Source organism: Vicia villosa, unplaced genomic scaffold, assembly GCF_029867415.1.
Source record: "Vicia villosa cultivar HV-30 ecotype Madison, WI unplaced genomic scaffold, Vvil1.0 ctg.000320F_1_1, whole genome shotgun sequence".
Taxonomy (NCBI): Eukaryota; Viridiplantae; Streptophyta; class Magnoliopsida; order Fabales; family Fabaceae; genus Vicia; species Vicia villosa.
The window spans coordinates 956,028-1,100,206 of NW_026705142.1; the positions used below are offsets into that span (position 1 = coordinate 956,028).

Below are 144,179 nucleotides of genomic sequence, written 5' to 3' on the forward strand. Positions count from 1 at the left end.
AATTTCTCCACTATTGATTTATTATCTACCATTTGTAATGAGATGAGTTATTGTTTTATATACTAATTATGAGCAAAATACTTGTTCATACCCAGTAATTCAAGTTTTTCCCACATCAAAGTTGCAATCTTATCCCCGGCGAATTCCATTATAACTGTATCCGTGAGGAACTAGATAATGGCACTCCTAGCCTTATACACCATCTTGGTTTTCTCTGCTTTTGTTAGGATTGCAAGCAACAAGGTCTCATCCTTCAATGCTTCAATACACTTCTCTTTAATTAAAATAACTTGTATATTCATTTTTTACAACCCAAAATTGTTATCTCTGGATAATTTCTAGATCTCCCATTTCTCCATGGGTTTGACTTGTGAATAATACTCCTTTTCCCCATTAAGGCCACCACTTATTGTGAAAAATTGATAGAATAGTTCAAAGCACTTTAAAAGAATCATTCATAGTGTAAGCACACCAAGAAATTTGATGTGTGGAGACAAAGTATTTCTCAATCCCCTTAGATAGCTTCAAAAGTTGCCTAAATTTCAAGAGCTCCAAGGAATTCCAAATCTTTCCTATCTAAGTTTACCAATAATTCTTAACCCTTATATTTGTCTTCAACTGTAAAATTCTAAAGGTTATTGTTTAAAGAATGAAAGAGATGCACTAATGAAATTCAAAATGAACCAAAACACAATCTATTAATTATTAGAATAAAATAGATTATAAATTATCTTATAATATTTTGTATATTAGTTTGAGTATCTTAGAGTGTATTTTAATTAATATAAAAGATATTTATAATATTCTAACATTAATGAACGAATCCATAAACTATGATCAAGCTCGATATTTGCAAACAGCTCGAGTTAACCATTGGCTAACCAAATTGTTGAGCAGTCAACCCACTGACCAATTATTGAGTCAACTATTGACCAATTATTGCAAACAGCTCTTTCATTTGTTAATTTTTAATCGCCAATTTTTCTTCTTCTTTGTTAATTGTTCAATTTTCTTCTTTTTTTTAATTGATAATTTTTTCTTATTCTTTGCTAACTTGTAATTTTATTTGTTAACGGTTAATCATCTTTTAATTTTATTTAATAGCTATTTCAACGTCAACATTATCTATTAGTTTTTAAAACATACTGAGAAATTTAATGTCGAAGAGAATTAACTATTTGTGGAGTTAAAGTTACTAATAGACACTTTGTCTCGAGAAAAGATATCACTTATTAATATATTAAAATTTTTTACAATATTTAAGTTGTTTTACTAAATTACTAATACAATTATTTCATATATAACTTTATTGACTTTTTCAATGACAAATGTTTGTGCAGAAAGAAAATTTTCAAAATTGAAGTTTTACATAGATATGTTACTTGCGATCTAATTAACCTATGATAAGAAAGATATAATTGATTACAATAATAGCAATTGAAAATAATCTTTTTGAGACAATAAAATACGAGTCTTTTTAAATTTTTTGTCATTCTTTTTATTAAAATCTAGTTTTAAAAATTAGAAGATAACCTCTAAAATATTTGAGACGCTCATATCTAACTAACTGCCACATGATCAATAAACTCTAACAAATCAGTGGCATGTTAACACCTCTTATTGTTGAACAGATGACAGGTCGTAATTATTGTGTCAATAAAAACCCATAATGTGGTGAGTTCAATTATCGTATCCATAAGAATTGTGTGTATCCTTGCACAAGAACAATGAAAGTGCACATGTGATGGTATCGAGGGAGGGAGTAACACAACAAGGGGTGCATTTAACCCAATTGGTTTGATCATCAATTAGTAAGCTAGCCAACTATTCACTGAATTTGATTGAATGAATACAAGCGAGCAAGTTCCCATTTTGAATCATATACCCTTAGATGTGAGAATTCCTATAACAACTCTGATTTATTATGACCATTTGTGAAAAAGATATCCATCCTTTAGCAATATAGTTTTGATGAAGATAAAGTTTGACAAAAACTATCAATTCATTGTCGTGCGCGGATCAAAAATGAGTAATTTTAAAAGACAGTAGATAGCGACAATGACTCGAATATCATTCTCAAGGATTCTTGTAATAATCAACCAATCAAAATCGATTTAGGGGGGTTTGGTTTAAAATCGAATTATGAAAGATAGAAATTCAGTGATTAAAAATTAAGTTAAAACGAATCAACCTACTACATTGACTTCCGACATATCATTGATTCTAACAAAATTCCAATTCCCCAAGTGGGTCTGATCCTATTCGATTACAACAACTATCGACAAGCGCAATAGCAATCATACAAAGTAAGTTTATGAATTCCTAATTAAGCAAACGGAATAAAAACTATTGCGAATTAAGCAAACGCAATTTGATCGAACGTGATAACGCAAAAGCTACGGTAACGCAAATATGATTCAAAAACAACAACAATCGAATTTAAGAATTATATCCTATAGAAAAAGCCAAATTAAAAAATCATTGAGGTTATAAGAATAATTCAAAGGAAATAGATTAATATGAAGTTTATAAAAGAACCTCAAAGTGGAATTCGATTACGGCGGATTGATTCTTGGAAAATTAGTTCTCCATTGCAAAAGCGTACAAGCCAAATTCTAATTGTGAAAAGAAGATATCCTACTGTAGCGGCTGCTAGCCCTTATAAAACAAAATAAGATTTTCACTTAAAAGCCGAACCGGATCGAAAACACAAGCCAGGCCCATAAAATAAAGACCCAAAAACAAATTATTCTAATGATTGAAAGTTCAACGAAATTCTAGGAACAATGCACTCCGAATTTTCCTTTGACACCAACATGAAAGTCGTAGCTCTTTCTCTTAGCTTTCCATTGAATACTAGAATGCGTCGATCCGATTCTCGTAGCTCCAGCTATGAATTTTTTTATTAAAAGCAGTCAATGCTGAAAAATAACATACAAAAATGAATTAACGGTAAAAATAAACTAAAATGGAAAAACATCATAAAATATAAAAAATAAATTAAAAAAACCATGGAAATGTCTAGAAAATTTCTTTATCAACCCCCATGTCTTCTTGGTCACCTCTGGTAAAAAACCCAAACTACCCCTAACTTCGGAAATGCATTTCCGAAATGCAAGAAAAAGGTGTTTTCGGAGATGCATCTCAGAAAGCGCCTTTTTTTTTGAAAAAATTGTCTTATTTCGGAAGTTCATTTCCGAAAACAGCATTTCGGAAATGAACTTCCGAAATAATGCGCGTTTTGCAGATTAAGCAAAACAACCCCCCTCCCCCTAATCATTTACCCTAATCTTCTTCCAAACTCAAACTCTCTGCAAAAATTCTGCAAAAGCAAGTGTGAAGTAGCCAAACTCTTCTTCCAAACTCAACCAAACTCATCATCAAACACTAATTGGTAAGTTTATCATTGTTTTTTCAAGTTTTAGATCCATTTGAATAAACTCTATTAGGGTGTTTAGAAACTGAAAGAATCACATTAAGATAGGTTAGTACTGATATTAGGATGTTTAATAGGCATAAAAATAGTTTTGGTTTAGGTTTTTGAGGTCTGCCATTGGAGGTTGCAGAGAAGTTCTGCGCAGGGGTGTTTCGGAAGTTCATTTCCGAAAACACCTCCATCCCAGTTTTCGGAAATGAACTTCCGAACTGTATCAGAAGTGCATTTTTTTTGTTTTTTCATTTATCTCGCATATTAATCGATTTCGATTGTTTACAGGAACATGTCAGGCAACCAACTAGCACGCATCAGACAGGGTAGGGAGACCCAGACTGCGTCGGCTAGACGCGAGCGGGCGGAGGCGCAGCTGGCGTCGACACAGGGATGGGGGCAGGGTCGGGGACGACGTGTGCGAGTTCCCGTGGGCGAGGGAGAGGGTACATCTGCTTCAGGATCTAGGATTCGGATGGCTCGGGTATCTTCTTCCCGCCAGCGAGAGGAGGAGGAGGAGGATGAGGAGGTGGCGGCAGCGCCCTACCACGAGCCGGAGGGGGTACCGGATGTTGACCCTCCAGCCGGGGAGGAGGATGAGCAGGATGACAGCTCTATCTGGGAGGGCCCATTGACACTTCCGTGCTGATTCACTACCACGATCACGTCGCTCGGCGTATCTGGGAGGGAGAGGTATTTTTTATAAATTAACCGTTTATTTGTCACCATTTTTTATAATTTAACCGTTTATTTGTCGCTTATTTAATATATGTCGCTTATTTGTTTTTTTTGTAACAGGAGAGAGAGCCGTTGAAAATGGTGAACCACGCCCGGAAGATTTTCAGTCTGTTTAAACCAGCAGCTGAGTGGTTTAAGGACCATGTGCGAGGTTCAGAGCTTAGCGGGCTCTGCATGACGGGGTACACCACCATCAGCACCGGCATGCAGGGGGCATTTGTGGAGCACTGGCACAAGGAGACGTCCTCTTTCCACTTGCCGGTTGGGGAGATGACGATCACCTTGCATGACGTGCAGTGTCTTCTCCACCTGCCGATTAGGGGGCCGCTGTTGCACCACTCGCGGATCCAGAGGGTCGAGGCCATTGAGTGGATGACGCTCTATTTGGGCATGGAGCACGAGGTTGCTCACTTTGAGTGTGTCACGACATCTGGGCCTCATATCCGGTTCACCACAGTGAGCGCTTATTTTGAGCACCAACTGGACGCGGCGGCCGATGCCGAGCAGGAGGGTGACGAGCTATTCACACAGTATCACCGCGGCTGTGCTCTCCGGTGCTGGTACATGCATGTGGTAGGCGCTGCATGCTTTGTGGACAAGAGTGCAAGGTACGTCGACGTGACCTACCTCCGCTACTTCATGGATCTGAATACCGTTCACCAGTGGAACTGGGGGGCAGCTACTCTGGCATACCTCTACCAGAAGCTGAATGAGGCCTCCAACTGGAGGACGAGGCAGTTGGTCGGATCCTGCACACTACTTACGGTACGTTTTATTTTAATACATTATCGTATTTATTTTTTATTTATGTTTTGTATTTATTTTTAATACATTATCGTGTTTCTGTTTCAGAGCTGGATCATCTCCTACTTCTCCCGCATCCACGGCTTTCACATCGATCCTGCGTACGTGGATGCCATGCCCAGGGCCGCCAGATACGTTCTCCAGAGGGGGAACGATGCGATGGGACCATACCGTGGATACCTGGACCGCACGATGCACGACGACGTCACCTGGAGGCCGTTCAGCGACTACGCTCAGATTGTCCCCTTTGACGGCATTGCTTTATATTCAGGCTGGCTGGCATGCGGGACTACCATCATGGTCCGGTATCTCCCTGAGCGGTGCATGCGTCAGTTCGGATTCGTGCAGCGGATACCCAGGTCACCCTTTGAGGCTGCTCCCGACACAGTGACCCAGGTGCAGCTCACTGCCATATGAGAGGACTGGCAGCATCATGTGGTACCGCAGGAGTACCGTCTCACTCGGGTCACACAGGACTGACACTGTGAGGAGGGATACGTCACATGGTTCTATCGGGTGTCACATCCTCTGCTGAGACCCGACGTTCCCGGCGCTCCTAGGCCAGCACACGAGGAGATCCTGGAGAACCAGCAGGTCGAGGATGACCACGCCATTGATCTCATGCCGATCTGCCAGCGTATAGAGATGTTTGGGCGGGACGCGTTGGATCGAGGTGTCGTTCAGCAGGGCGGTCTAGAGGCTGTGGCTGTGATGGAGATGATCTTCACTGATGCGGGCCGTGCGGCGGGGTACAGGCGGCAGAGGAGGGCCCAGGGTGAGAGGGTTAGGCACACCCAGTAGTGGTCGGGTTTATTTATTTTTTGATTTCGGATTGTATCTTTCGCACAGTATTATTATTATTTTCGGCTTGTATATATTATTTGGATTTGATTTATCATATTAGTATTTTCAGTTTATCTGTTGCTTATTTTATTTGGCGTTTGCGTTTAATTAAAATGCGAGACTGTTAAGATAAAACATAAAAAAAAAAACACAGTTTCTGCATAATTCGGAAGTTCATTTCCGAAGACACCCCCATGAGGTGTTTTCGGAAATTCATCTCCGAACACACCCCCCATGAGGTGTTTTTGGAGATGCACTTCCGAATTGTGGAATTGTTTTAAAAAAAAAAGCGTTTCGGAAGTTCATTTCCGAAGCAGGGGTATTTTGGGATTTCCGCTGGGGGTGACCCCCATAGGGAGGTGGCTAAAGAAATTTTCAATGTCTAAGTAAAAACATAGAGGAATGTGCATTAAAATGCACTGATCAACTATCAAAGAAGAAAGAGTTTAAAAAGTCACATGATGAATGATTTCTAATTTTGAAGATTAAATCAAGATGTTTGGTTATGATTAAAATTGATGAAGATAATGGTGATGGACAATTGTTGAACTATGATAAAGCTAATCAAGATAAGAATCAAGATCAATAATCATTAATTAAGATTTGTTCCAATTCATGATATATCTCTTAAGACGCTCAAGAAAATCATATTAATCTTCATCTCTAAAAGCCATGAACATCATGCATGAAAATCATTGAAATTAAGCCATAAAAAGCTTATTTCTACACTTTTTAAATTAGGTAATCGGTTACATGATTTAAGAAACCGGTTACCAGTTGTTGGTGTCTCATATTTTTCAATACTGGAAAAGTCGAGTTTTACATTTTTTTAAATCAGGTAACCGTTTACCTGATTTAAGAAACCGGTTATAGGAACTTTAAATTTTTTTTAAAACATTGCAGAATTTACTTTTGTTCATTTTCCATAAACCATCGTCATCCTAATGCATTGCAAACCTTCATTAATCATCTAGAAACATATGCATATGATCATAAAGGTATCTTAACATATATTTAAGGAACAATCATCATAATTACCAATTACCTCTTTCATATAAATTTTAATACAATTCAAATCAATTTTCTAAGTGTGCATTACCTTCAAATCATTCAAAAAAGTTTCATAATATACAATGAGCACTTAAGATTTATATATTGTTGAATTGTAACATTGAAAGGAAAGATTAATCTTCATCTTGGAATTCAATCAAGATTCAAATACCCAAGATTATTCAAAAAATGTGTTGTGCCATAATCACCAAGTCTATGGTGATAAGTTATTTGTTGTAAAAGGTTCTTTGAATTGATGTAATTCAAAGTCTACCATAGTGTTTGATGTTTTGTGAAAAAAGTTCTTTGAATTGGGGTGATTGAAAGTCCACCATAGTGTTGGCGTTTATGTTAGAAGATTCTAAGACAGATGTTGATGTGAGACTTGTATAAAGATCTAACATAGTGGAAAATCCTTCAAGGTGTGAACGGACTAGATGTACCCTTGGTTGATAAGGGGAACTAGTATAATTCTTGTGTTCATTTATTTTCTATCACTTTAATTTTCAGTACTATTATTATCTTAAGAACCAAAAGATTCATTGCTTACATTTTTTTAAGAAAAATTAAGAATATTACGCATAAACGAGAAAAATTCAGCAACACTAACTCACCCCTGATGTTTTCTGAGGTTGCATATCGTAGTTACTCCTTTACCCTTTACGGCCTCCTAGCTAGGTATAGGGAGGTAGGTAACCCTATACTCGTAAAACATGTATTCATTAGCATTGACATCTCCGGTATTGAGAAAAAGGTACCATCATACCACCACTAATGAACAAATTAAAGCATAAACAATACCCAAATAAGAAGTTAGTTTTACACAAGGGCGGATGCATGTTAATGGCATTGGGGGCTTAAGCCCCCACAAGAACAATTTTTTTTTAATGGCATTAACATATATATTATTTAGAGCCCCCATAAAATTTAAGTAGTCACATCACATTAATTTACACTTAGCTACACATCATAATTTTATCTTTTAACTTTAACTATTTCAATTGTTGTTTTTTAAATTCTTATTATAAATTTTTGACTCTTTATAAAAATAGTTTTTCTTTAATTTGATATTTTATTTAAAAAGTGTTAGATGTGTTGTTAGTTTTATTAGAAAATAAAAAAAAATCGACCATAAATTTTAAAGAGAATAAAATATGCACTCATATATGAAGGATAAGCGATTGAACGGTTATATAATTTTATGTATAATAAAGTGTCATTTTTGAGAACTCATGGGAGGTATAATGGGTATAGTAGACTTCAAAACTCAAGAATATATTTATAGTGTCATATTTGATAGTATTAATAGTAAAAAATTATTAAAAAATTTTAGAACAAAGAAATTCATAAGAAATAAATATAATTTCTATAAATTTTTTTATAATTTGAATTTATATGTTATTATAATTATTTTAAAATTTGTAATATTTTTTTAAGTCAAAATACTTGCACTATTTTTTGCCCCCACCAACAAAAATTTCTGGATCCGCCATTGGTTTTACATAACAATATTTGTGACCTCCCAAGTACTGAGAGGAAGGTAACGTCATCCCAAAAAAGAATTGAATTATTAGCAGTGGCCTCTAGGGTACTAAGAGAAAGGAATTCTTGCACCACCACTATCAAACATATACAAGCCCATAAACCAAATTAATAGCTAAGATTATTCCCATCGTGTTGCGAATGATCATTACAACTTCATATTCCTGCTTATCGGATAGACAAATCATCTATTGAGTCTCATTATCCTCTAGATCTATTCTCCCAATTTTATAGATTGACGAAAGCATTAAACACAAATAGAACTATATAAATGTTAATCAGATAATCATTACAAAAGTAGCCACAAAGAATTTCAATAAATCACGTGTTTAGGAGAGAATCATCTAAAGGAAGCCTAGTGTAAGATAACGAGCCACACGTCCTTAAGGGATTCATGACTTTTAGAATTGGAAAGAACATAATGAAACTTACAATGATGAAGAACGAAATCCTCTTGATGTCCTTCGTTTTCACTCCCCTCTAACTCAAAAATTCCTTAATGTTTAGAGAATTGTCAAATTTGGACCATATATATTTACAAAATTGGACTACTTTGAAAACCTTGCCTTACTTCTCATTAAATAGGCATTGTAATGGACTCTTAGGGTTTAGAGAATAGTCTGACTTTACCTATCAACACTTGTAACAACATCAAATTTATACTCGTTATTGTCTGTGATCTTACCGTTCAAATTAGGCTTTGATTTCTTAATAAAAATTGTACCCGTGAAAATTAGCTTTCTTTTGCCACTGATCTCACTGCAGCAAGAGTTACGAAACTCCATATATAATCAAAATAATGCACAATGATAAAGTTAATGTGTCACTCTTTAATTGCACTACACCACTGTTCTGCGATTAATTTGACGTAAAAGTTAGATATCACAACAAAATCAAAGGAGAATTTTCATTGTAAATATTATATTGGGGCAACGAAAACATGACATAATAAAAAAACAAAATTTTTAATAATTGATATATATATAGTCAGAATCAAATGACACTAAGGTGTCAAATTTAGTAATTTGACACTTTCGATAACTCTTCATCTCATGTCCCTATAATAAAATTCACCGTTGGATTGAAAACTATTTTCGAATAGATCACACCTATAAAATTTCACATAAATAAAAAATCATTTGATATGTTAAAGGGAATAGTAAAAATTAACGGTTTTCATAAAATATTACAAGACCTTAGTTTTTATGCATCTATGACATGTCAAATAATTTTTAATTAATGTTAAATTTTATAGACATGATCTATATGATAATAACTTTCAATCCAACGGTGAATTATATTATACAAACATGTGGTAAAAAATTATCGAAGGCGACAATGTTACTAAATTTTACACCTTAATATATAACCTCAATTGAGTCAGTCACCCTTTTTCTTCCATTTTTGTTATTATGTCGGATTCATACCCATTGGCATTGCTAATAAATGACATATAATTAATACCAATCAGAAGCCGGGGTTTACACACCATCAGAGGATCATTTGCGGTTCCTCACCTACACTACTGATTGAGTATTTTTTTCCTGCATGCATGTGAAAAGATGAATATAATACTAATACTAATTTTATGCTTAAGATATGTAAACTCATCAAGTAATAAATTCTTTCCATGACCTCATCAGTGATCGATGCAATGATGGATCGAGTTGTTATAAATTATAATACTATTAATGACATATAATATGGTGTACTAATTGACGTTTAATAGCTACATAAGTGGATCAGCACTACGATGTATAATTAATTCTTTATTAATTAAGTCGCACATTATCGTAGAAATTTCATGCAAATAATTTATCTTTCAATTATTCATTCTGTTGCAATCGATTAAATTAAGGATAAGATATCTTTAAAAGAAAATGCATGTATTAAAGTTTAAATACCGTATACACATAAAATATTGTTCATGGTGGTGATTGACAACTCATGGTTTGATTATCATGTGTGAAGACTATTCTATCATCTGTTGTTAGAGTCGAGTTTGGCGTTGAACTACTTTTAGTATAACAAGACAAGAGAGTCACTGGGTTTTGACATTGACAACCAGACCCCTTTATAATTTCTTTTTTTAGTCACATTTCTTTTTCATTTCCAAAATTTTCAAGCACGTCATGATGACTTTATGACATGAAAAAAAAAAACAAAATTTGAGGGAAAATAGTTCTGGTAAATGCTTGTTGATATTTATTCATTTTAATTTGACTTTTATTAGTCTTGTACGATTGATGCGGTTTTGGATTTATTTCTGAAAAAAAAAAAACTCCAATTAAGCGTATTAAGAAGGAGATAGCTCTCTTACCGAGCTAAATTAAGGACATTAAAAGAATTTTAATAAATCATCCAAAGTTTGATTAATGAAACTAACATTGCCACAAACTACTAGTGGATCGAATTGATAGAGTCAATATGGAGTGAATAAATAACTTCTGTGGGTGGCGTGGCGAACAAACAAACAATTTTATGGATCGATGAATAGCAAGATGTTGTACTTGCAAACACTCTAACACAATTTGAAGAGCAAAGAAGAAATGAGAGGTATTGAGATGAAAAATCATGTTATGAAGATATCGATGTTAAGATTGGAGTTATGATCATCGATCGTTTCTATGACCATGGTCATTTTCCTTCGCCTTTGTCTTTTGGTGATCGTATTAGAAAAAATAAAGCATAAAGAGAAAAAAAAACACAATAACAACAAAAGAGATTAACACAGAAACTCCTAAATCGGAGAAAAAATCACGACCGTTGTTAACCAGAGAAAAACACTATGCAAAAATTAATACAACACATAAACTACCTACCCTCAACCACCCCAAGGCCCCAATACATTTGCACTATGCGAAGCAAATATCTAATTACCCCTCACAACATTCTAAAACAAGAGCATAAGAGAATATAAAAGGTCAAATACAAGCTTAAAGTGCTTTAATTTTGAGAACTTGGATCCTCTTTCTTCATAAAAACTAAGCGATGTGAGACTTCTGAGAACTTGATTCCTACATATAACCTTGAACTCCCCCTTTCTTCACAAAACTAAACGATGTGAGACTTCTTCAACATGTATATTTTCAACCAACCTCAACAATCTCCACTCTGATTGAAAATAATACATTAACTTTCATTGTCTTCGCCGACAATCATACTCCACCATAAAGAGTATAGTAACTTGAAGCTACACCACTCTAAAAAATTTCACACTGTCTTCACCGAAAATTATAGTTTTAAAAACAATCATACTCCATCTAAAGAAGAGTATACTTCACTTAAAGCTAAACCACTAAAAATTTCCACATGTGGAAAACCAGGTTGAAAATGTATGGTGCAACTCCCATGTTGGTAGGAAACTCTTCAATCATCGACATAATCTCACAATATACTTTGCATCAATGTCCATGTGTTAATCCTTTAGCAATAGCTCGTCCTTTTCCATGACATCAGAAATTTCATGAGGACACACTTCAAAATTTTCAGAGGAGATTACCCTCTCTCACAGTGAGAGAGACATTGCTAGATTTGACTTAGAGTCCTTCTCTAACGCTGCCCCATCAGGACACTTATATTTTATATGTCCAGTCTTTCCATATTTCCAACATCTCTCACACCCGTTTCATTGTTTTTTTGACATACGATCTTCCTCTAGCAACCAACATTGAGTTCGATGATGTATTATCCCCACCCTTCAATCTTCTTTCTTCATAAATAATCTTACTAGCAACTTCTTCAAATCTTAAAGTTTCATTATCATATATCAAAACATGTTTAATATGCTCATAGGAAGATGGAAGAGACCATATGAGTCTGAAAGCTTTATCATCATCAATATTGACTCCAATAATTCTAATTTAGAAAAAGTACCATTTAGAATACTTAGATGATCAGATACATTCATATGTTCATCCATACAAAAGCTATGAAATTTCTCCTACAACAATAAACAATTTGATTTACCATTTCTTTGATATAGTCCTTCAAGTTTCTCCCAAAGCTTTTTGGATGACAGCGTACCAAGAATATTCGCATGAATATTCTTAGCAAAAGAGATGCAGATTGTACTTGAAACTCTCAAATCTAGTTACTCCCACTTCTTGTTGTTCATGTTGGAAATGTTTCCTTTCAACGCCTTGTGTAATCCTAATTGTATCAAAACATCTTTGAGTTGAATTTTTCACAAGGCAAAATTGATTCTTCCATAAAATTTCTCTAAGTCAATCTTTATTGCATTTGAAAAACTTGACATTGCTGCCAAAACTTTTCGTGTAGGAAAATAAAACTTTCCCAACCAAGACAGAGTATAATATTTATTTTATGATGTGGAAGATCAGACAAAACTAAAACCACATATCATATACTAAAAAAATTTATCCACCACATAAACAAAGCTCTTGATACCACTTGTTGGAAAAAAACAAAAGCATAGGGAAAAAAGGAACACAATAACAACACAAGAGATTAATGTGGAAACTCCAAAATGGAGAAATAACCATGACTGTTGTCAAATGACAATCAGAGAATAACACTATGTGAAAATTATTACAACTTATAGACTACCCTCAACCACCTTAAGGCCCTAATACACATGCTCTCCAAAGCAAATATTCAACCATCTCTCATAACATTCTAAAACAAGAGTATAAGAGAATATAAAAAGTCAAATACAAGCTCAAAGTGCTTTTGACTGATACTTCATGTAATAAATAACTTGAATCCTATATATAGCCTTGGACTTCCTCTTCCTTCACAAAACTAAGCGATGTGAGACTTCGAAGAACTTGAATCCTAGATATAGCCTTAGAAAGCCAAGCAATGTGAGACTTCCTCCACATGTATATTTCCACCTAAACCCAACAGATCATTGGGGCCAGGGTGGAAGACAAATATATTGGTTATGTGTAATGATTGTGGTTATTGATGGATTGGGTTTAGTCCTAATACAAAACAGTTGCCCTCCAAAGTTGAGAGTATGAAAAATGAAGACTGACAACTTACTTCTCAACAAAAAAAATTATATCTTGATCTTGGCATAAATGACACAATTTGAGTGATAAGGTGGTTGTGATCTAAAAAAGATTTTGTCTCGAGACCGAGGTGATAGTGACATTTTGACTTGGACCCTATAATAGTTTGAGGAGGATTTTCATTTGAGTTTTAGGTGGCAGTGATGGTCTAAGGATACATCATTTGAGTTTTTGTCACTGTCAAGTAGGTGCTAGGTTATAGGTGACTTAAGTAGAACTTGAGTGTAACTAAGGGTATATTTGTCATTATACTTCTTCTAGGCTCCTAGTGGTTTTACCAGTTTCTTTTGAGAAAATCTAGAGTTTGGTTTAAATTATTGTTTGATCTTTAAATAGATGGATGCTTTGGGAGCCATTCTGATTGTTCTCTATTTGTTAGATACGATAGTTCTAGTCAACAATCATTCATGCTTAAATGTTCACAATTGTAATCAAATATTGGATGATTGACTCTCCATTGAACATTACTATTGGGATGCCACATTTGGATTAGCTTGTCAGTTCAAGTGACAAAGTAGTTGTCATCCTGTTGACGGACAAAATGTTATTTGTTATTGTATTCTTTCTTAGAACCATTAAGAAAAGCGTTTGAGTATTTTAAAGGTTGGAGATGGTGATCGAGTGAAGATCACAAGTGGATGAGGAGCTTGTTGCAGAAAAGGTCAAACGAAGATAAAAAAAGATAATTTAGATTGTTATAGTTTAACCTTATTTCAATTGAATTGTTGAAATTGGAACCTAAATAAAATAATGTAGTAGAAGAACGAATTTTATGGTTTACCCTCGAAGACCGGGTTAAGTGCCTATGAGGATGATAACACCAAACAAATGTAAATCTTGGTATACTCTATACTTCTCTCTCTCTCTCTCTCTCCCTCTCTCTCTCTCTGTCTCTCTATCACTCTCTCCATTTAGATTTTTTGCATGATTGTCTTAGCTGTTAGAATTATCGCTTAATATAGAATAATATGTTTCTTAGGTTTATTGCGTTCATATTCTAAATTTTCATAAGTTTAGGTTTGATTAGAAGTTTGTTCTAAATAATCTTGTTATTGATAATTCTTCAAAAATTATAATTATAATTGCTTATCGATTAACTGTTAAGTGTATCAAACATCATGTTTGACGCTTTAACCATTATCCATTGTATTTTCTATCTCTTCATCTTAAACTATTAATGTGTGTATTGAAACAATATTCTTCCAATAGCCTAAAACCTTTAAAATATTTGCTTTTGCACGCTTAATTTGGTTTTAAAATTCGAAAAGAAGATACTTTTAATTGTCTCTTCATCCCTCCTCTAGAAAAGGTATCCATATTAAAACTAACAACTTATAGATGATAAATTTCACCTAAGTTTATAAGCATATGCTTGACATCATGTATAAGAAGCTTACAAAGATCAAACATTGTTAGCCGGTTGTAACCTATACCTTGGAATTTACAAGATTTATAATTTCATAGGAAAACAATTCCAACTTCTTTCATCTCCAGGAACTCAAAGGACTTCTTTCTATTACACATTTGATAAGAGCATCCAGAGTCCATGACTCAAATACTTTCGTTTTTCCAACTAGCCACTACTAGTGTGCATATACTTTCATAACCATTATATGGGGCAATTTTAATCTGAACAAAACTCTCATTGGCACTATTATCTGAAAAATTATATTTGATTGATCAATCTTATGACAATTTTAGCACTTATATTTCGGCTAGATACCACACCTTGACTTGAACCTTGAGCTGAATTCCGTCCTCTTAATGCTCCCTTTATTTTCATATCTTTCTATTGAAAAATTCAAACATTCACCATAATCATCAACCTTTATTTCCTTCATATTGATTAATTGTTTGATTTTAATAGCCAATTGGACTTTATCTACGGTTATTTCCTTACCATAAATAAAGTATCTAAGTAATAACTCAACAGTAGTAAGTCCCCATTCATGATAAAACTCCACCTCCATATTTTAAAAATCTACAATGATTTAATTGACATCCGTCAATTTATCTACAATGGGCACTGAATACCATCCTAAATGAGTAGGGTTTTTGTTTCACACATAATATATGAGCCAATGATTTATTCATACATAATGATTTGAACTTCACTGACAATTTTGTTGTGAACATTTTCCTTGAACTCCCTCAAAACCTGATATACAAGACATACAATAATGGAATTGCCTCACTTACTAAAATCGCACGAGTCCACCAACGCTTCGGGGAGGCGTGCCGGACGAGCAGGAGCACCCACAAGGCTCCAGGAAAGCGTAGCACACGAGTGCGTCCAGTTTCCCGTCCCCTCGGGGACCCTCCTCCTCGTAGGATTCCTCCACCTTTAATCCTCTGAATATCACGGAGTCTACACGCTTCCGAGAAGACCGCATATCTCCTGAAACTTTGATGTGGTTGACCCAGGACGGAGACCACATGTTGTTCTCCATTACACACGTAGATCTTGGCAGTCTCCATCTTGAGCTAGGGCATCCAGCCCACTATGGAGACCTTGGCCCAGCGTTGGGGGCTATAAAAATCCTTTTTCACTAGAGGATGAGGTATTCATTATTCTCACTCTAACCCTTTGTTCTTGTACTTGCGCTCCGCTTGCTCTCTTTCTCATTTTGGCATCGGACTACCTTGCAGGTACACCTCCTCACTCTCAGAAGATCACTTTGTTGCAGACCAAGACGATTTGTTCTGATCAGGTGAGATCAAATATAATTTAAAATTTTAGATTTATAGTATTATTAACATTAACATATATTTATAAAAGTTATGTTAGAGTCCTGTGTAACTAGAGAGTTTTTGAAACATTTGATGTATATGTGTAGTGGTACATCCATTAATTTGAGCTATCTTTGAGAGTGTGATTCAAGTTTATTCAACATAATATCAAAATCGACGTAAAAATGATATTATATGAATTGATATAAGAACTCATGCTAAACATCAAAGTGGAGGTTTGGTGTATTGCAACACAATTTCATCAAATTAAATTTCGTACACAAGTGGATGTGACTCGAAGCAAACTGTAGAACATTTATTATGTGAATATTCATATTTTAGCAAGGTTTGAAAATTTATATTAGGTTAACAAAATTGTAGATCATGCTCTTCAATTTAGCTATTTATGTATACGTGGGAGTAACATATACGGTCAAGAAGGCAATAAGTGAAACAAGAAGTCAAACTTTTGACTAATTATAACAATCCTTAGGAACAAAGGGTTTATAGGCTAGCTAATGGAAGAGAAATAAAGACGAAAGACTTAGATCATGTAAATTATGTTAAAGATTAGGAAGATAAAGTTTTGATTCAGGAAAAGGATATTAAGGTTAGGTGGAAGAATTATTTCCACAAATTATTTAATGAAGGATTTGAGATCTTACTGAACTCTATCAAGGTAGTTGTTAGAGAACATGATTAAAAAGAATGAGTGATAACAAGGCGGTTGGACCAGACAACATACCTAATAATGTGTTGAAAAGACTTAGAGATAGAGGCATTGATTGACACAACAATTTTTTTAACAAAATTATGATTCAAAGAAAACGTTTGATGAATGGAGAAAATTCACTTTAACTCTGATCTATAATAACGAAGAGGATATACAAAATTTTGTAATTATACGGGGGTTAAACTTATGATTCATGTGATGAAGTTATAAAAAAAAAGTGATTAAATGGAGACTAAGAAAATATACTCAAGTTATTAATGATCATTATGATTTTATGAACGAAAGGTCGCCATGGAAACTCTCTATTTACTATGACGTGTAATGGAGCGACATGTGATGGATCAACAAGACCAACACTTAATTTTCATTTATATTGGAAAATGCGTAAGATAAAGTTCTCAGAGAGATATAATGGAAAATTTAGAGAAGAAAGGGGTTAGGATTTCCTATATTTGAGCTATCCAAGACATGTATGATGGGAGTCTCGACTAGTGTGAGGACAAAAGGTGGAGAGAAAAATGATTTTCTCATAACAATAAGAATGCATCAAGATTTAACCTTAAGCCCTAAATTTTTAACCTTTAGTATTTTATGTACTTAAAAAACAATCCAAGAGGTAGCACTGAGAAATTGGAGACTTGGAGACTAGGTTCAGAGGCGTATGACTTTCGGCCAAACAAAAGTAAAATATAGTATATGAATGTAAGTTTAACAAAAGGAGAAACACTTCTAATTTATAGGTGAAAGTCAAAGATCATATCATACCACAAGATACAAAGTTTAAATATCTTGGGTCCATGATACCAAACCATGAAGAATTAAAAAAAGACGTAAACCATCAAATTCAAGCTGATGGTTGAAATGGAGGAAAACCTAAAGTGTTTTATATGAAAAAAAATACAACTCAAATTAAAGAATATAAAACATGAGATAAAAATAACCAACACGAAAATAAACTAAGTGTAGGATAGATGCTAATATTGTATTGAATGCGGGGTCACATTAAACAAAATAAAATTAGAATAACAATATCGTAAACAATGTTGAGATAACATGCAGTAGAAAAGACATTAGAAACTAGGCTAGGTGATTTGAATATATAAAAAATTCATTTGGATTCAATAGTAAGAAGAGTAAATGATACATATAAATAATAGAACCACCGCCATGTTTCAACTAAAGATTTTCTCATTAATCTTTTGTTAAAGAATATCAAGTTATCATCCTTATTATAACTCAAATACAACGATAATTTTTTTGCCTACAATGTTAACCAGTAGTGGTCCGGGTATGTTAGTGTTTAGGTGGTTAGTGGGTGTTTGCCATCTCGTTTGTCTTTGTTGTTAAACATATTTATTTGAGTTAAATAAGAAGTTTTGTTTTGTATGTTATGTTTGGGTAACAAGGTTTATTTGGATCAATGTGAATCTTGTACATTATTTATCAGACATTTCTTATATTTAAGAATTTTGTTGATGATATTCTTTTAAACTTTTCAAAAATAAATAAACAATGAAGTGAATATTAAATTTGTATTACTATTTGAGTCTTCAGCAGCCAAAGTCTCCAAACATTGAACTCCCCACAAGATGAGCTAGTATTATAATGTAAAATACAGATTCATTTAACATAGTGAGAAAAAAACAAAAAATGTCCAAAAGAATTACTTTAACTTATAAGAAAAAAATATCAATTCCCACATGTGACATGACTTGAATCAATATAACAATAATCCTAAGAATTTTCAAAAGCAAAGAATCAATATCACAGATCCAACCCCACCACCACACCACATGCCTCTGTTAAAGAAACCCATCCAAACTTCTCTTGTTTCTGACTGCAACCAGAATTAAACAAACATATCATAAAAATTAAAAATTAAAAAATTAAAAATAGTCATGTTTATACATCTTTTTAAAAAAATTTTATCTGATCTTAAAACTGACTAATGCAAATGCGTCAATTTCACCGTTTATTAACAAAGATCTATTTAAAATCAGAGCAAAGCTCTTTCTAAGATCTTTGCTCTGATAACACATAAAAAAGTTCGAATTTAAAATTTTGAGAGAAACATACTCTTAAACTCGAGCCATCGGCAAAATGACAACTTGGTTTTCTCTCTCTTAGTCACAGACACGATTAAGTTTAACATTATAAAAGGCATAGTTTCAGACAACTTTTTCTGCACTCTTGGTCCTTTTTTCTTCAACAGAAACCTCTTCAGAGTAAGGTCCAAAACCCAAGAAAATGGGTTTTCTGTTACCCACTCTGTTTCTATCTCTGCTTCTTCTATTCTCTTCCCACCAAACAAAAGCTCATCAATTCAATAACCTCAACCCACCAACCACAACAGCAACTACCATTTCCAATAGTAGTACCGAAAGAAAACTCGCAGGAACGTGCAATTTGTTTCGTGGCAAATGGGTCTATGACGCTTCGTATCCTCTCTATGATCCTTCTTCTTGTCCCTTCATAGATCCACAATTCAACTGTCAGAAATACGGTCGGCCTGATAGCCAGTATCAGAAATATAGATGGCAGCCACTCACTTGTTCTTTACCAAGGTAGCTAACTTCTTCTTTGAGTCTATTAACTAACTCGATGTATCAGACATAAAAGTTAGTTACACTAATATAACTAACTTTTATATCTGATACTGATACGAGTTAGAGGTCTCGTTTTCATGAGTTTGAAATTGTTTGTTTGTTTGATTTTTTGCTTAGGTTCAATGCATTGGATTTTCTAGCAAAGTATAGAGGAAAGAAGATTATGTTTGTTGGTGATTCTTTGAGTTTGAATCAGTTCAATTCATTGGCATGTATGATTCATTCTTGGGTGCCAAAAACAAGAACTTCATTCTCAAAACAAAGTGCTATTTCCACAATAACATTTCAGGTTGGTATTTTTTTGAATTTTTTGTTTTTTTTTTAATTTTTATTTTCTACTTTTGAAAATTTTGAATTTAATGGTAATGAAAAGATGTTTGTTATGTTTGGTGTTTAATTGTGTCCATGCAATTGGTGTCTTCTTTTTTTTCTCTTTGTCTTTCTGTTTTTCCCCTAAATTGGAAACTTTATGGGTAATTTTCTTGTGTGAACTCATTTTTATTTTCTTTAAATTTAAGGACCAGTTGCGAAATTTGTGCTGAAATTATTTCAATTTAAAATTTGTGTGAAACATGGAGCGTGAACAATAAAGTGTGAAACGGGTTTGGTGGAGTGTTTTTCCCTTTGCTGGGACATTTAAACTAAAGAATAATAAATGTAAATCTATCATGGATATATTAATTACTATGCATAGTAATAATTTACCTAGTAAATAATTCAATTTTTCTACTATTTTCCTCGTGCAAAACTTTTTTTAAAAAACAATTTGTTTTTATAACAAAATCAAATATACTCCATTGAGTACTATAAATTTTAATAAAAATATATTTTTTTTTAAAGTTTGATTTCTTTAAAAAGCTGGATCCAGAAAAAGAAAAGATACTTGTTAGCTTGAATTAAGGATGAATTTAACAAAATCATAGTGACATATAGTAGTGTATGCATGTAATTACCAATACCTTTTTGCTTTATATAGAAACTTTGTTGACAAATTTGTTAAGTAGAAATAATTAGTGTTTGACACCTAGTTTTTCTAGCAGTCAACAATCATCATTAGTGGTAACTAAATCATGAATACAACATTGCTCAGCTAATATATTCTTCTTTCACTACCTCTTTTTAAACTTCAATGATTAATAATAATAATAATAATAATAATAATAATTTGATTTTGGTTTTTCTTACTTCAAGAAATATCTAGTTGAATTATTTAGTTGAATACTCACTTTATAATGTTTGTTTGCCCTTGATATAAGCATCAATCAAGTTATCTACAAAAAAAAAATTAAGATTTGAAGTGACCCATTTAAATAATGTTGGAGTAGCAACAATAGTATATAATAAAGATTTAAATATATTTTTAATCCTTTAATTAAAAAAATAAGTTTTTATTCCTTCATTTTAAAATCCTTTTTTTGGTCTTAAGTTATTATGTTTTTGATTTTTGATTTTTGATTTTGATAGATAAATTTAATATTAATGTCATATTCCTTCCACCTTCTAGGCTTGAAGACATTTCTTTTATAAAACTAATATGAATATATAATTAGTAATTTAGTCCTTAATCCATCCAAATGCTGTCTTTCAATTACTCCCTTCTAAATGGACCACTCGACACTGGTGGCCTTATTCAGATACAATCCTCTGCTTGCACGGCTTTTGCTGTATAAAGTCAGTAAACTACAAAGTGTCACAAATATTGGGCCACATAAATGTGATGAAGGAAGGAATTTTCTTTTTCACCTAGTTATTTATATTCCATGGTACTTTTCATTTTCATTGAACTTAAGCAAAAAATCACACCATTTAGTTTGAGGAAATTTCTACTTCCATAGAAATTTAGGTCACTAGTCGTCGATGATGACATGCAATCATTCATCAGAAAAAGATATGTCATCGTCTAATTAAGATTAAACTGTCTAAATATAAAATATATTTAATTGACTCTTTCATTGTGAATATGTGATCTCACGGTTTTATTTATGTTGTGATTGCGTCTTTGACGAGAGAAAAAATTATAATTAAAATTTTGTTATTTAATTATTTTTCAGGATTATGGTCTCCAATTATTTCTATTCCGCACACCATACTTAGTAGACCTAGATCGTGAAAATGTTGGGAATGTTCTAAAGTTAGACTCAATAAAGAGTGGTGATGCTTGGAGAGGGATGGATGTACTGATTTTCAACACGTGGCATTGGTGGACCCATACTGGCAACGCACAACCGTAGGATCTAACTTAACATCATGATCACAATCAATTTTACTATTAAGAGGTGATTAGCAACATTGATTAATATGGGTTTGTTTTTGACATTTGAATATAGATGGGATTATATTCAAGAAGGTGGCAAGTTGTACAAAGACATGAACAGATTCATTGCATTCTACAAAGGCTTGACAACTTGGGCTAGATGGATTAACATCAACGTAAATCCAACCCAAACCAAGGTCTTCTTTCTCGGAATTTCTCCGGTGCACTACGAGTAAGTTTTTTTACTAGTTTTTAATTTAATCAATTAAGTATATGTTTGAATTCCTTTAGTTTTGAGAGAATCACAACGTGTTACAATGATTATGTCAAAACTACCGCTTAAAACTTAGATTAATCTTTGTATCCATCAGTTGAGCTAGACGGGTTAAATTTTTAGTAACTATATATTCATGTTGGTGTACGATATTTTGTGATTTAGGGGTCGGGATTGGAATCAACCAGCGAAATCATGTATGAGGGAGACACAGCCATTCTTTGGATTGAAGTACCCAGCAGGAACACCAATGGCTTGGGTGATAGTAAACAAGGTATTGAACAGATTAAAAAAGCCGGTGTATTTTCTGGACGTGACAACACTTTCACAATACAGAAAAGATGCACATCCAGAAGGGTATAGTGGCGTTATGTCAACAGATTGTAGTCATTGGTGTCTTCCAGGACTTCCTGATACATGGAATGTTCTTCTTCATGCAGCTCTTTTTGGTTGAATTGGTGGAAGAAATTGTGTATGTTTTTCTTAGGCTAGGAAAACCTATTGTTTTCTACCATAGGAATTAATTATTTAATCTGGTATAGTGAGTTATTTCAATTGGACAATAAAAGGGTTGATTGTACATTTTCATTTCATATATTGTTTTGGCAGAAACGTGCCTTGATTGTTGTACCAAATAGATAGTGTTTGGAATATTGAAAAGTATTTGTAAGTTGCAGAGAACTTTCTTGTGGAATAACGTGCTGATGGATCATTTGTGATAGTGAATTGCTTTTTTTAAAAGTGATAGTAGAATAGAGAAAAAAAAAGTAGAGAATATTCCCACTTTGTAAACTAGTGCAATTTAAGCATCATTTATTCTCTTTAAATTAGAAATAGGGTATATAGGATTATGATATTGGCTGCTTAAACTTATCTTAAAACATTACCTTAATTTTTATTATGAGCAAGCCTCTGGTTTAGATGATCATAATTTTTTTATAACCCTTCTATTTTGAGTAAAAGATTTTTTTCCGACGTAGTTTGTTAGTTGTTTATCCATTATTTTTTTACAATTTTGATTATATTAATAAATAAATTATTATTCATTGTAACAATATACATAATCAGTGTGAAAAAAAAACATGGATCTTTGATTAAAAATTCTATTTAAATGGAAGGAATTGGAAAATTTAATTTGTCTGACATCCTTAATGACGGTGCTGTTACTCGCACCTACGAAAAAATTTTGAATTTTTTTTTTTTTGTGTTTATTAAGAATTTCTGAAAAAATTATCGGATTTTTTAAAAAAATTCACAGCAATGAACTGCAGGAACTTAGACGATCTATCTAAGATTAGGGGGGAGATCCTCAGTAGTGGTGACTCTTTCACTTTTTCACGGACGGATACATGTACCGAATGCTCATACAGGAAAGTCGACGTGCATTTTAAAAAAAAAAGAAATAATTTTTATATTAGCGGAAATTCGAAATATTCAATTGTGCAAACTTTTTTTCTTCTTTTTCAAAACTTATATTGAAAATTTATAAACGTACTTTCGAAAATTTAGTATATTTCTGAAAATTTCCTTCATAGACACTCCCAAATTTATTCATAAACATTTTTAGAATACTAAAAAATAAGGATTGTCAGGTTGAAGGGTGAGTTAAAAAAAAAACAAAGAATTGCAATTTACAAATAATTCACATTGGAATGGGCCCAAAGGCCTCCAATTTAGTTGGGTTCCGCAGTGTAATCAGGTGTAAAGTAAGTGGTTTCTATATACACCTTTCTCTTTTAGTTTCATCCTTCCCTTTCCTTCATTTTATATTTTATTTTTCTAAGAATATATTCGAATGAGTGAATTAAAATTTGATTTAATTCAATGTGGAGTATGTTTTATAATTTGATCAATACAATGTGTTAAATCTATATTAGAAGTTAGTTAGAGACGTGACCAATTTAATTAAATTATAGGCAATCTCATTTGCTTATTTTTGAATAAAACTAACACTAGAGTTGTTATAATAAGTAGAGAGTAAATATCTACATGACTTATTAATGTCTCTAAATTGAGTGAGATTTTTTCAGTGGAAAAAAGAAATTGTCCACAAAAATTTAATATCTAATTCAAAATCAACAAGACTCGAATCGTAAACTTAAGTGAGAGCGGAAAGTAAACAAAGTGCTTCGCACACATCAACATCATATAAAAAATACATTATGTTTTAGCTAGAACAACATGAACATCACATAAAAAATACACTATGTTTTAGCTAGAACAATAGAGTCATTCTCATATCTTATATAAACATCAATTCCTATTATATTGTTGGAATTGAAAATAGACATATTCACATCACATTTGATACTATTTAGTACATGATATTACTTGAAAAGAGTGAGTGTGTGTATTTTTCATCTCTTTTGCCACTTTCCAAGATTAAAGTAAGTCACGTGCTTTAAAAAGAACTTATCCATGTTGTTCATTAGCATTATTTGCTTCCAAATGCTCTAATTGATAGTAGAAAAAAAAACACAAAATCCATAAGAAAGTTTCTTATGTTAGATTCATGGTTTTATGATTGACATAAATTTTGATAAAACATGGTTCTCAAGTAATGTTAAGTAAGATGTCATGACATCTTGACTATCAGGTATAGTAGAGTCTGTTGTTACTATTTTTGACAAATGTTGTGACATGTTATACCATAACATCATCACAGTACAACTGGTTTAAAACCTTGAAGATTTGATTAAAAATTATGAGATTATGGAAGATTCTAGTACTCATACAGGCACAACCAATCAAGGATATTTTAGGAACAATGCATATTTGATTTGGTTTCATGAAAATTGCTTATTAACATGACAAAGTCTAGCACGCCAAACATCAAAATCACACAAAGAGTAAACAAAATGAGAATATTTTTTATTCAAATCAACATGCAACTTAAATATGTCATCGGTAGCGTACCATTTCCCAACAAAAATCTATTCTTAGTGATGATGTACAAATCTTCCCCCAATAGACTAACTAAACCCTCCTTTATTTAAAAGAAAATCATAAACAAAATTCTTCTTAATCTCAGGAACATGCATGATGTCCTTCAAGATTAAAGTTTTTCCGGAGGTGAAATTTAACTCAATGTCTCCAATTCCCGCAACATTAGTGGTGTGGACATCTCCAAACAACACTTTCATATCTTTAATATTCGTGTATGTTTTAAACATAACAAAATCATAACAGACACATCGAGAGACACCATTGTCTATCCGGTATCCACCAACCATGTTGATTTCAATGATCATAGTAATAAATTTCCCATTGATCAGGTTAACATGTACAATAAGGGCAACACCAAGTTCAAGTCTGCTTCTACATCTCTTTGAGTTGGTGGTTGTTGCTCAGTGGGAGCAATTGGGCCATAGAAGGATTCTCATTCTTAATTTGGTTTACAATATTGCGGTTATAATTCTTTAATGATTTACAATATGACTTCAGAACCACACCGAATTTCTTTTTATTGTTTAAAACAACCAATAATTTTCTTATTAATGGTGTCTCTGAGATTCTTCTTCAATTTAAAGGTGAATATTCACACTTTCAATTAAAAATTCTTTTGTTTTATGGAGAAACAAAATTTTGAAATTTTTCTAACTAGGGGACAATTTGTCAATAATAAAAGCAATTTGAAATTGTTCATCTAAATACTTACTTCTAATGATGGTCTCATGAGCAACCTTTTGAAGTCCGTGACTTTGGGTCTCCATAGACCTTTAATCTACCATATGATATTTCATGTAGTTGTTAAAATCATTCTTTTGTTCACCAACTTCTTCAATATCATACTTGTTTTTCAGAGCCTCATAAACCTGTTTTGAAGTATCGCAGTTACTGTAATAGTCATACAAATCATTTGCGAGTCCATTCAGAATATTATACTCATTCTCTTTCTATAAGGATGTTTTTTTTCGTTAACTGTAAATCCTTCACTTTAATCTATGTTGTAAATTCAGATCCATTGAAATTATGAGTTCCATCAGAGTCCATATATTTCTTTCTATTAGTTTATTCGACTAATCCATAAGGAACAATAAAAATGTCATCAGTCAAAATATTGACAACCTTCTTTATTGTTAAGAAAACTCTCATTTTTGTTGCCAACGTTTGTAATACACTCCCTCAAACTTGAACGGGTTTTCCTAGACAATCGTAGAAGTACCAATAACTATTTCGATAGCCATGGCAGTTTGAAACATCTTAAAATTATTAGTTTACGGTTTTGATTAATTTGCCACCGAAAAAAATATCGGATCGAGTCGCAGACGAGGTCGCTCTCTTTTAGACGTTTCGTGACACTTCTCAAATTTATACAAAACATGTCAAACTACCGTGCCACCTCTGGGATAAATCACCACAATTCTATATTGTACGATTACTACTTGCATAATAGATATGGTATAAATATCCTCTAATGGTACTAAGACCATGTGAAACTTAAAGAATTTTTTCAATTAACACACAACCAAAAAAAAAAAAAATCTAACAATGTGAAACTTAAGAATTTTTTTTAATTCATCATATTAGAATATAGACATGTTCCAACAGATTTAAGTCTTTTTATTTTTGATTGTGCGTTCTGTTTTCGAGTTTAGATGATAAAATTATTTATGGATTAGTGGCGATAAAAATAGATTTTATTTTATTTTCGTTAATTATTAATAATTCATAATATTAAATATATTTAAATAGTTAAATATGATAGGGATATATTTTAATAAAAAAATATAATAAATTTATCTAAGCTTTAACACATCATTAAAAGCCTATTTAATTAAATAGGTCAAATTTAGACTATTAAAAAAGTAATAAAGTCTTATAATCCAACTTATACAATTTTTATATATGAAAAATAGATTGGTATATATATATATATATATATATATATATATATATATATATATATATATATATATATATATATATATATATATATATATATATATATATATATATATATATATTAGAAGAAATATTAAATAGGCGAACAAATGTTAAATTAGTCGCACTATATAAGCATATATTGGCCGACCTATAAGACTTTTAAGTAATATGATTTAATTGAAAATTTTAATGAGAAACATACTATAAATCGTGATTGACACTAGACTTGGTAGGGAGGACCACGGTTCGATTCCCACAATGGCGATCAGAAGGAAGTTAGAACCACTTGATACATGAATTGGCCTTCGAACCGAACTATACCAAGCTATATATATATAGTCTGACTTTTAAAAAGGTTAAGCCAGACCAGGGCAAAACAAAAGAGCCTATAATAAATCATAGGTCAGACTCAAACCTTTTAAATTTATTGTATGTCAGACTCAAACTTTTTAAAATCTAATCTAACATATTCTATTTCTTCCCTTAAAATAATTTTAAAATATATTTATGATTTGTTGGAGTTATAAATTACTTATTAATTAATTAATAGTATAAATTATATTTTAACTTTAAGTCAATTCAATTCAGTGTTTTAAAAATCAGATCGAATCGGCAGATCCGACCGGTTGAATTGAAAATCGGTCTGGTTCAATTGTTGAATTGGATATGTAATTGAACCGAAGTGAACGGGTCAAATTTGCTAAAATCGGAAAAATCAGCGGTTTTCTTGAATCGACGTTTTAAATTTCTTTTAAAAAAAATTTATTTAAAAAAAATAAAACGACATTGTTTTGATTATTTTATTAAAAATTAAAATAAAAAAATAAATAAAAATAAAAATGTTGTGGATACAGTTGATTTTGTTGCAGATGGTTTTGATATTGAAGAAGGAAATACCAACATTGAAATAATTTTTTCTTTCTTAAAATTAAATTTAATAGACTATAGAGTTATTTTGTTATGAATTATTCAATTAAATTAGCTTGCGATTAAACTTGTATGTAATTATTCTATGTAATTTAGTACTATTTTGTTATGTGTGATATCTATGTTTAAAATTTGAATTTAATTTATGAACTTGTGAATTTATTTATATATGATATTTTTAAAAAATTTAAGTACTGCTTATATTTTGTAGAGACTGAATCATTCGATTCGATAGATTTTATATTTATATAATTTTGTTATAATAATTGGTCTACTCAGTAAGTTATTCAATTTAATCTGGTTTAATCATGCGATTCGATCAATAATACAGTAATTTGACCATAAATTAATAATCCAGTATCATCACCTAGTCTAATTTTTATGGTGAAGATTGGTGTTGAATTATAACTATTGAGCTGGTTAGTTTGAGGTCTAGTTTGTAACAGAACTTCTGTAGTGGTGTAATCCTAGCATTTCTCATGCTAGAGCATTTTTATTGAATACATTTCTATTTTGGTTCTCAAAAAAAAAAATTAGTAGCTATCTCCATAAATTTTAGATAAAAGAGATTGGAAATCACGAAATTGTTTTCTAATAATGCATCTCTTATTTTTATTCCTTACATATTAGTAGTCCCATTTATAGTTCCTGCCAAATATTTTATTCAACGGATAGATAACTTTCACTTTACACAAATAGACGGTAAAATATCAAAAAATTGAATTGAATAATTCACAAAGATTAAATTGAATAATCCAAAATGAAGCAGCACCATCACCAAATTAAGATACTTGGGGCCAGCCACATGTCTTACTTTACTCCACAATTACCAAGCACAAACTCATACGTGGCATTCTTTGAACTTCCCACGTGTCTTTAATCCACCTTTAAATCAACCCCTTCAAGATTCAATCATTCAAATTTCATTTTAATCATTATTCTATGCTGAGTCACACAATATCTAGTTTCATAACCATCACACGTGTCAGTAATAGTCACACATGTCCTCTCCCATCAAAAAACTTCCATCACCAACCTCTTCAAACCGCCAATCCCATTTCCCTTTTAAATCACACACATTCTCATTCTCATTCTCATAACCATTCACATTCAGAAAACTACTACACAAACCAAACACAAGTTCAAACATCATAAAAAAAACATCAAAAGAAAAACCGTACATAATATAATATCCTTGTTCTTGTTTTTGTAACACCAACACCAAAACAAAACATAGTATATAATATCCATCATCATCAATGGCCTCTGGACAAATATCTCGCAAGGAAAACATCACAACCGAGAGAAAGATTCCCGGCGAGAAAGACAATGTTCCTGAGATGACAACCCGCGTCGAGCATCTTTCTGTGAAAGAGAAAGAACTACCACAGGGGACTGTAGAAGCATCAAAAGGTGGTGCAATGAACAAAGATCGTGCAGGGAAAGCTATCGGAAATGCGGGTGAAAGAGGAAGAGTAAGAGAAGGCCATGAACTCGGACCAAACTTTCAGTCTCTCCCAGATCGCAACGAGAATCAAAGTCACCTTGATCGTGGACGTGTTCCTGTGAGTGCCAATGTAGCAGAAAACAGATTAGGAGAGAATGCTACAAGAGAAAAACTCAATAACCGTACCAGAGTGGTTACTGGAACACCACAGGTTAAGGAACAAAATAGAGCCTTAGGAAAAGGGCAAGTTGTGGCAGAGAGAGGAGGTAAAATAGTGGATTTAGAAGCAAGGGAGGGTGAAGAGGAGTTTGGTAGAGGAAGGGTGGTTGGTGCTGAAAATCAAGATGCGATATTGGAAAAAAATGTTGCTGCTGAGGAAAAAGAGAGAGCAAGAGAAAGAGCAAAAGAAGCAACAAAAGAAACACTGAATAATACAGCACGAGCAGCACAAGAGAAAGGAGCAAAAGCAATGGAGAAAGCTGCACAAGCCAAGGACGCAACTGTTGATTCTGCAAAAACTGCGGCAGAGAAAGCAGCACAGGCCAAAGATGCAACTGTTGAGAAAGGCCAGCAAGGTTATGAGGCAACCAAAGACACGGTTTCAAATGCTGCAAAAACTGCGGCGGAGAAAGCAGCACAAGCCAAAGATGCTGCGGCGGAGAAAGGTCAGCAAGGTTACGAAGCAACCAAAGGCACAGTTTCAAATGCTGCAAAAACAGCGGCTGAGAAAGCAGCACAGGCTAAAAATGCAACTCTTGAAAAGACACAACAAGGTTATGAAGCAACCAAAGACACAGTTTCAAATGCTGCAAAAACTGCAGCAGATTATGTTACTCCTGCTGCGGAGAAAACAAAGTCTGCGGTTGTTCAGGCAAAGGATGTTACAGTGGAGAAAGGGAAGACTGCTGCTGAAATGGCAGGGAAAGCTGCTTCTGTTGCGGGGTGGACAGCAACACATTATGCAACACAGCTGACCGTGGATGGAACTAAGGCTGCGGCGAGTGCTGTCCAAGGAGCTGTTGGATATGTTGCACCAAAGGCTTCTGAGCTTGCTGCAAAGTCGGTAGAAACCGTGAAAAATTTGGCTGCTTCTGCTGGTGAGAATGCTAAGGAGTTTACTGCTAGGAAGAAGGATGAATCATGGCGTGAATATGAGACTCAAAAGCCTTCTCAACCTCAGGTTCTGTTATCTATATCCATTACTTTCATTACACTTTTTTCACATTTTTAACTTAACATTACACTGAAATTTGAGGTTTGAAATTTGAGGTTTGATTTTAGGAAGGTGAAGAAGTCTTGCCATCATCAGAAGGTACCGGCAAAAATGTGAGCAACTATACAGAAAAAGTGATTACTCCAAAAGTGGTACCAGGTGAAGAAAGAACTCAAGCATTAGGAACTAATCTTCAAGAAAAGGGTAGAGGAAGCAATGTGATACCAAACAGTACTGGTGAAACTGAAACTGTGGAAAATGTTCTTGAGAAGGGTAGAGGAACTAATGTGATGCCAAACACTGGTGAAACTGAAACTGTGGAAAATGTTCTTGTGAAAGAGAAAGGAAAGGGAGGTGAGAAAATAGAAAGGAAAGTGTTAGAGAAGAAGAATGAAGGAGGAAGTGATGATGTAAAGATAGCTGTCACTGAAACTAAGTGAAGTTGGAAATAAAATGGCTAAATCTGCAGATAATATTAATAATAAAGTGAGGAACATGGTGAACTATTTTGGGGATGGTTATATGTTGATAAAGAATGTTTTAAGATTTCAGTTTCTGTAAATTAATGTGTTAAGTGTTTTGTTAAATAAATGTTTGTTGAATTATATAAGTGATTTCATCTTCTTGATTAAGCTTTGTGAGTTCATCTTCTTGATTTTAGATTAATCTTTTATATTTCATAGCTTGTTTTGAAACTTAATTAAATAAGTGGAAAATGGATGCTATCATCTAGAAAGAAAAGAAAATATGATATGATATTTTTTCTCGTACACATTGAACTTTGAATTTCACTAATTTTTATTTTTTAAAAATAAATCAAAGACAAATATGATCATGATTTCCAACAAATCCGACAAGGGAGTAAAGCTGATGCAAAATTAGTAAAAAAAAGAATATAAAATCAATATAAATTAACAGAATTGACAGATTCAACTTTTAAGTGCAAAAATGAAGCAGAGTGGCACCTTTGTGCAATATTGAAACATTCTCCCTAGCCGAACTCATAAAAGCTGGTCACAAGAACAATATTAACAAAAAAAAACAAAAACAAAAACTCAACAAACCTATCTCTAAGGTATGATTTTAAACAATAGATATCATTTAAATGAAACAATAGACATTACCAGCTCAAATGGAGGTTGTGGCTTTCCCTTACATAAGCTTGATTAAGTCCATATGTCTTTGAGTCAAGAAACCTTTTTCGATATATAAGATTTTGAAACCTACTGATATAACACAATCAAAATAAAGTTAGGAAAAATTCATTAAAATCAGAAGAACTTAAAAGGGGGAGATTGGAAAATGGTAGAGAAAGGGAAAACAAAATGTCTTTGTCTTTGATTCTTTTTGTGCTCCATCACTTTGATCTTCTAACTCATGTTCCTACTCCATGTCTTTGATCTGTTGTCATCATTTTCTTTTTTGAATCTTTAATTTTTTTTCTATTCAGGAAGTGAAAAAGGGATGGGGCATGGTTTTCGTTGAGAGAAGAATTGAAGATGAAGATAGGTGTGAAGGGGAGAGCGAATAGAGTAAAGAGAACTGAAGAAGTGATAGAAGTGGAGAGAAGAAAGAAGAAAGTGAAGAGAGGGAGAAAATGTGATAGAAGTGGAGAGAGAGACAAGAGAGGGATGGGGATGTGTTTTCGTTGAGAGCGGGAAACTGAAATTAAAATGATTTCTACTTTAATATATAAAAATCAATTACCACCAAAATTCCTTGATTACCCTAATCACAATCAATTTAAGATGGTTTTACATATCGCTGAGAGTAATTACACATCTAATCATGATTACATTCCAACAACTAATTTAATGCAAAACTTCTTTATTGGAATATGAAAAAAGCTGCACTACATTCTATGCTCTCATTACATTGGAACATTCATATTAAATAAACCCTACCCTTTCATTTTTTTCACTATAGAGCTATATATTCGTACAAACTCTTCCACCTTGCATGTATAAACTCTTCCACCTTCCACTTGCCTATTTCAATCAACACTTGAGCGGTATTTTTCGTTTCTCCTTCCCCCATTTCCGTTCTTCATCTCTTTAACTGAATACTGATATTTTTTTGTCTTCTATTTTGTTTCTAAACAGAACATGAGTCGAAAATTTACCCCCATTAAGGATGTTAACGAGTCAAAGGAAACTTGGAGATTGGCCGTTCGAGTTGTTGATCTATGGAGTGTTATCAACAGCAAGGGTAAGGAGCATCTGGAGATGGTTATAATGGACACATCGGTAATGCTTCGTATTCTCTCAAATCGTTTCGTAGCTTATTATATTTTTCAGTTATGATATTGTTGTTGTTTGTCATGAATAGGGTGATAGGATACAAGTTTTGATTCGTTCTGACCAGAAAGGGGTGAGTACTCATTTATCGTCACTCACTAAATTAATATTTTAAAAAGTAAAAGTTATCCTATAATGTGAGGTGGATTTGCGGCAATCCTATGATGAAAAACAAGCTGAATTATTATTCATGAAATAGATTCAAAAAATTCATCATCTCATATTAACCTCTTAAAAATTAAGTACAGAAAATTGAAAAATAATCTAATAAAGGCAGAGGGAAGTTAGCTCACAAGGAGGTTAATCCAATTAAAGGTACATTAAAATTATCGTCGTTTAAAAAAAAATCACTCTTCTTATACATGTATTTCTTACAGAATACTTTAAATCATTGTAAACTTTACAAATACACATTTTTCACCAAAAAAAGCCACCACTATTATGGATATTTTCATATGCATGGCCAAGAAAAATTTCTAAACATCCTATAATTTCTTTGACTCTCTACACTTTCGGAGGGCCAGTAATATTCTTCATTGTACTCTATTTTTTATTTGTGGTAACTATAATTTCTTTAATGTCTAATTATAGAGTGAAAAAGTATTATTTAAACACATGCAACCCTATAAGAAAAATCAAGTTTGTGAATAACTTATTTCACCGACTTCTTATTAGTTACAACGTAACTATATATTATGGCAATGACAAAGACAATGTTGGTTGTGTTCTTCGGTGCCCTTTTGGTTTGCTCTATTTTTACACAATGTGTTGATGCCAAAAGTATAGATTATGGTGCAATGAGAAGAGACACTATCCCATGCAATAGAAAAAATCCTGGTAGTTGCACACCGATTCCGGCCAACCCATATAGAAGAGGATGTGAGGCAGAAAAAAGGTGTCGTGGCGGCAATAAGAAATAATAAGGAAGAAGATAAACAGCAAAAATAATGTGATTTTTCATCACACAAAAAATAATACTTTGTCATATGCCGAATAGTTACAACGGCCGTGGCACTCTAAAATGAATTAAATCATTGATGATACCTTGAGTATCAATTTTTGATTATTTTTCCTACATACATTTTAGAGGAGAAAGATGTTTATTTTTTTTTTAAATTTTATTAAGGTTTGGATATGTTGAGTAGTTCCAATGACTATATATTATGTACCTTTTGTATTATTTGAAATCATTATAATACATGAGAGATGATATGTTTTTTAAACATGTGACCATTGGATGCATTTATTTATTTTTTTTATTATTGTTATTATTATAATTATTTTATTATTACTATTATTATTATTATTTATTATTATTATTTTTAGATTGAAAATATTTTTTTTAAGAATATTAAAAATTCAATTATATAATAATCATTTGAAATATCTACAAAAATAAATTACTTTTTATCAAGTGTAAACTCATTTCAGATATTAAATATTTTATAAGTTAATATTTAAATTTATATAAAAGGTATACAAATATTTTTAAAAAAATCCAACCAATGTGATACAGAAAGCTAGTGCCTTAAATATCTAAATTCTATTTTTTTAAATTTAAAATAATTTTTCAAAAATCATGGAAGAGCATGAAACATATTGAAGAACAATTTGTTCAAGTTACATAAGATCAACGTATATCAAACACAATGCATCATCTACTTAAGAGATACAAATATATCTAACTTAGCAAGGTGATGTATTACTTTTGGTTCAAGATGAGTTTGTGATTTATCAAAAAGCCATCATTGGTTGCTAGTCTGAGAACTGTTTATAGGTCATGAAATTTGAAATGGATTCCATTAACACAAATCAGATTTGAACCTTTGTAAATCCTCTGAAAAGGTAAACCTATAGGATGCAAGTGAGTCTTTAGGAAGACGTTTGACATTGAAGGTAAGGCACATACATCTAAGGCAAAATTGGTTACAAAACACTATAAGAAAATTTATGTTGTAGACTATATTTCCTTTATGGGAATTTGTTAAGGATACATGAAACATCCTGAAGGTTCAGGCATTCAAGAAAACGCAAAAAATGTATGCAAGTTACAATGATCAATATATGGATTCAAGCAAGCTTCCAGATGCTAGAATCTTTGTTTTAGAAAGCAACAAGTGAAAACTTGGCAAAGAAAATGATTTTCTATGAAGGTTGTGATTTAAGTAGCGTATATATTAAGAATTATGATCAAAAGAGATACATAACAAAAACTTTGGCCTAAGTCAGAGTATATAAAAGGAAAAGTGTTAAGGCGCTTTAATAAGCTTGATTCCAAGTAATAATTCATATATACGCAACACGACTTCTACCTATCAAAAAAACATTCAACTAAGGAAGAAATGGATCACATAAATAGGATCTCATATCCATTTACAAAAGATACTACCATGTATCTAGTGTTATGCACTCGATCATATATCTTGTATGCTTTAAGTGCATCGAGTATATACCAGATTGATTTCAGTGAGACTCATTGGGTTCCTGTCTAGAATATCCTTAGGAACTCGAAAATGACTAAGGATTCATTCTTAATATATGCAGGTCGGGAAGATCTCGGTGTAATAAGTTACATAAATTCTAGCTTTCAAACGGAGAAAGATGGCTTTAGATCGCAACTTGATAATGTATTTTGTTTAAATGGTGGCATTGTGAGCCATAAAAGTTCAAAACATGAAGTTGTCTCGTAGTCTACAACAGAGGCCGCGTATATTCTACCTCAAATACAACAAAATAAGTTATTTACATCATGAAGTATATTATTGGAATTGGCATAATCCTTATATAGCATTGTGGATCCCATCACCGCTACGTATAATTCATTTCACCACGGTTGGAAAAGGGTTACCATCACGCTTGACCAACCATGGTGAGGAAGGGTGTGATTATAAGTGTGTAGTTTACAACCATGGTCTATTTTCCGTTGTAGTAAATTTGAAAGTGTGCTACCTATATTCGCGGTGGTATGAAATAACTATTGTGAAATTATTTATAGGTCTGGGGTTTGATACCCAACAACACCATTTTTGGCGTTTATTATTCAGGATATCGCTCTACCTATGAAAGGGGGTGCATTGATTCACATGGGATATTGAAATAGAAATAAAATAATGGCTTCAAGGCCAATCTTGAAGTGAAAAAAAATAAAAATGAAAACACAAGGCAAAAAAACATGGGCGTGAAGCTGGAAATGGGAGTTTGGTCAAGAAAAAACCCTTGGGGCCCAAACTCAAGGCCAAATAGTCTAAAAGAATGAGAAACCTAGATCACACGCCTAGCCATCTGATGGTGATTAGATGGCCTTGATTGACTCTCATGGTCTAGCTAATTAGATAAACAACACTCATCATATCAAAATCTACAGGCTAGGGCTCATGGTATATGGTGAGAACACATGTACATAAGCTCTCTTAAGGTTATGTTTGAGAGTTTGGAAGGGAGGGTAGTGGATTCAACAATGAAGAAAGGACTCTAATCAACTTAATGCGACAACCAGAGCTTCTTCATGAACAAGAATAAGTTCTTGATTTTGCATAATCGAAGATTTTGTGTAGGTTTGGGACCCGATCGATGCTGCAAAGTATTTTATGCTCTCAATGTGTGACTGGTAGCTTCCAATTTAGTGAATTGAAGTTATATTATCCCGGTAGAATTAGGTTAAATGGTGAGCATTCGAGGCTAGGAAAAGTGTGTGAAGTTGAGATAGTTTGAGTGAGAACCGTGTGAGTTTGTCAGAGGGATTTGCAGGGCCGGCCCAACACATCTTGAGGCCTAAGGCAAAACTTTAAATTAAATATTTTTAATATAATAAAAATATTTTTTTAATTAATATATTTTAAATTTTTTAGAATGTGGAACTATTACATTATTATAATTAATTTCATTTAATATTATATTTGATACTAAAATTAACTTCTTATTATTTTGAAAATCATAATTGAAAATCAATGTCAAAATTATATATAAAAAAAATAGATATTAAATCTCCTATTATATTGAAGAACTTAAAAATTTATTATTTATACTTATGATTTTTAAAATAACAAATTATATAACACACATGGTAAATAATAATAATAATTATATATTTTAAATAGGTATTATTATTATTATTTAATTGGTATATAAAATAATTTAAAAAGTAATTTTTTTAAAAAAATTTATTAGTAAAATCATATAAATATAAAATAAAAAAATGAGGCCCTAGGCGGTAGCCTTGGCGGCCTACCCCTAGGGCCGGCCCTGGGGATTTGTGAGATATTTTTAGGTGGAAATTGTGTGAATAAAATGTGAAGTATGTGTGATGCTGTGTGAGTGAATTTGTGTAGTAAATTGCACAAATTGTGGAATTCTCCCATGTGCAAAATGTAAACTGAGTGTGGTGAGTGACTTGTTAGGAGATATTTTTTTCATTATATATGTATGTGTATGATGATCATGTACATGATCGATTGTAAAAACAGTGTGAGTTTGAATTCTAATTGTATGGATGTATGGTATAATAAACATGAAAAAAAATTGGAATTTATCCATTGTAATTTGTATTACTCACTTGATTTTAGCCACTTTGATTTTCAATTCTTTTTATTGATTTTGATTTTAACTTTTTGAATACATGAGTGATGGTTAATGATGTATTATAAGGATGAACGTAATTCAAACTTATTTCTTTTCAGTTCAAATTTGATTTTTTTTTCTTTCTTTTTTTTTTTTTTTGAATTTAAAGATATGCTATGTTAAACATGAATGAATGAATGAAATCATGTATGGAATTCAAGCTTTACTCATGTGTACCTGATCTTGCTTAATTTTGGGATGAATAAATGAATGATAATATGATGAAGAAAAATAACGTATGGTGATTGAGATTAAATTTAAGATGTTCAGACTTAAAATGCAATTCACATTTTATGTTGACCTTGCTTTGTCTTTTTTAAATGGTCATGGAAATTGAGTGACAACATAAAAATGGGATGATGTGATGATAGGAAGAATTGTATTTTAAATTGTTGGAATATATGCCTTAAAACCTTTGTTGACGAAGAGAAAGAAAACATATTTCGAGATTGTCAAGAATTCAGAAAGCCGAAAAGTAATCTGATTCAAGTGATTTACGGTATCGGGTTCGGTCGGTTCGATTCATTGATCCATTCATTAATGTTAGAATATTTTATATTAATTTAGAGATCATATAAGTTAATATAAAAAGATATTATAAGATATTTATAATATTCTAAAAGATATTATAAGATATATTTATAATAGTCTAAAAGATGTTATAAGATATATATTTATAATTGTCTAAAAGATATTATAAGATATTTATAATATTTGAGAGATATTATAAAATTATAATAATATATTTTATTCTAACAATTGAGGAGATATTTTTGGGATTTGGTATGGATTTGTTGGATTTTGGCTATTATAAATATGTATCTCTTCTATTATTATAGTGAGACAATCTTAGAGCTTACAACAACAAGGGAGAATAAGGGTTTAAGGAATTCCAAAAGAAAACTTAGAAAGACAAAGGTTTTGGGAAACCTTTGGAGTTATCTAAGGGGATTGGGAAATACTTCTAAACATCTTGGGTTTGAGTGATTCTTATATTGAGAGTTGGAGAGGTTGGGAAACTAATTGGGTAGAAAATAGGGTTTGTTCTTTGGGAACTGTGAAGGCTATTTTCTTGTAACTCATTTGTAATATCTTGTAACAACTTTCTGAGTATAGTGAATTGGAGAGATGCTCTCTCCCCCAAAGTAGATTGTTTGATCGAACTGGGTAAACAAACCTTCGTCTTTTTCTCGCCTTATTCTGTTATATTATATGTGTACGAATTATTATTGCTGTAGACCATTTATGTTGGTTGCTAATTTTCTTTGCCTCACAAATTGATATTGAATTTTGTGAGATATTGGATCGAACTCTAGTATGGCCGAAGGGTAGCTTCTTGGTTCGACGGGGTTAAGCATGAAGTCGAAGGTTGTTCACATGCTTGTGTCGAAGATGCTAGGGTTGTTAGCATGTTAAATTAGGTTTTAGTGTTTAAACCCTAATTTAATAAGTTTGTATATGACCAAATCGCTGGTAAATCGACTCTACCTGAAGCAAGCTTTGTATTCATTCAAGATGATTGAAGACAAAGTGTTGGCTGAGCAGTTGGATATGTTCAACAAGCTGATTCTTGATCTTGAAAATATTGATGTGAAGATCGATGATGAAGATCAAGCGCTGTTACTACACCGAAATGGAAAGAATGAATACGTGAAAACATGTCTCGCATAATCAACAATGGAACTGTTTATGATAACGATTTTCAGTGGAAGCTTTGTGATCATGACAAGAAGTTTGTGTTTATTGGTGGTACGACTGTGAAAGAAGTTGATATTCAGAACCTTCCTCCCAAAAGATTTTTTTCAAAGACTTTACTGATATTCTTGGAGGCAATTGTGAGATGAACCGACTCGAAGGTAAATATATTAGGTCATTTATTTTCTTCCTACTACAATTTATTATATTATTACAAAAGTTGATTTTAACTTACTCTTTCCATCTGTTTTGTAGATATTATTGGTGTAGTTCAGGAAATCAACAGTTTTCAATATAACAATTCTGGAAAAAAGTCATTTGTTTCATTGAGTCTTAAAGACTTGAAGTAACTTATCTGATTTCAAATTTCTTCTATTTAAGTAGACGATTATTATCATATTGATCTTTTTATATTTGTTTCTACAGAGGTGTCATCGTTAACTGCACATTATGGGAGAGCTACGGAACAAAATTTTTGGATTTCTACCATGATGAAAAAAACAGTGGTGCTATTGTAATTGTACTAACTCATGCAATGATAAAGGAATCACAAGGTGTGTATCAACAAAATCCTATTATTAAGCTGTGATATCTGTCTGTAGTTATTTTGATACTTTAATTTTTATCTATTTCAGTCTCAAATGGATGGAGTGGATCTAAATGGCTTATTAACAAAGACATTCCAGAGATGACTGAGTATTTATCAAAGTATATACAAATTGTTATCTTCTTACAGTATAATAAGTTCCTTTAAAAATTATTATCCTTTACATTAATTTTGGTACAATGTTGCAGGTTACCTGCAAATGAGCAGACTGAAAAGCCTTCGCAGTCTTCAAAGGGTGTGTCTCTTTGGTCTGATGCCTCTCAATTCACCCCAGTTGAAAGTTTCGTCCATAAGGCCAAATGTATATCTCTGAGTGACCTCTGCAAGGTGAAACAGGTAAGTGGTTATGGAAAATTTCAAAAAGTAAGCTCAAAATTGTTTTATATAGATGATTTTATGTTAGACTGTTGCATATATTAATATTTAACTTGGAATATAGATGATTTTATGTTAGATTGTTGCATATATTAATATTTAATTTATTGTATCTTAAGACATGTTATGTGTTACTGTTGGAATAACTCAAAAGTTTTTTGTCTCAAAACATGGTTGGTTTTATTATGGATGTACTAAATGTTCTTTAAAGGCATCTGATGTGAACAATCCATACAAATGTTCATGTGGACAGAATGTAGAACATGCCATACCAAGGTTGTATTTTTCAATTGTTCTTTAGTTTAATTCATTTGCCATTCTTCAATATTTTTAAAGTTCTAATAGTTTTTTGCTATGCATTTTTCTAAAAGGTATCGAGTTGACATATATGTAATTAATGGTGAATCAAAATTTCGCTTTGTGTTTTGGGACACTGACTGTGCCGACATTATTGGAAAGTCTGCTGATAGTATTTATAAAGCAATGCTTGAGGTGAAGTTTAATTCATTATCTATTATAATATTTATTTGTATAAGTGTTGTACTTACATTAAATTTAATGTGTAGGAAGGTGACGACGACCCTATGATATATCCCGATGAACTTGACATGCTTCTTGGTAAAAAAATGGCGTTCAGGGCTAAAGTTTAGCCAACATTTGGCCAAGCATCTGTTTGGAAACTTTCTTACTAATGAAGTAGGGCATTTTTTGTATGAACATATACATAGGACTTTTATGAATATTTGTATCTTAATCTTCATCTCAATGTCTGATCTGCAGGGGGATAGCAAACCTTTAACCCAAAACCCAGTCGTTGATCGTGTCGATGATTCCATTGTATGTTAATGTTGCCTGAAAAATAAGAAGTAAATTACTTCATTTTCTTAGTACTTACTGTTATTTTTTTTTATTCCAGGAGTCGTTGTCTGCATACGGAGAAAATGATCCTGATAAAGTTGTGACCAATACTCCATCTAAAGGAAGTCCCGTTACTCTTGATGCTGGAGATTCTGAATGTCAGCCTTATGGAACTACTCAACTTTCAGGAACAAAACCTTCAAAGAAAGTGAAGATTGAATCAAATGTCTGAAGACTCCTATGAACCAGTTTATATGCCAACATTGATATTATTTTAGAGTTATTTGTTTCCTGTTATTTTACTTTTATTGAACAAGAGACAAGAGTTATTTGTTGTGCATTATCTATGAATGTTGACTTGGTTTTTGTTTTAATTTATGGAAACTGTTACTTTTTTGTAATATTTTCATCTGGCTATGCTAAATAGATTAACTGTCATTTTTTGTTTAATACTGCATATAATATTGCCCGAGTATACAAACGATCCATATCAATTGAAAAAAAAGTTTTAATGAATCACTGTATAGGATATTTCTTCTTACTTGCAGGTTAATTGTCTTAATACTGCATATTATTTTGGCTTAATTGAATATTAACCTTCAAGTGAAAATAAATTTTTGATTAATATATTGTATAGCAGAATTCTTCTTAGTTGCAGATTAATTTTTGTAATAAACCATTCTTTTATGTTTCATTTTTACAGTCAGTTAATGCAGTAAAAGTTCACTACTGATATTTCAAGCATCAGAATTTTAATAAGATAAAAATAAAGACATTTTTCAACAGATTCATCTTAACGAACATTGGTAAATTGATCAACAAAATCTGCAAACAGCATGCTTGGTGTAAATAAATACTAATGAAGTATATTTAACAATTTTTTTTAATGGGACTCTTGAATATTGCACCAGCATGATATCAACCATCATACCTACCTAACCTATTACCTGTAACTTGCATTAAATATATTGTGACTCAACTTTTCATGCTTCATTTTCCCTAGACGTCTTCAATAAATGACACCTATCTCAATCAATCATAATTGTTACATATGATCCACCGTGTAACCAAAGCAATTACTAAACCATTTGGAAACAACGCTTTGTAGTGTAACTTAAAAAATGCATTTAAGTTATCTTTATCTGTTAACTTCAAACATACATGCATATACGACTTTTTTTGCTGCTTTACCAATACCATGCAGTGTTTTTATATTCAGTTCTCCTTTTTTTTTATTACTTCCTCTTTACTATTTTTTCCCGCGTTTTAAAATACAAAGTTTCTATATTTTTTATTTATATTCTGCCTTTTTATTAGAATCCACTTTTTAGGGACAATCAATATATTTTATCAACTGTTTTTAAATCAACTATTACTTTTTATCATCACATTTAATAATTATAACATAATTTATCATAATTAAAAATTAAGTCACATATTAGTTTTTAAATACTTCATATTTAATTTTTTTAACATTATTAAATACACGTTAGAATAAATTTTGCAAACAAAAGTTGTCAAGTTATTTTTTCCCACTCACTTAATAATTAGGAATCCATGACTCAAGATAATATGAAATTTATATTTCAAAATAATATTATATCAAAACACTTGTTGTTGGGCCTTACCTGTTGGAATTTTAAATTGGGCCGTGTCATAAAATTATAATTTTTTGATATTTTCCAAATTGTTAAATTTATTTAATATTTAATCTTATTCTAATAATATTCCTATTAATATTGATCCGACTAATTTAAATATCCTACAGATCTTATTTTTATACAAAATATTATTAATAATTTTAAACACTTAATATTATATTTCAAAAAAAAATCAATTTTTACATCTTTTGGTATACATATGTATTTTTCTTAAAAATTTTATTATTACCAATTTTATTGAACTGTAAATCATGTTACAATATTTCTTATATATAATGATATCCTTATGTATATTTTTCAACAAATATATTATTAACAGTTGTATCCAAACTCATCATCATGTTAACAAAAAGATATATATATATATATATATATATATATATATATATATATATATATATATATATATATATATATATATATACATATATTCCCCATTTTCCTATTAACTTTACATATTTTACATAAATTAGTGAAATCTGAAACATAACCACATTATAATAACACCAGCAGATAAGACTAAATGTAAACCATGCTGATCATTTTGATTTTCATGCATTAGTGCAAATCATAACATGGTAATATTGAAATTATATAGTAGCTATCAAACCATTAAATGTTACAATCCAAATAGAAACTATGAATAATAAATAAAAAAAGTTTGAAACATCACATTAAACTTCATAGAATTAAAACAAAAAACCTAGCAACATCATTCATAACAAACTGATGTTCTTCAAAAACTTTCCACTACTTCATCCAGTATAGCCATTAACACCTCAACAATACATCTTCACTTAAACCTGCATTACACAACAATCATAATTTCAAAAAATTACCAGAAACATACAGATGAACAAATAAAGTATTTAATGTCAATATTATACTAGATTTTGTGTGAACAGAGATATTCCTAACCATTGTTTTTAGTTTCTTCACCAACTCTGTCCATATCATCCATTCACTGTCATCCAGAAGACAAACATAGACTTAATGCGTGAAATCGAAATAAAGTCATCTAACTTAATATCATGTTTTTTCAAAAATCTTTGAATAATAATGTTATACCTTTCATTTTCAAATTCGATCTTCCCAATAGACACTGAATTGGATATTTCTATCATTCTGGGTTTGATCTGCAGTCCCACACTTCCCATAACATCAACTACAAATTGAACATCTTCAACTAAAGCAAACCCCAAACCAGCTCTCATTGCCTGATGCTTTCCCGACCACTTGATTCCAAGCATCTCATTCTGCCACACCCTTGACATGTTCTTAATCTTCCTCCCCCTTTCCCAGCCGCATGCAATATTGTTCCTTGCATGTAAATCCCACTCATTGCACATCTCGGTAATTCGTTTTTTCTTCAACTTCGACCTCATACGCAGAAGCTTGGATCTTTGCTCCATCTTCCGTTTAATCGCGAATCGTTCCAATTGATCTTCAACAACAAGAAATTTCAAAGATCTACATAATAAAAAACAAGCATCAACGAAAGTCAAATTCCATAGAAAAAAAAAACGAAAGAAAAAGATTGGATTTAAAAAAAAATTGATCTACTACCTGCATGCTTTGGCAACTTGTGAGAAGCTACCCATTTTTCTTCCCACTGATGGTTTAGATTTCGTGCGTTGATACTGAAATCTAATTTTGATAGGTTATTATCACCTAATATACTCAAAGGTCCATTACCTGTTAGACTTCCTTTTGGTAGGTAAACGTGCAAAAGATTTTGGAAACTGTTGAACTGCCTTTTTTGTGTGCATGCAGAACTAAATATAATCAACTCTTTTTAAGAGTAATAATTAATTTCACACTATTCATATATAACTCAATTTGTTAATTGTGTGAAAAAAAATATTGATTTATATTTATTATATAATGTAATTCAAATTTTTAATTATTTGCTTTGATACATTATTTAAAGTTTAATTTTACTTAATATAACTTCTATATTTATCGCGAAAACAACTACAAATTGATAAATTAAATTAATATTGATATGATAATAATCATTAAAGAAATTATTTCTATTAATTAATATATATTTTAATATAATTCTTTAACCATAACGATATTATATTTATTTAATACTTATACCGACTTTACGTGACCCGTGCGGGCGCACGGGTCCTTTACTAGTTTAAATAAATAAGCCAATGATATGTAAACAGATGGCAGTAGAGAATGGGAAATTTTTGAAAATATAAGGTGGACCAACAACAAATGGCAAATGCTTATGAAAAATTGAAAAAGTTGAAAGGTATTATGTTAGTTACAGAAATGCCTTTTTTTGTTTGAAAATATTTTGTTTGCAAGGGATAATTTAGTTACTTTGGACAATCTTTTAGTATTAGTTAGATAGTTGATGATATAACTAAAACAGAGCACCAATAGTACTATGCGCAACTATTACAAATTATTACAGTTTCTCCAAAATTTCAACAACCTCCCTAACTAACTTTACATAAAATCTATGGGACAATGACCTCAATCATAAATTTTTTACTGCATTTTCTGTTTATTACCTATGGCCATCCATCCACCATCAAGGAAACATCTTCATGTTATGCACGATTTTGTTCGAGTCTCCTAGTGCATTGTTAAATATGATATATTTGCGTTGTTTTCAGATACACCAGTAAATTGCCACCCAAATTACACCCGCTCTCTTCAACGAACAATTCTTGTTTATGTTATTCTCAACTAAAGTTGTAGTTTTTTCTATACTCTTTTCCTTTGTGATACAACTTATATTCATATGTTGTGACACAACTTATATACACATGTTTTCAACAGGCATCATACTAGTTAGACAACAAATATATACATTTTGGACTAAATATTATACACACATTTTGGACAGAAATCTATATACACATTTTGGACAAAAATGAAAGTGCAGTCACATTATCGTATGGTAACATATTCTTTGTTTTGATGTTTTTGTGAATTTAAGTGTATGTTATATTTTGTTCGCTTATTTGTAGTTTGTTTATCATTCAATTATTCACATGTTTGTATTTCATTTGCATTTGAGTTGTATGGTATTCGCTTCGGCTATTTATCATTGTACCATTAAGACCCTTCATGACTCAATAAAATTAGAGAGTTGATCCATGATAATGTTCCTTTTTTAGACTAGCAAATTGCTTTTTATCGTTTCATCAAGCGTGGCTTGACTCACAAATTAGAACTCTTAGATCAAGGTGAAAAGTCATTTGATTCTAATAATGTGTTATGTGTGATTCGAATCAGAGACATTGTGAAAATTGGAATTTGCCTCTGGACTAATTGACTTGAATTAAAAATTTTGTCTCACTCGAATCACAACCTCATGTGACTCGAATCATGTTATAATCCCAACTCGAATCAAAACTCTCTGTTATGCTAAAATTGGGCTCTGCTTAATTTGGCTCATATCAGGAATTTAACTTGACTTGGATCAAAAGATCTTGTGGCTTGAATTGTAATTTCTTCTTGATTGAATCATAGCTTCACAAACCTAATATTTTACCCTAGATTTAAATAGTTGTTTCTTTGATCCAAAACAAGTGTGTGAAACCCTGTGGGTGAAATGTAACACCCTTCTTAAACCCCGCAGAAAATATAGCATAAATCAGAGTAAATTAATCATGTTTCTAAAAACAAGTGTGTCACGCATAATTCCAATATCACATACACCTATCTTGCTCAATAACACTTATTTAAAATTCATACTCTTCATACACTTTCATATAAGCATGTAGCAGCGGAATAATTCTCCATTCAAACAATTAATATTGAAGTCTCATAATCAATTTCTTTATTAAAATAACTTAGGCATAAAAACCAATTCACCACGTAACTCAAAATATCATCACAAATTAAATAGAGTATACAATGTATCGCTCAAAACATGAATCTAAATGTTTCCCAGTGTTACATGACCAGAGCATGACTCAACCCAAAATAAATACGGAAATATATAGGCTACTCCATCAGCTACTCTCTTGCTAGAAGCAACTCTAATCTTCAGTACCTGAGCGATGTCGTATAAAACATCATTGTAACAGAAGGTTGATAATTCACATAATTATCGAGATCATAAACACAATGTGACTCAATTCCCGACTCAAATGCAATACTCATGCATGTGATACCAATCACATGTTATATTTTTTGTTTTTACATTTAAACCTAGTTCGTCCCTTAGACCAATAACACAACAAAAGCCCATTCCCTAAGCTTTCAAACCCCACTCTAGGTTTGGGACAAGTCACTAGCTCCCATGAAACTAACGAAAATCGCCTCTTGACTAAATGATGCATGCACAATTACAACAACCATATGCAATTAAGATTGCCCCCTAATCATAACAACCATGCATATATTCCATAATTCATCACAATTGCACACACATACATATATTCATGAATTATCCACACACAATTCACTTTCATAGTGCAAACATGCCCAACCATCACATTATCACATCACAAACAATGTACTTCCACAAACATACTGTTAGCTGAAGATTTCGTTTTGCAAATATGATCCTTCGAAGGGTGAAGACTCGAAGGAGGATGGTTCCGGATGACCGTCTTTGAAGATAAAATGGCTCCTGATGGCCATGTTTCGAGGATGAAGAGTTTTTAAGTCATAACGGAGATAGTGAATGCTGAAGCTAGTAGGAGTGTATATCTTCGAGACTTAGACAAATTTTACGAAATATGTTAAGTACTGATGCTTAGTGTATTTCTGTGGTATTTTAATGTTAAGTTATATTGCCAAGCGTCGAAGGAGGATTCAGGCGGGAGGATTTGAAATTCGAAGAAGTTTTCATAACTGTCCAGAGACAGATGGCTTTCCGAGGATTCTCATGAGAAACGTGGCATTAGATTAGCGTAGGACCGTTAAGGTCGAAACTAGTATAAATAAGGGTTCTAATGTTAGGATTCAGTGTATTCATTTTGTACAAATCACTCACATATTACTCAAGTATCAAGTGTTAAAGAGAAAGAGTTCGCTGAGAAATGTACGTATGACACCACCATTTTAATACATGTGTATTTTCCCTTTATTTTCAAGTATCTTTCAATATTATTGCATTTCGTTTACTTCTTGCCATTTACGTTTTTGTACTCATTATTTTCATGTCATTTATCTTTGAAGTATTTAACATTTCTGCACTTTAAGATTTTTGCACTTTTACAGTTTCATCTCATATTTTATCTTGACTTACCTTTCGCTGAAGTTATACTCACGTGTATAACGAAGTGATTGCTAATTTTGTTTGTTTCGCTCGAAGTAATTCTTATTGACAAGATGAATCATAGATATGGTTCGAATGACCATCAATAACAATCTTTTTGACTATGTCCTAGGATCAATCTAGTCGATCCTGCGAGTAACCAAATCATATTTATTATAGTTTGGAAGACTAGCGGTTGTTTACCGGAAATCACCGTAAACACATACATGACATTTTACACAACCACGTAGTAATTAAATTATCTACTGTCAATCAAACTATTTTGATTGAAAAGATTATGGTGCTAGCTTTCTAGCGCTTTGAGCGGGATGTCATTTGGACAAACAGACAAAAGGTTATGGCCAAGACAATTTCTTACTACAAAATCTTGGGAGCTGCTACGGCCGCCAATAGTAGTTGTTACGGGCCGTGGCAGGGCCCAGAAAAACCCACTTTTTACGTGATTTTGTGCGATCTTTTTAGTTTTCCAGCCTTTCAACAGACCCCTAACCCCAAGTTTTGACCTCCAACAACCCCAAAACGTATCATATCACATGGCATATGAATCAAGGGAAATAAACCATCGCAACATCAGTTTATCATCACATATTAAGGATTATCACCAAAACCTAACAATTACAAAACCATGGAAATTTAGGGATTTCATCCTAAACATGTTTCTACCCATCATACATTATCATACAATCCAAATAACCATGTAAAAACTCACCCTTACATTGTTCTAGGTTGATTCTACTGATTTTGCGATCTTGCCCCTTTTCTTCTTTCTCGTTCTTCTCTCATTTTCTCCTGAAACTCGTTTCTTTTCTATTTTGATATTACTCCTACTGACTCTTATTTTCTTTTCTTTTTATTAAACCCTTAATCCCACATTACTCTTCACATTCTCCCTATCAGATTCATTTCTTTTTGTTGCACTTTGTTCTTGTGAAATTTGTTATTGTTGAGGGAATTAGAGAGAGTGAGTTAATTAGTCTTGTAGTGTTTTCATGATTGATCAAGCTCATGATATTCATCAAGATTCAAGACTCATTTATCCTGAAATCAGAGAGAACTTTGTGTGTGTATTCACCTCTCACCTACATCGAATTCCTTGACTAACACCTTGTGAGTTAGAATGTTTGTGAGATTCCTTGGAACTGTTCATCATATTTATCCTTGTTCGTTCTCCATTGTTGCGGACCTTCATCTCTAAAGATTGAGCGTTGAAGGAGACGAGTGTTACATTAGGGTATCTAATCTTATTTTGTGAAGTTTGATGTTTGTAACAGGTCCAGATATCATTTCTTGAATGTTGTTTGGTTCTTATTGGTATTTATTAAGAAGTGAGTTCAATATACTCAATGGATAACTTTGGCGAAGCCTAATACAAATTGTTCGTAAGGCGAAGTTAGAAGATGTCTAACTTTGGGGAGATTGTGGAAAGGCTTGTCGCAGCCAAATTTGGGAGTTTTCTGTTAAGTGCCAAAATGTACTTATTTTGTATATTTGTTTTGTGGCACTTATCGAGACTTTTGTTGATATTCGTTGAATAATTCCCCGTTTTGTGTATAAATACGTATACTTTGTGAATTGTTGTATTTTCATATACTTTTATACCGTTTGATAGTTTTTGTGTCCTTTTGTAGGTATTCTTGCGTATTTAGATCACGAGCAATAACGTGTCGAAGACATGGCTTCAAACGCGCGATTTTGAGCAACGGAACCAACTCGTCAACGAATAAAGCTCAAAATCAAAGAATAATAAATCATCAATTTGGTTGATATTTTGTCATTGTTAGATATGAAATTTAATAAGCTTTCCAACGCTTTGAACCGGGCGCAAATCGGAGTTACGGTTCTCAAGTTATGGCCAAAACACTAAAGCTGATTTTTTTCAAGTTAGCAGTCAGCGCGCGGCGCGCCCTCCTGTGCGCGACTTGAGCTACACCAGATCCAAAATTGCATAAATAGGGGAAAAACACATTTTTTTTAGGTTATGGTTTTGGGGTATTTGTTTCCAATCCATCAAACCTTCATTTTTTGGTCTAGATAGCTTAGAAAACACCTTTGGAGCTTGTAATCGGATGATCAGAGGTCGAATTTCTCATCGATTGGTGTTGACAAACCAAGAAATGTTTGGTTCATCTTCTTCTCTTTGTATTTCTCTTTTGGTGAGTTTGTATGTAAATTACTCTAAACCTATGGATGTTTGTTGCTTTTTCTACTAGTTGTATAAAGTTTGCTTTATAAATCTTAATTGGTGTTTTTCTGATCTTTTTGCTTAATCGCTTCGAATTTATGTTGTTATAGAAATATGCTTCGTGAATCTTGATTAGGAGAATACCTGTTAGTTCTAGATTCTAGACATAGGGTTTGGGGTTAACATCCACATAATATCTAAGCTTAATGTCTCTGTGTTGTTCGATCGGTTGAGACATCGTCGAAAGAGCAATATAGTTGAACTCTCGTCGGTATTACAGAAATGGACATTGATATGAGGGATATGTGGTGATTCTGATGAGTATTGTAGATTGAGTACGGCGGAGTGATAAATCTAAGTTTGTGAGGATTAGTTTAGATTCAAACCAGATAAGTTATTCTCTATCAAGAATGAATTCTATTTATGTTCATATGTTATATTTTATGTTTTTACTTAAAACCATTTAATCCAAACTCATAACTAAGAATCCGTCGAACGGCGGTTCAATAGCACTGATCTCTGTGGACACGATAAATTCCCGGATAAATACTTCGAAAACTTTTGTTGCTTGCCGCTTTACCGCTTCAACATTGTCCAATCAACACTTAACTAATGGCAATCACTCAGACTAGAAATTAGTGGGATTAGGGGGATTTCGACACACGAATACTTGAGCAGATTATTGGATCAAGATATTTGGGGATCTTATTTTTGTAAGCAATTTGAGTGTCAATATCAACAGAGGGAATCACCGTGTGATCGTTTGTTGTAATCAAAATACTTGATCCAAACTTATCAATATAGTGGTAGATCGTGATTATTTCACAATGGTTCTTTAACACCGTTGATGATTGGACTAGGAAAATCAAGGACGAATGTCGAACCACTATATATCTTTGTGTATCTTTTCCTTCTTCCCTTACCTCCTTTAATTTTCTAACATTCATTAATATTGTTATTACTTTAGTGCATTATTTCACCGTTTTGGTGTCATTTAAGTTAGACTGTGCTTATAGAGATTTATTGGATAAATTTAGGTATGTGATGCATCAATTTTAATGGATCATCTAAATCTAATTATGTCTTAAATTAACATCTCCGTAAAGTGTTTTTAAATCGCTTTGTTTAAAGCGACTTTGGTGATTTTGTAGTTTACTTATATTAGAAGTAATCAAGTCCTTATTTATCACACACCTCTTAATTTTCAAATAATAATTGTTGGAAAGAAATTATGAATAATTTACATGATATATGAAAAGGTTTACGTATGAAAAGAGGTGACATAAAAATGCAATGTTACAATATTTTTCAAAATAAAGGAGAGGTTACTCGATTAACACCATATGGGTAATCGATTAGCCTAGTTGTAACGTGAAAAAATTAGTTAAAAATGAATGGATAATCGATTATCCTTGGCCCGTTAGAAAGTAGGTTAATCGATTACCATAGTGAAGAATGGGGGAATGATTAATCGATTACCTTGCCTTTCTCTCCAATAGGTTAATCGATTATGCTTGTAGAAAAACTCAAATTTTATCTATACAAAAGCATAGATAATTTATTATTCTTTGTCCTCCTTGCCATGTGTTAATCAAAAAGCATTTGCGTGGACTCAGGGGAATATCAAAGTTAAATAGTGTCACTTCGTGCTATTTTTGAAAAATGATGATGTAATGCATAAAATGATTTTTTGAATATCTTTGTTAACATCGAAGATTTATATCATCAAAACATATTGTACTTTAGTCTTGTCATGATTAATTTCCAAATGTCATAGCTTGATTAAATCCTGAACCATCCTTGCTAAGATACTTTAAACTTGTCTTGAAACTTTTTATGCATTATTGAATCTTTTCCTTCTTATGTATATTTGTCTTCATGAGAGATTTGTCTTCACAAATTGACATGCAGAAATGAGATTGCAATTAAAAGTAAGGATAAAAAGAACATTATATAGAGTTAAATGATTATTCAATTTAATATTTCCTAGTATTATGGGTGAAATATGGGATCCATTAGGTAATTTGATGACAATTGGGGGAATATAGTAATGAGAATCGAAGAGGTTAAGAGAGGTTGCATATGTATCAATGATCCAACTATGGTTCAAAGGATTACTTGTGACATGAATTGAAGGATAAATCAAACTTGAAGATGATGGATGGATGATGTGAGAATCATAATGAGGTTGAGGATTATGTCTTGTTGAGCACGACTATGAACTTGTTGTACCTGTCAGGTGTGATGGCAACCTTGTTGGGAGGATGATCAACATTGTAGGTAGTTAGAGATTGAGTCTCGTCACATGTATCAACATTGTTGGATGAGTCAATCTTATCTTTGAACCTGAAGCTCGGGGAAAATCCATGTTTGAAGTAGCAACTTTCAAGGGTGTGCACAATTTTACCATAAAAGAAACTTATCTTATAGTTGGATGAAGGTTTGCCTTGAAAATTCAGTTTACCACACCCTTTTCCTTATTTGTAAAGAAATCGACCATTAGCTGGAGGAGTGTTTGTGTTTGCCATGAGAATCTTGGAAGATTCAAAAAGGATAGAAGAGGATAATTGGCGTTCTTACTGCAAGATAAATGAGAGAACCTTGGTGATATCAAGAAAGGGTTCAATTATGAGTATTTGTGATTTGACATGGTTGAAGTCAGCATTCAGGTCTTTCAAGAAATAAATTATATATTCCATGTCACGTTGCTTCTTGATGGTGATATGAGCTCCACAAGTGCAATGTGGAAGAATCCTAAGAGTTTCCAAATATTCCCAAAGAGTCTTTAACTCGTTAAACTACGCAGTCACCGATTTGTCACCTTCCTCCATGAAATGAATTTGTTGCAGAAGATCAGACAAACAAAAATGAACGCTCTTGGAGAATTGGTTTTGCAGAACCGTCCATAGTTATGCCGCATTGTCAATGGAAATTATACTTTGAGCGCTGTCGGGTGAAAGCGATGCATATATCCAAGAAAACATTATATTGTCGCATCTTCCCCGTGTATCAAAAAGGGGATAGTCTTTCTGAGGTGCAGCGAGTTTTCCATTGATGGACTTGATATTGTTCTTGCTCAGAAGCACTTTTCATCAAATGACTCAAAGACTCATAATTGTTTTCTGGTAATGGCGAAGAAACAAGGATTGTACCAGGATTCTGAGTACTTTTTGTACTCTGCTACTGTTATATACAAATACCTCATTGCTTACCAAAAAAAAGAGGATTGTACCAGGATTTTCAGCATGATGAAGATAATATGGACTAGACTGATCAAGGGTTGAGTTTTTGGTGGAGTTATTATTTGTGTTCCGATTATTATTATTGTGTATTATTTTGTTGTTATCTTGTGTGATGGAGGTGTTATGATCATGGTCCTCCATTATTAAAGCTCAAATGATAAATAAGTGAAGAAGAAGATAAATAATCATCTAATTACTCCCATTGTTGATACCATAATACAATTTGAGAATAACATAAGGATTTAAATATTTAGCTTAAGTATCTAATAAGAGAATGCAAGCTATATATACAAAGTAGCTTACTTGAGACTCGAGTAACAAGATTTTTTCTTTACCCACCTCCCTATGGGGGTCACCCCCAGCGAAAACCCCATTTTACCCTGCTTCGGAAATGCATTTCCGAAAAAAAAATTTCTAAATTTTTCCAGACTTCGGAAGTGCATTTCCGAAAAAATCCCAAAAATTGAGATTTTGATTAATTCGGAGATGCATCTCCGAAAAAACAAAAAAAAAATCTAAAAATCCCAAAAATTAATTTTAGGATATTAATTAATTCATATATCATAAATTTGATATAATTTATGAGTAATGAATAATAATAATTATATATTTTGATATAATTTATGAGTTATGAATAATAATTATTATATATTTATATTCTGATTCATATTTTAAAATTTAAAATAATTTTAATTAAAAAAATTAAAATAATTTCACTTATAAAATGAGTTATAATTTTTTATTTATATATTTATAATAATTATTATATATTTACAAAAAAAATTAAAAAAAATGAGTGTTTTAATTTATATATTTATATAATAATTATTATATATTTATAAAAATTATTATATATTTATATATTTATAAATTTATATAATAGTTATTATATATTAATTATAAATATATTTATATATTTATATAATAATTATAAAAATTAAAAAAATAGTGTTTTAATTTATAATAATTATTATATATTTATATATTATATATTTATATATTATATATTTATATATTTCACTTATAAAATTAATAATTATTATTATATATTTATATATTTCTATTCTGATTCATAATTAAAAATGAGTTATAATTTTTTATTTAGTTTAAAAAAATTAAAAAAAGGTTCTGTCTTAATTTTATTTAATGAATAAATTTTATATTTAACTCTATATAATTCAAAATTTACTTATGAAATTAAAACATTTTTGATTTATATAAGTTAGTAAAATAATTTTTAACTTTAAAATTATTTAGGAAATTTTGATTCACCTTGATTTTATTGATTCACCTTCATTTTATTGATTCACCTTGATTTTATACCTATTAATTGTATTGATTCACCTTGATTTTAATTTTTTAATAATTATTGAATTCTTTCGGATGTGTATATCCGAAACATTCCAAGACCAATTTGGTCTTGGAATATTTCGGAAATGCATCTCCGAAAACTCAGAAAACTCAAAAAAGGGGGTTGTTCTGGACTGGGCCGAGCAGGCCCAACCCTTGTTACCAGCCGAGCAGGCCCAATTCCCTTGGACCCAATTACTGGGCAACCGATAAGGGCTGCCCTTCGCGAAGACTCTGGCCGAGCAGGCCCAAATCTTTGGGCCCACCCATTGGATAACCGTCAAGAGTTATCCACGCACGAAGACCACGCGTCACGTCTCAGCGAAGGATTCGGTCAACCATCTCCGAACCCTACGCTATGTGCATCCAGAACGTGAGTCTCCTGCTGACTCAGCCCTAACATGGGACGCTCTGGCAGTTCCCTAGCATGTGGGCCTCCAATTGGATCTGGCCCAATTAGGGAACCTTGGCCCAGCGCTGGGGGCTATAAATACCCTCTTCACTAGAGGGTCAGGTATTCTATTCTTCACTCTAAACCTCATTCTCTGATAGCTACTGACTTAAGCATCGGAGAACCTTGCAGGTACCCCCCCATCTTGCTCTTCAAGCCAGATATTGTGCCTTGACGATTCTCCTGATCAGGTACGATCAGTGGCGCCGTCTGTGGGAACCTTGCTCCCCCCTCTTTAACAAAGATCAAAGCATAACCTTTCACCATCGTCATGGCCAACAACAACATACCTAGTCCTGATCCCTTCGTCCTGGAACAACTGATTGAAGATTCTAGCCGCGAAGTGACGAATCGCCGTCGGCAGGAACGTGCTCTTGCCGGACAGAGAAGGCCGAGGCATGAGACCTTGCAACCCCAGAGGCAACAGATTCAACACATTCAACATGTGCACGGCCTTCAACAAGTCCAGAATGTCGAACAAACCCATCCTGAAGGACAAGTTCAGAACGGGGAAGACGGGCAGACCCGGCCCCAGACTGAACCAGAGCAGCTCCAAGTGGTGAATGAAACTGATACCCGGGACGGGCAACCCGCTTCCTCGTTCACCCACACCTCTGGCAGACGAAGAAGCCGTAGCCCAGACGAGGAGGAACAGATCAACATTCCCGAGGGCGCTGATCCAACCGCCATCCTCCTACTCAAGGAGCTGCAGAAAACCAACCGCCTCATCCGCCTACAGGGCGACCGCATCCACGACCTGGAAAGGAAGCGACGATATCGCTCCCCCAACGGAGACGCCATCGGTCACGTTCCTATTCCTCTTCGCGGTCTCCTCCGAGGAGAAATCGCAAGCGTAGTCCATCTAGGTCTCGCTCCCCCTCGAGAAGAAACCGGCGCCAGCAGTCTTATTCCCGCTCTCCACCTCGAAAGACTCGGAAGAATCAGAAACCTGAAACCACTGAAGCCAAGAGTCTCTCACCCGAGCAGGAGCACCGAGGCCCCTTCAAAGCCGCGCAGAAAGTCCGCGAGCACTCTCCAAAAGACAACCGCAAAATCTCGGGCAAAACACGCACTAAATCCCAGCGGGGCAGACATTCAAACTCCCCTGAGCCTAGCGACGAAGAAGATTTCCGCAGTCCCTTGTCCGAGTAAATCCGGCGTGTTCGTCTTCCCCGGGGGATGGAAAAACCACCAGCCTTGGACCACTATGACGGGACCACCGACCCCGATGACCACATAAGGAGCATCGAAGCTGTCATGGACTACCACGTGGTACGAGGATCCATCAAATGCCGCATCTTCCCGACCACGCTAAGGAAAGGCGCGATGAACTGGTACAGGAATCTGCCCCCTAACTCCATCCACTCCTGGACTGAACTGAAGGATCTTTTCCTAAGCCACTTCACCGCGTCTCGTCGGCAACCGAAATCAGAAGCAAATCTTGAGGCGGTAATCCAAGGTACCAACGAATCTTTGAGAGACTACCTCGACAGGTTCAACAAAGAAGCTGTCCAAGTACAGACCGAGGACTACATGAAGAGGTACCTACTCGAACGAGGGCTCCTCCCCGGAAGCGACTTCAAAAAGGCCATCAAGATTGAGGAAGTCCACTCCATGAACGTCCTCCTTCGCAAGGCTCAGGCCTTCATCGCATATGAGGAAGCAGAGGCTGCTACCACGAGAGCTTCGCGGGGTAGCGACGCCGCTCGCAGTTCAAACTATGAGCCCTCAACTTCGAGGCGCGGGCACGAGAAAAGGAAAGACGACAGATCTCTCGACATCAAAGAACGCCGGGGACCATCTGGTCGCTTCAATGACTACACCCCTCTGAACACTTCGCGAGAGAGGATCCTGGTCGAATGCCAGAACACCGACTTCAAGAAATCAAACATCAGGCCTCCAAAGTCGAACCCCGCAAGGCCGGGAGCCGACAAATCAAAGTATTGCAAATACCATAGAAGTCACGGCCATCTGACCGAAGAATGCATCCATCTCAAAGATGCAATTGAAACACTGATCAAGGAGGGCCGCCTTTCAAAATACACACAGAAAGGGGAACCTTCCCGAAGGGACGACCACAGAAACTCTGACGAGGGGAATTCGCCGGACAACAGACCCTTGCAAATAGCCCTGTCCGTCACCCGACCTAAAGACTTCATACCATCGGTCGGGGTGTCTGCCACACTCAGCAAATGGGAAGAATTTCCATTCGCCATGGTCGTCTCCAACGGCGGAGATCCGGGCTCCCTCACCATCAGTTCAGTGAAGAGAAAGTTCGATGAGTTGCTCAGCGCCAACACAGACCTCGGCCCTACACTGCGAAAGTTTCGAGGAAAGTCAGAACCAATCACCTTCTACCTGGAAGAACTGCCCGGCGGAGCTCCAAACGCCACGATTCCTCTGCTCGTCCGAGCCAGAATGGCGAACTTCGATGTCCGACGAGTCTTAGTCGATGAAGGCAGCTCGGTCGATATCATGTACTCTCATCTCTTCCGGACACTCCAGCTGGACGACTCGCACCTTACTCCCTATGTGGGTTCAGACCTTCAAGGTTTCAACGGAGCTACCACTAAACCATGGGGTTACGTCGAGCTGATTGTCACCTTCGGAGAAGGGGAGGCCTCTAGGCAAGTCAAAACCAGATTCTTGGTGATCGACTGCAAAACCCTGTACAACTGCATCATCGGACGCCCCACTCTGGCCGAGCTGACCGCCGTACCATCCACTGTCCACCTGAAGATGAAGTTCTACACGAGAACAGGACGAGTGGCCACCATCAAAGGATTAGAACTGATCGCTCCACCGACCAGCTCCAACAAAAAGCCAAGGGCCGAAGACAAGCATCCTCGAGAAGACCCGCATCAGACAACCAACGTCAGTTCAGTCGACCTGGATGCCCGGTTTGCAGAGGAAGAACTAAAGACTGGGGAAGAGACGCGGTCGAAGTCACCTCACCCCTTCCGACCAGTTCCGGACGGAGATTTCGAGCTGGTCCCCTTGGGCGAAAACCCTGACAAAGCAGTGAAAATCGGTAAAGGGATCCCAGACCTTCCGAGGAAGCAGCTCATAGCCTGCCTCCGAGCCAATGCTGATCTGTTCGCCTGGAGCGCCGCGGAAATGCCCGGACTCGACCCTGAGGTCGCCTGCCACCACCTCTCCATCGATCCAGCCGCAAAGGCCGTAGTTCAAAGTAGGCGTCGGCAGTCTCCCGAGAAAGCGGAGGCTGCCGAGAAAGCTGTAAAAGACCTCCTAGAGGCAAATTTTATTCCGAGGCCAAGTATTCAACTTGGCTCTCAAACGTTGTACTTGTTAAGAAATCTAATGGAAAATGGAGAATGTGTGTTGATTATACTGATGTTAACCGGGCATGTCCAAAAGACGCCTATCCTTTACCAAACATTGATAGACTGGTCGACAACTCGGCCGGCTATAAACTATTGTCTTTTATGGATGCTTATTCAGGTTACAACCAGATCCCCATGGCGAGGAGTGACAAGCAGTACACGGCGTTTATGACCGAGTCGGGCAACTATTACTACAACGTAATGCCCTTCGGCCTCAAAAACGCAGGATCCACGTATCAACGGATGATGAACAAAGTGTTTCGAGGGGAGATCGGCGACACCCTCGAGGTATACATGGACGATATGATCGTAAAGTCTCGAGGGGACACCGACCACACCTCCCATCTCGAGCGCGTATTAGAGCGGGCCAGATCCTGCAAGATGCGCTTCAACCCAGAGAAATGCACTTTCGGCGTCCGAGCAGGAAAATTCCTCGGTTTCTATCTGACCGAACGGGGAATAGAAGCCAACCCGGATAAATGCCGAGCATTCTCTGAGCTCCCTACTCCTAACAATAAAAAATCCATCCAAGTATTAAACGGGATGCTCACTGCGCTATCACGTTTCGTCGCGAAATCCGCCCAGCACGCCCTCCCTTTCTTTAAGCTGCTACGCAAAGAAGCAGCCTTTGAGTGGTCCGAAGAGTGCGAGCAAGCACTGGCACACCTCAAGCAAGTACTTTCCTCGCCGCCCGTCCTTCTCGACCCGACGACAACGAGCCTCTGTACCTTTACCTGGCCGTCTCAAACGAGGCAGTCAGCGCGGCTTTGATCCGAGAAACCGTAGACGGGCAAAAACCTGTGTATTTTACCAGCAAAGCCCTACAGGGACCCGAAGTACGATACCAACAGATCGAGAAAGTCGCCATGGCCCTAGTAATAGCGGCCAGAAGGCTACGATACTACTTCCTCGCCCACACAATCTTCGTTCGGACGGATCAACCCATCAAACAACTCCTCAGCCGACCAGACATGGCCGGCAGAATGTTAAGATGGTCCCTCGAGCTTTCGGAATTCGACGTACAGTATGAAAGCAGGAAAGCATTAAAAGCTCAGGCGCTAGCGGACTTCGTAGCCGAGATGACCTCTATCGCCGACTCGCCCGACACAACTAAAGACAAGTGGACCATCTACGTAGATGGCGCGTCGAGCAGCTCGGGCAGCGGGGCAGGCATTATCTTGGAAAAGGACGAAGGTCTTATCATAGAAGTATCTTTAGTCCTCTCCTTCAACACGTCGAACAACCAGGCCGAGTATGAAGCCCTCCTCGCGGGACTGAGACTCGCCGAGGACATAGGGGCACGAGAGGTCAAGATCTACACTGATTCCCAAATCGTCGCATCTCATATCAGCGGCGAATACCAGGCCAAAAACGACGTACTCGCCGAATATCTCGCGCTCGTCAGAGATAAGATGAAAAAATTCGCCAAAGCAGAAGTCGAGCATATCCCCCGAGAACACAACTCGCGCGCCGACATACTGTCCAAACTTGCGAGCACGAGAAAGAAAGGGGGAAACAAATCGGTTATCCAAGAAATTCTGCCCAGGCCAAGTGTAGGCGAAAACGCGCGAGTTCTACAGATATTCGCCATCGGGGACGACCAATGCTGGATGACCCTAGTGTACAACTTCCTCACAAAAGACGAGCTCCCCGCCGACGCGAAAGAAGCCTCAACAATTAAGAGACGACCGTGCTCATACACTATCCTCGAAAACAAGCTGTACCGACGAGGTTTCTCCATCCCCCTCCTTAAATGCATCGATGCCTCGCAAGCACTAGAGGTACTCCAGGAGCTCCATGATGGAATCAACGGCCAGCACCTCGGTGGGCGGTCACTAGCTAGGAAAGCCCTCAGAGCCGGCTATTACTGGCCGACCATGCAGCAGGACGCCAAAGAGTATGTCAAGAAATGCGACAAATGCCAGCGTCACGCCGACATGCACCTGGCACCACCAAACGAGCTCAAATCTCTCTCCTCACCTTGGCCTTTCTCTACGTGGGGAATGGACCTCCTCGGACCTTTCCCGGTCGGATCCTACCAAAACAAATACCTGGTGGTCGCTGTAAATTACTTCACAAAATGGATAGAAGCTGAAGCGCTCGCTAAAATCACATCCCAAAACGTACTCCGATTTTACAAGAGGAACATACTCGCTCGATTCGGAGTACCACAGGCGATAATAACCGACAACGGCACCCAGTTCACGGACAGAAAATTCCAGGAATTCGTGGCCAAACTCGGGACAAAGCAACACTTCACTTCGGTCGAGCACCCACAAACCAACGGACAGGCTGAAGCCGCCAACCGGGTCATTCTCCGTGGATTGAAGAGAAGGCTGGGCGAAGCGAAAAAAGCTTGGGTCGAAGAGCTACACAGCGTCCTCTGGGCATACAGGACGACCCCACATTCAACCACGGGCGAAACACCATTCCGGCTAACCTATGGCACCGAAGCCGTGATCCCCGTGGAGATCCGAGAACCGTCTCGTCGGACTGAGTCACCTCTCGAGGAAGAACTCAACGACGAAGCTATGAGAGAAGAGCTCGACATGGTCGAGGAGATCCGAACAGGATCCTCCCTGCGAGAAGCGAAATTGAAACAACAAATAGCGTTAAGACATGACACCAAAGTTATCAAGCGCTCCTTCGAAGTCGGAGACTTAGTGCTCCGTAGGAACATGAAAGATTCACGCGAAGGCAAACTAGCCCCGAACTGGGAAGGCCCGTACCGAGTTTACGACAAAACCGAAAACGGTGCGTATTACCTCGAGAACCTACTCGGTGAAAAACTTGCTCGACCTTGGAACGCTGAAAAACTCAGACGCTACTACAGTTAGAAACCCTACCTAACGCTACTCGGCCGCTCGTAACGAACACGAGGAAAGCTGGGCAAGGACTCGCGCCATGGTACAAGCGCGTATGTTCCACGACAGCTTCAGTCGGATAACCCTACCAGGAGGCAAAGCCGACTACGCGGCGGGCCTTACACACAGACCCTCCGCGGAAGTACCTGCACGGCAGAACCCCAGCTCGCGATGGGATCGTTCACGCCGCGAGCACCTGGCCCCGACCGCGGCCTCGAGCTCGCTTATAGCGCACACCTGCTCTGCGCACCCGGACCGTTCCCCATACGCCCGGGCCATAAACCTCGGTCGAGCACGAGCATTATTCGAGCATAGACATAAAACATTCAACGATAAAATCAGATAAGCACAAGTAAATGTTGAAACATAAAGCACAATGACATTAAAATCCGACCAAACTGGCCGGGATATCCAAATATTACAAACATTATCCGGGCATCGCCCCTTTAAAAACATTGGCACGCAGGCCACAAAACATTGGCACGCAGGCCACAAAACTGGCACACAGGCCACAACCAAAGTTAAACGGGTCAAACATCACCATCCTCATCCTCGGCACCGATGTCCTCACCCGGGGACTCTTGCTCGTCTTCCCAGTCCTCGAACTCCGGGTTTGCTTCAATTCGCCCGTCCACGACCTTATGATAGGGACCAATGCCCTTCGTCACCAGGCGCGGATTGAGGACTTTCAGCTGATCCACTGCAGCTTTGAAACCGACCCCAAGGTAGCAACACAGTCGACCTCCAACTCCCTCACCTTGCCCAAAAGATGAGAACGCGTCACCAAGGCTTTCTCGTCTTCATCCTCCTCGGCAGCAGGGAGATAAGCCCTCTCCAACTCAGCAATTCTCTCGCGGAGCCTTTTTCCCTCGGCCTCCAAGTCCGCGACCTTATTCTGCTCTTTGACGAGGTCCTCCACTATGCCGCTCTGGACCTCATACTTGTCCTTGTACTGTTCGAACTCGTGCTCTAACTCATCATATTTAGTCTGGAGAGCATCGTAGTCCTTCTGAGGACAGACATTTTGAGCATTGAGAGCCAAGGCCAAGGCGGCCACCCTCATCATCCCTTCGAGGTCCTCGGACAGGTCCTTGTCTCGAGCCACCCGGTCACGCCTGACGATGTGCCTCACCTCCTCGCGCTCGAGGAGCACATTCTTCTTTGAGAAGATTCCCCTGTGCAGAGTACAAGAGGGCAGCACTATGTCTTCATCGGAGGGGTTGTCAATGATAAGAGGCCGAAGCTCCGCGGTCCCTTCATTCTTTTGCTTCTTTCCGGCTGGAGAACCACGCGAGGTCGTCCCAACTGACGAAGGAGAGCCACTGTCAGGGACACCCGCGGCAGCCGCCTTGACCTCCTCGACCCGCGATCGTTTCCCAGACGCTTTGATGGCCCCCTTGTTCTTGGCCCGCATCTTCGTAACTTTGTCATGCAAGTCGGCCATTTTTCCTGCAAAATAAAGAGTTAGAACCAAAAAGGTATTGTTTGAACAAATAATAGCTATCTCACCTAACAAAATCATAGCGTCCCCGTAACTTCCGCACTCGAGGATAGCTTTGGTGTTGATGTGCCGAGGCTCCAGCATAGGGCCTCCATCTTCCTCGAATAGGGGATCCCCGTTGGGATAGGTACATATTGCCGGTCTAAACCCGTCCACGAAGGAGGCGAGCCGTTGATACGCCCCAGTATCACGCTCATTGAGGTCCTCGTCACGGAAGATGAAATAGTCGGTCCCGCGCTCGAAGTGGTCAGGCTGCCACTCCAACGGAAACCGAGCAGACGGGCCCACTCTCCTCACCCCATCCTCAATATACTCGCGCTCCTCGAACAAATGATTCTCGACATCAGGAGTGAGCGGCTTGATTATAAAATACCGACTCTTAAAATGCTTGATAGAGTCCTGGTAAATGGCGAACAGCTTCTTCGGCTGCTTAAACGACACCCAACTCCACTTGCCGTTTGGATCACGCAACCTCTGCAAATGAAACACTCTGAAGAAAAGGGGCAGAGTCGCTTCGACCTCCAAGTACCCGCATACGATCTCAAAGGCCCTTAAGAACGCTAAAGCGTTGGGATGAAGCTGAGACGGGCAGAGGCGCAACCAACTGAAGCTGAGACGGGCAGAGACATGCAACCTCCTCCGCTCGTGGCCTTCATACTACTCCCTAGTAATCCTAAAAGCTGGACGTCTCATTCAAACGTTCTAGCTCCGTTCACTCAAAACTCACTCGGCAAACGCATGGGAGAAACGATCATCTTCTTGGTATCCTCGGTTAATTCATAAACCTTGCTCGTCACACTCATCAATCGTGCCCTCCGCACTCAAAACTAATACATAAAACTTAAATAAAAATATGAAGGAGACGAGGAACTTACTTGAAGAAAGCGAAGAAGATGTGAACGAGACGAGCAGGAGAGCAGTGAGCGAATCTTGAAGGCTTGGAAAATGTTAAGTGTCAAATGAGTGATCTCCTCACTCTTTATATAGGGAAAGAAGGCCAAAGGGTGTCATGATGGCCTAGGCAGCCTAGGAGACGCCATCATTGCCTACACCCCAAAGGCGGCTCCCTCCACGAAAGGCTGCCACGCGTCCCAAGGGTCTTGGAAACTCCAAAAGACGCCGCCTATTTCCATCCCTAAAAACGGCGCAGTAATGATTACAGCCTACACAGCTGACACCTGTCAATCACGCTGACGAGTGACAACCAAAACGCCAAAAACCAAAGACAAACGGCCGACCAAAGTCCTCGAGTAGCCCGGGATTTAGAAACGTTACCCGTGCTCGGCTAAACCTCCTCGTTAAAGTCACCACCCTTATAAGGCTAATGACTTGGGGGGCTCCTGTTCTGGACTGGGCCGAGCAGGCCCAACCCTTGTTACCAGCCGAGCAGGCCCAATTCCCTTGGACCCAATTACTGGGCAACCGATAAGGGCTGCCCTTCGCGAAGACTCTGGCCGAGCAGGCCCAAATCTTTGGGCCCACCCATTGGATAACCGTCAAGAGTTATCCACGCACGAAGACCACGCGTCACGTCTCAGCGAAGGATTCGGTCAACCATCTCCGAACCCTACGCTATGTGCATCCAGAACGTGAGTCTCCTGCTGACTCAGCCCTAACATGGGACGCTCTGGCAGTTCCCTAGCATGTGGGCCTCCAATTGGATCTGGCCCAATTAGGGAACCTTGGCCCAGCGCTGGGGGCTATAAATACCCTCTTCACTAGAGGGTCAGGTATTCTATTCTTCACTCTAAACCTCATTCTCTGATAGCTACTGACTTAAGCATCGGAGAACCTTGCAGGTACCCCCCCATCTTGCTCTTCAAGCCAGATATTGTGCCTTGACGATTCTCCTGATCAGGTACGATCAGGGGTGTTTTCGGAAATGTATCTCCGAAAACTCAAAAAGGGGGGTGTTTTCGGAAATGCATCTCCGAAAACACCTTTTTTTTCGTGTTTTCGGAAGTGCATTTCCGAAAACAACTTTTTTTTTTAAATAAAAAGTACGTTTTCGGAAATTCATTTCCGAAACAAGGGGTATTTTGGTAAATTCGCCAGAGGTGTTTAAGAAGGGTAGGAGGTGGGTAAAGAAATTTCGAGTAACAAACTATTCTCAACTATTCTCAAGTAACAAACTATATTTAGCCTAACAAACTAAGTTTAACCAACTTAAATGAAAATACATCTAATATATAGTTTAATAATTTATAGAAACATAAATCTTTTGATCTTAACTAAATAGTTGAACTCCATTCTGTACCCGAATAGACGGTAAAGTAGCAAAGACTGAATTGAATATTCCTGAATAAACCATCCCCATCGACAAATAACCATACTAGTCGGAACCAGCCATGTGTCTTACCATACAATCACCAAGCACAAGCTCATACATGGCACTCTTTAAACTTCCCACGCGTCTTTAAACATGAAAAACCCAGCGTCATTTATGATCCAATCATTGTAATTTTCATTTTCACTATGCTGAGTCACACAACATCATAACACGTGTCAGTAACAGGCACACTTGTCCTCTCTCATGCAAAAACCTTTCATCACCAACCTCTTCAAACCGCCAATACCATTTTCCATAAATCACACACATTCTCATTTCCATGACCATCAACATACAAAAAAACAACTACATTAACACAAACAAGTTCATCAAACATCTCAAAAAAAACATCTAAAGACAAACCGTACATAGTACTTTTGTTCTGTTCTTTTTTGCAATACCAACCAAAACAGAAAAAAAAAACACACACACACACACATCCATCATCAATGGCGTCTGAGCAATTATCTCGCAGAGAAAACATCACAACCGAGAGAAAGATTCAAAACATGGAAGGCAATGTCCCTCAAAGGACAACCCACTACGAGCATAGAGAGACTCGCGAAGTTGCACCAAACTTTCAGTCTCTCCCTCGCAACGAGAATCAAACTTACCTTGATCGTGGTGCACGTGTTCCTTTGAATGCAAATGTATCAGAAAGTTACCTTGATCGCGCAGGTGTTCCTTTGAATGCAAATGTAGCAGAACGCGGAGTAAGAGAAAAAGAAGATTTTGGTAGAGGAAGAGTAGTTGGTGCTGAAAATCAAGGTGTGATATTGGAGAAAAGTGCTGCGGAGGAAAGAGAGAGAGCAAGAGAGAGAGCCAAAGAGGAAGAAGAGAAGAGGTTAACAATGGAAGAGATTTCGAAGTATAGAAACCAAGCTCAACAAAGTTCATTGGAAGCGCTTGCAGCAGCACAAGAGAAATACGAAAGAGCAAAACAAGCAACAAATGAAACACTGAGTAATACAACACAAACAGCACAAGCTAAAGATGCAACTGTTGAGAAAACACAACAAGGTTATGGAGTGACAAGAGACACTGCTTCAAATGCTGCAAAAGCTGCGGCTGAGAGAGCAGCACAGGCTAAAAATACAACTCTTGAAAAGACACAACAAGGTTATGAAGCAACAAGAGACACAGTTTCAAATGCCGCAAGAACTGCGGCGGAGTATGCTACTCCTGCAGCGGAGAAAGCCAAGTGTGCGGCTGTTCAAGCGAAAGACTATACTATGGAGACAGGGAAGACAGCGGCAGAGAAAGCCAAGTGTGCTGCGGAAGTTGCCGCCAAAGTGGCTGTTGATTTGAAGGAGAAGGCCACTGTGGCAGGGTGGACTGCGTCGCATTATGCTACACAGTTGACAGTGGATGGAACTAAGGCTGTGGCGAATGCTGTTGAAGGAACGGTTGGATATGTTGCACCAAAGGCTTCTGAGCTTGCAGCAAAGTCGGTGGAAACTGTGAAAGGTTTGGCTGCTTCTGCTGGTGAGACTGCAAAAGAGTATACTGCTAGGAAGAAAGAAGAATCATGGCGTGAATATGAGGCTAAAAGGGCTACTCAACTTCAGGTTCTGTTTTTTATATTCATAACTTTTATTACACTCTTTCTCATTTTCAATTGTTTACATTAGACTGAATATTGAGATTTGATTTTAGGAAGGTGAAGAAATCTTGCCATCAAATGTGAGCAACTTTACACAAAAAGTGACACCAAGTGGAGAAAGAACTCGAGCACAAGGAACCAATCTTCAAGAGAAGGTGCAAGGAAAAGGAAGTGATATATTAGGAGCTGTGACTGAAACTGTGAGTGACATTGGAAGTAGCATGATTAAACCAATAGATAATGCTGCTAATACCAAAGTTAAGGAACATGGTGGCACTACTACTATTACTCAAAAGGGACAAGATGCTGGTGGTGGTGTTTTGGATGCTATTGGTGAAACTATAGCTGAGATTGCACAGACAACTAAAGCCATTGTTGTTGGTGAAGATGATCAAGTAGAAAAGTCAATGCAGAAGAATATTGGGTCAGATTCTCACTCTCTTGATCGTGCCAAGCATGAAGGATATAGAGCACCAACAAAAAATCTTTGAAGACAATGAATGTGTTTGTTTGATGCAGAGGTTTAGTATTATGTTAATCTTAATTAGCTGTCACTGAAAAAGTTCAATGTTTGTGGTTTTGTTTTATGAAGTTGTGTGAATAAATTGCAATCTCATTCTTGAGATTGTCAATAATAGCAAGTATATCTTCTTATGTTAATGTCTTTTGTAAGTCAATGTTGTAATTTGATGCATTTTGAGTGTAATAATATACTTTTATAACATTGTGTTATTGCTAATGTTCCTGGCAAATTATTTAATCTATTTTTACCTACCAAATCCTGTATTAATAATAGTTATACATTTTATAATTAAGGTGTATCTTTCAATCCAGCACAAGAATAATCATTTTATTAAAAAAAGAACTTCTTGATTAAAAGAAAGTGGCATATCATTAAATTTGAGTTATACCTTATTTTATAGGAAAAATGAATCAACTTGCATTTACACATAGTCAACATTATTTATTTAATGAATGTGTTACAATATGGTTACTATAGGTAAACAAAAGTAATTTATTGGTTTTCTACACTGTTTCATGAAAAAATAGAAGTAATAATAAATTACTTGCATTACAAGTTACTGTAATTTTGAGCAATTCATGAGTCCCAAATGGGACCAAATGCAGGAATCTTAGCTTTGTTACAAGCTCTAACAACATCTCTACTACCTTCAGGATTACTAGTAACAATAACAACTTCAACATTCCAATTAATAGCAGCATTAACACTAATCTCAGCGACATTAGGACGACCCGAAACTGCGGTATCATGAACAATCACTTTCTCCTTTGAGTATTTTCCAACTAGTTCCTTTATCTCATTTCCAAAGTTCATTTCAATGTCTTTAGCAACCCAAATCAAATACACATCAGCTTTGTTTTTCTGCAGAAGAAATGACAAGAACACGCATATTCCGGAACCTGTTGCTACTAGCAACACTTTTTGATAGAGGTTTACTAGATAAGGTAATCCAGCGAAATGAACGGATCGAATCCAGAGATGTTTTGGAGGTGAAGAAACTAGTGATTTTGTGAAATCACCAACTGCACCAGCTAGCATCATGTGATCATTTTTTCCATCTGATATGATTCCAAATGCATGCCATTCAGATAATGGTGATGGACTAATTCGACCGAATAAACCCGGTTTAACACCGCCTTCGAATTTGATAATTGATGCATGGTTTGATGGTGCTGTGACATGAACTTGTACTTTTTTGATACTTAACCAAGGGATCAAAATGAGAATTGTGATGGCTAAAGTGAACCAACACTCTTGTTTCTTAACCATCTTTGAAAAGGTTAGGTGATAGGTTTTTGAACTAGGCTCATAGCTTATACTAAGAAGAATGAATAACCATAGAAGGATAAGAGCTAACCAACCGGAGAATCTGTGGATTCGCTCGAAAGCATTGTGATGCAGATGGCGGATAAGAGGAAAAGCTGCGAGCGAAGAGAGCGTGATGAGCGAGAGGATGGTGAATGCAACGACAAGAATCTCGGGCGAGGTTTTATCGTTGTTTTTGATCGTGAGGACGAGAGAATAAACTAGCCATGCTATCGAGGAAACGCCGCAGCTGCTATGAATTCCTCCAACACTTTGAAGAAATGAAGTTGTTGCTGTTTTGATTCTAAGAGAAACAAAAGGCTTCCCTATTGTGATGACAACAAACCAGAAGAGAAACCTTAAAGCTGCCTCGCTTCGACATAATGTTAGAGCAAGAATGTTTCCAATGGAGAAAAGTGTAGCTTTTGATCTTCCATATGAAAAATTCCCTGAAGCTGAAAGAGCAAGTGCTAACATATTCAAGGTTATGCAAACCATGAATAGTCCTTTGTAAACTGTGAAACCTTGATCTAGCAGAATAATAGACAGCCTCGAATTTCTTTTTGTTGGTTCTGCTTTTGGCAGTACCTTAACTTTCTCTTGGTTTCTTTCCGTGTCTTCTACTTCAGAAAAAAACTCTAGCTCGACATCGTCTGCGTCGATGTTGATGTCACAGAAGTGGCTGCTTGCTCGACTCCGAGTCGGACTAATAGCTTGAGGCTGAGGAAGAATTTTGAATGAATTGTTTCTTGTCCATGGAATCCAAAGCCATGTTCCGATTGATCTTTCTGGTTTTGGTGGTGAATCTATTGCAAAAGGGCTGCTTCTTCTGCTAGGATTGATCTCAAATGCGACCCCACGACAACTTGAAAATCTTGCTATCTTCATTTCTTTGCCATCTTCCATTTTGAAGTTTGAGAGTATAATGTTAATTGAGTTTCAATTTTACAATGATAGGTAGATAATAATTTCATATTACAATGATGCTGATATATAGTAGAATTGCATTATGCAGGTTATATGTTAAGAAACATTTAAGGAGTATAATGTTAAAACTGTCTTGTATATATAGATGATATCATAAGTAATTTCTATTAAGGGTATGAACGTTATTAAGTGGGAAAATGTAAATTATTTAGTAAAAGATGGTTACAAGTGATTAATTAATTCATACTAAAAATGAGGAGCATATTTCAAAGGCATTGTATCTGTTAAATTATTACTATATTAAGGGGAATATTTTTTAGGGTATGTTTGGTATGCAGGACTAGGATAAGATATCATACAGACAAAAAAAAGACTTATTATATCATGTGTTTAGTTCACACATGATACTAAATATTTTTTATAATAAAAAAACTCATTGACACTATTGAAAATTATTTTATAAAATATTTTAAAACTTATAAATTGGTAATAAAAATAATAATTTTGTATAGTTAAAAAAAAAAACTTTAGCACTATTGAGTAAATAATTTCAATTTTATTTTTTTTGAAAATAAAGCATTTATTATCTTATTATAACCAAAAACAGATAAGTACACGCCGATCGCAAGGATTCAGACACCAAACAAACTAAGCTATGCTACGCGTACTCACATTAACATGGGTACTTAACAATTTGTTCGAATTACATCTCCAAATGATACTATCTATGATCTTAACATCAACATTTGGGGTCAAGTCAATATGGGAAAAAATCTTCTCATTTCTCCTTTTCCAAAGCTCATAAACCGTTTATGCACAAGCAATTTTTAAAATTTGTCGTCTCCAACCTTTTTTTCGAGCTTCCACACTTAGCTAATCTCATTCCGTATTCCAATCCAAAGGAGTTCTATGTATACCTATCTAACTTAGAACTCTCTTCCAAGTCTCACACATCACAGTGCATCTAAAGAAGATATGATCTAATGTTTCCTCCTTATCACAAAAACTATATTTCGGATCCAATACCATACCGAACCTGATGAGCCGATCTTTGGTTGGGAACTTACCATTGAGAGTCATCGAAAGGGTGAAAAGGGCTCGTGGTCTAGCCCCATTGTTTATCATAATTTTGTGCCATCTCACTTTCTCTTTCGTCCCTCTAATAGCTTGATACATCTTTCTCGTACAAAACTTCTTGCCGGTTTGCACTTCTTTCCAGTATTCCATATCTTTGATCATGTCTCTACACTTAATAATTCTTTTCATGATTCAGGAACAATTTTGTTTCACATTCCAACTCATAATATCGTGGTCTTTGAGGTAATATGTGTTAACCCATCTCACCCACAGCTTGTCCGCTTTCGCTTGCAAGTTCCAAAGTAATTTCGCAATGGGAGCTTGGTTCCATTCTTTAAGAAAGACAATATTTAGCCCTCCTGCTCCTTTCGGATTACAAACCGTATCCCATGAAATTGGAGCTTTCCTTGTTGCTTCGTCCCTGTTGCTCCAAAGGTAGTTCCTGCATAAAGTTTCAATGTGGTGAATGATTTTTTGAGGTATAGGAAAAATATGCATCAAATACGTCGTAACAAGGATATATTAAATTATTACTCCCTCGTCGTTCATTTTTAATTGTCACATTTTGACTTTTTACACATATTAAAAAAAATTAATAATGATTGATACTTTTTAAGCTATATATTTTGTTTTGTTTATAATACCTTTAACTTTTAATCAATTTAATATACTTTTCTTTATCTCATAATAATTAGTTAGGGACAATTTTGACAAAACTATAATAATTATTACATTAAAATTTGAAAGTGACAACTAAATTGAAACAAACTTTTTTTTTTTATAAAAGTGTCATTTATAAAGGAACATAGGGAGTATTGTATTAAGGAGAATATTCTTTTAGGGTCCGTTTGGTGCGTATGATATGATACAATAAGCAAAAGATATGATACAGACAGGAAAAGACTTATGATATCATGTGTTTGGTTCACACATGATACAAAATATTTTCTTATAATTAAAAAAAAAACTCATTGACATTATTGAAAAAACTCATTATTTTGTAAAACAATTATATTTTTTTAAAAATTATTTTGTACAATAGAAAGAGTTGGTGGGTTTATCACAAGGGCATTTGCTTAGGAATTTGTTGAAGCAAAGGGGGAGTTAGGTGTATGTGTCTTAAATGTGAATGTAGACCTATAATTAGTGACCCAGAGGAAGTAAAATGTCATTTGCATAGAAGGGATTTCATTCAAAATTATTGGGTTTGGACGTATAATGGTGAAAAACTGCCGAGGAACATACCCGAGACTAGCAATATGTATGCTTCAAGTAGTCGATCGACTATGGAATATGAGGAAAACTTTAATCTGATTGGTGACATAGTTGAGGATGCTTTTGGTGTGAACGTGACCTATGATCAACCTGAAGATTTTGATGGGGAAGAGTTGCCGAATGAGGAAGCACAGAGATTTTATTAGTTGTTGAATGAGATGAATATACCGTAATTTGAGGGGTCGTCGGACTCAAAGTTATCAATGTGTGTGAGATTATTGGCAGCCTAGTCAAATTAGAATGTTACTGATCAGTGTTTGGAATTCTTCACAAAAATGATGTTGGACTCAACTGCAACGAAAGACAACTCGCCTACAACTTTTTATAATGCAAAGAAGTTGGTGTCGAAGTTGGGTTTAAGTGTAAGAAAGATTGATTGTTGCATTAATGATTGCATGTTGTTTTATGACAATGAGTTTGGTACTAATGATGGATTGTTGGAGGATTGTAAGTTCTGTAAGAGTCTAAGATATCAAGTTCAAAGTAAAGACGTTACTCGTAAGCAAACACGTGTAACAGTGAAGTCCATGTTTTATCTTCCGATTATACCAAGGTTAAAAAAAGGGTTTGATTCAATGCATAGTGCAAGTCAGATGACATGGCATCATACAAACAAAAAAAGTCCAGGCACTATGCGACATCCATCTGATGGCGAGGCATGAAAGCACATTGATAGGATACATTCTAATTTTACTGTAGAACCTAGAAATGTCAGGCTTGGATTATGCTCTGATGGATTTACTCCATATGTTCAAGGGTCTGGAAGTGTGTATTCTTGTTGACCAGTTATTGTAACCCCTTACAACCTCCCTCCTGAGATGTGCATGACAAAATCATACATGTTTCTGACTTGTATCATTCCAGGACCGTCGAGTCCAAAAGCCGGAATCGATGTGTACTTACAACCTTCAACTGATGATTTGAAAAGGTTGTGGATTGGAGAATTCACTAATGATATATCCTGTAAAATTTTACTTTACGAGCTGCCTTGATGTGGACCATTAATATTTTTCCAGCATATGGCATGTTGTCTGGTTGGGGTACGCATGGCAAAATGGGTTGTCCGCAATGCATGGAATACACTAAGGCGTTTATGTTGGATAAAAGGGGGAAGAGCTCGTGGTTTGACTGTCATCGCAAATTCTTACCCAGAAATCATGCCTATATAAGAAGCAAGAAAGATTTCAAAAAAGGCGAAGTGGTAACAGATCTTCCTCCACCTCGATTGTCACCAGGTGCTGTACATGACCAAGTTTGTGAACTACCAAAATTCACTGATATTGGTAAAGCATGTAGAATTCATGGATATGGAGTCAAACACAATTGGACAAAAAGAAGTATATTTTGGGACCTCCCATATTTTTGTTGCGCCATAATATTGATGTTATGCATATTAAGAAGTTTTTTTTGATAATGTATTTAACACAGTGATGGATGTTAAAGACAAAACAAAAGATAATGAGACAAGACATGGAAATTTGGTGTAATCGAAAAGAGTTGGAGCTGAAGCCTCAACCGAATGGATAATTATTAAAACCCAAGGCTAGTTACACTGTGACTTCACAAGAAGCTAAAGCGGTTTGTCGATGTTTAAAAGAATTGAGGATGCCCAACGTGTATTCTTCAAATTTAGCAAGGTGTGCCGACACTAACACTGGGAAGTAGCATGGTATGAAAAGTCATGATTGCCACATTTTTATGGAACAATTGCTACCAATTGTATACGGTTCTCTACCCAAACATGGACCAAAATATTCCAGTCATTCTCTGTAAGTTGGAAGAAATATTTCTGCCTATTTTTTTTACTCCATGGAACATCTACTTATGCATATTAAATATGAAGCTTATCTTGGAGAACCTGTTCATTATAGGTGGATGTATCCGTTTGAAAGGCTCATGGGTGATTCAAACGATTAGTGAAAAATAAAGCTAAAGTTGAAGGATCAATATTTGCACATTACTTGCATCGGGAGATATCACATTTTTGCAGTCACTATTTCAACAACTTGATGTTAACTCCAAAAATCATAAGGAATCCTGTAAATGTTAACGAAAGAAGTCAATTCACCTTATCAGTCTTCGGGCTTCCAGGTCTTCCATCTAGAAAGAAGGGTATTCATTGGTTGACCCAACAAGAAATGCAATCTGCACATGTTCATGTCTTGATCAACTGCGTTGAAGTTAAACCATATCTTGAGTAAGTATACCCAACTGTTTACACGTCGCAAAAAATAGGTTGTGACGTGCTTTTACACGTTGTGGCATGAAAATTACGTCACTAGTGGGCCTTTTTTGTAGGTCTATCCTATTGTGTCAACAAACACTGGATTGAGATAGGATATGATACAAATATCATATCTTGTCTCTTATCCTGCACACCAAACGAGCCCTTTATAGTTCATAATTTAGAACCTCTTTGCGATTAAACCTTAATAGAAAACTAATTAACTTATTAAACAAGTTAAATAACAATAATTACTGTTAAGGGTTTAGGGTTTAGGCGCGGGTTTCAAAAATGCCAAATAAGGCAAGAAAAACCTTACCATCAAGTAGAAACCACGAATCAAGGTTTTAAACACTCGAAAGAAGTAAATATCAAACACTTAATCATCAAGTATAAGGCACAACTCAATACTTAAACACTTGGAGGAAGAAAAATAAAGTCAATTAAAACTAATCATCATCAAGACAGCAAAACAGTATATCAAATAATTCAAATGAGTCTTCAATCTTAAAAAATGTAGATAAACAAGTGGCAACAACAAGCCACACAAGGTCTTCAAATAATATTAAGCTCTAATACTTTTATGAAGTAACATAGAAAACAATGGGTTTTCTTCATAAAATGCAGCGAATTATCTCTCTTCACATGGTAAACCATGACTCTTGGTAACATGTTAAGAAATATGACTAGGTCTAAGTCAATCCTGCAAAACCGACTTGTTGAGTGAGGGTTACCCAACTTATAAGCATGTGTTCATGATATATTGTCCAATGTGGGACTCTTAACGCACCCCATCATGCCTAGAACTAAACATCTCGAGCGTGAAACTAAATGGTGGGTGACCCGATAGCGAAAACATGATAGCAACTGGTCCACCAAATTTGAAATTATAATCTTGATACCATGCTAAGATTCTTGATTGAATATATAAAAACTATAGAATATAGAAAATATAAGAAAATGTAATAAACTTTGTATATATTATTGTGTACATAAAGTTACAAATATTTAGTTGAATGTCTCGAACACATTGTTTACCAAAGTATCACATATTAGACTAGTTATATATAGTAACAAACATTGTCAAGAACAAATTAAAACTATGAGAAAGAATGATTTTTTTTGAACAAACACAAGAAACCCTTTAGTTTTTATGAAAGAGAAAGAAGAAGAAAATCAGGATTGGTTATAACTATTTACTATTCACTTTCTCAATTAGGGTAAAAGATTACAAGTGAATAACAACAACCAATGATCTCTCAACAACCTGAGAAAACTAGTTTATTTATATACTACAAAGCTAACTTAAGCAATTGGGCTAGCTGGCCTAACTCGACATCCTAACAACATAGCATATTTTGATAACTGCGTGCTTGAATGGGCTTCAACTATAATATTCAAGACTTCGAATTCTATCAAACCAACCCTTATCGAGACTAGAGTTCAATCCAATTACCATAAATTTTCACCTTGGAACAAACTCTACAACATCAAGGAAATAAACTAGCTTTCTTCATGTACCTTTATCAACTGCATACAATGGAAAAACTTGCAACTTGGCAATGTCTTGGTGATCATATTAGTAACGTTGTCTTCAGTCGAAACCTTCAACATTTGGACTTTTCACCCTCGATTATGTCTCTAACAAAATGCAGCCTCACATCGATGTGTTTGATTTGCTCATGATAGTCTGAATTCTTCGACAAGTATACTACATTTTGGTTGTCACATTTAACAGTGATTGCTCGACCTTGAAGATTCAGCTTCTTAGCAAAATCTTCAAGCCACAATGCTTATTTCACAGCTTCGGTGAGGACAATACTTTCCGCTCCAGTGGTTGATAAGGAAACAACCTTCTGAAGTGTTGCTTTCCAACTAATTGTTATGTCAAACATAATGAAAACATATCCAGAAATAGATTTTCTGGAATCCGTAGAACATGCATAATCAAATTCGACAGTTCTTTCAATTTTTTATTTTCTATCATCACCACAGGCTCCACCATAAATCAGGACTCTACTCAGATACCCATTTATGTACCTTAGAATCCACTTCAAAGCTTGTTAGTGCGCCTTTCTAGGATTGGCCATGTACCTTCTTACAAGGCTCAATGCATATATTATGTCTGACCTAGTACAAACTATATCATACATAAAAAAAACCTACTATGTTAGCATATGGTATGCTATTCATAAATGCTCTTTCGATCTCATTACTTGCATTGAGTTATACTTGGCTTGTATTGAGGATTCTTAGGAGTCACAACAGGCTTGAAATTTGACATACCAAACTTGTCGAGGATCTTCTGTAGGTATGTCTCTTGAGATAAGCATAATCTCGACTGCTTTCTATTTCTCCGAATATCAATCCCAAGGATTCTAGTGGTAGTACCAAGATCTTTCATCTCAAATTCCTATCCGAGATCAATATTTACCCTCAATACTTCTTCGACACTATCATTGGCTATGAGGATATCATCCACATAAAGCAATAAAATCACACGTGAAATTCCTGGCCGAAATCTAAAGTAAACACAATGGTCGAACTGACTTCTAGTGAAACCTATGTGTGTCATGAACTAGTCGAATCTCATATTCCATTATCGAGCAGATTGCTTCAGGCCATACAAAAACCTATTCAGCTTGCACACATAATCCTCCTTTCACTTTTCTTCATACCCTTCAATTTTCTTCCCGAGGATCGTTTCATCTAGATTACCATACAAGAAAGTAGTCTTCACATCCATCTGTTCTGGTTCTAAGTCAAAATTTGCCACCATAGCAACCAGCATTTGAATGGATCTGTGTTTCACAACAGAAGAGAACACATTATTGAAGTCGACTCCTTCTTTCTTGAAATCCATCTTAGCTTCATTGAGAACTACAACTGGACTTGTGATACACCTCCTGTAACCTGGCTCTAGGGTACCCCATGAACATACATCTCAGAGCTCTAGGTTCGACCTTGTGTTGCCTAATGTGAGCATAGGCTACACAAATAAATACTCTAAGTTTGTCTAGATTTGGTGGATGACCCGAATAAACTTCTTCAGGTGTCTACATCCCCAAGATAGTCTAGGGACACCTATTTATCAAGTAAGTCGCAGTCAGGACTGCGTCAGCCTAAAAAACCTTCTTTAATCCTGTACTAACCAATATACACATCACTCTTTCCAGAATGGTTCAATTAAACCTTTTAGCCAAACCATTTTTTTAGGGATTACTTGCATTAGTTATGTGCCAAGCAATACCAGACGCAACACAATAGCTGTTGAAAGTTTCATTGCAAAATTCAAGACCATTGGCGGTCCTCAACCTCTTGACCTTCGGGCCATTTTAGTTTTCGACACAAGTCTTCCAACTTTTGAAATTTTCAAAAATTTCATCCTTAGTTTTATGAATGAATAACCTTAACTTTCGTGAGTGGTCATCAAATATGTATAGAAAATATCTTCCACTTGAGTGTAAAGGTTTTTTGCAGGCCCCCAAAGATTTACCAAATACACAAGGTTCACAAAACTCAAATTTTTCGACCTTCTCATCACCTAGCAGATTTTGATTTTCCAATTCGACCAGACCCATTTCATTGACATGACCAAGTCTCATATGCCATAGCTGAGTCTTTGACACAGGTTTTGTGGATGCTACATCTGATGAACCACTTACAACCTCAGCCTCAAGGGTATACATACCTTGCCTCTTGATGCCTATCAAGACTTTCTTCGACCCCTTTATTATCCTTAGGATACTTTGCTCTCTTTTGAAAACATAACCTTTATTGCCGAATTCACCAAGAGAAAACAAATTTTTGTCAAGATCACGTACATACCGGATACCAGTCAACAACTTTATTGACTCATCACGAAGCTTGAATCTAATAGTTTTAATTCCTGCAATCTTGCAGGATTTGTTGTTTCTCGGTAACACTGGTCCACCATCTTGATCACATAATTCCTCAAACAAATCTTTGTTTTGAGTCACGTGTCAAATACAACCTGAATCCATAATTCATTTCTTGCTCAAATCTCCTCTAGAAACCACCAAAACAACAGATGATTCCTTATCATCTTGAATAATGGTTGCATTGCCATTGTTCTTGTCGTCGCCATAAATCTTCAACCTTTTAGGACACACTATTCTAGTATGACCTTCCTTCTTATAATGGTAACACGTAATAGAAAGAGCATCACCACTATAAGACTTTTGTGGACTTTTACCCTTCTTCTTAAACTTACCATCCTTCTTCGAGAATTTTCCATTTATGGACAATCATTAACCAATAAATGATGGCTTGTGCTTCTTTCTTTCGTTCAAATCCTTCGAGTACAAGGCTGACTGAACCTCTTCAACGGTCAAAGACTCTCTTCCATACAAGAGGGTTTCTTTGGAGTGAGCATGAGATCTTGGTAAAGCACACAACAACAACAACAACGTCGTTTGATCTTCATCACTGATGGTAATCTTAATATTCTCCAGATCAAGCATCCGCTTATTGAACATATCCAACTGTTCAGTGAAGACTTTGTCTTTACTCATCTTGAATAAATACAGAGCTTGATTCATATAGAGGCGATTGACCAACAATTTGGTCATTTATAAACCTTCGAGTTTCGTTCACACACCCGCCTCTATTTTCTCCTTCGAAACCTATCGGAGAACCTTATCACCAAATCTCAATACGTTGGGTCTTGTGGGCTTTCTCTATTATCGTCGTCTTCTTTTTTCTCTAGGGAAACATCCATCTTCTCCAATCTTTTCAATTCTTCTAAAAAACCCTATTGAACAAGAAGAGTTTGCATCTTCAAGCGCCATAAACTGAACTCATTCACTCCAATGAATTTCTCAATCTCATACTTTGTTAACGCCATCTTTTCTCCATGCTCACCACACCTGTTTGTTGTAACAAGCGCCATTAAGAGCAAATTCAAACTATAAGAAAGATTTAGTTTCTTTAACAAACACAAAAAGCCCTTCAGTTTTTACAAAAGATGCATTAAGCGTTTTTTTAGATTACTATTGGTTTCCTTTTCTTTTTACTAACGTATTACCATTTTTTACTCCCGAAAAATTACACCAATAATTACACTCATTCAATAACATCACATGAGATAAATACTTTTTAAAATGAATCATTGAATTGAAATATAATATCTAATAGATCCTAATATATATGAAGATTAACATTATATGAAGGTACTTTTTGACATTATGTCCATGTATCTCAATAATGAAATGTGAAATGACGATAGATTAGTTATTAAAATTTTGTATATATGATACTCCCTCCGTCCCAAAATAAGTGTCGCATTTGATAAAATTATTTGTCCCAAAATAAGTGTCGCTTTAAGTTTCCAATGCAATTTTAATTTTTATCTTCCAATTATGCCCTCTAATTAATACTCTTAATTTATTATTCTCTCACTTTACATTTATGATCATTCAAATACACCAATAATAAACAGGGATAGTTTTGTAAAAACACTATTCTCTCTCTTTCATTTATTATATTTTCTTAATCTGTGTGAAATGACCAACTATGACATATATTATGGGACGGAGGGAGTAGTATCTTTCGATCAAACAATTAATTTTAAAAAAAAATATTTATCCTAGTGTTTTTGTATAACTCTGGTATAATTTTTAGTGTAATTTAATCTCTTCTTATATATACAACGAAACTAATTACATCCGAAAATTATATTAAGAGTTACATTTTTTTAACCTTTAATTTCATTTTAATTTAATGGTTACTAAACAAACACTAATGACTCATATTATTCTTAGTAAAAATAACCACTTTAGTAATAAATAAGTTTATCAAATCATATTATATTTCTCATATAAAATAAGCTATCTTTCTTCAAATTTTTTAGAAGTCATGTAATTTTTATATATATTTTTATAAAATGTGCTTCTAAATTTTTATTTTAAAAAATAATGATTTTCAATAATAAAATATTGTCTTTTTTCTTATTTTTTAAACAAATTTCACTTTTTTAAAAACTAATTCGATTCTATTCACTTAAAATTGTTTATAAATTTGTTATACACAACTCATGTAATTTTTTCATATTTAAAAAATGTGATTCTAAATAATTATATTAAAGAATTATTAAAATATAATAATCAAACTCACTTCGAATAATTAATAAAATTGATACATTTTTAATAAGAGTATGAAATAATACTTTAAATATGTATAAATAAAATTAAATAATAAACAATTAATACATAATAATATAGAATTTTTTTATGAAAATGTTTTAAATAATAGAAAACATATCAAATTTATTGTTCACTTTATGTATTTTTTTTTACAATATAATTATTATTCACTAATTTTTAATTATTTGATTTTTTTAATTTTTAATACAATTTTGTTTTATATTTAAAAACACATCAATTTTAGTGTGTACCTTAAGTGAATAGAATATATATATATATATATATATATATATATATATATATATATATATATATATATATATATATATATATATATATATATATATATATATATATATATATATATATATATATATATGCGGAGCCAAGGCCTAGCTAGCTCGGGCAGGCGTTCAGGCTCAACCCCTATTTTCTTTGTACTCCTTCCAATTTGATAGTCGATTTTTAGACAAAATTAGTAAAAATAGGGTGTGAAATTTAAAACAGATGACTAATCAATGGTGTAAAGTTTTTGCCCAGACTGCCATAATTTTTCTTATTTTTTATTCAGTTAATTTTCTTTAAATACTATGTTGTTTCCCGTAATAATATTTTATTTTGAAAGTAAGCGCGTATTCATGTATTAAGCCTTAAAAAAATATGATATACGTAAGAGGGACAATGTTCAACAATCATATTTTTGTATTAAGATTTGGTTCTGTTAATAAATAATATCTGGTTCAATTTACATTATTCATGAGGCATTCTTGTAATTTAACGTGCTAGGGTATAAATTGTATATTTTGGTAGAATGAATAAACAATTGCACGTTCGAATGTGCTTACCCAAAATACTCAACTCTATTATCACTCCATCTTTATGATATTGCTGGTGAAGTGTGAATATGGATAACTGCATTATTGTTGTCCTAACACCAGGACAAAAATAAACTTGTAGTGTAAACTATTGGTTACACACTTAGGTAACTTGTGTAGCATTTTTCTCGCAAATGAAATAAATAACTAAGCTTAGTTGAAATTAGATATAGAGTGTTCATATGTAAATTTAAGGGCACTACTTACTTAGGTAAAGAGTGAATTTTTTTTTTTTTTAACCAAGAAGATATTATAAATCAAAAAAAGAGAGATACAAAGATCACAAGGGGGACCAAACCAAAAACCCCTTAAGTACAAATCCTATGCCTTGGGGTACCCAACTTGTCAAGCAAGAAATCTCTTTGAATATCTTCATGAACATAATTAAATAATCTATAAGCCTTAACATGTAAACCAAGATTAGCCAAAGAATCAGCACAAAAATTGGCTTCTCTCAAAATGTGTGTCACCATGAAGTTGATATTGAGCGAATAATTCCAACACACTAGCCAATGAGAACGAAGATTCCAAGGCACAAGCGAGCAATTCTTGAAAGCATTCACAACATACATACTATCCGTTTCAATCCAAAGGTTAGAGATGTTCCTTCGCATAGCTTCTTCAATGGCTAGAATGACAGCCATGAGCTCAGCAAAAATAGGACCTTCCGAGCCAAGATAATCTCAGAGGCTAAAGATATGATTTGCACGGTGGTCGCGGTAAAGAGTGAATTTTATATACATATGTTAGCAAACAACTAGTATAGAAGACCAAAGTAAAAGAAAATGGACACGCGTGAACTCTATTAATACAATTTAGTTAATAGTGTCTGCCTCTTCCATTATATAGAACTAGTGTTCAGACGGGTGTCCGTTTTTCCGGTGTGCAAACGGGTAAAAAGAATAAAAAAAATATTTTTTATGTGTTGATTTTTTTATTTAATTATTTATAAAAATAAAAAATAAAATTAAAAATTAAAAACTGCTATATAAAAGTTAATAAAGAAAGGTTGAAGTTAAAAATAATAATAATAATCGGAAAAAAAAAAAGATTATATCAAAATCTTGTTTAGCCTTTATATATTGTTACATATATTATAGATTTTTTTACTTTTGCTTTATGAATTAATTAGATTTTCAATGTTGCAAAGCATTTATATAATATTATGGTTCAATTTATATAAACTCTAAACTCTAAGATCCAATTACTCTCAACAAATACTTATATTTATTCATAATTATCTCAATAATATGTATAATATTATGTTGTTGCAATAAGTTTTAAATTATTTTAATCTTTTAGATTTTGTTTAGGAGTTTAGAAAGAGAGGGATGGGACGACTTTCATAAATAAAAAGGATTGAGTAAAAAAAAATAAAAAAATTAGTTGGGAGAGTTTATGAGAATTTATTTTTCTTTATAACATCAAAAAATTCCCTAATTAACGGAAAGTCAAAATTTATAGTAATTATGCCATTTGCACAAATAAAATCTAAATGAATATGTATTTCATAGCCTAATATGTCATTTTCCTTTCACCTTCCATCATGTGTAATATCTCCAACTTCCTTTTGTTTTCTTTTCACGAATGTAGCATCTAGAGTAATTGTTGATAAAACAATAAAAAAAGTATCAATAAAATAGTAATAGTCAAAAATATATAAGTTCTAAACATAAAAAACATAACCAATCAGTTTAGTCAACAATATATTGCTTTTGGAAACCAGTTACTCAAAACACATTTCATAACTTCATCACCCAAAATTTATTATGCCATTATTTACTATATAATTACTAGCTAATCGTTAGTTGTTTAGTGGTGATTGGTGCTAGACTTGATAGGAAGAACCATGATTCGATCCCCGCAATTACAATCGGGAGGGGCTGAAACCACTTGATGCCCGAACTGACCTCCGAACCGGACTAAACCGGTGGTGATAAACAAGCAATGGATTTTAGCGGAGTGAACTAATTTATATGCTTCATAAATGCAATTTTTTAGTTCCTCTGTATATTTTTAAATGTCACTTTTTGGATTTTTCCACGATTCAAAACCATTTTGTTACTTTTAATACTATTATCTATATTTTTCTTCAAAATACTCTTAGTAATTATTATTTTTATTATATTTTTTTCTAAAATAAATAATTAAATGTATTCAACAAATAAATAGTTAATTTTCTAAATAAAGAAAGTGATTGACCAAAAAGAAAGATAAAATAGTTATGTTAGACTATTTATAGGGCCGTTTTTAAGGGCGTGCAAGGCGGACTAACGTATAGGGTCTCAAATTTTTTACGATTAAACCGTAATTAAATAGGTTCTCATAAATCTTTTCCACTTTTAAAATGAGGTTAAATAAGACCTCTAATCAAGGTCGTCTCAATTTTTTAGAGGTCCTGTGTAGATTAGTTATGTTTCAACCATGACAAAATAATTAGAGGCTCTATTTATTTTCATTTTAATAGTTGCAAAGATTTACGAGACCCTATTTAATTAGGATTTAATCGTAAAAAATTTGAGGCCATGTGCGATAGCCCGCCTTGCACGCCCTCAAAGACAGCCCTGTCTCTAATTATTTTGTAATGATTAAAATATGACTAATTTACAAAGGGCCTCGCAAAAATTGAGACCGCTTTGACTATTTGAAACATCTTTACCAAAAGAATTGAGACACAACTTATTTAATTTTAAAGATATATATATTTAAAGTTTTCAACATTTTTTTCTTATCCAACTTGCAGAATATCAAGCTTTTTTTTCTTCACTTATCCTTTTTTGTCGTCCTCTTTATATTCTCAGGGACATTATCAAAATTGCTGCTAGTAGAAGTCAACAATGAATATTCTTCTCTATTTTCTTTCTTTTTAGATGATGAATGATGTTCATTCTCTGAATGTAGTCTTCTTCACTCGCTGGCAACAGCAATTTCCAGAATGTTAAATAAATACTTTAACATTCTAACGAAACCAAAAGAAAACATGATTATTTAAATCGGCAAAGTCACATTAATAAAGTTAGTATAATAAATTGTTGATTATTATTTTACAGATTTGTTTTATATGCAAATTTAATTAATCGAAAGTTGGGAATTATATTTTTGTTTTTTGTTTAATTTTTAGTTCCGGAAATACCGACTTCTATTCCTAGTGGAAACAATACTTGACCAGTGTCATGACCTCGCGGCACGAAATCTAGATTACTAGAATCTAGGATCCATTATCTTAGGAACTAGAGTTCATAAAGTAAAAAAAAAAAAATCAAAACAAAATAAATTAAAGAAAAAACTTAAATAAAGTTTTGGTGAAATTTTTTAATATAATATTTTTTTCAAAACAAAAAACTCAAATGTTTTCAAATTATTTTTCAAACTGATCACTTTTCAAAAAAAAAAAAAAAGTCTCATAGGAGATGTGACACCGTATATGACGCATGCACTCTAATTTGACCTTAGACATCATTGTCTGTGGTACATGCTCATGTATCATGCCAATAACAATGTCGCATGCATATATGTTTTAGGAGTATTCCACACAAATTGGCTCTTATATATGTTGATTTGTAATAGGTCATTCATTTTCACCATTTACAACACATTTTCTGATTATATTCTAAAATATTTCTTCAAAAATGTGTTACATTCTCAGAAAAATGTTCAACTTTTTTATTCGCCAACAAAGCCTCCGATGAAGATCCGACTTTGGAATATGGAGACGTCCAAGCATCTTCAGAGAACTTTGATCCGTTGGTTAGATAGAGACATTCCAGACGGTGAAAAAATTAGATGCATGGATCAACGAATATTGTTAAAATCGACAGAAATTATCGTTCTATGATGCATGGATCAACGAATATTGTCTTAATATTATAATATTATAATGCGATTATGAAATGGCCTTTTAGGCCCATGAATTCTTTTCAAAGTTTTAATTAATTGTTTTTAAAAAATTAATTAAAATAATATATTTATTTTATAAAAATATTAATTAATAAATTATTCTAGTCATTAATGTCATCTTATTAAAAAAAATTATCCTAGTCATTAATGTCATGTCATAACAAATTATGGAACAACTTTTTGTCCCAATACAAATTGTTAAAAAATTTCAAAATACCAATTATTTAATATTTTGATTTGTAAATATATTATTAATATATATATATATATATATATCAATAAATAATATTTTATATATTAATAAAAATATTATAGTAAAAGTTATTTTATTTTTATTCAATGTATCAATATATCAAACAAAATAGAGTAAGAAATCTCTCTCTCTATATAAATATTTTGATTCATAACATGGGCTAGGACAAAATATATGGCAAGGGCTTGGAACAAAAATATGGATTTTGTTTCTCACTAAACAATGCGACAATTTTTTGTCTGAAATACACATTATAAAAAAAAATCAAAATATCATTTTTTATTCTCTCTCATTTTTTAATATCTTGATTCATAAGTATAATATTAATATTTTATATATTAATAAAAAATATTATTTTTGTTCAACGCGTCAACATATCAAACAAATAGAGTAAGAAAAATCTTGAAAATTTCTTCACCCACCTCCTAACCTTCTTGGCCACCTCCGGTGAATTTACCAAAATACCCCTAGTTTCGGAAGTTCATTTTCGAAAACGTACTTTTTTTGAAAAAAAAGATGTTTTCGGAAATGTATCTCCGAAAAGGTTTTTTTTATTATAAAATATTGATTTCGGAGATGCATCTCCGAAATAAAGTTGTTTTTCAGAAAATTGGTGTATTCGGAAGTTCATCTCCGAATTCACCCCCCTTGGAGAAATTCGGAAATGTACTTCCGAAATAAGATCTGGACAGAAGAAAAATAACAAACAATAACGATTCGCTTTATTTAATCGGATGAAGATTACACCGATCACATTACATAAGATTAAAGTTACATATTGTTAAACACGGGTAGGTGGGGATGAGTCAACATTTTGATAACGTCGTCCGCCGATCTTTGAAGTTTCGCGTCCAACTCGATCGGGCCCTTCGAAGAAAATCGGTCGAACGTTGTCCACAAAACCGCTAAATCTTCGTCGTTCTTGATCTCAAAAGGTGTGAACTTAATGTCTCCCTTGTCGTTAAGCGATGGCGAGCGGTACTCGAGCTTGACAACCTTTCGATTCTCGGGATAGTGCAAAAGCGTGTTGAGCGACGTTATCAACTCCGCAAACGGCGTGTCGCGCGAGAAGTGAAATTGGAACGGCATCGGGTAGCCGGTTTCAAAGTAGACGAATGTTAGGTGGGGGTAGGTTTGTGTCATTTGTGTTTTGTGGTGTGAAGAGGATGAAGAAGAGTGTGTTGTATTTATAGACTTATTGGAGCAATGATGGCCCAACAAACCTTATCCTGCCTCAGTGGACTTTTCGGAAATGAACTTCCGAAAATTGGAGGCAGACTAGCATATTTCGGAAGTTCACTTCCGAATTATGCAGAAAACAGAACTAAATTTTGCATTTTGTTGATTGCTTAGTGTTTTGTGTAAAAAATACAAAAGGAATTCAAAATACACATAAATTAGCCAATGATGACATAAAACATACTTATATTATATATGTATTGAATCGGTCCGATTTTACATGATAATCAACAATACATACAAAAATGGTCATTACAAACAAAAAACGATCCGGAACAAACTAAAATTCACCGAACCAATCGGTGGATCCTAAGTCCAAAATAGGTACATTCTTCGACCGCTCTCTATTTTGCTCGCGCTCTTGGCGCATCATTTCTTCAAACTCCGCCATTCTTGAAACGAAAGGATCCGGCCAAGTCTCCGCCTCATTTGAACGATGCGCCTTCCATTGACAAGAAGTAGACGGTATAGGACACCCCAGTTTCAAAAACACTTGGACGAAGTGCCGCGATCGTAGATACCCGATGCATATGATCCGGCTCGACGCGTCCAACGGCGGTCGACTATGAAGTGGAAAGAAAGTCTCACTTAGTCCAAACCTCGTCAAATCGACACACACCATATCATATGCACTTGCTATTAGATGACCCATATCGGGGAATGACATCCACTTCAAAACCGGAGCGATACCAGTAAGTGATGGAACAAGTGAATCATGAATTTTCGTAAACTTTTCTTGATTTTCATATAGTCGGCCGTAGATGTCCCGATACGAAGTCAACTCTGCAATAAGTTCCCGTCGGACTAAAGTGTGATTATTTTCCCCTTTACCAGGCAAACCCGCAACGGCCCGATATCCACAATTGTCGTCGCCTCCAACATCAACGATGTTATCGATATATTTGTGCATAAAAAGTGGCATTTCATCAATGTAGACAATGGGTGATTTTTTGATCGGTGGTGTGCGAGGTGGCTTCGAAATACGGGCTTCTTTGTTACCACTACACTTGGACTTCGGCGTCGGTGAATCCGGGAACGATGCATCAACATGTTCAAAGTAGGAAGGAGATCGTTTTGTTGACGTGTCATCTTGTGTAATTTTGGAATTTTTCGGTGCACCTTTCATTTTAACCGGTTGAGATGGCGGTTTCAAGTCGGTGGTCTCCGGAAATGCAATTTTTCGTAATTGTTCTTTAATGTGCATTTTCGTTGTGTCATCCGCATTAGCAAACTTCTCCATTATCACTTCCAACTCGTCGGAGATGGTGATTTTGGAGTCATTTTCTTTCGGCGGGTCAAAATCATCAAAACGAAGCTTCTTCCAATGGTCGGCTACCTCATCCATGCGTATTAGTGAATTCAACTTCTTATTTTTTGCAAGTATACAAGCACATGGAAAGCCGTATGTATTTCTAATGGTACACCAACATAAAGAACTATCCGGCCCCGTGGTCTCCGACCGCTTCGCTTCATGAAACAAAAAATTCAAACCCGATCGGGATATGTTGTAAATCAATTGGGAGAATAAAATTTGGCCCTTATACCGGTGTTCCATAACCGTCTTGCTCCGACCGAACGATGTTTGAATTTCATTGTGTTGATTTTCAAGCATTTGGTTCACGGTGTCCCATCCCCGACACAAATCTCCCTTGCTATCACCCAACCACCTCTTGAAGACCGCATGTGCGGATTCAACTCGGTTAGTTGTAGTGCAACCAAGATGTCTAACTCGATTTGTCCAAGCGCACACGACTTTTTCTCTAACTTTGTCAAGAATGGTGGATTCGACGTAATGACAAAAAGTCTTAATGGAACCACACAAAGACCTAAAGTGTACAAATTTCTCGGTATACACCTCTTCGGAGTATGCAACCAAAATTTCCCTCCATGTCGCCATTATCCTATCAACCACAACACCGGCTTTGATTACTTTACCATTTTCATCTGGCCTATCTTTTGTCCCAACCGCGGGTTTCAACTTACTTCTCACGTTGCAAGTTATGTGATACCGGCAAAGTAACGCGGTCGATGTCGGGAAGACGGTATCGACCGCATTCATCAAAGCATTGTCCCGGTCGGTGACAATGACGTTTGGCATATACTTTTGATCAACTAACAAAGACTAGCATATGCCTAAAGCCCATGTAAAGTTTTCTTCTTTTTCACACTCCAAAAAAGCAAACCCGACCGAATAAGTCTTGTCCGTCGAGGTCACACCCACTATCTCTAGAGGAGGAAGCCTATATTTGTTTGTCTTGTACGTTGAATCCATGATAAGAACGGTTGGAAATGTGTTGAATAATTTGATACTTTCGGGATGAGTCCAAAAAATATCACGCACCGTAACTTTGTCCTCGGACGTTCGGAAGCTTGACACATATTTGTTATCACCCAATAGTTTCAAAAGTTGCTGCATTTCCGACCAAGGAATAAAGAAAAAATATCTTGATCATTATTGAGAAAGAAATTTTAAAAAAATTAAAATGGAGAAGATTCTGATGTTTGGCGCAATAGTATCAATTTCTAACAACAACTTCAAAGGAATTGAAATTTATGCAAACTCGCATGTGATCTTGAGTCTTAGTGTAATTTTATCTGTTTAGGATCAATTGTGTGTAATTAAGCATGAGTATCCAGGGATGACAATAGGTAGGGTTTGAGCAGGGTGTCATAGTACACGTCCCCATACCTACTGTTTGAAAAAAACCTCATACCCGAGTCCATACTCGCGTGGACAGTAACGTTTTCACCTGTACTCGTGCTCTATGGCTGTGTTTGGGAGTTTGGAGGGGAGGGGAAGGCTTCCAAAAACGAAATTTTAAAAAAATATAGGAAAATATTTGACAATTTTTGAAAAAATAATTTTGTTTAGAATGATAAAAGAGTCATTATCATTACTAAATTTTAAATTTTCGGAATACTATAACAACCTAAAAGATATTTGGAAAATTTATGTAAGCCCTTCAAAACCCTCCAAAACCCTCCTTCAATACAATTTTTGAGTTCCCCCATTTTATGGGGTTTTTGGTGTTATGAATAAACTTAAACCCTCTAAAACCCTCCTACCCAAAATCTTTTTATCCTTTTCGCCCAATTCTTCCTATTTTTCAAAGTCCTCCCCTCCCTTCCCCTCCAAACTCCCAAACATAGCCTATGGGTACCTTAGTATCCATACTCTTACTCGTTTATCTGCATTTCTGATTAAAAAAATTGATCAATTACATATCATTTTAAGTTTTTAACAACATTAGAAAAAATCGAGGATGTTATTGTTGAGTTAAAAAATCAATAAACATTTATATGAAAATGCATCAAAATTTAATTGTGATGTATTTAATAAAATTGATAAATAAACATGTGTACATAATAGTAAAAATAAAAATAAAAAAATATATATTATGCGGGTATGGGGTGGGGTGTTGTTACCTTAAAGATTTCAACTAAAATATTTGGATATACAGATACCATAAAAATATCCAAAGAAGGGAGTTAGGAAAGTGAAAGTTTTGGTATAGTCGAAAAGGGATTTTCGTCGAAGGTGCTCGACTGTGTTTTAGTTAGAAAGTCGAAATAACAGTTTGCATAGAGGAAGTCGAAGGAAAAGACTTAGAAGTTTTTGGACTTAGTTCAACCATTTGACGCCATGAGTCGACAGCGAATGATTAATGGACGAAGACTGCATGGTCGAGACACGTGTTGGCAGATTATTAGTCGACCGCTAAGACAATTATTATTTTGAAAATCTATATAAACGACTTTGTTCATAGTATTTAGGGTTCGCATTTTACGTTTGAAAAAGAATACTCAATCTCTGTGCAAATTAGTGAGAAACGAGTGTAATTTTCTGAAATGTACGTATGCGTACCATTTTACATTATTATGCAATGATTTCTTTTTAAATCCATTTAAAATTCTTATTGTTTTCTGCACCTTTTATTACCTTTTATGTCATTTTTCTGTCATTTTTCTTTTAATTCTGTGCATTCACACCCTTTTGAAGTTTTACCCTTTATGCATTAAATACGAGTCAAAACTGCATTTAAACCAAACATATCACAATTAGTTTTGAGATTCTCTAGTTGATCTCATTCGTAACCTTTAATAAGAGACTAGCGTTGTTTACTAGAAATCTGGGTAAACAAGTGCGTACTAAGCTACATGTACCCGCGCCCATACCCGTTTATTTTAGTGAGTATTTGTTTACGTTTGTGCCCATATCCATTTTGCGGGTTTTTATCCTATCTGTTGTGGATAATTTTTGCGGGTATCCACTGGTGATGGATCCAATTGTCATCCCTTTGAGTATCTCTCAAGGTGCTAAGGTAATTCAAACATACAATAAAAATATATACAAATATTCATCTATTTCAAAATCTCTTGAAATTTGTTTTTGGCCTATACCTAATCGACTAGGAAGCATTGTGATTAATTAGGAAAGTAAAGTCTCATTTTTTAATCGATTATAACTTGTTTATAATTGATTAAAGAGTGAGTTTTCCACCTAATTAGGATGCCTACATGGCTTAATGGTTGCCTTATTTTCAAGGTCTAATCATCAACGTCGATGGATAATCGATTAGAAAGTGGATAGAGCCCATGGATTATTTCCTTTTGGAGCCAATATTATCCTATATAAAACAGTCTTGTGCACTCAATGACTAAAATGACAAAGTAAATGATAAACAATAACCAATAAGACAAACAGTAAAACCCTAAGTAGAAAACCCTAAGAGAGCAAAGCAACTTCACTTACTACTAACTCAGACCAATTATCTCACAGACTTACTTACTAGGACCCAAATGTTGGAATCGAATCTAGTCTCCACACTTATATAGTCTACAAGAAAACTTAGTAAACTTGGCCCTAACACTTTGGATGATCCTTACAAGTATAAGTTTGTTTTTGGGGCTCTTCAATATCACTCACGCCATTACAAGACTAGAGATCTCATTCTCTTTCAACAATTTTTGTTGATTCATATCTCATCCCCTGGAGTTTCATTGGGTTGTGGTTAAGATAAAATTAAGATACCTTAAAGGGACTCTTGAAAATGAGCTTCACATATATCCTTCATATATCACTTAAGCTTCGTCATTGCGCATATTAGAAGCACCTGATGGAGATTGGACAATTGATCTAGGTCATATAAGAAGCACTTGATGTTGATTAGACATTTGATTAATATCATATAAGAAGCACCTCACGAGTTGCCTTTTATTTTGGCCTTAACCTTATTTCTTAGTGTTATAAAAGCAACATATTGTGATTATATATAGTAAAGAAGTTGTATACATAAACCTAGTTCAATGTTACTTACAAGTTCTTTGTCATTTTCTGTGACAATCGCTCTCCAGATCTAATTGTCCATAATTTCATACTTCATGCCAAGACCAAGCATATTAAAATAGACTTGTTCTTTGTTAAAGAGAAAGTTCTAGATAAATAACTCAACATTGTTCACCTCCCTAGGACCATACAGTAAGAATATATTCTCACTAAACCATCCTCCTCCTCAAAATTTATGAAGTTGAGACCCAAACTCAATGTAATAAGTTAGTTATGACAAGTTCTACATTGTTGTTATTGTTTAGAAGTTTTTAAGAACCAGCCTAACTAACTCATAAAGTTAGTTATGATAGTTGTTCTAATGACTAACATCTGTCAATTCATATACAATCACCTACTATAGCAGGTTACACTTGCTCATATATCGCAACGTTTATAACTACTTTTATAACCAGTTTCAATTAATCAAAATCGGTTACTATGAATCTAAGAATCCACAATATAGTTTTTAATATTCTGCCTAATCTAAAGGATCAACTCGACCAACCATTGTCTCAACCACCGCCATACAAGAAGGATAGTTGATATTTAGTATAGTCTACGGTCAATCGACGATAATGAATATATTTGTTTTACCAACATGCAACTTCAAAACGACAAAGATACGAGAATCATATTCTCGATACTTTGTCAGAATCATTCTAAGAGACCAAACAAACTAGACGCTACCTTAGTCATCTACATTTGTACAGTCTATTCAAGCTTGATATTTCCCAAGACATTTGATGAAATCACAACGTGCATGATTGGACCCGAAGAAATAACTACTTTTTCTTTTTTATGATATTTTTGTTTAATTGATGTTTTTAATTTATATTAATGTATTATTGTTGTTATTGATATATTATGTTGTTAAATTTAATTTTAAAAAATTATGTTCAGTGTATTAGTTTTCTAGGTTCACTACAGCACATCAAAAACGAGTGAGGATTCTCTCCATTTGCTCTCTCCATTTTTCCTCTCCATTACTATAGTGTTAGACATTTGTATTGTATAAAAAATAAATTAATACATCAATTGTCACATTATTATATTTATATTCTTAAAACTTATGTAATGTACAAAATGGAGAAGGAAGAAAATAGAGAGGATATTGACTCATAAAAACATACTCTAAAGTTTAAAATTCTAATGATATTTTTTTAATTATTAAGGAACTTCTAAAAAATTGGGGGAAGGGGAAGAATTTCAAGAAGACATCAAATTATATTACCTTCATTTTTAAATATAAGATTTCTTTGAATATATCACGAAATAAAAAAAAAAGATGATTGTGACATTAAATTGCTGGATAATTTGTGTAGTGTTACAAATTTACCCTTTTAAATAATGTAATTGTAGAATTCTTAAAGATTGAAATTATTTAAAATCTATTCAAATAATTTCTTAAAGTTGATTATGATAATTATCTTAAAAAATAAAAAGTTGAATATGACTTTCTCATTCTCCAAGACAGAGTTCAATTGTGGCGTCCCAGGCACAATCAGAGTTTTAAAAAACTGTCCCAATCGGGCGCATCAGCTTTCACGATTTCGGTTGATACAAATGAATTAACCACAATTTATTCTTTGATATAAAACTAATAACAGTATCGATATCTGGCACTAGTCACTGTTTTGTCGCGGCGAGGGCTGTTTTCGTGGTTGCTAATTTTTTTTAAAACCCTTGGCACAATATAGTTGATTTCAAGGCTAATAATGAAATTACTAATAACAAAATATCTGAACTCAAAATCATATCAGCCAAAACAACAATCAAGAACTTGAAATTTGTATGTAAAAATTCTCTAAATAATCTCACTAATACTTTTTATTCTCATAGATAAATTCAAACAAATCAATCCAAAAGTGGCTAAATCAAGAACTTGAAAAATACTAAAACAAAAGATGAAAATGAATTAATTGCAACAAGAATCAAAGAAACACAATTCTAAAGAAATCTATAGTATGATACATCTGGTAAAGTAAAAGGAATTTCAACAAGGGATCTTAGAGGTGAACCATTCCATAACATGAAGTGGAGCCTTTACCAATTCCAAAGCAAGTTCCACAATTACTGTCAAGCACAAACAGCAGGGACATATACATGTCAGAGTCAACCTGCAAAAAATAACAAAATAAACCAGAAAGTTTTAGTCTTTTTGATATTTTCATTCAATTAGAATCAAACCCATTTCACAGAAATTGAAATCATATGGTAATTTAACAGAAAATTGATGATAGAGAAAGATTGATGATGATGAGTATGATGGTTACTTACCCAACGATCCATACAATGATACCGATGATTGAGATGATGAGGCAGAGAAAAGCAAAGGGTAGACCCAAGAGAAAACCTAAGGGTCTGCACTCACCATTTGAATTACACATACTTTCTATGAATTTTTAGATTTTTGGTTTTCTGAGAAAGGTGATGAAAAGACAGAGAAAAGAGGAACAAGAACAAGAACAGGAAGGGGGTAGGAACTTGATGATTCTTGTTCTGACTCTTATGTTGTTTTTTTAGGAAAGTAAAGTTTGATACGTTTTGTGATGATTTAATTTATTTAAGGCTTCAAGATAAAGCAAAACTATGCACTGTGACAACAGATAAACACAGCTAGCACAATTAATTTTTCCAGGAAAGGGAATTTATTTTTTTGTTCAGATTAAAATAATTCATTAAAGTCAATAAATAACAAAGTCTTGAATATTATAAACTTCTCTTTTTCTATGAAAAGTCTTATTTTTCTTTCTTTACCAAATATGGACAATTGGTGATACAATTACTATACCACGTATTTTGAGGGTATTAATATATTACTATCACTATACTATATTATACTATATACTAATAGTATATAAATTAATATATTTATGTTTATATTACGTGGTAAGAAAACATTTATAATTTATTTAAAACTATATCATTTTGATGAATTTAATAATTCAATAAAGTTTCCTATGGTCCATAATTAAAATACTTTTCTTTGATGCTTTATAAGATTATATTCTTCAGTAATATTTTATTCAAATTCATAATATGCCTCACCATATATTATATTGACAGCCTAGCATGTTCAATTATTTCCCCATTATGAAAAGAAAAAAATTGTAAAATAATGTAACAAATTGAAAAGATAATAATAAATTGTAAATAATATGATTAAAAAATAAATATTAATATTTCATTGGAATTCTAAAATAACTTATAGTTCTAAATAAATATTTTACAAATCAACTTATAATTCGAGATAGTAAAGAGCTTTTGTCCATAAATATTTGCAACAAATATTTGAAGGCACGTGGTTACTTGAGTCATTCAAGGCATATCTAAAAAAATAAGCTAAGCCATGATCATTGACTTCAATCTCATTGGATTTGTTGCTATAAATTTTTTGTATATGCATTGCATAAAGTGTCTATACTAACAGGCAATAACTGGTGTAATTTACATGTACGCGAAGTAAACAATAATTTTGCCATTCCCTTTGGGTCAAGCTTCTCAGCAAATAGTGGATGCCTGGACAAATGGAATTTGAAATTTGCATCAGCAATTGCAGTCAAAGTTGAATATTTTGCAAATGAAAGAATTGCATCACCAAACTCTTTGACTTGTTGGCTGTTGGGCAGACAGGTTCCTATATCAGCTAACAACTTTCCAGTTGAAGACAAAATTTGCTCATTATTTTTGGCCATGATCATTCAGATGGCCTTGTGAAACTTAAATTCTCTCTTTCCATAGCAATGATGGAAGCTACCCTCTCATAAACCTGTAACACCACATCCATATTCATTAATATTAAACCATAATATTTTATACAGAGTTGCAGACACCAAGAAGATTGTCACGCTTACTTCAGAGAGGTGTTTTTTATCATTATCTTTGTCTTTCTTTTCTTGATTGCTTGTTGATGGCGCGTCATACCTAGGCAGGAGAAATTAGGCAGTTAAAAATTGTAAGATTAATATGATATCAGTTGGATGGAAATTTTCAATTATGTCATATTACATGAGCCTGAAACTTAGGTACGGACAAGAAAACCAACCACAACTACACATAGTTTCTTACCAATCACGGGGAATGCCAGCTTCCTCTCGAGCTGCATAGTTGAAGGGACCTTTGAGTTCCACATTGTATTCCTTGAGCAAGTCTGCATGGTTTTAGAAAAATCTCAGGTTGAGCCTAATAACCTTCGGTATGATGGTATGGAGCAGATAAATTGTTCTTAAATGAATAAACCATCAGTTCAGTCCCTGAAATATCACTCTCGCTCTAATTTAGTCTCTAAGGGATATAAATATAATTAGTCCTTAAAGTAAATACAGTTTGCTAATTTAGTTCATACTCTTAAGATGTACTAACATGACCAATTTCATATATTTAGGAGACTATTTATTATATGTATATACTTTAGGGATTAAACATGAAAAAGAGTAATGATGCTTTAGAGACTAAATTGATAGTTTATTCGCTTTTAAATAAGCTTCCCAACCTTTAAAAGTGGAGTCTGGGGTGCGGCCCATTTTTTGACAGACAGAAAGAAACCAGCAAAGCCCCACTGCTACATGTGCAACTTCCTCTTCAGCAATTCTAGCCACAATTTTAGATGTCCTATTATCTCCAAAACCAACTAATTTTTGCACCAAACGTGGCCCAGCATCAAGTCCTCTAGCCTCCTATAAGCACAATAAATATGTACATTTAGAATATCAGGTCAGCATTACATAATCTATCTGTCTCTGTTAAGAATTTTTCTTATGATATATGGAAAGAATTCCAAAACTAGGAAAAGAAAACACAAGAGAATAATTCTAACTAGAAAAAAGATTGATCAACAAAATTGAAAAAAAGAAGATTTCTATGAATATCTTTCTGTTATGACATCCAACGTAAAACTTTGTCAAATTTCTATGACATAGATCTTTATATTACTATCAATTGATTGAGATAATGGGATTGAAAGAGAAGATACAAAACGTATACGATGAATATGATACCCTTGAACTCAGGCTACCCCAAAGGAACACTCCCCTTTCACACTAGATAACTCTCTAGTCACTATATTAATATTCAAAGCTATCCTCCCCCCTGCCAATGGAGGGAAATTTAAAGACTTTCTAAGAATAACAAAAATAACAACTATTATCCAGCACCAAACAAACTTAATTAACCTATATTCTATGTCGGAACAGTCTCTGTGGCAAGGAACCAATACCGAGGGAGAGCATTTTTCGTCATTCTAGTATTTTACTAAAAACATTTCCACATTCCTAAAAGGTATTACTTTGTGAACACTGAAAAGTAAGATACAGAGCCAATAATACCAAAATGATGCAAAAATGGTTATCGACTCATGCCAATCATCATAATTTCAAACAGGAAGTTGATCAATTAGCCCTATATAATCAGGTTGTATATAAGAGTCCTCTACAAACCTTCACCAAAATACACACTTCCTAGACAATTTTTGCAGTTGTAGTACATCAATTTCAAAATCCTGCCTATGTTAGCTTTGCTATGCATAGCCGGTCCCAAGCCCGAATAAAAGGAGAGGGTTGTGTTAGGCAGTCGACAGACAACGTAAAATTTTGTTGAATCTCTATGACAAGGATCAACTACGAAAGAACATTATGGCGGAAGTTGGTCCATGTAGCCGACCCCACTTAGTGGGATAAGGCTTGGTTGTTGTTGTTGTAGTACATCAATTTCAACTTACAAATCACTGGAATATATTATTCAAATCCACAATGATGTCTAAGTGTATTAGAAACATACAAAGCATAGAGTATTGCTCATAATCAAATCAGTATGAGTATGTCCACTCGCTGCATATTTTATAACTGATACGCTCAAACAAAAATGAACTGCAAACCCATTAAAATAGCTGTATCATCATATTTACTAAGGATTTTTTACTTTAAATGATACCGGCGACCACAATGTATGTGGAGGAAAGCCTCTACTTGAGACATAAATGGAAGATTGAAGGCATGCCCAGGAGAGAGTTACCTGGACTAGTGGGATCACTGCCAAACGTGCAGCAACATTGTCTGATGATTTCTCACATTCCCTCCATAGCAAATTGTGAGCTGGCATATCTCCATATCTAGTTAGAAAAGAGAAGCAAAAATCAAAAAAGCAACACAATCAACTAGTTTTGGCCATACATCAAAGAAACAACTAAACTACCCTTACTCGAAACCCAGTTCAGCAAGCCTCTGTGAACACCAAGAGAAATGGCGACTCTCATCATCAGCAACATGAGCAAAATCCGCAAAGAACCCCTCCCCAAGAAGATCACTATAGGGAGAAAATAGAACAACAGTATCCCAAGCCAAATCAATTGCATTGAGCTCCACATGTGCTAGATTATGAAGCAAATAAGCATTCAGAGGCAAACCCGAATTTTTAGGAGCAGGAACCTCCCTAGGGGAAACCTGAAATCAAAGAAACCAACTTCATTACACATCTTACCAAGTTTACCAGTATCTTGCAACACAAGCAAGTCCTATCTAATTTCAAAATAACACTGAATCCAATTGACATAAATCACTACGTTTGAAATTGGGCCATGAAATAAGCAATTCAGGAATTAAAACAAACACGTGGTGGGCGAAAGAAAGACGAACCAGAAGAGGTTTCTCAGGTCGTGCAGGTCGAGATGGAGGGTCGGAGAGGCCAATAGGAAGATTGTGGCGGCGCCAGAGGGAGTAAGCGAGGTGGGAGAGATGGGACTTGGTGAGGGGGTCAGTGGTAGAAAGAACAATGGAACCAAACTCAGCCAATGAAGAAGCTTCACCGAAAGGGGAATCGTTGAGGTCGGGTTCCGGTGCGGGGTGAGGACCGTGTGGACCCCAGTTGCGATTCTCGTTGAGAGGACTGTGCCTCCATGAATGGAGACCAGACCATGGGGAATGTTGGTGATTTTAGTATCATCAATGCATTTTGGTAGTAATGTGATTTACTATAGGCCAATGCAATTATACGTTAAGTTTGAAACGAGTTAGGGTAGTGCGGAGTGCACGCTCGTCGAACCAAACGCGTAATTGAATATGAATAATAGAAACGGGCATAACGTTTCGTTTGAATAGTTGCACCCGTTCCCAACGGACATAACGATTCGTTTGAATAGTTGCACCCGTTCCAACAGACATAACTGTTTCCGAAGAGGTGTGTCTGTTCGCTTCTATTATTGGTCTCCTATATAAGGAGTCTTTTGGTCTCGATTTGGAACACGAAATTATATACTTCCTCTCTACATTCTGATTTGTTCTCCATTGTCAGAAACAGATTGTTCTTCAAGAATTATCCCCGCAAAGATTTCGTGAACCCAGACAAAGAATAGGGTCGAAATACTTTGTTCGGAAAGTGAACAAACACGATTCTTGAAGATATCCAGGATTATCATACCCTATTTATCTAACAAACGAACAAAGTATTTTCTGATAATCATGGCTGGAGGAGGAAGCACCGTGAAGAAGATGACTAAAAGTTTCAGAAAATTGGACAAGTTTCAAGGACAATTTACATATGGTGAACACACGAAAAATATACATGGTACTGTTTTTATAATTTCTCATAAATTGCAAATTGATTACAGATATGATGTGCTTTTGATAAGGATTATTTAATTTAATAATAATTTAAATTTCATCTATTCAATTGCATATGTTTTATGTAACATATGAAATGTTGTGTTGTTACCCCACGACAGATAGTTTACTTTTCATACCACTTCGAAACTTTTGATACATGTCTTTGTGAATGTTTAAACTTGTAACGTTAACCTTGAGAACACAAAGAAATTATTGTATTTTATTGTTACAACGTGTTGTTTGAATTTCATTCTGGAAAAGTGCATCCCTTAGTGAACCAATACATAAGAATACTTGTGTTATGGATGAAGAAATTAGATGTAATGAGATGAGTTTAGAGTTTTGAAAATATAATTATTATAAGTGGAATTTTGAGTCACACTGTACAATACAGTCTCATCGAGAGCAATCCATCTTATGCTTACACACATTTCATAGAAATATTTTTGGAAATATGCATATAATATTTAGGCAATAAACATAATTTATGTGAGATCTATTATTTCTTGTCCTTTCCACATTACATCTATGGTTGTTTGTAATTTTGTCACTTAATAATGCGGTTGAACCCAATGAGGCTCACATTGCCTTTGTCCTCATTATCTGACAATGAAATTAAGGAATTTATTCCGATGTCGTATTACTTCACTGCACTTGTTCTCTAAGACATCGAACATATTAATAAATTAAAAGTTATAATGTTAAATTATGCAATTAAATTATGATGTATATGTTATGTCAATTATTTGTGTTTTTATGAAACTTATTATTATAAGACATATAGAGATTATTTAAAGATGATTTATAACGAGATGTATAATTTTGAGAATCTTATCATGGAGGATAAGGAATTCGACATTCATACAAATATGAACCTTGTGAAGAAATTTCTCCATGGAGTGTTGAAACGCAAACTCAAAGTTCGTCAATAATCGAACTTAGAATAAGCAGAAAGTCTGAAAAGCTAAGGATCTAGGACCGAATAAAATCGATTTTCGGCATTTTTCTTGTGTCCGGTAAAAGATAAATGTGAGAATTTTGTTCGTAATATTCATATTATCCTTCGAGTGGAAGTTGATCCTAAAGAGTTACAATGAAGATGTAATTTCAAGGGACTTCTCTTGGAATGATGTTATCCAAGATGAAATGGAATCAACAATGTCAAATCATACTTGGTTGGATGCAAGTGAGTGTTTAGAAGGAAGTATCATAAAGATGGTACACTAAACACCTACAAGTCTAGATTAATAGCCAAGTGTTTAGACAAGGAATGTGTTAATTATTTAAACACATATGCACTAGTAGCAAGGACGGCAACAATTAGAGTATTGTTTGCATTAGGTTTTGCATGAACTTATAGTTCATCAAAAGGATGTCAAAATGACATTCCTAAAATGGAGATCTCGATGAGGAGATTTACATGGAGAAAACAGAAGGTTATATACTTTCTACTGATGAACAAAAAGGTGTACAAGCTTGTTAAAACCTTGTATGGATTAAAACAAGCACCAAAATAATGGCATTAAAAGTTTGACTTTGTCATTGTAAGATTCTCCGATTAAGGAGGAAACTTAAAATTAAAGAGGAGACACACAAGTTAGGGGGAGAATTCTCAATCTTATCAAAACAAGAATTCAAAGAGTATGTCATCATCAAAAAGGGGGATATTGTGAAAAATATATCTTATATCTAATTTTGATGAAGACAAAGGTTATCAAAGAGGAAAAAGGATCAAAAGTTTCATGCACATCAATGATGAAGTTGATCAAGAAGGTTGAACATAGAAATTCAAGTGAAGATTTGAGAGAAGTGAACATAACCAAGGTACTCATTGCAATTTATATTATACTATTTTAAATTGCTCTTAATTTCATCTCTTACTTCATCTGAAAACCTTCTTGCATCATCATGCATGATTATCTAAATATATTTCTTCATCTAATTCTTGTGACAAGTGTTTGTACATAAAGTTGATGACATGTTGATCTTTGGCACCGACCAAAATCAAGTTGATAAAACAAAGAATTTCTTGTCGTCAAAGTTCTCCATGAAAGATATGGGAGAAGCAGATGTTATTCTTGGTATTAAGATTAAACGGGAGAATAGGGGGATTGTAATTATGCAATCTCATTACATTGAGAAAATACTTAAGAAGTTCAATTATGGAAATTGTTCTCCAGTAAAGTACTCCCATGGATCCAGGAGAAAAGCTTATGCCAAATACAGGTAAACCTATGGATCAACTCGAATACTCAAGAGCTATAGGCTCTTTGATGTATGCTATGATTAGCACTAGACCGGATATTGCTTATGCGGTTGGAAAGTTGAGCAGATTTACTAGTAATCCTAGTAGACATCATTGGCATGCAATAACTAGGCTATTCAAGTACTTAAAGGGTACTATGAATTATGGATTGTCATATATGGGATTTCCTTCGGTGTTAGAAGGTTATACGGATGCTAGTTGGATAAATAATGTTGAAGATTCATCCTCTACAAGTGGATGGGTGTTCTTGCTTGGGGGAGGTGCCATCTCATGGGCTTCCAAAAAGCAAACATGTATAACTAGTTCCACAATGGAATCTGAGTTTGTAGCATTGGCTGCTGTTGGTAAAGAAGCAGAATGGCTAAGCAACTTGGTATATGAGATTCCGATATGGCCTAAACCGATATCACCAATTTCTATCCGTTGTGATAGCAGTGCCACACTGGCTAAAGCGAATAGTCAAATATACAATGGAAAGTCTAGACATTTGGGTATTAGACATAGTATGATTAGGGAATTAATCATGAATGGGGTGATATCTATTGAGTTTGTTCGGTCGCAACAAAACTTAGCTGACCACTTGACGAAGGGGTTAGCAAGAGACTTAGTGAAGAAGTCGGTAATTGGGATGAGATTAAAGTCCATTTAAATCTATTAGTTATGGTATACCCAATTCCCTTCTAATACAACGTTAGAAGCAGAATTCAATGTGGAAAGATCATAGTTAAAGATTGGAGCAATTGTGTTTATCTTCCCAGGGTATGTGCTCAGACCTGCAAGTGATGGCTAGGTTGAAGTATATCTTCTTAATGGTTCTTTTGAAAAATTGCAAATGCAGGTGCAAGATTAAAAGGATCACCTATGTGAGCATGAAGTTTTGCCGCTTCAAGAAGCTTGGACTTGGCTTCCTATATGCTTATTAATGGATAAGGACACATGGCTTGTAAAGTGTCAAGTATGAATAGTAGAGTATTGTAAGAAACATATGTGTACTATATCTTTAAATATTCAAATGGATTGACGGGTTCAATCATTATGACACCCCGATTTTCGAATATTTGGAATGTGTATTTGTACTAAGATGAAAATTCAATCGTAAGACATTTTCTTCTATGCATTTGTTTGATCGTTATACCTGTAAAGTAAGTCAAGGATTATACTAAAATGGGGGGAGTTTGTTGGTGATTTTAGTATCATCAATGCATTTTGGTAGTAATGTGATTTACTATAGGCCAATGCAATTATACGTTAAGTTTGAAACGAGTTAGGGTAGTGCGGAGTGCACGCTCGTCGAACCAAACGCGTAATTGAATATGAATAATAGAAACGGGCATAACGTTTCGTTTGAATAGTTGCACCCGTTCCCAACGGACATAACGATTCGTTTGAATAGTTGCACCCGTTCCAACAGACATAACTGTTTCCGAAGAGGTGTGTCTGTTCGCTTCTATTATTGGTCTCCTATATAAGGAGTCTTTTGGTCTCGATTTGGAACACGAAATTATATACTTCCTCTCTACATTCTGATTTGTTCTCCATTGTCAGAAACAGATTGTTCTTCAAGAATTATCCCCGCAAAGATTTCGTGAACCCAGACAAAGAATAGGGTCGAAATACTTTGTTCGGAAAGTGAACAAACACGATTCTTGAAGATATCCAGGATTATCATACCCTATTTATCTAACAGGGAAACAGTTGAAGAAGATAAAGAGGAGAAGCATTTGATGTGGTTGAGAGAACGATGGGAGAGATTCAAGGGTGATGGTGATAGCAGCAATGTTGTGAACTTGAGATGCTGCATAGCATTATACACTAGAGGCTTGATGCTTTTCTTGTGTTCTAGATTTTGTTGGATTTTCATTTAAGATAACAAGAAGATATGTGGGGCCAAAAAATTGAAATGCAATGGTTTCCTATCATTATGGCTAATGGTTGGCCTCTGAAAAGTCTGTCTTAATATTTTTTTGTCCCCGGGCGATAGCCTGAATAGCCTTCATGAATTGATCTATATTAGTCCTCATTTCTGTCATTAACTGTTCCATGACTAGTCTTTGGTTGTTATGTGTGGCGTAACGATGTCGGGAAGTCGACTTTGCGATCTTATGATTCTGAATAAGAATGCAGGTTGCAAATGAGTCTCTTGGTTAAAATGAACGAGATGCATGATGATGGATGGATGGATGATAAGTCAAATGAACTTTTCATGATGATTGATGTAATGACATGCAACATCATAGGTTCAAAAGTTCAGTATATCCTAGACAACAATTGTACAATCCATTGAATAGATTGAACATAACAGGATCAAAAGTTCAGTACCACCTTGGTTACAAGAACCAGGTAGGATGAAGGTCAAGGTTTCCTGCAAAACAAAACTCATATCCCTCTCGCGTGTGGGTTCTAGTCTTGAGAAGTGGTTCCTAAAAAGGTTCCCAAAGTCGTGGGTTCTCTATGAAAATACTCTGTCTGATGCATAGGCATGCAGGACAAAGGCATCTCCAAGAAAATCCAGTATGGGTGTGAGTCTCGTGTCAACCTAGTAGGATATGCATCCAATAGGTCGACACGACTATCCACGAGTTTATTTTGTGTGTATGCTCAAGTATGAGTAGTGGACTTATCTCTTAACAGTATCACTCATCCCACAAAGAAAAATATACAACAATATCCAGAATATAAGAATAAAAAATGCAATACAATGCGATAAATATGAAAAATAAAACAAGTAAAGTATAAAAATAAACAACCAAAAAAAAAACAAACAAAGTTAGGACTAATTTGCTTAGGTGTCCCCGGCAGAGTAGAGTAGTTAATTGTCGCTACGTGAAAAATACACAGAATCGTCATCGAATGTTATTTATTCCAATTGGGAAAGAAAAATATCGAGAAAACCTCAAAATGGAATGAAAATGGTCTCGCAATCAAATTCGAGTTCGGGAGTCGATTATGCAAGAGGAAGGTGTTAGCAACCCTCGCATCCGATATACTCAGCAGGATTCACTCTTGTTGCTTTAATCAAAGGATGTGTATATCTAATGCTGAAACTACTAAGAATGCATGAATGAATTGATTGGGGAAAAACAAAAGGTTTTTATTATTGAGCTCATCAGGATTTCCTAAACACTGTACCTACGTATCCCTGATGTACAATAGAGAAATCAGAGTCCCATAGTTCTTCTAAAAAATGTTTATTTGTTTCTGATAGGGGATGTTACTTTCGCATTCTAGCAGTTAGGGCTTGCCGCTCGTTGTGTGGAGTCTTATGCGCTGTCTGTTTGCGATAGAAAGGAAGCACGTGCCTTTTAGGAAAATAGTTTTTGAAGAAGGCAAAAGGGTTTGAATTTGTTGAACTGTTTTTTTTGGGATAGTAGTAAATGGCTCCCAATGCAGGGGCACTTAGTTACGGCTCCACCTTAAGTTTTGAAATTATTTGTAAATTGAATTGTGCTAAAGTCTATGAGCGGAAAGAGAACAAGGTTAGGAATACACCGCCTCATTCTTTTCCATTATTTAATGCTCAATGATGCACGATTCGCATCTCAATTATTAAATGTTTTTGCATTAAATGTGTTTAATACTCTTGGATAAACATCATTATATTTTTAGATATAGAAAGTGTGAGAATGGAAAATTTGTTTAACACACTTCCCATATAATTGATAATTGATTCTATAAATAAAACCAACAAATAGAGAGGTTGCGTTAACTTTGAGATTATTCGTGTTACTTCTATAGATATAATATATTCAATTGTCTTTGTTTTTTTGGAATGCGGGAAAGATGATAATGTTAATTGGACTCTAGAAATATGTCGTGAAATGTTGAAAGACTAAAAAAATATGTCAGAGGTGATAATTCTAGGAAACTAACAAATCAAGGGTGAAGACGTGAAAATGGCCAAACCTACACAAATATTGGAACTAATAATGGATATGTGGAATGCCATAATCAATTCTTATACAGATGAGTCATATGTTTATTTTTGTCTTGCAGTTCAGAAGTGTGTACGCAAAATATCTAAATTTTTTAAAATATGTTTAAACTACAATATTAGACCTATATGTGTGGATCAGGTCACCACGGACTGAAAAGTCTTCGATTTGATGATGATGATGATGATGATGATGTGAATAAAGATGGTAAATCATATATTTTTATTATGGCATAATAGAAGGTGATTCAAGAAATATTTAAAAAGTTGATTATAACATGAAGTTGCACATCAAAGAGCGGAAGTGTAAGATAGGTTATCAAGAAACCACTTGTTTTGGGTCGTCTACAAGGCCCATAAGACAAAGTTCCAATAGTGAAGTGGTGAAGCAATGAATGCAGAACATATAGACTATATCTTTCTACTTATCAGAAAATCTTTCACGTGAATGTCATGTCAACCACCCAAATCAATTTTGAAGGATAGAAAAACACTTAGAAAGGGGGGTTTGAATAAGTGTAGTCTAAAAACTTGAACGATAAAAACAATATGCACAGTTATTTTTATCCTGGTTCGTTGTTAACTAAACTACTCCAGTCCACCCCCACGGAGTGATTTACCTCACCTGAGGATTTAATCCACTAATCGTAACAGATTACAATGGTTTTCCACTTAGCCCATGACTAAGTCTTCTAGAGTATCCTGATCACAACCTGATCACTCTAGGAACAAATGCTTAGACACAAGCTAAGACTTTCTTAGAGTATCCTGACCACCACGTGATCACTCTAAATACAACTGCTTAGACACAAGCTAAGACTTCCTAGAGTATCCTGATCAACACTTGATCACTCTAGTTACTTACAAATTAATGTAATCAAATAAGAGTTTTACAATGCTTCTGAAAAGCTATAATCACAACAGTGATATTTCTCTTAACGTTTAAGCTTAATCTCACTAATATATTACAACAGCAATGTAGTGAGCTTTGATGAAGATGAAGTTTCTGAGCTTTGAATTTGAACAGCGTTTCAGCAAGTTTGTTGTTAGCAAATCGTCAACCTTGCTTCACATCAGAACTTCCTATTTATAGGCGTTTGAGAAGATGACCGTTGGGCGCATTTAATGCTTTGCGTATTCCGTACAGCATTGCATTTAATGTTTCACGCTTTTGTCAACTACCTCGAGCCTTGTTCACGCTGTGTCTACTGACGTTGCCTTTAATAGCTTCCAACGTTCCTTTTGTCAGTCAGCGTAGCCTGCCACCTGTACTTTCTTCTGATCTGATGTTTGTGAATATAATATTTGAATATCATCAGAGTCAAACAGCTTGGTGCAAAGCATCTTCTTGTCTTCTGACCTTGAAGTGCTTCTGAGCGTGATACCATGAGAACTTCAGTGCTTCTGCTTCTGATCTCAAGTTCTTCTGATGCTTCCATAGACCCATGTTCTGATTCTGCCTTGACCATCTTCTGATGTCTTGCCAGACCATGTTCTGATGTTGCATGCTGAACCTTCTGAGACAAAGCTTCTGAGCGCTGATTTGTGCATACTCTATATATATTTCCTGAAATGGAAATTGCAATGTATTAGAGTACCACATTATCTCACACAAAATTCATATCCTTGTTATCATCAAAACTAAGAATATTGATCAGAACAAATCTTGTTCTAACAATCTCCCCCTTTTTGATGATGACAAAAACATATATAAATGATATGAATTTGCGATCAGAAAGAGCAGACGGCTAAAGACAAATTACACAGCTATAGCATAAGCATGTGAATATGTCTCCCCCTGAGATTAACAATCTCCCCCTGAGATGAATAATCTCCCCCTGAAATAAATACTCGAAGAACTTTAATAATAAAAGACTTCCCTGATTATTTCGGTAGAGACGATCACATAAGCTTCTGTCTTCTGATAATTCATAGCTTCTGACTTCTGCTTCCATTGGACAGCTTCAGAACTTGAATTTCTTTAGATCCCTAGAACACTCACAGCTTCTGATTCCTGCTTCCATTTAGGACAGCTTTAGAACTTGAATTTCTTTGATCTTCAGAACATTCACAGCTTCCGATTCCTGCTTCCATTTAGGACAGCTTCAGAACTTGAATTTCTTTGATCTTCAGAACATTCACAGCTTCTGATTCATGCTTCCATTTAGGACAGCTTCAGAACTTGAGTTTTCTGGATCTTTAGAACATTCACAGCTTCTGATTTCTGCTTCCCTCGGATAGCTTCAGAGCTTTGAATTTCTTCTTACATCACTTCATGCTAGATTGTATCAGAACATTGTTGAATGTACCAGAGCATCATCAGAGCATCTCTACATCCTGAAATGTTACAGAACAAAACTAAACGACAAAAGTCAGCATGAATGAGTTAGAACATAAAATGTGTATCAGAACACAAAATATGTATCAGAGCCATATAAGCCATATAGAATATATCAGATCCAATAGACAATGTATCAGAGCAAATAGACAATGATTTGGATCATATTCTATTATCAGAATTTCTGATCATTCTTCCTTCTTGCTTCTGATTCTGAAGCTTCCTAGCACTCAGCTTGCTTCAAGAATCAAAGAGCTATTTCTGATCATTCTTCCTTCTTGCTTTTGATTCTGAAGCTTCCTAGCACTCAGCTTGCTTCAAGAATCAAAGAGCTATTTCTGATCATTCTTCCTTCTTGCTTCTGATTCTGAAGCTTCCTAGCACTCAGCTTGCTTCAAGAATCCAAGAGCTTGATTCATTTTGTTGCTTCTTATGTTGATTTTAAATCTTTGATTCCTGCAACAACACAACTTAAAAACATAGAACTTGCAAGTTCTGTTAGTAAATGTGGAGCCTTTTTACTCGGTAACTGATAATATTAATCAGATCATTTATCATATATTTTCTCCCCCTTTTTGTCATAACATCAAAAAGCATAAAAGATTCAGATGTAAAGCAAGAGACAAAAGGAAAGTAACATAAATAACTTTTCATTGATTTCAACAAGAAGGATTACAAAAGAGGAATGCAGGAAAACAGATGCAACAAGGAAAGAAAACTACAAAGACTTAAAGCCTAAGACTCTATCCTACGCAAAGACTGCGCAAACAACTCAAGAACCCTCTGGTCTTCAGTTTGTTCAGCCATGAAAGCTTGAAAACTCTTCATGCCTGTCCAGACTAGAACCTCCACTGTAGGAGAGATCCAAGAGACCAAAGAGGAAGTGAGGGACAGTTCATAGACAGGGAGCTAATGTTGCAAACGGGCTCCAGTGACTCAAGAAGGTCTTCTTTCTTTGGATAAATGTTGATAACAGCATTGAAGAAGAGATCTGTCTTGAAAGAGACTTGGAGAGCCATCCCAAGATATGCTTCACATCCTGTAACTGATTAACCCTTCCATCCGTTCTCATTGAGTTGAAAGGATTCATGATGAACGCTAGGTTGAAGATGAATGAACTAGGGTTTATGCCAAAGAAAAACTTTGTTGGACAAGAGAGAAAAAGAAAGAGAAAGAGAGCCAAGACTTATTGAAAAAATGCAACGAAATGAAGGAATAAATAGAGGGAAAAAGAAGAGGGAAACGTTCGAGGAATATAAAAAAGAAAAGAAGGACAATAAAAGAAATGATGAATGGCATTTAATGTTGCATGACGTGAGGAGAGATAATAATGACAAAAGAAGTGATTTGCACAGTTACCTAAGTAGGCGTCCCCTCAACTGCACGCACGCTTGTCCAGAGATAGTGAACACGTGTTTACCGTCTGGATAGCCAGTTACAGCTGTTTTGCTTTTAAAGAGATTCTGAATCAACTTAGACAATGAAACGTTAGTAATAACTGAATCACAATTTCTAATTGATTTCAATCAGAACTTCTTAAAAAAATCCAATTTCATTTCAGAAGATACTCATACATAAGATCTTCTCATCTTCTCATTCTGGGCATAAATCCATACTGATATTCTTCAGAATGAACTTAAACCTATCTTCAGCAAGGGGTTTTGTAAAGATATCAGCCCATTGATGGTCTGTATCCACAAAGTTTAAAGATATAACACCCTTCGGAACATAGTCCCTTATGAAATGATGTTTAATCTCAATATGTTTAGCTTTTGAATGTAAAATAGGATTCTTAGATAAACATATAGCAGAAGTATTATCACAGAAAATAGGAATGTTACTCTCATATATCTGATAATCTTCCAGCTGACTTCTCATCCAGAGCATTTGTGTGCTACAACCAGCAGCAGCAACATATTCTGCTTCTGTTGTTGAGAGGGCAATAGTAGCTTGCTTCTTGCTGTACCATGAGATCAGATGACTTCCAAGAAATTGACAAATTCCAGAAGTGCTCTTTCTTTCTATTCTATCTCCAGCATAGTCAGCATCACAGAATCCTACTAAGTTGTAATCTTTAGATCTTCTGTAAACTAAACCAACATTAGTAGTACCTTTCAGATACCTTAGAATTCTCTTAACCGCTGTTAAATGAGATTCTCTTGGATCTGATTGGAATCGAGCACACAAACAAACACTAAAGAGAATGTCAGGTCTAGAAGCAGTTAGATATAGAAGAGATCCAATCATACCTCTGTACAACTTCTGATCTACCTTCTTACTTACCTCATCCTTACCCAGTACACAAGTTGGATGCATAGGAGTTTTGGCTTCTTTGCTTTCAGAAAGATTAAACTTCTTCAGAAGTTCTTTCACATACTTCGTTTGATGAACATAGGTTCCATCGGAAGTTTGGTTGATTTGAATCCCAAGGAAATACTTGAGTTCTCCCATCATGCTCATTTCAAATTCAGCCTGCATAGACTCAGCAAACTCCTTTCCAAGTGTAGCATTAGATGTTCCAAAGATAATATCATCAACATATATTTGACAAATTAAAATATCCTTTTTAAATGTTTTACAAAAGAGAGTAGTGTCCACTTTTCCTCTAGTGAAATCATTTTCCAGAAGGAAAGAACTCAAACGTTCATACCAAGCTCTGGGAGCTTGTTTCAATCCGTATAATGATTTCTTTAATTTGAAAACATGATTTGGAGACATGGAGTCTTCAAAACCAGGAGGTTGGTGAATATAAACTTCTTCATCTATATAACCATTTAAGAAGGCACTCTTGACATCCATCTGATAAAGAGTGATGTTGTGTTGAGTGGCAAAAGAAATTAATAGACGAATAGATTCTAACCTGGCCACTGGTGCAAAGGTTTCTGTATAATCAATCCCTTCTTGCTGACTATAACCCTGAGCAACCAGTCTGGCTTTGTTTCTTACCACTTCACCTTTCTCACTTAGCTTGTTTCTGAAAACCCACTTAGTACCGATGATGTTAAATCCTTTTGGTCTAGGAACCAAGTCCCATACATCATTCCTTGTAAACTGATTTAGTTCTTCTTGCATGGCAATTATCCAGTCTGGATCTTCTAGAGCTTGATCAACAGAAGTTGGCTCGATCAAAGAAACAAGACCTAATTGACATTCTGCATTGTTCTTAAGGAATGCCCTTGTTCTGATGGGATCATCTTTCTTTCCAAGGATCACATCTTCTGAATGAGCTGAGGCAAGTCTAGGTGATCTTCTGATAGTTGGTTCTTCAGAAATCCTAAGATTCTCTAAAGATGCAGCAACTTGATCTTCTGATCCATTGCTTCTAAGACTGCCAGCTTCTGCAGCTTTGCTTCTTGGTTCTACAGCTTCTGATATATCAATATCTATATCTGCAAAATTCTCAAACTGCTTTGGTTTTTCAAGACCAAGCTTATCATCAAACCTGATATTGATTGATTCTTCTACAATCAATGTTTCAGTATTGTATACTCTGTAGCCTTTAGAGCGTTCAGAATATCCAAGAAGGAAACATTTTTGTGCTTTGGAATCAAACTTACCAAGATGATCTTTAGTATTCAGAATAAAACATACACATCCAAAAGGATGGAAATAAGAAATGTTGGTGTAACTCGGTGAACTGACTTTTATTTTTAATAGCAACCAATGTTGCGGTGAGCATGAGTCGCCACCGACTTTTATTTTGTCCAATTTTAGGAAAGGTAAAAAGTACAGAAAAAGACCTTTTAAAAAGAAAACGGGCTCGGGGGGGTAAGTTATGAAAAGGGAAGGTGTAAGCACCCTTTTCATCCGTAGTTACCTACGGGCTCTTAATTTGCTTAGCTCATGTTTGTTTGTTTTGAGTTGAAAAAGGGGCGTAAGGACTTTAGCGTAAATGCGTAGCCTTAGTTTTTGAAAGAGTATTGAAAAGATGTTTTTTTTTAATTGAGCTAGGCAGATTAAGAGCACTACCCTAATTAGTTGGTCTTTTTCTATGCTTTTTAAAGTTCCTAGGACTATCCATACTATATAGAAGTAGGTAGTCCTTGTTTATATTGGACGTGTGGGTCATCGAAGGGTCATCGAGGTCGATTGAAAGCAACAAGTAGAGGTACCTTTAGTAATTTCGAAGGGACGATCGTCACTTTTTCGTAGGCAACAATCGAGGGACGAGATCATATATTCGTAGGCAACATCGAGAGACTATGATCTTTGTGACGATTTTTGAATCGAGGGACTTTTGCTAATGGTACCCCTATATTCGAGGGACACGACCATTTAATTTGTAAGGCGACAACAGGGGCGTACCCTAGAGGTGAGTGCGTGCAGAGTGTGTTAGATTCGAGTATGTTATCTTGAGTTAAGTTAGCTAGCGATTGCAAATTGAAATATTTTCACTCCCTAAATTACTAACACACGCAGATATATATTGCAGGAAAGTAAAGGCGGAAACATAAAATCCTAACTATTACAGGGCTTCGGGGCGGGGATTACATAATCAAAAATGGGGGTAAAAAATTATTACAACAACTGAATGAAAATAAAATAATTAAGTGTGCAAAATTAAGTAACTTGTAAATGTCCATGAAGATAATCCGAAAATCTCAAGTGTAGTACCTCGTAAAATAAGAAAGTGTTAGCAATGACATGAGAAAATAGCAAAGTTATAAAGAATTATCGATAAAAAAATTAACTAACGAAGGAAAATCTAAATGCAAACTAAATCAAATTCTAACGAGAAAATAAGCACTTAATTAAAATCTTTTTTTTTTGAAATTTAATATTTAATAAAGAAACTAATCAAAATATTTTTGTGTCTTTTATTATTAAAATAACTAAACTAAGCTGATTTTAAAACTTGAAAACTAAATTAATCTTTCCTAATAAATTAAAATTTGTTAGTAATGACTAAACTTAAATAAAAAAAATAATAATAAATGGAGTGCGTCCCACTCCCTGACATCAGGGAAATTATGGTTTTTTTTTTAACTTTTACCAAAACATGCTATGGACATGGTCTCATTTTAAAAGGGAAATAATATATACATTAGAAAAAGAGTTATAGAACAAATCACATGCTATCAGTAAAACAAATTAGTGATGGATCTTTGACTTTTCAAATTAAAAAAAAAAACAAACCCAATCAAAATCATACAAGTGGATAATAATAAAACTATTTAAAAAAAGAAAGTAATATGGCATAGAAACCAAACACAAGCCGTAAGAGAAAACTTTTCTATCTCACTTCCTCTCTTTCTTTTCACATAGGCAGAAGACAAAACCAAATCACATACTCCCCCTTTTTACCATTTATATTCAAATCAAACCAATATATTTCAAATTTAAACACCAACAGGAATAGAGATTATATTATGGAGATGAACAAACAAAAGGGTTAACAGATTCAAAGTACAGCGCTGTTGGTGGCGGTGGAATCTTTGATGGCGGCTGATGCCCGATGGTGATGCAGGCTGGTGCCGGAGATTTGCGAGCGGCGGTGTGGGTACGTCGCGGCGGAGGGTGACCGTACGGATCCGTGTGGCTGCGGACATGAGCGGTGTTGCGCGATTGAGGATTTTGTTTCTTCGAAATCCTCTCGTCTCCTGCAAGAACACAACAACAAACAATTTCGTTTTTAATTTCAGATCAGTTTCGGTCTCAAGTTTTTTCTTCTGCTTTATAATGATTCTGCTGAGATTTTATTTATTATTGATGAACTTTGGAAGAGTTTTGCAGATTTGGAATGGTTGTTGCAACCAAGTGAGATAAAAAATATTGTTGATTTGGATTATGGTGATTTGTGTTTTGTATGTGGCTTTTGGTGATGAAAATTTAAAAGGATGATGATGATACAGTGAATGGTATGTTCATGTTAGTGATAAAGTTTGAGGTTTGGACATAGATAGTGTAGGTTTTGGTGCGTGTGTAAGGGTTGTAAGGGTTTTCTATTAGTTTGTGGTTGTGAGAAATTGTTGTGGAAAAAAGGGTTAGTTTTCGGTGACAAAAAAAGTTTGTACGGCTGGGTCCCCTGATGGGTGAGAAAATATTATCTATTTATATTAGAACAAAAGTAGGTTAACATACTTGGAAAAAATCAATCCAATTAATTACGAATAAATCAAGAATAATCACAAATTTTATTTGATTTTAATTCATGATTCTTTCTAAGTTAATTGTATCAATTACTATCCTAAAATAAAGAAACATAATCTCTCACAATCTTTTTTTTGTTTTTTCTCTTAAATTTGACTATTTCATACACAAAATAATAAATTAAGATAAAAAATAATATTTTAAAAATTCTCCTAAAATAGAAAACGAAAATAATATTTTAAATTATAAAAAAAACTTATTTTTGTGATTTTTGAATATAAATAAAAAATAAAATTAAAACTAAGGTATAAACAAAATGAAAAGGAAAACTGTCAGAAGTGAGATTCGAACCCGACACCTTGCACTTGCAAATCTTAACTCCTTACCAATTGTGCGATATTATTTATTTGAAATAAAAAGCCAATTGAAAGTATATGAAGCATCGACCAGCATTTTGCTATTTATTAAAATATAAATAATTTAAGGGTAAACTATTATATTTTAAAATAGACTTTAAATCAAATATTTATAAAATTCAGGATGTCAATGTAAATGAATCCAAGATTTTATAAAAATCCAATTTTGAAAATAATTTCGAATTTTTTTCTTTTTTTTGAAAATGTGGGCAAATTTTGGGGTATGACAGCTGCCCCTGTTCAATTATCTTAAACCTGAAGATGTAGAGTGGTTTGTATGCCAGTCGGTATCTGAAGGTGGAAGATGATTGAACACTAGAATACCAAGAAATTTGCCCTAGCTGAAGTAGGGACTTTTGTCGGAGATGGGCTTGAAGATGCCATCCAGGTGTTTGGAGAAGATGTATGATGGAGATGGGCTTGAAGATGCCATCTGACTTGATGTACTTAAGAGTCAGAACGTGTCGTACGTTAGACTGTTTCTGAGGAAAAGACCTAGGTTGAGTCGTACATTAGACTGGGTCTAGCTTGCATCAGCAGATGTCTGGAAAACCGTGCGTTAGGTTGAAGAAATGAGTCGTGCGTTAGGTTGAAGGAATGAGTTGTGCGTTAGGTTGGAGGATAAGTCGTGCGTTAGACTGATCCCCTGTGTTGAGGAGTATTTGAATGTTGATCGTGTCATTACAGTTCGTAGTAGATGAATTAGATCCTTGAGAGTTGGTCGTGTCAGCACCGTTCGTAGTAACTGAATTAGACTTAGGAAATAATTGATCGTATCCACATTGTTCGTGATGATGGAATTAGATCTCTTTAAAGGTCGATCGTGTCAGCATCGTTCGTAGTAACCGAATTAGATCTTAGAGAGATAATCGTGTCTACATCGTCCGTGATGATAGAATTAGATTCTCTTGTCGTGTCAGTACCGTTCGTAGTAACTGAATTAGACTGGGAAGGTCAGTGATCGTGTCTACACCGTTCGTGATGATAGAATTAGATCTCTGGGAGTTGACCGTGTCAGTACCGTTTGTAGTAACTGAATTAGATCTTTGAAAATGATCGTGTCATTACCGTTCATGGTAAATGCATTAGATCTTTGAGCGTTGACCGTGTCAGTACCGTTCGTAGTAACTGAATTAGATCTTTGAAAGTGATCGTGTCATTACCGTTCGTGGTAAATGAATTAGATCTTCGAGCGTTGACCGTGTCAGTACTATTCGTAGTAGCTGAATTAGATCTTGGAAAGTTGGAGATTTCGTTCATTTGTCTGTGCCTGTATCCTGCAATAGGTATAGTTATGCAATGTCATGATGCATGTATTATGTAATGAGTCCCTCAGAATAAAAGAGAAACTTTGTATGTTATGGATGAATTCATTATGAGGTAATGTATGCAATGTATGAATATGTTTATGACATATGATATGTGTTTTATGTTGTCTTGATTGAGAAAATAAATCTCTATGCCTTTGTGGTTTTGATGTCTGATCTTGTTTTGAAGATGCTCAGCTGGGAATTTATGATTCTTGCTTGGGGATAACCAGTAACTTGATGTACCCTGACTGGAGATAAAGATATTAGTAAGCCATGTTGGAGAAGAGCAACGTGTCGGAGAACCGGTGGTGTTGAAGATGTAAACTCTAGTGGGGAGCCATGTCTTTGTCGGGACGAGTATGTTCAAAGATATCTTCTTTGAGGATTACTCTGTGGGGATATGATCTTGTGAAATCGGAGCTGTGGGAAGGCATGGATGCCTTGAACATTGCCCCCAGTATTATATTATCTGTCATTCCTGGATTTATATTGATTAGGACACACCACTGAGTATTGATCAAGGTGTCAAACTAGACTTGCATAGATTTGCCCCCGCTAGTAGGGACTTCAGAAAGATTCGCCTCGCGAGGACTTTATGAGATGTGCACTATGGGCGTCATGCCCCTCGTAATCATTGGCCCAGGACAATGCCCCATGTTGATTGGAAATAGACTAAGATTTACTTGGATACATGCCCCTGATTGTTTTTTGCATCTTTGAGAGATTCTCGGAATCTTGACTTGATTGCCCCTGATGAATGAGATATGTCATGCCCCTTGTATATACAAGCTTTTGACTGACTGAGTCGGGCGTACGAGACGTCTCTGCAGCTTTATCTATCGGGGGACTTTCTGATATTCGTGCTATCATAAGCAACATGCCCCTGTATCATGAACTTAGGGATCATGCCCCTGGTTGATCAGGGTTGGAGGTAATTCTAGTTGTGCTTGGGTGAAGGCTCCTGGTAATTTCAGCAGTTTTGAGAGATCCTTTGAATCTTGGCTTGATTGCCCCGAATATCTGAACGCTTAGTCCATGGGGTATTTCAACCGTTTTTGTGCCCCTGAGGGTGATTATAATTTGAGATATTCATGCTCGAACTCAACGGAGTTCTGAAGACAACTTGTCCCTTGAGAGGGTTAAACTTTTCATCTGCAGCTCATGATGGAAGTTTTCCTGGTGTCAAGTACTTGTTCATATGCAAAGAATGTTTAGTATGAGAAATATAAATCTAATGCAAAGTTCATGTTTGTCTTGAAGTTTTAAAGAGGAAATTTTTGAAAACATCTATTTTTGTGAAAGGTGGTGTGATACCAACTCAAGCGTTTTAGCAGAACTCCTAGGAGTCAGTTTACCGTATTCTCGTTTACAGTATGCTTTCGAATTAACCCTGCTTCAATTAGGACTTTTGAGGGTTGTAACGTGGTCAGGTTCACGGTTTTTTTTTATAGAAAAAATGGATGTTTAGGCTCAAAATTTTATTGGTGCCCACCCCCTTTGTGATGTTCTCCAACCTAAGTTCAGTTAAATTGACGTGAGCATTCATCCTTCAAGATGAGCTTGAGGCGATTGAAGAATCGATGAGGTGCTTGGACGTAGCAGTCACTCTACCTTTTGTATTTGGTGTTTGATCAAACGACCACGACTTTTCCCTTTTGTTGAGGATCCTTTTTTGTTTCCCTAACTTTTGCCTGGACAAACTCTTTTGAATTTTGGGTTTGAAGTCCAGCGGGATGCCCTAACTTTTGCCCAAGTCATTTGTTTTCAATTTGTTGACTTAACGGGCTGTCTTTTCTCTTCTTTTTTTTTTAATTCATTCTTTTCTTTTTTTTTTTGAGCAAGTCGTATGAGACGTCTTCGATTCGTTGGAAAGATCGTGTCTACCTCGTTTCTTAGTTGACGAGGGATAGTCGTTGTTGTATCATCATATTTTGACCTCATATTACGAGAGATGACCATTGCGGTCTCGAACTTTGCTCAACCTTTTGAAAGATAGCCATTTTTGTTTCCTTAGATGCGAGCTCCTACTGAATTTTGAACACTCAATCAAGTTAACTGAACACTACCCTGCCCCTAGGTTAAATGTGAGGGTTTTTTCGCAGAGAAAAGAAACTCCTACTTCAAGGCTCAAAGGGGTTGGCAAGGGATTAACTTCCTTATATCTCCAGTATTTGGGAATTTGAAACAATGCCTGTACATCATCAACAGGGTTTTACTCGAAAGCACACCATTTGAGATTATTGATATTATGTGTTTGTCATTCTCCCTTCAGAGTCATCATACTTTATCACTGAGAGTTTGGTATCACAAGCAAATAAAAACATATTAGAGCGAGAGCGAATGAATTTTTTCAAGACAAACATATCCAATGCATCGTTATTATAGTTCAAAAACAAACAAGTATTGCATATAGACAGTATTAAACAAGAACAAGAAAGATTACGCATGAAAATGCATGAGAAATTACGAATTGCCAACATTGAGGAGATTTTCTCCGTATGGACTTATTGATTCAGAAGGTCCATTGAGTCGAAGGAGAACTTCAAATCTGGCCTGCAGGTGTGAATATGACAGCCTTTGCATCAATCAGGTCTTGTACCTTGTCTCGGACTGGATGATAATTATTGACCGACTTACCAAGTGCCCCAGAGTGGAAACCAAACCAAGCGTTCGTATCTGAACTACAGATTACTTCTAAGAAGAAGATTCTGACGAAGCCACAAAGGAGTTGTAAGTATCAAGCTTTAGGGATTTGAGGTAGAAAATGAGAAGCTCGTTGTCTGGAAACCTGTTATGCAATGATATGTATGCAAATGCATATGCAATGCTTTCAAGGATCTTTTTGAAACCCAATTTGCAACATTGACATGTAGTTGCAGCTTTGTTGAAGAACTTCGACTTCCGTCTTTGAACGTCCTTCTTTAAGAATCAAGCTCACCATATCCAGTGGGTCATAGCCTCTGATTCGGGGTATGGTACTTTTGAGCTTAAAAGCATGTGGCTAAAGGAAAATAAATCCTCTTGCCCCTTGATAGGAATTTAGGCTCTTGATAGTTCTTCCATAATAGTACCTGGAAATTATGCGTCCTAAATACCTAAGATCCTTAAAAAAGGTTAGTTGGGTGATGCGGACAAGTAAGTCCTACAAAGAGTTCAAGTTGTTAGCGTACACACAAATCCTGCAAGGAATTCAAGCTGTTAGCGTCCACATTAATCCTGCCAGGAAACCAAATGGTTAGGGTATAAACAAATCCTGCAAGGAAATAGGAGGGTTAGTATCACACACAAGCAAGTCACACAGGTGTCCTTAGGTTTAAAGGCTTGCGTGAAGTCTGTAGGTAAGTACCCTTCCCACTGACGTTTAGTTGGTTCAACCTGTCCTAAAAGAGTAACCGGGTTCTACGGTGCTCATATCTCTGATCTTTCTCGCGGGCATTGTCTCAACATAGCACTCAATCGGCCAGCCAAAAGCATCCCTTGGGTCCAATCTCAATGAGTGTAGCATCGAGTATCAACCGGCTTCAGTCAGGAATCCGAAGCCAGCCATCTCGCTACTTCTTATAAGCCAAAGTCAAGTTCAACTAAGGTTCTAAGGGCGAATTAGTGCTCATGACACCACGCGGTAGCCAAATGTCTCCTCGATCAGATTCAAGGGCCATCAGGACAAACCAAAGCGTCGCACTAACGGTGGCCACCAGTTCAACCATAACGATACATGTCGTACAGTTTCCCTGGTCTCATGCCACATACTTAAGGTACACTAGATCCGGGTGTAGGACCTTTCACACAATAACAAACCCAAGCAATTCCCTTAAAAATAAAGCATACAAACAAACAATTAAAAACATTTATAATGAACTAAGCCCTAAGGTAAACCCCTCTTAAAGACTCCCCAGCAGAGTCGCCAGTTCTGTAACTCGGTGAACTGACTTTTATTTTTAATAGCAACCAATGTTGCGGTGAGCATGAGTCGCCACCGACTTTTATTTTGTCCAATTTTAGGAAAGGTAAAAAGTACAGAAAAAGACCTTTTAAAAAGAAAACGGGCTCGGGGGGGTAAGTTATGAAAAGGGAAGGTGTAAGCACCCTTTTCATCCGTAGTTACCTACGGGCTCTTAATTTGCTTAGCTCATGTTTGTTTGTTTTGAGTTGAAAAAGGGGCGTAAGGACTTTAGCGTAAATGCGTAGCCTTAGTTTTTGAAAGAGTATTGAAAAGATGTTTTTTTTTTTAATTGAGCTAGGCAGATTAAGAGCACTACCCTAATTAGTTGGTCTTTTTCTATGCTTTTTAAAGTTCCTAGGACTATCCATACTATATAGAAGTAGGTAGTCCTTGTTTATATTGGACGTGTGGGTCATCGAAGGGTCATCGAGGTCGATTGAAAGCAACAAGTAGAGGTACCTTTAGTAATTTCGAAGGGACGATCGTCACTTTTTCGTAGGCAACAATCGAGGGACGAGATCATATATTCGTAGGCAACATCGAGAGACTATGATCTTTGTGACGATTTTTGAATCGAGGGACTTTTGCTAATGGTACCCCTATATTCGAGGGACACGACCATTTAATTTGTAAGGCGACAACAGGGGCGTACCCTAGATGTGAGTGCGTGCAGAGTGTGTTAGATTCGAGTATGTTATCTTGAGTTAAGTTAGCTAGCGATTGCAAATTGAAATATTTTCACTCCCTAAATTACTAACACACGCAGATATATATTGCAGGAAAGTAAAGGCGGAAACATAAAATCCTAACTATTACAGGGCTTCGGGGCGGGGATTACATAATCAAAAATGGGGGTAAAAAATTATTACAACAACTGAATGAAAATAAAATAATTAAGTGTGCAAAATTAAGTAACTTGTAAATGTCCATGAAGATAATCCGAAAATCTCAAGTGTAGTACCTCGTAAAATAAGAAAGTGTTAGCAATGACATGAGAAAATAGCAAAGTTATAAAGAATTATCGATAAAAAAATTAACTAACGAAGGAAAATCTAAATGCAAACTAAATCAAATTCTAACGAGAAAATAAGCACTTAATTAAAATCTTTTTTTTTTGAAATTTAATATTTAATAAAGAAACTAATCAAAATATTTTTGTGTCTTTTATTATTAAAATAACTAAACTAAGCTGATTTTAAAACTTGAAAACTAAATTAATCTTTCCTAATAAATTAAAATTTGTTAGTAATGACTAAACTTAAATAAAAAAAATAATAATAAATGGAGTGCGTCCCACTCCCTGACATCAGGGAAATTATGGTTTTTTTTTTAACTTTTACCAAAACATGCTATGGACATGGTCTCATTTTAAAAGGGAAATAATATATACATTAGAAAAAGAGTTATAGAACAAATCACATGCTATCAGTAAAACAAATTAGTGATGGATCTTTGACTTTTCAAATTAAAAAAAAAAACAAACCCAATCAAAATCATACAAGTGGATAATAATAAAACTATTTAAAAAAAGAAAGTAATATGGCATAGAAACCAAACACAAGCCGTAAGAGAAAACTTTTCTATCTCACTTCCTCTCTTTCTTTTCACATAGGCAGAAGACAAAACCAAATCACATACTCCCCCTTTTTACCATTTATATTCAAATCAAACCAATATATTTCAAATTTAAACACCAACAGGAATAGAGATTATATTATGGAGATGAACAAACAAAAGGGTTAACAGATTCAAAGTACAGCGCTGTTGGTGGCGGTGGAATCTTTGATGGCGGCTGATGCCCGATGGTGATGCAGGCTGGTGCCGGAGATTTGCGAGCGGCGGTGTGGGTACGTCGCGGCGGAGGGTGACCGTACGGATCCGTGTGGCTGCGGACATGAGCGGTGTTGCGCGATTGAGGATTTTGTTTCTTCGAAATCCTCTCGTCTCCTGCAAGAACACAACAACAAACAATTTCGTTTTTAATTTCAGATCAGTTTCGGTCTCAAGTTTTTTCTTCTGCTTTATAATGATTCTGCTGAGATTTTATTTATTATTGATGAACTTTGGAAGAGTTTTGCAGATTTGGAATGGTTGTTGCAACCAAGTGAGATAAAAAATATTGTTGATTTGGATTATGGTGATTTGTGTTTTGTATGTGGCTTTTGGTGATGAAAATTTAAAAGGATGATGATGATACAGTGAATGGTATGTTCATGTTAGTGATAAAGTTTGAGGTTTGGACATAGATAGTGTAGGTTTTGGTGCGTGTGTAAGGGTTGTAAGGGTTTTCTATTAGTTTGTGGTTGTGAGAAATTGTTGTGGAAAAAAGGGTTAGTTTTCGGTGACAAAAAAAGTTTGTACGGCTGGGTCCCCTGATGGGTGAGAAAATATTATCTATTTATATTAGAACAAAAGTAGGTTAACATACTTGGAAAAAATCAATCCAATTAATTACGAATAAATCAAGAATAATCACAAATTTTATTTGATTTTAATTCATGATTCTTTCTAAGTTAATTGTATCAATTACTATCCTAAAATAAAGAAACATAATCTCTCACAATCTTTTTTTTGTTTTTTCTCTTAAATTTGACTATTTCATACACAAAATAATAAATTAAGATAAAAAATAATATTTTAAAAATTCTCCTAAAATAGAAAACGAAAATAATATTTTAAATTATAAAAAAAACTTATTTTTGTGATTTTTGAATATAAATAAAAAATAAAATTAAAACTAAGGTATAAACAAAATGAAAAGGAAAACTGTCAGAAGTGAGATTCGAACCCGACACCTTGCACTTGCAAATCTTAACTCCTTACCAATTGTGCGATATTATTTATTTGAAATAAAAAGCCAATTGAAAGTATATGAAGCATCGACCAGCATTTTGCTATTTATTAAAATATAAATAATTTAAGGGTAAACTATTATATTTTAAAATAGACTTTAAATCAAATATTTATAAAATTCAGGATGTCAATGTAAATGAATCCAAGATTTTATAAAAATCCAATTTTGAAAATAATTTCGAATTTTTTTCTTTTTTTTGAAAATGTGGGCAAATTTTGGGGTATGACAGTTGGGCTTTCTGTTCTTCCACAATTCATAAGGATTCTTATTTAGAATAGGTCTGATAGAAATTCTATTCTGAATATAGCATGCAGTGTTAATTGCTTCTGCCCAGAAATGCTTAGCCATATTGGTTTCATTGATCATGGTTCTGGCCATTTCTTGTAGAGTCTTATTCTTTCGCTCTACAACTCCATTTTGCTGTGGAGTTCTGGGGCAAGAGAAATCATGGGCAATACCATTTTCTTTGAAGAACTCCTCAAAGAATCTGTTCTCAAATTCGCCACCATGATCACTTCTGACCTTTATGATTTTACACTCTTTCTCAGATTGAATCTGAGTGCAGAATTCAAAGAACACTGAATGAGACTCATCCTTGTGTTTCAAGAACTTTACCCAAGTCCAGCGGCTATAATCATCAACGATGACTAATCCATATTTCTTCCCTCTGACAGATGCTGTTTTGACTGGGCCAAACAGATCAATGTGCAAGAGTTCTAACAGCCTTGAGGTAGAAACAACATTCTTAGACTTGAATGCAGGTCTGGAGAACTTGCCCTTCTGACATGCTTCACAAAGAGCATCTGATTTGTATTTCAGATTTGGGAGTCCCCTGACCAGATTTAGTTTGTTAATTTGAGAAATCTTTCTCAAACTAGCATGTCCTAATCTTCTGTGCCAGACCCATTGCTCTTCAGAAACAGACATAAGACAAGTCACCTTCTGCTTCTCAAGATCAGAAAGATCAATCTTATAAATGTTGTTCTTCCTCTTGCCTGTAAATAGGATTGAGCCATCCTTTTGACTTACAGCCTTGCAAGACTTTTGATTGAAGATTATATCATAACCATTGTCACTTAATTGACTTATGGACAATAAGTTATGCGTTAATCCTTCTACAAGAAGTACATTAGTTATGGAAGGAGAGTTACCAAGACTTATGGTTCCAGAGCCAATGATTTTGCCCTTCTGATCTCCTCCAAACTTGACTTCTCCACCTGGTTTAAGCACCAGGTCTTGGAATGTAGACCTTCTTCCCGTCATGTGTCGCGAGCACCCAGAGTCCAGGTACCATGACATTTTGCTTTCTGTCCTCTTTGCCGCCAAGGATATCTGCAACAGAAATTATCTTCTCCTTAGGTACCCACAATTTCTTGGGTCCTTTTTTGTTAGTTCTCCTCAAGTTCTGATTGAACTTGGGTTTAGCAAAATATTTAACAGGAGGAACAGTATGATACTTCTTATTCTGAGTTCCATGATATTTCTTAGATTGTGTCACATGCTTCTTGGTGTGTGTTATGTGAAAACTTTGTGCATGTGATGTGTGCTTAATATCATGGGAGTGGCCAAATTTAAATTGGTTATACAGAGGCTTGTATGATATTTTCATATCATCCACAGATTCAAGCTTGTATGGGATTTCACCCTCATAACCAATGCCAACTCTCTTGTTCCCAGACACAGCATATATCATAGAAGCTAGCTGACTTCTGCCAATACTTCTAGATAAGAACTTCCTGAAACTTAAATCATATTCTTTCAGAATATGATTTAGACTGGGAGTGGATTTTTCTGAATCAGAAGGAGATCCAACATTATAGGATAATTTTACAACTTTTTCTTTTAATTCAGAATTTTCCAACTCAAGCTTCTTAGTTTCAAATTCAAATTGCTTTTTCAGCTTTTTGTATTTGATACTAAGATGAGCTTTTAATTCAAGAAGCTCTGTTAGACTGGAAACTAACTCTTCTCTAGATAGTTCAGAAAATACCTCTTCAGAATCTGATTCTGATGTAGATTCTGATCCATCATCTTCTGTCGCCATCAGCGCAAAGTTTGCCTGCTCTCCTTCAGAGTCTGATCCTGATTCTGATTCAGAATCATCCCATGTTGCCATAAGACCTTTCTTCTTATGAAACTCCTTCTTGGGATTCTCCTTCTGAAGTTTTGGACACTCGTTCTTGTAATGTCCAGGCTCATTGCACTCATAGCAGACAGCCTTCTTCTTGTCAGATCTTCTGTCACCAGAAGATTCTCCACGTTCAAATCTCTTTGAACTTCTGAAGCCTCTGAACTTCCTTTGCTTGCTCTTCCAGAGTTGGTTCACCCTTCTGGAGATCATGGACAGTTCATCTTCTTCTTCAAATTCTGATTCTTCAGGATCTTCTTCTCTAGCCTGAAAAGCGTTAGTGCATTTTTTAATATTAGATTTTAATGCAATAGACTTACCTTTCTTCTGAGGCTCGTTTGCGTCCAGCTCAATTTCATGGCTTCTCAAGGCACTGATAAGCTCTTCCAAAGAAACTTCATTCAGATTCTTGGCAATCTTGAATGCAGTCACCATTGGACCCCATCTTCTGGGTAAGCTTCTGATGATCTTCTTTACATGATCAGCCTTGGTGTAGCCTTTGTCCAGAACTCTTAATCCAGCAGTCAGAGTTTGAAATCTTGAAAACATCTTCTCGATGTCTTCATCATCCTCCATCTTGAAGGCTTCATATTTCTGGATTAGAGCAAGAGCTTTAGTCTCCTTGACTTGAGCATTTCCTTCATGAGTCATCTTCAAGGACTCATATATGTCATGGGCCGTTTCCCTGTTAGATATCTTCTCATACTCAGCATGAGAGATAGCATTCAGCAAAACAGTCCTGCATTTGTGATGATTCTTGAAATCTTTCTTTTGATCATCATTCATTTCGCTTCTCGTGAGCCTTACACCAGTAGCTTTAACAGGATGTTTGTAACCATCCAACAGAAGATCCCATAGATCAGCATCCAGACCAAGAAAGTAACTTTCCAGTTCATCTTTCCAGTATTCAAAGTTTTCACCATCAAATACTGGTGGTCTAGTATAACCATTGTTACCGTTGTATTGCTCAGCAGAGCCAGATGTAGATGCAGTTGGATTTGATTGAGATTCACCAGCCATCTTTTACTGAAGCGTTTTTCTCTTCCTGAATCTTTTCTAAACACGGTTAAGTGCTTGCACCTTAGAACCGGCGCTCTGATACCAATTGAAGGATAGAAAAACACTTAGAAAGGGGGGGTTTGAATAAGTGTAGTCTAAAAACTTGAACGATAAAAACAATATGCACAGTTATTTTTATCCTGGTTCGTTGTTAACTAAACTACTCCAGTCCACCCCCACGGAGTGATTTACCTCACCTGAGGATTTAATCCACTAATCGTAACAGATTACAATGGTTTTCCACTTAGCCCACGACTAAGTCTTCTAGAGTATCCTGATCACAACCTGATCACTCTAGGAACAAATGCTTAGACACAAGCTAAGACTTTCTTAGAGTATCCTGACCACCACGTGATCACTCTAAATACAACTGCTTAGACACAAGCTAAGACTTCCTAGAGTATCCTGATCAACACTTGATCACTCTAGTTACTTACAAATTAATGTAATCAAATAAGAGTTTTACAATGCTTCTGAAAAGCTATAATCACAACAGTGATATTTCTCTTAACGTTTAAGCTTAATCTCACTAATATATTACAACAGCAATGTAGTGAGCTTTGATGAAGATGAAGTTTCTGAGCTTTGAATTTGAACAGCGTTTCAGCAAGTTTGTTGTTAGCAAATCGTCAACCTTGCTTCACATCAGAACTTCATATTTATAGGCGTTTGAGAAGATGACCGCTGGGCGCATTTAATGCTTTGCGTATTCCGTACAGCATTGCATTTAATGTTTCACGCTTTTGTCAACTACCTCGAGCCTTGTTCACGCTGTGTCTACTGACGTTGCCTTTAATAGCTTCCAACGTTCCTTTTGTCAGTCAGCGTAGCCTGCCACCTGTACTTTCTTCTGATCTGATGTTTGTGAATATAATATTTGAATATCATCAGAGTCAAACAGCTTGGTGCAAAGCATCTTCTTGTCTTCTGACCTTGAAGTGCTTCTGAGCGTGATACCATGAGAACTTCAGTGCTTCTGCTTCTGATCTCAAGTTCTTCTGATGCTTCCATAGACCCATGTTCTGATTCTGCCTTGACCATCTTCTGATGTCTTGCCAGACCATGTTCTGATGTTGCATGCTGAACCTTCTGAGACAAAGCTTCTGAGCGCTGATTTGTGCATACTCTATATATATTTCCTGAAATGGAAATTGCAATGTATTAGAGTACCACATTATCTCACACAAAATTCATATCCTTGTTATCATCAAAACTAAGAATATTGATCAGAACAAATCTTGTTCTAACAAATTTAACGGTTGGCTGTATTCCACGTTGTTACATATGTGCTCATTTGTCAATCATTGCTTCTATTTAAAGAAGAAAGTGTGCCACTTCACATGTATTTAAATCTTCTCTCATTCAAACACTAATTTTCACTCTCATACTGACTTAAGCATTGGAATGCTAACATTGCACAATAGTCCCCTCCTCCACCGCATTGGAAGCCTAAAACCATTGTAGCAAGTTTTTTATTCTCACTTTCCGATCCATTCTAGTTACACTATGGAACACCGCTTATTTGAAACCACTTGCAGAGCCCTTAAAAATTAAGGGTGCTCAAAAGAAGGTCAAACTAACTCCTATTGACAATTATACCGAACGATCACCATCATTATTTGAGCATGTAGACTCACTTTATCCAGATTCTCCTATTTCACAATAAAAAAATTTCTAGTAAGGGTTCTCGTATCAGAAAATTGTTGCCCTCTCCACCTGCACAGAAAATAAAATACATTGGGGTTAAATGACTTTTGCCCCCTGCCATATAGGCGTGTTTTGATCTATCCCCCCCTTTAAAAAAAAACCTGGCGCAGACCTCACAAAATATATTACCATCATTAAAGACCCTGTTCCATTTTTTTGGGCAAAAAAAGCCAACCTGGACAATAAAAAATGCCAACTGTGCATATGATGCACACGTGGCATTTATTTAATTTTTTTTATAATTCCACGTGGAATTTCGATTTTTTTTAAATTCTTTTATATATTTTTTAAATTTTTTATATTTTTTTTAATATAACAATACTTAAATTAAAAGGAAAAATCAAAACTGCATTGATTCATTATAAAGTAGCTGGACATGCGGAAGACCTCACAAAGCATAAACCTAAAGCTTGAACCCAGAACAGAATCATTTTTAACCATAAAACATACGTTGCATTGATTCATTAAACAATAGAGATATTACAACGGAGATACTACAACGAAATTTCAAACAGAAAATTAAACAAACTAAGAGGTCTAAGAAATTACAGCGGTTAAAATAATTTCATCTACTCCGTGCATCATTTCAATAGAATACCTGCCGTCTTTCACTTCAACCCACCAATGTTTCTTTTCTCCGGAAGGAAGCAAAGTCCTTGTTCTTTGCCTCTGGATCCTTCTGATTTCTTCTCCGGGTTTGTACTCCCCTCTAAAAAAGCCATGATATTCCTCTTGAGTTGGTCGTAGAAATGGATATTCCAAAACATCACTGGCACGGGGGGTTTGACGGGAGAAAAAATGACATGTCCATTCCTTCTACGATATTCCGGTTCAAGAAATGGACGCCAAGGCCTCGTTGATAGTCGGTGAACATCTGGGCGGTGACATTCATCTGGCCTAATACGAGACATTTTTGTGTCTGTGTGATGCAAACCTAGAAACCCCAAATATATAGAAGCATTTGGAAAATATGGACCACACAATGTCTATCCATAAGACTTTCGTATATGCATCTACGGAAGGAATCAATTTTTTTAAAAATATGTGGTGCTTCCGGATGTGCATCTACAAAAGCAGGAGGAAAAATTGGAATTTTTCCCAGAGGGTAAGAAAACTATGGGGTGTAAAAAGAACAACTATAATTTTGATTTTTCCTTTTGCTTTACTATATATATATATATATACCATCAAATTTTATTTTACACATCATCTATTTATATGTCATTTAATTTAAATATTGTTATATTAAAAAAATATATAAAATAAAAAGAAATATTAAATATAAAAGTTTAAAAAAAATTAAAAAAAATTACGAAATTCCACGTGGAATTATAAAAAAATAAAAAATTAAAATAAATGCCACGTGTGCAGCATATGCACAGTCATCATTTTTTTATTGTCCACGTAGACATTTTTTCCCAAAAAAATGAAACAGGGTCTTTAATAATGTTAATATATTTTGTGAGGTCTGCGACAAAAAAAAAATTAAGGAGGGTAAATCAAAACACGCCTATATGGCAGGGACAAAAGTCATTTAACCCAATACATTGAAAAAATGTATATTTTATGCATAAATACATTGACAAAGTTATAGATATTTTTGGTGATGGTAATTGTGAATTTCGCACTGAACCACCTCTAGCTCAGAAGGAATTTTCCTAAGGAAAACCTGAAATGGAAAAGGGGATCTGAAATTTACGTGTTTAGATGATATCTTTCGAATAGCAAGTTACCTAGTTCAGATATTAACTTTCAAACCGTAAAACTTCTTATATGATCAATTTCTTAAACCTTTCACTCAAGACCAAGGTTATCAGAATCGAGTTTTTATCTTGACTCGTTTTACCTAGGTAAAATCGAAACGTAAAATCATAGAGTTTACCTCATATTAAAATTATATTAAATTTATGTATACGACATATGTATACTTGTATAATATTATAAATGCACTAATTATTCAAAATTTTAACTTAATTATAAAGTAAAAAATACTATATAATCATAATAAAGTGTAACTTCCAACGATTTTACATGATTCTACACGATTTTATCGATTTCTGGACGATTTAAATCACGTAAAATCGTTCTAAAATACGATTTTACCTTAAAAGGTTTTTACCTGCGATTTAACACGAAATGCTGACCTAGAAACGTGAAATCTATAGAGTTTAGGTTTTAAATCGAGATTTTAACAACCTTTCTCAAGACCTTTTAATTATTGTGTTTGATAATACAATTTAATTGTATTTCGACATCATAATTATCATAATTTATAAGTAATGTATATTTGTATATCTTTTCATTGAATTATAGTCTGGTTTTTTTTTATGCATTGGTGAATTTTTCTGGATGATACATCCACCACCTTTTAAACTTCATTAGCATGTTAACTATCGTACGTTTAGAATAGTTTATTGAACTATATTTGTTATTAATGGTTGTAGATCCTGATGATGTAAACTCATCTAATGCGTCAGATAATGGTGTGTCGGATGTTCCCCACTCCATTTTGTATACGTTGATATTGAAAATGTATTTGTCACTAAACAAGAGTTTACAAAATGGATTTGTGTGAAAACTACTAAATTAGGTATTTCAATAATGATTGGAAAGTCTAATTATAGTCTTGATAGAAGATTAAAATTTACTACGGTGAGATGTCAAAGAAGGATCAATATCAAGAACATATTCCGAAATTAAAATGTGAGGAAACTGGAAAAAAGAATGTGATGTCTTTTTAAGTTGTGTGGATACCCCTTAGCCAAAAAAGTTTGGACATTTAATGTGTTGTGTGTAAGGGAACTCGTGAACATAACATCTATCTCATTCCCAATACCAATCCTGTGAACATCAACCGTTTTGGTATCCTTAATACCAAAATGAAATCTTGACTAAAATTGTTGGACTTCCCACTCAATTCTTTGGACTCTCCCGGGCAGATTTTTTCACTTTTGAAATATATCGTTTGCACGACATGCCAAAGTCCATTGTTAGTGACTATGATAAGCTCTTTGTTACTAAGTGCTGGAGAGAGTTGTTTCATTTGAATTGTACCAGTTTGGCTATACTCTAATTCCCTCGGTCAAATTCCTTTTATTTTCCTTGAGTTATGCCATACTCTAAATAGCCACTTTTTTAGTCTTATTGGTATAACATTTGATGCTGAGATGGATGTCCTTGCTAGTTCTATTGTGTTTGCCTTTTTAAAATCTAAGTGAGACAAGCATAATACAATGCACTGTAATTGTATGTCATGTATGGGCATCATAGTCATTGCTCATTCAGGAGATCTCTCAAAACCATAGACGGATGTGAATTTTCCTTAAATATTTGAAAACTAACACCCCACCCCACCCCACCCCAAATGCCCCTCCCTACATCAGTAGGAACCAAATTGATACAAAATCCATGATATCTTGGTTTAACACCAAGAACCCTAAATCTGCTAGCACAAAATAATATTAATTCATCAATGGAACTTGGAACTTCATGAGTACAGTAGTTAGCAATCGATGTACACTCCTACAGAAAACTATCTAATTATCTTCACATTCTACCAAATATTATACAGGAGCCTGCTATCACAAGTATAACCGTAAATAGCAACAGACTAAAAGTTTAATCAATCAAATGAGAAATAAAGATCCTGTACTGCACAGCAGGAAATCGAAAGTGGCCTTCAGAAGCTTTCTCTACAAACCAAATGCTAAATTCAGAACCATAATCTTGAAGCTTCAAAAAAATCAACTAGACAAGCATTGCAACACTATCTAATCTATGTATTTGACATCTGCAACATGAAATTGAAAAGAAAAAGGAGCAGTTAGTACACACTTTTTAGGAGTAACATGATATATTGATTTGTTCATAGTTTTAAAATGCATGAAGAGGATTGTTCCAGCACAGAGTTACATTGTTAAAATACGAAATCCAGACAATTATCACATGAATATTTACAATTTCAACAAGGAAGACTGGGCCAGAAATGAATAGTAAGTTATTAACAAATAAAAGAAACCAGCATTTCAAAATCTATGACAAACTCAACAGTATAAACTCTAATAAGGGTAGTGAAAAAACACAACACAAAATGAACAGGAAAAAAAAAGCAGTACCATTACTACCACTACTACCACCCAAGTAATCTTTAATTATGCATCCCTAACAGTTCCTACATAAATATGGTTAGTTCCACTCCAGCAGTAAAATTAAACAGAATTGTGAGGGTATGTGATTGCGAATGCTCTTTAGCATATTTAAGTGGGTTGGTTCTACCCTTGATAGCTAGCTTTTAAGGGAGAATTTTCCAAATGCTTGGATTTTCACAATTGGTATCAATGTTGGTTGCTGGGGTATTAGACTTTGTTTGCGAGTTTGAAAGGAAGAAGGCTTTGGAGGGAGGGGAGTAAAGAAAAAATAGAGAAATCTTTCACATTTTTTGTGAAGAATGATAAATGAAAGTTTATCATTAATATAATTTTAGTTTTGAATAGATAATAACAATGTAGATTGAATTTGAAGAATTTATCTAAACCCTCTATAATTCTCCAAATTCCTCTTTCAATACAATTTGAGTTCTCCCATTTTAGGGGGATTTCGTATTATAAAGAACAACAAACCCCTCCCTATTCAAACTGGGGAACTATCATTTCTTCCATTTCCCTTTCCTCATTCCTTTTATCCAAGGAAAGGAAAAATTGGGGAGTTTGGGGTTTTTGTAACATTCAGGCTTCAAGGAAAGGAAAAACCATCAACCAGCACTCCCTTTCTCAAAAAAGGAAGCATCCTTCCTTCATTGAGGATGTCCTTATGCCACAAAAGTTGTACACAGCCCAACCTTCGCCACTTTCTAGTCAGCAGCAATTGTTTTCCGGCCCCCAAGTGTTGTTTCCCGGTGAACCCACTCCACTCTCTGTCCCCTTCACTCAGGTTGGGAAACCACTCTCCTTTTCTCCTCTATGCTCACTTCACTGCAGGTTGGAAACCCTCTCTCTCTTCTTTCTTTTTTTTCTTCTCCCCGTTTTCTGCTCTGTTGTTCTCTTTCACCCACTATCCCTTTCCTTTTTCCTTCATTTATTCTCACTGGCAGAAACTCTAGTTTGTATGTTTTTTCCCTGACTATGTGTTATCATCCTCTTCATGAAAGTGGCAATGCATCTTACTCCCAACAACACAGAAATAACTCCACAACAAACAGCTCTCTATTGCCATGACCTTTATTGCTATCTTCTTGTACGTTCTGCTCGAGTATAATGACTATTTATATATGTCATGAAATATAAGTTATTTTCCATTGAAGTTAGAATAGCAGCAACCCCTGCTATCCATCATAGTGTATTCTAGATCAGTCACTCCATGCAGCTGTCTGAGATTAGTAACTATGGTTCTCATTTCTCACCCTACCGTTAGTTGCTTTTCAAGAGAATACACTCCAGATGTTTCAGGTGGATGTTTTTTGCTGATATTTTAACAGTGCAATCTTCCAGTAATCTCTTTATTATAAGCCAACATTAACTACCCTAATATTGGTCAGCTGAGGTGCATATCAGTCGGCACGGCTCAGTAACGATTCACACACACATGCATATACCAATTTAACAACTTCGGCTATCGGGGATATAAAATAGTGTAGAATGTGGAAAACAAAATTCCTTGGACAATTACCCATAAAATAAACTTAAACAATATCACATCTTGAATAGTGCGGGCTAAGCCAACAAATGTGCACAGTAAAGCAGTCCCGTAAAAGCCTATGATTTCACTTTTAATGAATTGATATTTTAAAAGGAAAAACCTTCAAGACCCTATAGCAACACTGTTTAACTAAACATAGTGGTCAATATGGAGTAGAAAAAATGAATAAGCATCAAATTTAATAGAGGCTAGCATCAAATAATTTCTAATTCTGATAAAACTGCACAATATGGAGTAGAAAAAAGATCTAAAAGCGCAACACTGGTCACAAGCCATAAAAGCAGAAATGTCAATCTTAATTATCAAACCTGTATCACATGACTAACTTAAATTTCCAATATGTAAACTGGTCATTCAAATTAAGTGGCTAAGTAAACAGTAGATACATAACGAACCACACATCTAATGGTCAAGTATTACTCATTAATGAACAACACAATCATGAAGTGAAGTTAAAAGAAGTCATCCTGAAAGATCACACTTATGTACCTCTATGAAATCAAAAGACAAAAGCGTAGACAATTCAAAACAGAAAACATACAAGAAATGAAGAACATATAACGAGAAAAAAAATTGGAGTTTGTAATTTTACCTCAAGGGAAGTATTCAGGTTCACGGTGACCTTGCATCAGACCCAGACGCTGAGGAGCTGTCACTATCAGAATCTGCAAAAGCAAATAAATATCAGACATTAGAATAAAAGTATAAGCCAGGGTGACTTTCCAGAACCATGAATATCGGACAGACATCTTGGAAATAATTAATTAATATACCACTTGATGAAGAGCCAGAATCACTGCTTGAGCTGCTTGAGCTACTTGTGTTACTCCGATTATCCACTTGAATTTCCCCTTGCACGGGCAAGGATGGGGGAGCATTTCTTTCCTCTGCTCGAGACAAGCAGACAAAATATTTCAATTAATTTAATTGATGAAAAGATGATACGAGATAAAAAATAGTTTGCAAGCTGCTATACCTGCTTGTCTTTCTCTAGGGACCTCAACAACGTCGTCTTGTGCTTGGCTCTACAGGAAGTATTAAATGAACTCAATTACTAACAATTGTTTGCCAAAGAAAACACGGGATATTAAAAAGTTGAAATTGATAATTTTACCCTCTGTTGGGCCATTTGCTCAGCTTCTGCTCTAGCTTGAATTGCAAGTTCAGCCTTCCTCTTGTATTTGCTCAAACTTTTCTTATAGTTTGTAACAAATCTATCAAGCTCCCAAAGAGTCTCTGCATCCACACTATCAATGTCCACTTCAATTTCATCATCATGTTGGGAAAGTGCTGAATTTTGTTTCTTCATGATCTGTACAATAGCATCTAGTTTATCAGAAGGTAGATTCTGAAGATGTGTGCTAAGTTTTTGCTTCTCTTCAAATGTCATGTCTCTTTTGTGAAGATCGTTAGCTTTAGGCTTTTTGGGAGCAGGAGTTCGAGCTGAACGAGTAAAGTTCGTGGGTTTTGGAGGTTTTGTCATTGATTCTGACCTATCCAGAATCCTTCTCATGTCTAGAGGTGGTGGCCGGAAAGCAGGAGTCTTTCTAGACAGTGGTGAAGGTGCAGAAACAGCTGGCCCGTAGTCCATGACATACCTCATTTCATGATTGTAATTTGCCTCTATAATAGCCCACCTTTCGTCAAACAATGTTAATAGCTCCTCCGCCATTATATGAGCATCTTGGCCTTTAGGATTATATGTCATGGCATTACGAAAAGTAAGTCTCACATCCTCCGCAAACTCCTTGGGTGATTTGTACCAATTCTTGTTCAGCCTCGACTTCACAGTACCCAAGTCCATTGGATGAGAGATGATTATAAAATAATCATGCAAACCAAGACCTTCAACATCAACTGGTTTATTAAACACCCAACCGTGCTTGTGTTTCATCAACTTTTCAAGCAATGAGCTACAGCTCTTCAAATATTTCGCTACCACCCCAAGCCCGTGTCCCATTTCTCCCCTGCCATGCTTCTTTCCATTCACTCTTGACTTCTTGTTACTCTCTGCAGGCGGGAACTTATCTTTTGCAAGCAAGAATTCTGAATTGCAATAGAACTGGTTTGCCTTGGGTGTTCTCTTCTCCCTTTCAATAATTTCACTAACCCCTTGACTATTCTCTAACACCATCACACTTAACTGACGTAAAGGCCTAGTAGGTTCTCTTGAAACACCTGCAGATACTACCTCAGAGTGAGTGCGCTTAGCTCCACCGCCATTATTAACCATAGGATAATCCACCGGCATATTCAAATTACCACCATACATCCCAACCATCCCTTGCTTCTCTTCAATCCTATTCACCAAAGATCTCACTGTTTCAAGCTCGCTCTCAAGCCTCCTCCTAAGCTCCCGTGTCTCCTGCTTCGACCGCGAAGTCAGGCCATTGCTTACACCATTCTCCACCCCCTGCTTACTATCACAGTTCCTCAAAGATGGTTCTAGCGAACCAGGAGCATCTTCCAGCTGAACATCAAGAGTAAAATGTTCCTCCTGCAGAAGATTCAAACTAGACGAGTCTTCAGAAACCACATCCAACCTAGAATTCACTACAGGACGAGGCGAATTCCCATTCTCGGGAGCCGTAACCCGATCCGGCTGCTGAACAGAAACATTGTTATTGTTTCCATTCTCCTTCGTTCCATCAGCAGTGACAGTTGTGGTAGCAGCAGATGAAGAACTAGCACGAGGAACATCATTCAACGCGCTGTTAACCTTATTCTTTGAACCTTTCAAGGCTTTTCTCCTGTACACGTTTTTCTCCGAGTATCTCTGTATCTCTCTAACTCCCTCGTCTCTAACTATAACCTCCGAAGCCATTCATTCAAAACCCTAGTTCTTATTCACCCTCACCGAACAACAATTCCAAACCCTAGAATACGAATCTAGGGTTTAACGGAACCAAAATTGAACGAATTGAAGAAAAACCTAAAAGCGTTAGGGTTAGGGTTTCTCACCGATCAAGTTCAAAAAAAAGCGAAGAACCAAACACGCAGAGTAAAGTTACCTTCACTCCATTCAGATCTATAGCTCGTTCTTTCTCTATCTTCTCGAGAGTCGAGACGCGCTTTCTCTCTCTAGAACTCTGTGAAGTGTTTCTCTCTTTCTCTCTCTAGAACGGTATATCCTCTTATCGCGTCACAAGTGTACGGGATCGGAGAGGGTTCGTCTGTAGAACGGTGATACCATACGCGTCTGGGGGTGTACTGCGAAATCTAATATGAGAAACATAATAGCACCAATTTTAAAGGATGCGGTTTCACGCTAGTGTTTGGAGCGTGTAATGCACGGACTAATGAGGAGTTGTTTGTTTGGGTTTTGTTGTTAACGCGGTGGTTGAAGGGAAAGAGGCTTTTGTGGCGCGGAATTTTTATTGGGAAAATTTGAAATGTTTTCGTAGGCGGTTTTTTCGCGCGTGGTGTGTAATTGCCGGACGAACTAAACTGGGGCAGGTCAGTTCCCGGAAAGGCTTTGCACGCGCCGGTTAGGCGGTTGGAGCACCTTTTTCTGGCCCCAATGGATGGGTCTTGCTCTTGCCTTGGAAATTTTATCACATTTATCCTCCTACTCCAACAATTTACATTTATCCTCCTACGCCAGCAATTAATGAAATTGGACCAAAATACTCCTATGTACTAGTTTATTGGTTAAAATTTTCTTTTCTTTTTTTCATTTGATTTTAAAATTTTTGTATGCATTGAGAAAATAGGATTTAATATAATTTTGAGACATATCTATAATATAAGAAAATTAATGATTTGAAAAATTGTGGTTTTTTTATCTGTGTACCATAAAGTTTTTAATTTTATTATTAAAACAATATAACTCTTCTATTTTATTAAACTTATCAAATCTCTCTTTATTCTCTATTTTTTTTCTCTTTCATCACTTTCTCACTTCTTTCATTCAAAAAAAAAATCTATTATTAATATATATTTTTTTATATACGAAAAATGATATTTATGATCGAAATATTTTTTGTCAAAAATGATATATGGAAAAAATTTATTCAAAAAATCTATTATTGATGTAAATATTTTTATATACAAAAATTTAATATTGATCCAAATATTTTTGTAAATGATACCTAAATAAAAATAATATTTGTATACGAAAAAAATTTATTATTTACGAAAACTGGTATTTATGATCCAAATATTTTTTAATCAAAAATGATATACGGGAAAAAAATCTACTATTGAAATAAATATTTTTATATACGAAATTTACTATTGATCCAAATATTTTTGTAACGGATATCTAAACAAAAATGAAGTTTGTATACGGAAAAAAAAAACTATTATTATTCTAAATATTTTTACATAAGAAAAATGTTATTTATGATTCAAATATTTTTTATTCAAAAATAGAATAGGCCAAACAATCTATTATTGATCTAAAAAAATGTATATACGAACATTTGATATTAATCCAAATATTTTTGTAAATGACACCTAAACAAAAATAATATTTGTATATGGAAAAAATATATTATTTACGAAAAATATTATTTATGATCCAAATATTTTTATTCCAAAATGGTATACGGGAAAAAAATCTATTATTGATCTAAATAATTTTATATACGAGAAATGATATTTATGATCAAATATTTTTGATCCAAAAATGGTATACGGGAAAAAATCTATTATTAATCTAAATATTTTTTTATACGAAAATTTAATATTGATCCAAATATTTTTGTAAATCATACCTAAATAAAAATAATATTTGTATTATTATTTACGAAAAATGTTATTTATAATCCAAATATTTTTTATTCAAAAATGGTATACGGGAAAAAATCTATTATTAATGTAAATATTTTTATATACGAAATTTACATTGATCCAAATATTTTTGTAAATGATACCTAAACAAAAATGAAGTCTCTATACGAGAAAATATCTATTATTGACTTAAATATTTTTATATACGAGAAATGCTATTTATGATCAAATATTTTTTATCCAAAAATAGTATACGGGAAAAAATATATTATTGATGTAAATATTTTAATATACGAAAATTTAATATTTATCCAAATATTTTTGTAAATGATACCTAAACAAAAATAATATTTATATACGGAAAAAAATCTATTATTTATGAAAAATGGTATTTATGACCTAATTATTTTTAATCAAAAATGGTATACGGGAAAAATTTTACTATTAATCTAAATATTTTTGTATACAAAATTTACTATTGATCCAAATATTTTTGTAAATGATACCTATACAAAAATGAAGTATGTATACGAAAAAATAATTTATTATTGATCTAAATATTTTTATATACGAGAAATAGTATTTATGATTAAATATTTTTAATCCAAAAATGGTATACGGGAAAAAAAATCAATTATTGATCTAAGTATTTTTATATATGAAATAATCAATTATTTATCTAATGTTTTTTAAACATTTTGATTTAAAATAAATGATTTATCCAAATTCGCGTAACCGAACAGAACCCGTGCGTATGCACGGGTTTGTTACTAGTTCTTAGTTATAATAACATCTAATATTTGTCAACAAAAAAAAAGTCTAATATAATTTTGAATCAATGACATTTAATGTAATTTAATGTACTAGTTTTAATTAACAATGCTTAAGTTGTTGGCAATGTTGTAAAGCTCCTAAAAATCCTAATATCTAAGGGGTTGCTTTCAAAAAAACGTTATTTCTTCCAATCCAATGTGACTTCTAGCAACGAAAATCCTTGCTTTTTGTTCAAATTGAACTAACATATAAATAATTATGTCAAAATTAAATAATATAAATAAATTATTACCTGAACCCAATGATTTTGGTTTATAAAACCAATGCAATAAACATATATGGTAGGTGAATATGATGTCGTCATAGAAAAGAAAGTCAAACTAGGATACCATAACAGACAAGAATGATATTATATTTATTTGATATCACATAACCCGTATCATGTAAATTCATCCATTTCTCCTATGGATGAGGACTCAAACATGAATTCATAAGATATTATCTCACTTCTGATAATAAATCTCCAAATAACTTCACATAGAGACTCGATTTATTTCTCAATTCATTATCCAAGTCTCGATGGACAATGGACCAACCATCCTCATCATATCCATGTAATGATGCAATAATTCTATACCCATATTTCTCATCTTCTTCAATACCAACTATGTCATCAACATATGGCCTAATGTGTATAGGAAATCGAGTAATGTATTGATTTAGAGTTGATTGCTTCTTAGAATTTTGTTTCTTAGATGGCTACTTTTGAGATGGTTTATTTTGAGAAAATTGTGTACATGGTTTTTTGACGATCTTTGAGAATCAAAGTATGATTGGTCAGTATTCTCATGGTATGAAAGCTTCCGATAAACATCATAGCCACTAGTTTCTGAGGTGGTGGGCATATTAAAGACATAGTGGGGTAAGCAATTTCACACACTCTACTTTTTAATGATATTTTTCTTACAACATCCAAAGACCTGAATCTTTTCCACAATGCTTCTATTGCACTTGTCATGTCCATCTGTGAACCATCATCTGTGTCAACATTTTGTTGACCTCGCATGCTCAACTCCCTCTATTGGATATGAACATCATATATGGTATCAGATCACCAACTAGTATGTATCTTCTTAACTCACAAGCATAAGACAACCCACATGATATTCTAAAAGACTCACTTTCTTCGTCTGACTCACCATCCGAGAAGGTGGCATTGTAACTTTTTCTTTGCTTTCTCTGAGGACATTCTTCTTGAATGTGTCAAAATCTCTCACATTCACAAAATTGAATTACTTTGGCCTTTTTTTTGTCTTTCACTATATTTTTCTCGACATTGAAAGTTGTCACCTTTTGAATTATGTTGTTGATTGTCTTTGACATTAGTAGAGACATTATTCTCAAATATTTTATCCAGTATTCTCATGAACTTGCTAAAGTTCTTAGCAAGGATAACAATACATTTAGTTAGATTTTCATCAGTGCCCTAATCTACTTAGTCTTCATAATCGATAATATTTTCTTTCAATACGACACTTTTACCCTTTTTCTCAGATTCGTCATTAATGGTTATCTCAAAGGTTAGCAACGAGCCAATTAAATCATCAACTTTTATCACGAATACATTTTACGCTTTCTAGATGGTTATAACCATCATGTCAACCCTCTTTGGCAGAAATCTTAGAATTTTCCTCACAAATTTCTCATTAGATATCTTTTTACGAAGAGTAAAGGAATACATAGCAATGTCATGAAGGCAAGATTGAATTCAAAAATAGTTTCATTATCACATATCTTCAAATTTTCAAATTTTATGGTGAATAGTTGAAGTCTTGACATACAAACTTTAGAGGTACTCTTATGAGAAACTTCAAGACTTTCCCAAGTATTTTTAGCACTAGTGTAAATGTTGATGATCCTAAAAATATTTTTGTTAACTCCATTGTAAATAGCATTAAGAGCACGAAAAGTTCCAAAATCAACTTCATTTTCAGTAGGTGTCCAATCTTTTTCAAGCTTCACAAATACATAATTATCTTTAGTAGTGATCATTGGAGGAGTTCATCCAATGATAATTGTTTTCCATGTCTTACTATCCATATACTTAAGAAAAGCAACCATGCGAGCTTTTTCAATAATCATAACTAGTATCATCTTGAATTGGAGAATGATTAACGCATCCTCTTTCTTTCATATTGCCCATCTTAAAAATAATAAACACTCTAGAATGCACCCGACTAGAATAGGGTGCATGCTCTGACGCCAATTGAAATTTTGATTAGTTAGAAAAAGATGTCTCTCACAATATTGTAATAATGTGGGAGACAAGATGATATGAATTGAGCAATGAACAATTTAAAAAAAATAAAGAACACAAAAATTGGTAACGCAGTTTGATGCAATGTTGCATATATCTGAAAGGTTATAGCCCAAAGGAAAGAAATTCATTAATTCAAGTAGTCAATAATACACGGCGATCTCATTTGAACTCTCCTAGTTTAGTTTCATTTTCCTAATACTACATGTAAATTTCAACTCAGCTTCTCTAAATCTTAGATCCTCTCACTTTCACTTAAATACTATCTCAAGTGTTTGCAAGAATCAATTACTTATGGTGTGACAAAAATCACAATTACATTCTAAATACTTTATCTTTCTAAATTATGAAAGATTCACTAAGATAACGCATTACCCACTAAACAAAATACAAAGACTCAAAGAAAGTCAAATGTGATACACTCAATTTCTTTATTCAAAAGGTGAGATTTCAAATAAGGAGAACCACCTTTTTATATAGGAAATACTATTCAGCCAAAATCTCCAATTGGAACAACTCTAAAATCAATTGAATCCAATATTTAGCAATCAATTTTTTTTGAATTAAACCAAATCTAATAAAATCTTTTTCATGTAGATTATAATTTAATTAAATCTTTTTAAACTAATTTATGTTAAATAATTTTTTCCAAAAGAAATATATGATAAGCTAAAAAAATCTTTTGATTAAATAAATTTCAAGCGAAGCGAATATACAATTATCTCACTTCAAAAAGAACATAGAAAACAAGAGACATAATCTCTCACCATTAGTCTAAACATCTTGTCAAATAAGTTGTCTACAAAAATATGTCAATCAACCCTAATAACAAATTTGACATAACTCATCATACAAAATTGATTTGTAAGATGATAAATGTCACTCTATATAAATCCTTATATTTTTAACTGATATAAGACTTGAGATTTTCTTAATAAAGGACTAAAAAAATATTAATTGTAAAACATTAATTTTAAATGTTTTTAATTTCAAAGAGTCTAACAAAAAAATTTCACAACCCACGTGAGCTTGCTCTCTCTATAGCAAAAAACACCACCGAACAGAGTTCCTTGCCGCCTTGAACAAGTTCTAACCCACATAAATCCACTAAGATGTCTGACCTTCTCTACCAATATAAGAGTGTCACACATTATATACTTTTTTACAAGTACAATATTATATCTTAAACATAAATATATTCAAATTTAAATTTAAATTCAAATCTATAATCCTCAAAGTATATATATATATATATATATATATATATATATATATATATATATATATATATATATATATATGACATATCATATGAGAATGACATATTTATATGAGAATATGAGAATAAATCTGAATCATCGGATTTTAAAATAAATTGTGGAGATTATGGGTGAATTTTTTTTTTCTCCTACATTTTGAAATAAATGATGTAGGAGAGAGAAAAAAAAGATTCACCCATAATCTCCACCATTTATTTTAAAATCCAATGGTTCAGATTCATTCTCACATTCTCATATAAATATGTCATTCTCATATATATATATATATATATATATATATATATATATATATATATATATATATATATATATATATATATATATATATATATATATATATATATATATATATATAGGGGACGACTCAAGTGAGAACACTTGGTTATTATGAGAAATGAGAACAATGAATCACGACCATTAAATTTTGATTTTGTTGATTTTAATGGACTGGATTGGTTTCTCTTTCTATGATCCGTATATATATATATATATATATATATATATATATTGTTGTGAATTGAATACCAAGAACAAAGTATAATAGGGAATTAGGGAGGAGAAGAAGAACACAATATTTGGTTATAACTGCTATTCTTTTACTTTCTCTTAAAACAAGATTACAAGTTTACAAGAATAACAAATAACCTCTCTCACCCTAAATTAGGATTTGCAGCTTTTCAATGATGAGAGACTAGTATGCTATTTATAATAAAACCTAACATACTAACTAATGGGCTTTTTCCACAAGGCCCATTACACAAGTCAACTTAATAAACAAGCTAACTTAACAAATTAGGGTTTAAACACTAAAACCTAATTTAACATGCTAACAACCCTAGCATCTTCGACACAAGCATGTGAACAACCTTCGACTTCATGCTTAACCCTGTCGAACCAAGAAGCTACCCTTCGGCCATACTAGAGTTCGATCCAAAATCTCACAAATCTCCACCTTGGATCTAACTCTACAACATCAAGGGAACAAACTAGCTTTCTTCATGCAGCTTTATCAACTGCATACAGTGGAAAAACTTGCAACTCGGCAATGTCTTGGTGATCATATCAGCAGCATTGTCTTCAGTCGAAACCTTCAGCACTTGGACTTCTCCACGCTCGATTACTCCTCTGACGAAATGCAGCCTCACATCAATGTGCTTAGTTCGCTCATGATAGGCTGAATTCTTCGATAGGTGTATTGCACTTTGACTATCACATTTAACAGTGATACCTCGACCTTGAAGTTTCAGCTCCTTCGCAAAACCTTCAAGCCACAATGCTTCTTTCACAGCTTCAGTTAGGGCAATATACTCCGCTTCAGTGGTTGATAGAGCAACAACCTTCTGAAGTGTTGCTTTCCAACTAATTGCAGTGCCAAACATAGTGAAAACATATCCAGAAATAGATTTTCTGGAATCCATACAACCTGCATAATCAGAGTCGACATATCCTTCTATTACTGCTTTACTATCTTCACCCAAGGCTCCACCATAAATTAGGACTCTATTCAGAGACCCATTTATGTACCTTAAAATCCACTTCAATGCTTGCCAGTGAGCCTTTCCAGGATTCGCCATGTACCTGCTTACAAGACTGACTGCGTAAGCTATGTCGGGTCTAGTACAGACCATAGCATACATCAAAGAGCCGACTATATTAGCATATGGGATGCTATTCATATAGACTCTTTCGACATCAGTACTGGGACACTGATCAATACTCAGCTTGAATTGAGGGTTTGTTGGAGTCACAACTGGCTTCGAATTCGACATACCAAACTTTTCAAGAATCTTCCGTAGATATGCCTCTTGAGATAAGCATATCTTCGACTTCTTTCTATTTCTCCGAATGTCAATTCCAAGAATCCTGGAAGCAGCTCCCAGATCCTTCATATCGAACTCCTTATTGAGTTCA

The 144,179-nt window shown here is 34.8% G+C and overlaps 8 protein-coding genes across 8 annotated transcripts; 4 read left to right on the top strand and 4 right to left on the bottom strand.

Annotated features, from left to right (window-relative positions):
• The first annotated feature begins 19,002 nt into the window (after positions 1-19,002).
• LOC131626771 (protein trichome birefringence-like 39) lies at positions 19,003-22,778 on the top strand. Its single transcript, XM_058897612.1, has 5 exons — positions 19,003-19,467; positions 19,627-19,798; positions 21,561-21,736; positions 21,837-21,995; positions 22,203-22,778. Exons 1-5 carry the CDS (start codon positions 19,151-19,153, stop codon positions 22,489-22,491), a joined length of 1,113 nt encoding a protein of 370 aa, XP_058753595.1. The 5' UTR covers positions 19,003-19,150; the 3' UTR covers positions 22,492-22,778.
• A 6,166-nt stretch (positions 22,779-28,944) lies between these two features.
• On the top strand, positions 28,945-31,143 carry LOC131626772 (seed biotin-containing protein SBP65-like). Its single transcript, XM_058897613.1, has 2 exons — positions 28,945-30,478; positions 30,580-31,143. Exons 1-2 carry the CDS (start codon positions 29,111-29,113, stop codon positions 30,949-30,951), a joined length of 1,740 nt encoding a protein of 579 aa, XP_058753596.1. The 5' UTR covers positions 28,945-29,110; the 3' UTR covers positions 30,952-31,143.
• A 7,940-nt stretch (positions 31,144-39,083) lies between these two features.
• Positions 39,084-41,192, top strand: LOC131626722 (uncharacterized). The gene is made up of 10 exons (XM_058897556.1): positions 39,084-39,174; positions 39,376-39,466; positions 39,547-39,674; positions 39,756-39,828; positions 39,916-40,063; positions 40,314-40,378; positions 40,474-40,594; positions 40,669-40,746; positions 40,883-40,939; positions 41,019-41,192. Exons 1-10 carry the CDS (start codon positions 39,084-39,086, stop codon positions 41,190-41,192), a joined length of 1,026 nt encoding a protein of 341 aa, XP_058753539.1.
• A 24,226-nt stretch (positions 41,193-65,418) lies between these two features.
• On the top strand, positions 65,419-67,466 carry LOC131626773 (seed biotin-containing protein SBP65-like). The gene is made up of 2 exons (XM_058897614.1): positions 65,419-66,709; positions 66,798-67,466. The coding sequence occupies exons 1-2, from the start codon at positions 65,591-65,593 to the stop codon at positions 67,233-67,235; spliced, it is 1,557 nt and encodes a 518-aa protein (XP_058753597.1). The 5' UTR covers positions 65,419-65,590; the 3' UTR covers positions 67,236-67,466.
• Positions 67,467-67,715: 249 nt separating this feature from the next.
• LOC131626744 (adenylate-forming reductase 06235-like) lies at positions 67,716-69,605 on the bottom strand. The gene has a single exon (XM_058897579.1). The coding sequence runs from the start codon at positions 69,476-69,478 to the stop codon at positions 67,844-67,846; it is 1,635 nt and encodes a 544-aa protein (XP_058753562.1). The 5' UTR covers positions 69,479-69,605; the 3' UTR covers positions 67,716-67,843.
• Positions 69,606-93,632: 24,027 nt separating this feature from the next.
• LOC131626745 (signaling peptide TAXIMIN 1-like) lies at positions 93,633-94,432 on the bottom strand. The gene is made up of 2 exons (XM_058897580.1): positions 94,110-94,432; positions 93,633-93,949 (listed from the first exon to the last, which is right to left on the bottom strand). Exons 1-2 carry the CDS (start codon positions 94,217-94,219, stop codon positions 93,826-93,828), a joined length of 234 nt encoding a protein of 77 aa, XP_058753563.1. The 5' UTR covers positions 94,220-94,432; the 3' UTR covers positions 93,633-93,825.
• A 738-nt stretch (positions 94,433-95,170) lies between these two features.
• On the bottom strand, positions 95,171-98,758 carry LOC131626723 (uncharacterized; the record flags this gene model as incomplete). Its single annotated transcript, XM_058897557.1, has 7 exons — positions 95,171-95,601; positions 95,687-95,756; positions 95,901-95,982; positions 96,325-96,508; positions 97,842-97,938; positions 98,028-98,269; positions 98,462-98,758. Coding segments are annotated over 7 exons (1,044 nt in total), but the record flags the coding sequence as incomplete, so codon positions are not given.
• Positions 98,759-130,915: 32,157 nt separating this feature from the next.
• LOC131626774 (transcription factor GTE4-like) lies at positions 130,916-136,697 on the bottom strand. Its single transcript, XM_058897616.1, has 6 exons — positions 136,175-136,697; positions 134,278-136,095; positions 134,140-134,188; positions 133,937-134,050; positions 133,756-133,828; positions 130,916-131,259 (listed from the first exon to the last, which is right to left on the bottom strand). The coding sequence occupies exons 2-5, from the start codon at positions 135,985-135,987 to the stop codon at positions 133,776-133,778; spliced, it is 1,926 nt and encodes a 641-aa protein (XP_058753599.1). The 5' UTR covers positions 135,988-136,095; positions 136,175-136,697; the 3' UTR covers positions 130,916-131,259; positions 133,756-133,775.
• Between the last annotated feature and the right edge of the window lie 7,482 nt (positions 136,698-144,179).

Excerpts from the sequence above, each read along its gene's own strand:
- LOC131626771 (XM_058897612.1), top strand. The coding sequence starts at position 19,151 with ATGGGTTTTCTGTTACCCACTCTGTTTCTATCTCTGCTTCTTCTATTC. Across the intron at positions 21,737-21,836 it reads CATACTGGCAACGCACAACC|ATGGGATTATATTCAAGAAG; the intron begins GTAGGATCTAAC and ends ATTTGAATATAG. Across the intron at positions 21,996-22,202 it reads ATTTCTCCGGTGCACTACGA|GGGTCGGGATTGGAATCAAC; the intron begins GTAAGTTTTTTT and ends TTTGTGATTTAG.
- LOC131626772 (XM_058897613.1), top strand. The coding sequence starts at position 29,111 with ATGGCCTCTGGACAAATATCTCGCAAGGAAAACATCACAACCGAGAGA. Across the intron at positions 30,479-30,579 it reads AAAAGCCTTCTCAACCTCAG|GAAGGTGAAGAAGTCTTGCC; the intron begins GTTCTGTTATCT and ends GTTTGATTTTAG.
- LOC131626722 (XM_058897556.1), top strand. The coding sequence starts at position 39,084 with ATGTCTCGCATAATCAACAATGGAACTGTTTATGATAACGATTTTCAG. Across the intron at positions 39,175-39,375 it reads GAAGTTTGTGTTTATTGGTG|ATATTATTGGTGTAGTTCAG; the intron begins GTACGACTGTGA and ends TCTGTTTTGTAG. Across the intron at positions 40,379-40,473 it reads GTAGAACATGCCATACCAAG|GTATCGAGTTGACATATATG; the intron begins GTTGTATTTTTC and ends TTTTTCTAAAAG.
- LOC131626773 (XM_058897614.1), top strand. The coding sequence starts at position 65,591 with ATGGCGTCTGAGCAATTATCTCGCAGAGAAAACATCACAACCGAGAGA. Across the intron at positions 66,710-66,797 it reads AAAGGGCTACTCAACTTCAG|GAAGGTGAAGAAATCTTGCC; the intron begins GTTCTGTTTTTT and ends ATTTGATTTTAG.
- LOC131626744 (XM_058897579.1), bottom strand. The coding sequence starts at position 69,478 with ATGGAAGATGGCAAAGAAATGAAGATAGCAAGATTTTCAAGTTGTCGT.
- LOC131626745 (XM_058897580.1), bottom strand. The coding sequence starts at position 94,219 with ATGTGTAATTCAAATGGTGAGTGCAGACCCTTAGGTTTTCTCTTGGGT. Across the intron at positions 93,950-94,109 it reads ATCATTGTATGGATCGTTGG|GTTGACTCTGACATGTATAT; the intron begins GTAAGTAACCAT and ends TATTTTTTGCAG.
- LOC131626774 (XM_058897616.1), bottom strand. The coding sequence starts at position 135,987 with ATGGCTTCGGAGGTTATAGTTAGAGACGAGGGAGTTAGAGAGATACAG. Across the intron at positions 134,189-134,277 it reads AGCAAATGGCCCAACAGAGG|AGCCAAGCACAAGACGACGT; the intron begins GTAAAATTATCA and ends TACTTCCTGTAG. Across the intron at positions 134,051-134,139 it reads CCCTAGAGAAAGACAAGCAG|AGGAAAGAAATGCTCCCCCA; the intron begins GTATAGCAGCTT and ends TGTCTCGAGCAG.